This window comes from Camelus ferus, chromosome 9 (genome assembly GCF_009834535.1).
Source record: "Camelus ferus isolate YT-003-E chromosome 9, BCGSAC_Cfer_1.0, whole genome shotgun sequence".
Taxonomy (NCBI): domain Eukaryota; kingdom Metazoa; phylum Chordata; class Mammalia; order Artiodactyla; family Camelidae; genus Camelus; species Camelus ferus.
In genome coordinates this window covers 6,701,650-6,821,894 of record NC_045704.1, presented here as the reverse complement: position 1 = coordinate 6,821,894, position 120,245 = coordinate 6,701,650, and the positions used below count along the sequence as shown (strand labels likewise).

Genomic DNA, 120,245 nt, shown 5'->3' with positions numbered 1-120,245 from the left:
GTGATTGTTTCAGAGCCTGCCGCCGTCCCCTGAGGCCTTGTGGTCAATGTAGTTTCCATGGCAACGCCCAAGCGGCCGCGAGAAGGGCGCTGGGGAGCGAGCACCGAGATTTAAAAAAAAAAAAAGAAAGAAAGAAAAGGCTGACTAGGGCGTTTCTGTGTTTCCTCTTAAAGGGGCCGCTCCCAGGTTTCCTCCCGCTGAGATCGCTGTCCCGCGAGTGACTGGTGTGCTGGGCCTCGGGCTTCCAGCCCTGAGGAGGCCCCTGGGGAACCACTTCTCTCCTCTGAGTGTGTCAGAGGAAGGTACGAGCTCCCTCGTGGAGATGTTGTTTAGAAACCTTAAATTTCTGTCCAGTGGTCCCCAATCTGTGGTCCCTGAATTAGTTGTATCAGCATCACTGGGGAAACTTTCTAGAAATGCAACTTCTTGCCCCCGCCAGCACCACCGCCACCCCCGGGTCAGAAACTCTGGGCTGAGCCCGACAAGCCCCCCTGGGGATTCTGAAACTCACTCAGAATCAGCTCTAATGCAAAGCCCTGGGATAAAATTTGGACAGGACCACAACTTTCCTCACTAGAGGCGACATGAAAAGTGCTTAGCACGGGGCGAGGCACATGGTGCTAAACACACGAGAGAGCTGTTACTGTTACTGTTATTCTCATCACCAGCACCACCATCCCAAGGCTCTTCTGTGCAGTGCCAGGGAGGGCAAGTCCAAGACGCCTCTCTACACAATGCTTGTTGACACTGTCGTTGGGAATAGTGAATAAGCGATCTGTACTAGGAAGAGAAAACAGTTTTATCTGAGCCAGACTCAGAAGACAGCCTGTCAGGTACCTCTGAGGAACTGCTCTGGAGAAGCATGGCTTCATATCTTGTCAGAACAAAGAACATCAAACAAGTCAAGGATCATTCCTTCAAGGTTTGAAGAAAAGAAAAATAGATCAGCATGTACATAGCAAGTCAGTATGACCTTGATAATAAGGGAATCTTTTTAAATTTTTTAATTTTTTTTTTAAGTTTTACTTATTTTGAGGGAGGCAGGCAGGAGGTAATTAGGTTTTTATTTATTTATTTTTAATGGAGGTACTAGAAATTGAACTCAGGACCTCCGTGCATGGTAGGCACACACTCTACCACTGAGCTGTACTTCCCAAGAGGGGAGTCTTGTCATTGAAGGAGGACCAGCATTGGCATCCCAGGAAGGGAGGGATTTCATCTTTATTTTTAACATGGACATTCTTTACTTCTAGTCAGTGTGCCCTTTTCTTTAATGATTAAAGCAGATAATACAATGTATGATAGGTCACGAACAGGTTATTTTAGTTTAGTTTAGCATCAAATTCAAGTTAACTCATGTATAAGTCAGAATGACTTCCCCATACCTCAGTATACGGACATTTCTTCCTTTAACATCTACCAAAATATAAAATGCACTCATTCTTGACTTAACAAGTAGCCATGTAGGCAGTGTTTAATTTATTTTAAATATGCTCATGGTAGGCAGAATAATGCCCATGCTCCAGGCCAAAAATGTCCAGATCCTGATCTCCAGAACACGTATTTTGTGTTACATGGCAAGGAAGAACTGGAGTCGGGAACAGGCAAGAGAATAGATTCTTCCCCAGAGCCTACAGAAGCAACACAGTCCTGCTGACACCTTGATTTTAAAGCGGTTGGCACAAGTGTCAGGCTCATGACATCCAGAACCATGAAAGTTTTCATAATTTGTGTGGTGTTTCTTTGCTTTCAAGGGCTCGGGTGATTATATTGGATTCACCCAGACAACCTGGGCCATCCTTCCCATCTCAAGATCTTTAACTTAATCCATGAAGCAGGCTGTGTCCGGAACGCATAAGCAGGTTCTGGGGATTAGGATGCAGACAGCTTTGAGGGACCATGATTCTGCCTACTACACTGAACTCACGTGGCTATTAGATATTTTACGATTGGTGCCAAAATTATAAAAGCAGAAGTTTCCACAAAGAAATCTGAAGCTCTAGCTCCTCCAGAAAATACACACCAAATGTCCGGCTTCCCTTCTCTGTCCGTGGGTTGGGCCAACCGTACCTCTGTGGCCTGAGGCTGGTTAGTCACGAAGGCCACATCTGCTAAAGTCACCAGGAACCCAGCCTGGGCAACAGAAGCCTCCCTGGGTTTTGGCTGGATAGGTGCCAGCTTTCAGGATCACGGCTCAGAAGAGTGCAGGACACAGGACAACTTCAACTGATCTGCTCAGACAGTGACCTCGGGCATCATAGATACGAGCTTGGCCTCTGTAGGTCTCACAGTCTGTGACCTTGGCTACTGGGCTTAGTCTCCCCATTCCCTGTGATCTACGCCCCATCACTCCGCATCCACACACAGCTCTGACCTATAGGCCTTACAGCTGAGCCTGATTGCAAAGATCTGCTTTTTCTGGCCAGGCTTCCTCTCCAACAGTGGCCATGCTGAGATGCACCGGGGATGAGAGACCAGTGTCCCCGTCCCCATTACCTACTTTCTCCTCAGGCAAGCTCTGGGCGCACAGGTAACTCGGAAATCCTGGCCACAGGTTCGTTTCCTGGAGGACTTGATGCCACAAGACCCATTGGACCACAGGAGGACAGACTGCCACCCTTGCCCTCCCACTGTGCCCTGAGAGACAGAGTTGCTGTCACCACTGAGAACCCTACCCTTCTGCATGCACCAGTGACCCATTTCTGTTCCCTGCCTTCCAGGCCTTACCCCTAGCTCAAAGGTGATGTAACCAACCCAGCCTGGTTGTCACACAGTCCAGAGCAGTTGGAGGTAAGGAGAGGAACTGTTCTTAGGATGCCACAGGTGTGCTGGGCAGACCAAAGCTGTCCAGGAGGCAGGGCAGTGTCCCCCGAGCTGCCAGCAGACAGTCCTTGGGGCCCTGTGTTCAGAGCGGGTCAGTTCCTATCTGCCACACACTTAGAGCCCCTGGGGCATCTCCCGCTGGGGGAGGGGCCCTGCATGGACTCCCCGCCCCCCACCTTCAGCTGCTTCTGGTGTTGGTGAAGGCTCAGGCTGAACCAGGAGCCTCTTCCCCGCACCCCCACGTTGCATGGCTCCCTCCAGGCGCGGCCCAGATGTGCAGCCAGGTGTCTTTGAAGTTAGGTGTACAGGTGGCACTGCGGTGGGCTTTCCGGCTTTCAGGGGCTGCCTAGTGGTCCCAGCCTGAGACACTGACCCCACCAGTACAGACACACCCTGCAAGAGGGAACCCCTCCTCCTCTCCGGGCCTCCTGGTGGCCCTGGGGCAGCCTGGGACTTCCCCACAAGTGTGTCTGGTGGCACAGCCAGGAATGATCCCATGGCCCCAGGGTGGGGCAAAGGGACTGAGACTTGTGGGCAGCTGCCAGGCCGCTGCACAAGATAGCCTGAACAGGGACTAACCCCCAGGGTGGAGCCTGCAAGGAGGAGTCTGCACGTGGGATTCTCCCAGGCCCCGCTGATGCAGGAAAATGGGATGTGGGGCATGAGAAGGGCGGTGTCCCAAGCTTTGGTTCACCCCTGGGACGTGCCCTGCCAAGTGTGGGTACTTGACTTTGCGCAGGAAGGAATTCAAGAATGAGCCACAGTTGAGTAAAGGTAGATTTATTTAGACAGATACATGGAAAGGCAAGAGAAAGGACACGAGGTGTGAGGGTTGGTTGCTCAGATTAGAGTAAAAGTAGGTACACTCTCCATAGACAGTGTGTGGGCCATCTCTGAAGGAGGAGAGAGAGGGCAGCAGCTGCTAGGCACCGTGTGGCCAGTTTTTATGGACTCAGTGGCTTCATATGCTAATAAGTAGAAGACCAGTCTAACTAACCTGGGAAAGGGGCTGGGATTCCCAGGAAGCTGGCCATTTCCCACTCTTTGAACTTTTATGGTTAGCCTTGGGACTGTCATTGGCACCTGTGGGCATGTTATTTACCATGTTAATTTATTACAGTGGGCGTATAATGAAGTTTAAGGTCTACTAGAAGTCAAATCTCCCACCATCTTGAGTCTCAAGGCCTATTGAGTGTTCAATCTTCCACCATTTTGATGTTAATTGCTGTTATCATTCCTTGAGTGGCTGTGCCCTGCCCCCTTCCTGTCTCACCACTGCTGGGACCAGAGGTCCAAGCTGTGGAAATTGGGACACCAGGGCCCCAGATCTCCAGAGATGTGAGAAATTAACTTTGCTAGGCCAAAATCCCAATGTTTGCACAGCTGGTTCCTTCTGAGTGTTGGAGGAGAATCCGTTTCCGTGCCTTTTCCAGCTTCTAGCAGCAGCGTGCTCGCCTTGGTGCATTCACGACCCCTTCCTCCCATCACTGCAACTTCTTGCTTCTGTGGTTGCAACTCCCACTTCCTCTTTTGACCTTTTTTTTTGAGCCTCCAGTAACACCAGAAACAGCTGAAGGACAGGGGAGTCCATGCAAGGACCCTCCCCCAGCAGGGAGAAGCCTCTGGGGTTCTGAAATTTATTTTTCACTGACATTTAATGTTCAGATAGCAGAGGAATGTAAAGCATTTTTTTTTAAGGCAGGGAGTAATTTTAGATTTTAATTACCACTATTTTTTTTAATTGTGGTAAATCATATATAACATGAAGTTTGCCATTTTAAGTGTACAATTCAATGTATTAATTACATTCACAATGATGTACAACCATCACCACTATCTATTTCCAAACCTTTTACTCCAAACAGGAACTCTGTATTCATCAAGCTATAATTCCCTGTACCCCTGCCCCCCCAGCCCCGGTAAAGGCTAATCTACTTTCGATCTCTATGAAGTTGCCTGTTCTTGTGATTTCATTTAAGTGGAATCATACAGTAGTTGTCCTTCTGTGTCTGGGTGATTTCACATAGCATAATGTTTTCAAGGTTCATCCACATTATAACATGTATCATTCAATAGGTGAGTAATACTCCACTGTGCGCAGACAGCACATTTTGGTTGGCCATTCACTGGTTGATGGATTCTTGGGTTGCTTCCATCTTTTTAGTGAATGATGCTGCCGTGAAAAGTGGCATCCAAAGTTTGGCAGAAATAGCATCATTGGTCCCCTAGACGATGACCATGAAAGTATAGAGTGCTTGGCAAGGGACAGCCTCCAGAATCTTCGGCTGGAGTCAGGTTAGTAGAATTTAGATGCAGAGGTGTCTTCGTCCATCCCAGTGGGCTCAACAGGCAGACCCACTGGGAGGAGTGAAATACACTTAGCTCTCATCACACATGACCGTGGCTAGCAAGGAAAGCCTGGAGCCCAGCCCCAAGTCCAAAGACAACCCCCCCTGCCAGGGAACCTAAGAATGTCCTCAGAGATATCATGGAAGAGGCCCCTCTGGTCCCTCAAAGACCCCCACTCCTGACAGAAGCACACAGCCATGTCATCAAAGGTCACCAGGCCGTGCAACAATGGTCAGGTGGGCAGTTGACTATGGTCTAAGTTCTAAGTGTGTGAACCAGGCCCCTGGCCCCTGTCTTAATGATCACCTCCACAATATTTTCTCTAGACTGTGGCCCCAGTACACTTGACCAACCAAATGCTCTCCCAGTTTCCCCAGGACTTCACATCTGAGACACACCAGGGCGCTTACCCCACACTGGGCCCCATGCTGGCCCTGAGGGGTTATGAACAGTCCTTTTGCATCCTGGGGACCTGCCACATCTGTTCTAATGCTCTTTCCCCAGCCTTCTTAGAGACCCCTCTGCACATAGCAGCCAGAGGGACTGCGGGCAAAAAGCAACTGGAAACATCAAATCTATGGGAAGCCAAGCCTCCTTTCAACTGCATCTGTGATCATTACCCGGCATCTCCATCCTGGGCTCAACTCTGCCCAGCTCCCCCACCCCCTGCCATCACTTCTCCACACGGAAACCAAGGGGGTACTTGTCAAGTCAGATCAGGTCACTCTTCTATTCACACATCTCAGCTCCCATGGCCCTCAGGAGAAAGTCCTAGCATGAATTCTCCCCTGGGGCTTTCTGGGCCTACTGGAAGTAAAGGACTTAAGGTTTCCCAAATACCATCCTCCAGGCTTGCCTCCAAGAGGCACTTGAAGAAAAACTCGCAATCTGAAAGTTGTGAGTAGGGTTTTATTCAGGGACCTTACTAAGAACTATAGCCCAGGAGACAGCCTCTCAGATAGCTCTGAGGAATTGCTCCAAAGAGGTAGGGGAGAAGCCAGGAAAGGGCTTTTGCCGGAGTCCTGCTCCAGCAGGTCCAGGAGTACCCAGGGATGGACGGCATCGGCAAAAGAGTGAGAGAGCCAGTCAAGGTTTGATCACCATGCAGGCAACTCTGCAAGGCTTTCTTTATTTGTGGTATTTATACAATTTTATCAAACAGGTGATTTCACATTGTGGCCAAGTTGACTCTTACATCTTTATTGTTTACATTGTTAACCTGTTTCCATACCCAGGGTGTGGTCACGGGCCTTTTTTGACTTGGCTGAACGTCATCACCCTGATGATTTTTTAAATTACCCCTTAGCCTTATACTTAGTTAATCATTACCCCTTAACCCATTTTCAATTCTATCCCTAAGAACAGCTCCTAACCAAAGACTATTTCACAAAAACAAGCTCAAAAAGAGAAGGTCACGAGGGTCCCAACCCACTGGCACCTGGAACCCAACAGTGGGCTGATTATTGTTCCTATTACCTACAAGGAAAGCAGTCAACCTAGAGATATCTATCTTATGTTTCTTACAGAGCTAACGGCACACGTTGTCTTTAGGGCTTGAGGCATGACACACCATGGGGGCCCTGATCTTTTGATTTATTTCCAAGTACTTTCATTGAAATTCCATTGTTTGAATTGTCCTGCACAGTCATCATCATAGCCCCTATTATTTCCCCAGATTGAGAATCATCCTGTACAATTTTCAAAAAGCCCATGTACCGCAATCCAATTATAGGCACTATAAACAACAGAAGGAAATGTCGGTATTTTCCAGAGTGAGACTGCTTTGCAAGCTGCATGGCCGTTTTGCCCTGACTTTGTCAAGGGGTATCGACATTGGTGGAATGGCTCCCAGCAGGCTTTTTTACTGGAAAAACAAAAACAAAACGTAGTTGAACATCAAAAGATTATGCCAGTCACAAAGAACAGACACCTCAAGTTAATGATTTTAGTGCTTTTCTATGTAAGGGAAGATGCCAGAGTCTGGGGTCATTGAATTTATTCTTTAGATGTGCATCTTAACTATCTAAGCCCAATATCCGAAGCACAGAGTGCTTCCCGTTTTTTTCCACCCTGAACTCCCCTCAGGGTGATCCTCTTCTGAGGCTGATAGCTTGATCACTGTAAACCTGGGATGGCAGGCAACATCCTTTGTTTACTGGAATAGCAAGAAACCCCATCAAATACATTCTCTATCAAATATTCCCTATGAATACATTAGATTTTCTTAAATTATTTCTAAGTGAGCAGAATTTACACGCAAATACTCCAAAACTGATGTTCTCTCTTGCATTACAAGGATTTACAAATAGTGTTAATACTACAGACAGGGTGGGGAGGGCTATGTGTGAACTCTGTATTTTCTGCTCAATTCTGAAAACCTGGAACTGCGCTAAAAAAAATAAAATCTATTTAAAAAATACTACAGACAGTTATAGCTGACACAGGTGCTATAACGATCATCTATAACTTATTTGGGGAGTTTACACAGGGGGGGAGACAGAAAGAATGAATAAACTTGACAGAGACTAGTTCCATACTACCTTCCAACGGCCGTATGCAGTAGGTACCACTATAGTCCCATTTTATGTATGTGAACTAAGGACACTGGAAAAAGACCCTCAGAGTGGAACAGCAAAGGGAAAACATTTTGTTCCCTGTCAGCAGTACTCAGCCTGTGTTGAGACTGCCCTTACTTTTGGTTTTATGTGTCGCACACACATAGGTTGGTCCCCCCAAAGAGAAACAAGGAATCAATATCACGACGTGCGATGATCTAGGGACAAGCAAGTCTGGGAGCGTCCGTTCTGCGCGGTCCAGCTGCGCAAGGAAAACAAACGGTCTAAGGAACTCTCAGAGAACGACCTCAGACGCCAGGAAAACAGGATAGGGGATTCTGACTCCCGCTTTGGGGTCGATATTCACCTTTCGGGGACGCTGACCGCTAGGGTGAAACCCCGCCCCGGCGCAAGGCCCCAGGAGGCGGAGCTGTGATGGGAACCCCGGCCGGCTTTGTCTTCGGTGCTGCGCTGGGGCCTCCGGGGCCTCAGCAGTTCCGTCTCTTCACCTTCACCGTTTACCCGTTTGAGCCCGCTGCCCCACGGGGACCCCACCCACGGCAGCCCGGAAGCACGGCGCGGCCGCGGCCTCCACTTCCCAGCGCCCACCGCGGCGGCGCTTGGCCGTTGCCGTGGAGACCGGAAGGGATCCGCCTACCGCGCCGGAAGGCAGGCGGGAGCCACGCCTCCCAGGGGGCTCTGCGCATGCGTCCGTCTCGCACCGCGGGCCAATGAGGGCTTGTGGGATCAGACTTCCGGCGCCCGGGACTGTCACTTGGCTGCCGGCGTCGGGCCACGCCGGTGACTGCTGGAGCGCGCCGGGTCTAGGCGGGTTGTGCAGGAGGGTCTGGAGCCCCAAGGGGCGGGCGGCGAGGACGCGCGAGCGGAGACGCCCACGGCCTGCTCCCGGCCTCGGTTTCCCCGGGAGCGGCGTGGGCGTTCCCCGAGCCACGTGCTCTGCGGCCTCCAAGCCGCCCCGACACAGCGCCCTTGACGGACGGGGAGACTGAGGCCCGGCGCGGAGGTGCCCGCTCTTTCCTGTAGGTTCCGATGGCGGCAGCGGCGCAGACAGACCCAGTGCAGGTGAGTAGAGGGAGCCCCAGGCCCCCACGCGCTCGATGCCTCCTCAGTGGACTCGAGCGCTGACCAAGGGAAGCAGTTTACCTGGACGTCTTCCCCTCGCGCTTCGTTCTAGGCATCGGTGTTCAGGACGGTTGGGCGTGCACGCGTGGGATTCTCACTTCCCGGTAGCCAAGGGGTGAGGTGTGGAAGGAAGTTCCAAGGGGAGGGTCCCTGTGTACAAAAGCTGGGTGGGAAGCCTGGATGTAGGCGCTTTCGGAACTGAGCTGCTCGACAGGGAGAGAATAATTATCCCTGAAGCAGCAGCCCTGGGAGTTAAGACTATTTCGAGGGCACCTGGAAACTGGGCATGCTTTAAGTTACTTTTTTTTTTTTTTAAGTATCCCGCCGTTTGCTGAGTGGAGGGCAGACGCAGAGGGGATTGGCGGTGTGCAGGGAGGAGGCTACTGCCACAGTCCGGGCAGTGGAGATGGGAAAAGCCGTTGGAATCTGGATAGGTCTCTTGATGCATCAAGTGCGGGGTGTGAGTGAGTGTCCTTAAGGTTTTCCACCTGAGCACCGATAAGAACGGAGCTGTAAACAAAACCAGAAATTTGAAGGGAAAGTAGGTTTCAGGGGAAAATTGGAGAGTCTGCGGTGTCACATGGACCTGGAATTGTAGATGTCCAAAGAGAGTCCTGGTATCCTGAATGAGGCAGGGCCTGGGAATCAACCTTAGGCGGGTGGGGGTGGGGGAGGATCTCACGGACTCAGCCAGGGACGGGCATGGGCAGTTAGGACTCCAGGGAGATGAGGAATGGCTGGTGGTCCCTGGGACTGTCAGGGGAAGTCTAGCAGGTGGCTGAGGGAAGGAGACGGAGCAGACAACTGAGAAGGAAATAGAGGGGGCCTGGCCATGGAGGGATGCGGAAAAAGGCTTCTTGTGTGCCCACCAGATCCTTAGGGCCACCCCTGTGGCGACTGGAGGGGATCAGCCCTTTGGGGTTGGAAGAATAGCCTTGAAATGTCAGGCAAATTCAGCATGAGAGGGTATCCCTACAGGGATGGCCCTGACCTGGGGGCCCCATAGCTAGGATCTGTACAGTTACTGCAAGAGCGATGAGGGCGCCTGTGGGGAGGGTCAGGTTGTGCAAGGGCTGGAGAATGAGTGGATGCCTGGTGCCGCCCTTAGGTGGCAGCAGCTGAAGGCCAGGGGCTTGCTCTGGATACCTTGTGTAGAGGGGCCAGTGGGAGCCAAAGTGGCATCTATGACCTACACAGAGAAGGTGGAGGGGAGGGGCCAGACAGACAGATGAGGAAAGTTCTATCTGCAGAGCCTTGGGGGAGGAGAGTGAGCATCTGAGGGACATCAGGGGTGGCAGCCATTGAAGCAGGGAACTAGGTCTTGGGTCACACAGCCACAGCTTAGATAGTGTCCATCTCCCAACTCTTGTAGGGCCTGATGGCCTTTGAGGACGTGGCCGTGTACTTTTCCCGGGAGGAGTGGGGGCTCCTGGATGCAGCCCAGAGGGCCTTGTACCGCCGTGTGATGCTGGAGAACTTCGCACTCTTGGCCTCGCTGGGTAAGGCCCTGGGGCCCCCATGGGAAGCTCAGTTGTTGCCTGGCTTGGCTGCCAGCACTGCCCTCTAATCTTCTGGTGGCCCACGAGCAACCACGCACCCACTGGCTGAGTGTCCCTGTCTGCCTCTGTGCCCTTCTGATGCTGCCAACACGGTCTCCTCACAGGAACCCCTGCGCTTCTCTGTGAGCCCCGCCCAGCGGAGCCTCCTTGGGTTTCCTTGGTTGATGATGCCATTGATGTCCTGTGAAGCCCTGACTCCTGCCATCTGCTGAGGTTGGCCCCTCACTCACTTGTCTCCTGTCTCAGGACTCTCTGTCTCACGACCCCGTGTGGTCATCCAGCTCGAGCGTGGTGAGGAGCCCTGGGTTCTCAGTGCGACAGATGTGACCCTGGCCAGGAGCGCCCAGAGGAGGCCCAGTCCTGGTGAGTGGGGCTCGGGTGTGAGTTTGAGGCCTGGCTTCCGTACCCCTCCCTTCCTGGATGTGCTCCTCTTCCCACCCGACTCCCTTCTATCCTCCTTTCTCCATCAGCCTTTTCTCGAGGCTCTGGCTTTGACTGTGAAGGGGGAGCTCCAAGGGTACCCCTGGGCCATGGTGTGATCTGCTCAGAATCCCACCCTCAGCCAGGCTGTGTGGCCTCAGAGCCTCCCTGTCTTTCCTCCCTATGCCATGTATGGGCCCTTTGTTCAGGTGTTCATCGTTTCTTGAACATTTGGAGTGGCCAGTCCCCTTCCAGACACTGGGGACACAGCCTTGACCAGATCTCTCCTGGTGCTGCCCTCGTGGGGTTGACCTTGCTAGGGTAGAAGTAGTTAGCAAACAGAGTTTGTGGGGAAAGTCTTTAGTGTTTGGTAGTCATCAGTATAAGCAAAAGCAGCCCAGGGAGCACCCCAGGACAGCAGTGAGCTCAGTATGAACAGGGAGGGTGTCTGGGTCCTGCTCTTGTCTCCAGCTTCCACACCCAGTCCTGGAGGCCACCTTGCCCACCCACTCGGCCTGCCTGGTCACACTCTCCTGTCCAGGATGACCCAGGCATCCACTGTTTCTGTGCCTTCAGGTTCCCACCATCTGGTAGAGAACAGAGGTGATTCTGGAGAAGCAGCATTGTCAGCGGCCTTCCAGGATGGCCCCCCTCTGGCGCCAGCTAGGGTCCTCCCCACAGCTGGTGCCTGCGAGCAGGGAAAAAGCCTGGCGGGTCTGCACTGCACCTCCCTGTCTCGGGAGAGGAAACCCACGGGGGTGTCTGTGATCTACTGGGAAAGGCTCCGGCTAGGCCCTGGCAGCAGCGAGGCCAGTGTAAGCCTGCGGCTGACCCCTTCTCTGCGGGCCCCATCCAGGGAGAAGGCCTTTGCAGACCACCCCACGCCAGACAAGCCGCCAAGGGTGTCCGAGCGGCAGAAGCCGTTTGCACAGGAGGCCACTGGGAGAGCCTGCCCGACTGTCCCAGATGCCCCAGGCGGACGAGGAATGGGTGTGGCCTGGCAGGAGCCCCGGAGACTGCCCACTGGCCCTGAGCCCAAGACCTGGGCGGAACTGGGCGAGGCTCTGCACGCTGGCCCCGGCCTGCTCCCCGGGGAGAAGCCCTTCGAGTGCCGTGCATGCAGCAAGGTGTTCGTGAAGAGCTCGGACCTCCTGAAGCACCTGCGCACTCACACCGGGGAGCGGCCCTATGAGTGCGCTCAGTGCGGCAAGGCCTTCAGCCAGACATCACACCTGACGCAGCATCAGCGCACCCACAGCGGCGAGACTCCCTACACATGCCCAGCCTGCGGCCAGGCCTTCCGGCACAGCTCCTCGCTGGTACGGCACCAGCGCATCCACACGGCGGAGAAGGCCTTCCGATGCGCTGAGTGCGGTAAGGCCTTCAGCCATCGCTCCAACCTCAGCCAGCACCGCAAGATCCACGCAGGGGGCCGGCCCTACGCCTGCGCACGTTGCGGCCGCAGCTTCTGCCGCAACTCGCACCTGATCCAGCACGAGCGCACGCACACCGGCGAGAAGCCCTTCGCCTGCGCGCTCTGCGGGGCTGCCTTCAGCCAGGGCTCCTCGCTCTTCAAGCACCGGCGCGTGCACACCGGCGAGAAGCCCTTCGCCTGCGCACAGTGTGGCCGCGCCTTCAGTCACAGCTCCAACCTCAGGCAGCACAGGCTGCTGCACACGGGCGAACGGCCCTTCCGCTGCACAGACTGTGGCAAGGCTTTTGCCAAGGGCGCTGTGCTGCTCAGCCACCGGCGCATCCACACGGGTGAGAAGCCCTTCGTGTGCGCACAGTGCGGCCGTGCCTTCCGCGAGCGCCCAGCCCTCTTCCACCACCAGAGGCTCCATACTGGTGAGAAGCCTGTGCGGAGGCCGAGGGCCAGCCCACGCTCCCTGGCCAGACCTCCTTCGGGAGCTCCTTCAGAGGGCGCAGTGGGGAGGGAAGCCGGGCCTACTGCCGCCTCGGGCCCAGCCACGTTTCCAAAGACGACTGAGGCTTGAGGTCGCCGCCCCGACCTTTCCCAGCCTATCCTGAGCCCTTTGCATGTCTCCAGGGCCCTGTCCCCTGCAAATCCATGGTTTGGAGAAGCCCTTCGCGTGCACTGTGGTTCTACCCGCACGTGGTGGCTAGATTTGCCACTTGTTAGACACCGCTCACTCCTCCATCCCCAAGAGGTCACACTGCAGAAAGGTTGGGGGATGGACATGGAGGCTCGGACCTGGCGGGACTAGTGGGTGGCCAGCATGGCAGTGCCAGTTCTCATGTTATCATAACGGTGGGCACCAAGGGGGAGGGAGGCGGTGGGACGGAGGTGGTCTTGAGACACAAACCCAACAGTTTATGTGTAAACCCCCGACCCCCACCTCGCAAGCCTCGGTTTATCCAAGGTTTCCTGGAAGCAGGCCCAGTGGACAGGAGGCTATGTGGGGTTGGCTGCTGGCTTTGGACAGGTGGCTGGGCTCTGAGCCTCAGCTCCCTCCTTGGGAAGAGAGTACAGATTTACAGGCCTGCAGAGGATGTCTGAAGCCCCCTGACAGGCAGGATCCTGAGAATGGCCAATATGTGTCAACTGCCAGCCCCTGTTCTGAGGCTAGGAGGTTTCTCTTAATGGCCCTGTGAGGTGGCTGCTGTGGCTGTCTCCCTGCTTCTCAGATAGGGAAACAGGCACAGAGAGGGGCACGAACTGCACACAGCAGAGCCACTGGCCCAGGGTCCAGACTCATGACTTTGCCCCCACACACCTGCCAGCTGTGAGGGCCGGGTGGAGCCTGGCCTGGCTCCCTGCGCAAGGCAAGCTCAGGAGGTGGAAGAGGTGGAGGTGGGAGGTCAGGGCAGAGAGAAGGAGACATAGATAGTGATGGCTCCGCAGCTCTGCTTGTTCATTCACATTGCGGTCCTGTTACTAAAGTCAGTGGTACAGTATCCTTCCCACTGCCCTGATGAGGGCTGAGCACAGCAGCAGGTTCAAAGGAGACGAGGCAGGGCTGCTTGGATCTGTGGAGTCCAGTGGCCACGTGCCCATCTGTTCTTTAGGACTTGCCATTACCTGAGGCTGTGTGGTGCCCCCCAAATCCCCTCCTCAGTGTGATACCCCCACATGGTCTGGGCACTGAGGCAGTCAAGTAGGGTGGGGCCTGATCTGCTTCCTGTGACCTTCAACAATCCAGAGCCCATCTTGACCTTGGGCTTCGCCCCCAGGGAGGTTCATGGTCTTTTTTGCCAGGGGGAGAAAAAGATTAGAAGTTACAGCTTGGAAAGAATGTACATCGTAAATTCTTGCACAGCACTGTGTAGCTCACAGCCTCAGCCTCCCTTCCCCAGCCGCCAGGTCATGGTTCAGAGAGGCTCACTAATAAAGGTTTCTTTTTAAAAACAATATGGAGGCAGTAGCCCAATGCCTGTTTCATCCTAGCCCAGTGCAGACATGTCATCACACAGCTGCAGGGACCTGGGTTCAGCCACAGGGTAGAGAGGCAGCCGGTCTGTGGCCCACTGGGGCTGGGACACCTGTGTCCACTGGGCATTCAGAGGTGGGTGCTGGGCTGCCCCAAGCAGCAGCTGTGCTAGGAGATGAACTGTTGTGGATCCAGGCTGGGGAATCCAGACCTCGCAGCCATCTGCCATTACCAAAGCGCAGACAAGATGCCCCCAACTCCCTGCCTGCCAGCAGGGTTCCACCCCTGAAACCTCACAAGTTCCTGCAAGGAGGGGGGATGTGGGGGTGGGAAGAGGAGTTACTCAGGGCCAGACTCACCAAGACTGAGCCACTGTCCATGTCCTGGCCTCTACCCTACCTCACTTTCCCGCAGGCTGGCCTGCATGAGGGAACCTGGAGCAGGTCACGGCAGCGTCAGTGTGCACTGTGAAATGCAGACAGACCCTTCAGATGGGGCTCTAGTAGGGAGCCCATGGAATTCAGAAGCAATGGAGTCTGTTGAGAAGCAAGTGGGCACCCAGAGCCACAGGCAACCTTTTCTGTATCCTGCAGAAAAGCTCCTGGAGCCTGGTTTCCACCCTGAGCCCTGCTGACCCCTCACGCTGGGCCTGATGCCCTATTTTGGCTGTCCACCAGCTTCCTCCCCACTTCATTGACTTCTTCCTGTGTGCTTGGTTCCTGCTATCCCTCAGTTCCTCCACCTTCCCAGCACCTAGGGCTGATCAGTGCCTCCTGCCCTGTTTCTATGGGAATAGCAACCATGAGCACCTGTCTGCCCCCATGTATTAGCTTCTGTGTTGCCCTCTCCCAAACCTCTGTGGTCATGCTGGCCCACGTCCTGCCAGGCTGGCCTCTTTACTCAGCCTCAAACAGGTCGTGACAAAGTGTCCCTGGGCTTTTCTTGGTCAAAATGATGGACTGAACACATGGATCTCATGTAGTACAGAAACCCACTGAAACCACAGGAGAGTGTGAAACAAACCCACAAGTATGAGGATGGTGAAGGAGGAAGCAACAGCATTCTAAAGCTAGAAGTGGATGGAGATGTGAGAACTGTCACTGATTTGGGGAAAGCTAAATACTGAGCCCCTACACAACAGCCCAATCTGATCCCTACTGGGAAGAGCTGGCAAGCCCCAGCCACGCACATGCTTAGAGCTTCCAATAAATGTTTAAGACCACTGCTCTTCATTGGGAGCTGGGAGCTGGGGGTTCCTAGGTATGAGAAGAAACTAAGACAGGCAGACGCAATTTAGAATCGAATAAATAAATCATGGTTCAGCCACTTGATGTGTAGAAGCAAAACACCTTGACCCACGGTCAGAATTTAAAAGCAGTAACATTCCCTATTGAAGTAAAATAAAAATACAGGCCACCCTTACTAGTTCTGGTCCCCAAAGTGAGAAATAAAAGGTGAACAGTAATCTCCATCCCTCACTTTGAAGTACTGATCTAGCTAAAGGCCTGTCTGAGACTCTGAGGGTATAAGTCGTGGGACAGTTTCCTCATCAGTAGATGGGTGCCCACCAGGGTGCCGGCTGTCCCCGCATGTCCGCAGGGCGCTCAGCGGTGGTCGAATGAAGGACCCCACCGCAATCTTCGCTGGAGAAATTCCCGCGGGTGGTGGAGGCAGCCATGGGTTAGGCGAGCCTTCCCGGCCGGTCCCCTCTTCTTCCAGGGACCACCTGGAGGCGAGTCTCGGCGGACCTATGCTCCCGCAGGCCATCACTTCCGGCCTTCAAGGAAGGCAGGGCAACACACTGGCTGTTGCCGTGGAAACAGCGGGAGGCGGGCAGCTATGCGCCGAGGGGTTACCAAGGCGACGGCTGGGCGACAAGAGAGAAGCCTCAAGAAGGGCTCTGGAGGAGGAGCCTGGGCGGAGTGCCAGCTTTGATTGGCCAAAAGGTCACGCTCCTCCCTACCCCTCACCTCGCTTGCCAATAGGCGCCGGTCCTGCTGTGCACATGCGCAGGATTCGAAGGTACCGTCCGTCTCGGCCATTGGTGAGTCTTAGGGCCTGGATGCAAAAGAAGGGCGGCTGCTGGTGAGAGGAGGGAGCCACCCGAAACCCTGAGACTCCGCAGATTCCTCCGGAGGAACGTGGCGCCTCTCAGTCGTGAGAGGCCTCCGAAAAGGAGCATCGGCTGTCAGAGGCCGCCCCTGTCCTTCCTTGCTGAGGCTCATGGAAAACGTAGTCCGAGGGGAGGGGGCGGTGCCTTCGGAGCGGACCCGTGATTGGCCAGGGCGGCGTCGCCAGGGCAACGCGCGAGGGGCAGGCGGGTGAGTCCCGCGAGAGGCGGGCTGGGCGGTGTGGGGGCACTTACCCCAAGTGGCCTCCTGCGGCTGAGGTGAGCGTGGGCCTGGTTGGGTGGGCGTGGCCTTTTCCGCTACCTCTAGACGTGCCCTGAGCGTGCCGCCTCCTAGCCTTCGCCCGGGTCCCTTCCTCCCACCCGGACCCCCATTCCCCTCCATCGGGAAGACCTCCTGCTTCCCGTCCCTCTTTGGAAGGCGGACTCCGGGAGTCAGGCCTGGTCCAGCCTGTCAAACTGGTCCCCTGTGGGCGTATCCACTCCAGACCCTCCGCAGGGCCGACACACAGCTGCCCACCGACAGCTCCACACGACTCGGTGGCTCTGTTTTGCTTTGCTCTTGCTTTTCACGTATAGGGTCCAGACGGTGTGAGCCGTGCACAGCTCGCCGTGGTCAGCGAGCACGGTGTCTCGGGGTCCACATCAGCCCCTGCCTCGACTCATGGCGCAGGCCAGCCCCTCAGGGTGCCCCCCTTGAGTCAACGTGTCCTAGAGATAGTGGGGACGGGCAGCCTGGCCCCAGTGCTCTCCCTGGATCGCCGCAACACAGCCTCCCTGACTGCCCCCTCTCTGTGCTGCAGGGGCACTTTCCCGGGCTCCTCAGCCTGACTCTGGGAGCCTGTGATAACTCTCTTTGCCTCCCTCTCCATCATCTCCCAACAGTTCCCTGCTGTTTCCTGGAAACTTCATCAGACAACTTGCCTCCAAGCGTTGGTTCACAGGCTTCCTCCTTTTTTTTTTTTTTTTTTTTTTGTCGGGGGAGTTAATTAGGTTTATTTATTTTTTGGAGGAGGTATTGGGGATTGAACCCAGAACCTCATAGCATGCTAAGCTATGCTAAGCATGGGCTCTACCACTTGAACTATACCCTCCCCCCACAATCTTCCTTCTGTTCTCAGTTCCAGCTCCTGTGATCCACCCTCCATGAAGCTTTCCCCACCTCAGCCTCACACATCCTCTGTGTGTGTTGTGGCCTCAGCTCCCTGGGCTGTGGCCTGTGGCTGGCACCCTGACCCCTCTTTTCCTGCAGGACCCTTTAGTGGCTCCAAGAAGAATCTGGGCACAACGATGCCGTCCCCACTGGGCCCCCCACGCCTGCCCTCTGTTGACCCTGCGGCCACCCTGGAGGAGCCTGAAGCAGCACGCCAGCGCTTCAGGGGCTTCTGCTACCAGGAGGTGGCTGGTCCTAGTGAGGCTCTGGCCCAGCTGCGGGAGCTGTGCCACCAGTGGCTGAGGCCCGAGGTGCACTCCAAGGAGCAGATGCTGGAGCTGCTGGTTCTGGAGCAGTTCCTGGGCGCGCTGCCACCTGAGATCCAGGCCTGGGTGCGGGGCCAGCGGCCAAACAGCCCTGAAGAGGCTGCTGCCCTGGTCGAGGGGCTGCAGCATGACCCTGGGCAGCTGCTGGGCTGGGTGAGTGCTTGTGTTGGGTTCTTGGAGAGACAGGGCGAGACTCAAACCCCGTTGACTTGCCTCTCCCTCTCAGATTACAGCACATGTTCTGAAGCAAGGGGAGGTCCCAGCAGCACAGAAGACAGATGAGTCTGTGGGGAGCAACCCCTCTTCAGGAACAGTGGAGCCTCTTAGGGCAGCCTCTAGGGAGGGGTCAGAGGATGCCCATATGGAGGAGACTTCCCAGCTCAGCTGCAGCGTGAAGGAGGAGCCTGATGGCTATGGGCATGAGATGGGTGAGAGTGGGAGCTCCTGGAGGGAGTGTGCGTGCCCACAGCTGGGAGGGGGACCCACAGGGGACCGAAGACTGCCAAGCTTGGTTCCCGGGTGGCTGGAGGGAAGGCTGGCTGCCTGCCTGTCTGCTGTGTGACCCAGAGGACTCCTCATTGCTGGCCAGGGAGGGCCCAGGCTGCAGCACCAACACCAGCTCCTTGCCTGCCCTGGCTCACATGGGCAGTCCCTGACCCCTGTCTGCCTCACTTCCTAGCACTCTCCTGCTCCCCAAATCCAGCCCAGACCCACGAGGGGTACCCTGAACAACAGGAACTGGCCTCTGCACCCTTTCACCCACCCAGGATTCAGGTGAGCAGCCCCTGATGGCAGGTGCAGGCCCGCAATGGGAGGAGGGTGTCCTTCGTGGCCCCCTGTGCTGGTTGTCAAGTCTCCTTGGCTAGCACTTCTTGTGCTCTTTGCTGCCCAGAAGTGGAGTTGATATCAGGGCTCCCCTTCTGGTGCAGGAAGGATAGAAGGACAGACCAGTGCTTGCGAAGGATTTTGGCCTTAGGCGATTGGGAATGTGGTTTAGAGTAACTGGAACTGACAGTGGGTGGCTTCCCACTTACAGAGAAGTCAGTCGGGGGTTGACAGCCCCCAGCAGTCCTGAGCTGTGGCCAGCTGGTCGTACCAGCCCCTTCCACTCAGAGTGCTTGGCTCCTGGGTGTGAGCAGCAGGGTTCTGTCCTGTCCCAGCAGCACTGCTCCTAACATGCTCCACACTGAGAAGTCCCACAGGATCCAGCGACAGCCAGAAGGCACAATCGGAAACTGAGGGGTGGGAGGGCCACACCCCCAAGCCTTCTCTCTTCCAGCTGCAGAGCCACACTCTGGCTCCTGTGGCTGCTGCCTCCCTGCCCTGGACGCAGTGGATTCTTTTTTCCAACCCAGCAGACCTCACGAGCAGGGAGCACATCCCCTGGTAAAGCCTGCAAGGCTTGTGCTTCGACTTCTGGCACCCGGGAGCTGGCCTCCCCATCCCCTGTGTACCAAGGTGTGAGGCTGCACCTGCTCTCTGCCTCACCTCCCACCTGCAGGCGGGTCCAACATCCAGGGATGCCGAGACCAGTGACAGTTCTCTAGGGAGGCATTCTGTTCCTCTTTTAACCAGAGGCCTGGAAGAGGTAGCTGGGGTCCCTGCCAGTCCCTGGCCTTTTGCTCCCAGTGCAGCACACACTGTTCAAGGCCCATCCAGGGGCTCTCAGCTCCAATCTGTGTGGCCAGAAAGTGGGGTGAGGCAGCTGAGGGGGACTGGTGCTGGCAGCACCCTCCCTGGCCCTGGGCTGGTGAGGTTTAGGAAACCTACTGCCCCAGTGGTGATTAGCAGTGATGTGACCACAGACAGACGGGTAGGTGGGCTGTGGGCTAGACCAGCTTCCTGTGAGTGATTCTCCACATCTCTGCAGGAGGAGTGGGGGCTCCTGGACCCCTCACAGAAGGAGCTGTACTGGGATGCCATGCTGGAGAAGTACGGCACGGTGGTCTCTCTGGGTGAGGACCCCTCTCCTCTGGGGCCTGCCTCCCACCCTTCCCTGTGAGCACCTTGCCTCCAACGCTTCCCAAGGGGCACCTCATCGCCCGGTAGGGTGCCCATCCCTGTCTCGCATTCCATTCGTGTGAGCCCCTCACCCGCCGGGTGCCAGGGCTGGCAGCTGATGGGCCCCCGACCCCAGCAGGGTTGCCCCGCCCCCGGGCGGAGGTGGAGCGGGAGGCGCTGAGCGCGGGAACAGAGGGCCACAAAAGCCTCCACCTGGGTGAGTGACCTGGTGGCCGGGGAGGGCTCTCAGGCTGCCCCGCGGCAGGGTTGGGGGAGGGCTGGAGGCCCTGGGCAATCCGGCTCTGCCTCGTCTGCCCCCCAGGCGGTGAGAGCGAGAGCTCCCGAGCGTCCGAGGCCCCGCCGCCCCTGGGCCCGCGGCCGGCTGCTTGGGAGGGCCCGTCCGCGGCCATCGCGGGCGCCCCGCCACCGCTAGTGCCGCCACCGCCCACGGGGACCCCGCGGAGCAAGCCATACACGTGCGCGCAGTGCGGCAGCACCTTCGACTGGAAGTCGGTGTTCGTCATCCACCGCCGTGCGCACGCAGGCGGCCCGGGCGCCGAGAAGCCGCTCCAGGGGCCACCCCGGCGCGCGCTCACCGGCCCACGGAGCTACGCGTGCGAGGAGTGCGGCCGCAGCTTCAGCTGGAAGTCGCAGCTGGTCATCCACCGCAAGGGCCACGCCGGCCAGCGGCGCCACTGCTGTGGCGACTGCGGCCGCAGCTTCGATTGGAAGTCCCAGCTGGTCATCCACCGCAAGGGCCACCGGCCCGAGGCCCTGTGAGCGCTGGAGAGGCTGCCCGCGCCTGGGGCCCCGGTTCTAGTGCTCGGTGACTCCGCATCGGTCCGGGAGACTTGGACCCACAGAGGACCCTGGAGTGAGTCAGAGCCCCAGGAGGGTCCCCTACTCCCTCCTCGCCTGCCCCCCCCCCCCTTTCCGAGTGGTGGCTCCCCACCTGTGACCTGAGGCAGGTGACCACTCTCCCCAGCCCTGGGACCAGTTGGCTCTGGTGAGAAGGCCCCTTCCTGCCCTCCTGTGGCAGCTGGGCCTGAGGTCTAAAAGTAGACAATGCAGAAAGCCCAGGAGAGCATGGCTTGCTTTTGTTTGTAAGTGGGTGGGAGGCTAAAGTCTGTCCACTCTGCGTTTGAGGTTTTTAACACGTTCCACTTTTATGCTGGGGAAGTTTCTGCATAAGAAGCCTGACCTCTGGGCTCTGCTGGTCAGATCAGGTGTGCCCCTGAGAACGGCCCCCTCCTACCTGCCCTTGGCCACACTCCTCATTCCCTGGCCTTGCCCTTCACGTTCTCAAGTCCCAGTCTGAATGGATGCTCAGGGAACTTCTTTCCAAGTTGGGATGGACAAGCATGGCCCTCGAGTAAAGGGGCGTCCCCACAGCCCACATGGTTGGTCAGTCAGTCACAAAGCTCAAGGGCAGAGGGTCACTTGCGTGCTGCCTGTGGCAGTCAGTCTGGGCTCCTGGGCAGTCATTCAGGACTTTGGTCAGTGTACTGTGTCCCTTTGCTATGGTTGCTCTAACGAACGTGGTGGCTTGAAACAACCCAGGTGTATTCTCTGAGGACACTGAACTGGGTCTCACGAGGCTGGAATCAAGGTGTCAGCAGGGCTGGTTCCTCCCAAAGGCTCTCAGGGGGAATCCACTTTATGGCCTCTTCTCACTGTAGGGGCCACCGCATTCCTGGGTTTGTGGCCCCTTCTCCATCTTCAGAGCCGGCAGTGGGTGTTTAAGTCTTGTACTGTCTCCTCTGTGTAACGAGCCTCGGAATTATGTCTGGGGCTCACCTAGTAACCCGAGATGATCTCCTTGTCTCAGAGTCACAGCTTGTCCGCTCTCCACCTGCACACCTGACATCTGCGTATGAGGTGATATATTCACAGGATGCAGGGACAGGCCGTGGATGTCTTTGGGGGCTGTTATCCTGCACTCTCTGTGTCTTTTCCACTCTGAGAACAAAGAGTGCTTCCCTGGGGGGAGGGGTTTCAGGGAAACAGGTGCACCTGAGAAAGGAGCCTCTGTAGCCTCAGGCACATGCAGGGGTGGCAGGTGGGGGTTGTGTGTGACTATGGTTACTGGGCAGGGCTGGGGGACACCTGGGCTGGGGGTGGGGACCTTGCTGCCACTTGAAGCTGGCAGGGGGAAGCCTCCACCTAGGAGGGCCCATTGCCTCCATCTCCAGTCTTCTCAGGACCTATGACCCACTGCTCCCACACTTGGGCCTGGGGACGCACAGCCGGGCTGGAGGTGGAACTGGGAAGGGGTCACCCGGTGGGCGAGCAGGGGGCGAGTGCTCAAGCTAGGCCAGGTCCCGGGGAGCTGGGGAGGAGGGTGGAAGCCATTGAGGGCCCAACCACAGGGGGACACAAGGTGCTGAGAGAGGGTGGGCCAGCAGTTTCCTAGATTGAAAGTTTATGTTTGTTAGAAAGTCTGAAATAGACAAGAGAGCAGAGAAGATCATGAACAGAGTCTGTAGCCCCACAGTCAGGGTGGTGGGCCCCCAAGGGTTGCACACAGGATCTGTCTCGTGCAGCTTGTGAGGCTATTGCGGGTGGTTTGGAGTCCTGCTCGTCTCACCCCCTCGTCTCCCAGTGATATTAAATCTGCAGCATTTCCTAAGGCCTGGGTGAGGATGCTGTCTCTGGCCGTCCTGTCATTTCATCAAACCCAGATAGTCCCTCGTCCTCCTGCCACCGCAGTGCTGTGCTGACCTCACTTGAGTGTGCGCTTTAGATGGACTCCGGCCGTTTCCAGAGCAGGAGCATGGGAGTTTTGTTCTTGTTTTTAAATTTTCTTTGTTGTCTTAAAACAACACAAATCATAGTTCTGTAGGTCAGAAGTCAGAACAGTTGCACTAAAGTCTAGGAGCGGCTGAGCTGCATTCCTTTTGTCAACTCCGTTAGCATCCATGGCTCAGCTTCGCTGGCTTTGGAGACAGTCCCCTCCCTCTCAGAGTGCATCACCCTGACTCTCTCCTGCCTCCCTCCTCTTCCACATCCAAGGACATTGGGCCCACTGGGACCATTGAGAATAACCTCCCCATCTCAGGGTCATCTGACAGGGCACAGGGGTTTTAATTCTCGATGGATGCGCCAGCATCTCCCAGCAACACGGGGCCTGTCTGCCTTCTCTCCAGAAGGGTCCCCAGCAGCTGAAACCTCCTGGACTCCCATTTTCTCCTGTCCTTTTCCATGGTGTAGGCAGAACACAGGTATGCTCTTGTTGCTGTGGATGCCAGGCGGGCTGTGTGCACTGTCTCCTCTCCCGCGAACACCGGTTGTGTGCATCTCTGCTTGTCACTTCCTCAAACATCTGGTCATCATGGTTTGGATCTTCCTGTACTCAGATCCATCCCTGTCTAATGTGGCTTTTCTTAGACAGCCCACCCGTGGCACTCACCCCAGCCAGCTCAGCACGGTCAGCCTGCAGGGTGGCTTCCAGAATCTACCTCTTGGCATTAGAAGCTGGGCCAAGCCACCCATCTCATGGCACCCACTCAGCCCCTCCGTCCACTGGGCTGAGGCTGGGGAGGCATCTTCCTGCCTGATTCCAGCTGCTTGCCCCCAACCCCCAGGCTCATCTGATCCTCACAACCACCTCAAGAGCCTTTCCTTCTCCTTACCTGGGCCTCCCTCCAGGCCCCTTCTTCCTCCTCAGCCACTGCTGCTGAGTTAAGCCAACTTAAGGTGACCCAGTGATTGCAGAGTGAAAGTCTGACCTGGGTGGGTCTGACTCTGGTAGCACCTGTGGCTGTGGTGTAAAGGCAGAAGGTAAGCCCCAACCCCGGTTGTGGCCTTGACACTGGAACCAGGAGAGCCTCGGATGGCAAATCCTTCTCCCTGCACTACTCTTGGGGGTCAGAGCCCCAAGTCCAACTGTCCTCCTTACCAAAGGGTTTATCCCGCCAAGCCAGTCACATTCTGCTGTAGGAGCCGGGGGCCACCCAGCCTCTCATTCATCAAAGCCTGCCTCCCACTCTGTCTCCAAGTGCACATGACCCTGCATGGCACAAGATCTCCTCCTGGGCCGTGATTTCAGTGTCCAGTGTCCGTGTTGTGCATTCAGCTTCCCCCATAACCCCAGGGCTGGTCGAACAGAAGATGGTTGAAAGGTGGGTTCTTGGGTGCACGCTGCCCACATTGGCAGCTGTGGTCCAAGGTGAAGACACTCTGGAGGAAGGCACCATGCTCCAAAGTCTCTAAGCAGGGTACTGGCCTGAGGTGCGACTTTGAAGGAAGGCCAAAAACTCAGCTGTCAAGATAGATCAGACTTAATACTCTAAAACACAAAAATGAATGCAAACATGTCATAAAATGTTAAATTTTAGTATAGAGACTTTTAACAGCTTTATGGAGATAGTCATGTACCATGCTATTCACCCATTGAAAGTACGATTCAGTGGTTCTTAGTCTGTTCCCAGAGCTACGTCTCTATCATCACAAATTTAGAATGATTTCACACGACTCCCAAAAAGCACATTTGTGTCAGCAGTCCTCGCCCAGCTCCTCAGTCACCAATCTCCTTTCTGTCCCTTTGGATCTATCAGAGCTTCATTCCTTTTTTGCTGCCAAGTAATATTCCACTTGTGCATTTACCACATTTTGTTTATCTATTCCTAAGGTGTTTGGGCAGCTTGCGTTGTTTGCACTTTTTGAAACTGTGAATAGTGCCACTATGAACATGAATTCATGTACAGGTGTTTGTGTGGACATCTGTTTTTATCTCTCTTGGGCATAAAATTTTATTAGAAGTGGAATTACTGGTTGTATAGTAACTCTACGTTTGGCCTTGTGATGACTGTTTTCCAAAGGATCTGCACCATTTTACATTCGCACTAGCAATGTACAAGGTTCCAGTTTTTCCACAGCCTCCCCAATACTTGTTATTGTCTTTTTTATTATAACCATGCTAAAGGTGTTACTCAATGTTGTCTGGCTCAAAAATCAATAGGAGAGGCAATGTAGATGGAAAGGAAAGTTACTTTTAATCAGAATGCTGGCAGTCTGGGGTTAGGGTCCCCAAAATACCATCCCCGAGGATTCTGCTCAGCCATGGAAGTTTTCAAAGAAAAAATAGGGAAGTGATCTCAGTTGCTCATTGAGATGAGGGTCAGAGTCCTCACCACCTCCCCCTGCCACGTGCAGGCTTTTCAGTTCCTTGTGAATTTCCATAGGTGCAATCTTGTTCACAGTGTGTTCCCAGGATGACTGAAGGGGGACTTAGGGATGAGATCTGGTCATCTGTTAATTACTTACTCTCCATTTCTACTTCTTTGATCTGCGGGAAAAGACCAAAAGGTAGGCAAGGGATTGTGTGGTCAGAAGACATGCAAGGTGTGCTTGGGCCAGAGATGAGCGGGGTGTGGGGTGCCAGGTTTAAGGTCAGTGGCAGTATAGTTCTGCTACAGTGACCAGAAGAGGGCCTTCTCACTGGGGTGGTTTTCCTGCAAAGAGCTGCTTATCTGGTGGCTGTTAACAGTATCTGTATGACGACTCAGAAATGTGCATCAGACTGAGTCTGTGACTCTCGCCCTTTTGTGACTCAGGGAGCTTTGGAGGCCACCTTTTCTATAAACAAGAACAGGGGTTAGGGGGGCCCCACAGGGTCCTGCTTGGTTTCAAAGGGTATGAAATCTGATAAAGAGGTTTTATAGAATCCACCTTTCTAATCATAAATAAATTTAGAAATAAAATGACAAAAACTATTGAGGAGGGAGGGTATACTCAGTGGTAGAGCGCGTGCTTAGCATACACAAGGTCCTGTGTTCAATCCCCAGTACCTCCATTAAATAAACAAACAAACCTAATTACCCCCCCAATTTTTTTGTGACATTAAAAAATTGCTCATAATGTCCCAATGAACTATCAAAAATATCTTTTTAAATTTCTCATCATGCAAAAACTATGAGTATTCAATAAAGTATCAAAAAATAAACTATTGACAATTAAGATAGTCTCCTGAAAAGATCTCTGGGTCGAAGAAGGAATGAGTATTTCCCTGCTGATGACTGTTGCCCGCTGAAATTGCCAGATCAAGAATGAAACCCCAAATCAGACTGTCTGGCTGTACAATCTATTTGCTGGTGTCTGTGTTCCTGGTATCAAACAAGGAAAGGGTCTTTTTATATTTTAAACAGAGGTACTGGGGTTGAACCCAGGACTTAGTGCATGCTGAGCATGGGCTCTAGCACTGAGCTATACCCTCCCCCTAAATCCCAGCCCTTAAAGTTCATGCCTACCTTGGCCACTCTCTCTCAGCCCAGGGCATTTGTAAGAGTTACTCTCTATTATAGTTAATGACTGTTTACATCACGTGTACCCCATGCAAACTACCACGTGCCTTCTGCCTCCTGATTGGACACTGGCAGGTCCACCCACTACCCGCAGCCGAGACAAACAACCGTGGACATTCATGCAGTGAAATACTAAGTACACAGTGACGACCAGGAGTAAGGGGTTGCCACAGGCAAACACACTGTGGAATCTCAGACTCAGAGTCCACACTGTGTGTTTACATGAAGTTCAAAAACAAGCAGAGCTAATGTGTGGTTACAGTTGTGTTTACCCTCAGGGCATGCTGCCTGGGAAAGCCCTGCTGAGTCTGGAAGTGGGCGAGAGGCTGTGTCTTTTTCTGGAGGTTGGGAGACTCTTCTGGGGTTGGACAAAGGACAGAGGTGATGAGGTGGGGCTGCCAGTGGGCAAGAGGCCCCAGGAGTCTGCACAGCTGAGGTGGGAGACGCCCTGTCAGCCGAAAGGGCTTCGTCTCTTTGTTTCTATGTATTCCTTGTGCTCAACAGAGCTGGGCTTTGCTGTGTCTGTTTAAGAGCGTTTGCTCTTGTCTGGCGAGCCTGCCCTTTCTGCATTTATTTCTGATAAATCCCACCAGAGTTACCTGGTCTCAGTTTGGGCATTTGTTCCACGCAGTTCCTCAGTTCTGATGCACGCTGTGCCACGTTTCAACACCTCTGGACTTGGACGTGGCTGAGGACTGAACGTGTGTCCTAGTCTCTGGTGGTGCTTGGCCTCCTGGAAATGCCTGAGCGCCAGACCCCCGACCTGAGAGTCACCACGAGCGAGCTTGCTCTCCGGTCGTCAGGCAGCCGCCGCCAGGTTCCATTTTGTGGCCCGCCTTTTGTTCTGTGCTTCCTATCCTGTGTTTGGGTTTTCTTCCTGGTAACTTGGAAGATGCAGGTGGGCATCCCTCAGTCCACTGAGGGCCTGAATAGAACAACAGTCCTTGGAAGGAAGAATTTCCCCCTTTTTTCCCTGTCTCACCACTTGAGCTGGGATGTCTCATCTCCTGCCCCCAGGCTGGGTTTACATGAGGGGCCACCCTGGTTCTCAGGCCTTTGGATGCGGTTGGAATCGCACCACCGGCTTTCCTGGGCCTCCAGCTTGCGAGAGTAGACCAGAGACCACTTGGCCTCATAGTCTCAAGAGCCCACCCCTCATAGTAAATCTCCTTCCAGATATAACCTGATGCATGTGCAAAACTCACTCTGCACCAGGCATGATTTATCCCCTAGGCCAACAAGGGCTGCTGTTCGTGGGACCCGCTGGTCCCCCGCATGGCTCCCCCCATGCCCTGCTGGGACCCCTGCACCAGCAGCCCCCTCCAGAGACCCCACCTCTCACTCCTCTTCCTCTACCAGGGGGGTTTTGAGGGGAGGGAAGGCAGAGCTGGGGAGAAGTCCTGACACACAGCTAGTGCTCTGGTCTAAGTGTATGTGTCCCCCAAAATGCAGATATTGAAACCTAGTCCCCAGCATGGCGGCATGTGGAGCTGGGCTTTTGGGAGGTTATTCAGGCAGGAGGGCAGAGCCGTCCTGAATGGGACTAGTGGTGCTCTTATAAGAGAGACCCCAGAAAGTTCCGTTGTCTTTTCCACCACAAAAGGACCCATGGAGAAAATGGCATCTATAAATGGGAAGCAGGCTCTCACCAGACGTCCAATCTGCCTGAACCTTGACCGTGGACTTGCCAGACTTCAGAACTGTGAGAAATAGATTTCTGCTGTTCATAGGCCACTAAGTTGATGGCATTCTGTTATAATAGCCCAAACGACTTAGAAAACTAGATAAGAATGTTTTGAAATGTGAGTAAAGAGAAGGAATTCTTTATCAGATATTAAAACTTGTTACAAAGCCATGCTAATTAGAGCAGCGTAGGACAGGAAAACACAAAAAGATCAGCTGAATGAAATAAGAGTAAAACATGTACGTGATCTATTGGATAAATATTCATCGAGTTTCCGGTCTGGGAGGAAATAAGAAAAGTAAATAGTTTTTTTTTCCATTGAAATGTAGTCAGTTTACAACGTTGTGTCAATTTCTGGTGGGTGGCATAATGTTTCAGTCATACATATATATACATATATTCGTTTTCATATTCTTTTTATTATAGGTTACTACAAGATATTGAATATAGTTCCTTGTGCTATACAGTAGGACCTTGTCATTTATCTATTTTATATATAGTAGTTAGTATCTGAAAATCTCAAACTCCCAATTTGCCTCTTCCCACCCCCTTTCCCTACTGGTAACCATAAGTTTGTTTTCCATGTCTGTGAGTCTCTTTCTGTTTTGTAAATAAGTTCATCTTTTTTTTTAAAATTCCACATATGAATGATATCATATAGTATTTTTCTTTCTCTTTCTGGCTTACTTCACTTAGAATGATGATCTACAGGTCCATCCATGTTGCCACAGATGGCCTTATTTTATTATTGTTTATGGTTGAGTAGTATTCTGTTGTATAAATATACCACAACTTCTTTACCCAATCATGTCAATGGACATTTAGGTTGTTTCCATGTCTTGGCTATTGTAAATAGTGCCTCTATGAACACTGGGGTGCAGGTGTCTTTTTGAATTGGAGTTTTCTCCAGATAGATGTCCAGGAGTAGGATTACTGAATCATGTGGTAAGTCTATTTTTAGTCTTTTGAGGAATCTCCATACTATTTTCCATAATGGCTGCACCAAATGACATTCCCACCAGCAGTGTAGGAGGGTTCTCTTTTCTCCATACCCTCTCTAGCATTTATTGTTTGTGGACTTTTTAACCGTGGCCATTTTGACCAGTGTGAGGTGATACCTCATTGTAGTTTTGATTTGCATTTCTCTAATAATTAGCAATATTGAGCATTTTTTTCATGTGCCTATTGGTCATTTGTATGCTTTAAACAATTACGTTTTAATTCTTGCAAATGTAATAGCAAAAAGTGTGGATGCCTGAAGCTGGCTGGGGCTTGGAGGGGCAGGAGTCCGTATAAAGTGCCGGTGAACCCTTAAACCTTCGGATCTATAGTGAGATCTTTTTGTAACATCCATACAGTGAAGGATGGGCCTGACACCTGCACTGATGGGGTTGGTGAAATACCTTGTGGATAAAGCCCCCCTCTCAGCCAGGGTTTCCTTGGCCAGAAAGTGGGGGAACAACACTACAACCCACCCTGTAGATGGGGTAAGGATGGGACAGGCAGTCGTGTGAGAAGCAGCAGCTTCGGCCTGGCTCTGAGGGAGCTCTGAGGGTTCTCAGGTACAGTGTTACTCCTATTGTTAATGATGATCCCTCCCTCTGCTGATGGAGAAACAGGCCCTCATCTGAGCCAAGATGCCAATATCAGGGATAACAGGTAACCCTTGTGGGGAACTTTCCCTGCACCTTTATCTTTGGTAATAGCCACCAACCTCTTCTGAGATGGGCAGGGTGATCAACCTCTTTTTACAAGGAAGGAAACCAGTGCACCAGAGGAAAGTCATTCTGGAGATTGTTCCCAGCCACATAGCCTGTAAGTGGCCAGCTCTCATTCCACACCACAAGCTCTGGGGTCTACAGACCCAGGTCTGAGTCCAGCACATGTCCTGGCACCCCTCTCTCCATGCATCCCAGCACATGGTACTCTGTTGATTGAGTGGATCTCTTTGGCCACATCCTGGATGTTAGCTTCTTCCATTAATAGGAAATGCAGTGACAGAGCCTCACTAGTCAGGGCCCCTTGAACTGGGCACAGGACTGCAGGATCCTCATCAGGGGGATGGCCACAATGCAACCCCCACTCACAGCATAGTACACACAAGAGAAGTGGATGCTGTACCATCTTAGGCTGGCACCAGGTGATGGGCAGCTGGGTGCAGGAACCCAGGGAAGCCTGGAAAGCAGTGTAGAGCAGGTCTTAAGGGATGGTCACAAGACCAGCAGGCAGTAGGGGTGACAGTGCCAGCCTCTGCTGCTCAATCTGTCTATTCCAAACTCCCAGGCTGGTTTCTACTCCCGGAGGGTACAAGGGCTCCAGGGGGACCAGTCCAGCCTCTGCTGCTATGTGCCCGCTGTCAAATGATATTGAACCTACTGTGTGCACCTGGAGGAAGTAGGCCTGGGCCAAAGCAAGGGTGGCCAGCCTGGGCTTCTGCTGCTGTGTTCACGCGGCCCAGCTCCTTTCCTAGCCAGAGCCTCTCCTGGAGGTAAGAGGCGTGTGAATGAACCTGATGACCTACTATGTGCAGGGAGGTGGGCTGAACCACATGGGCCTGGATCCGAGTCCAGCAGTGCATACCAGAGCCAGGAAGGGGATGTGGTTCCTTGAAGGGGAACACACTGGGCTTCCTTGGCCCTGAAGGGCAGAGAAATAGTCGGTGACAACAGGAACAGCCACATCCTGGAAAAGAACCATGGGCATGGCCTGCAGTGCCTGATCTGCTGTACTCAGGCTGCCCACAGTGCCTGGCTGTCCCAAACTAAAATGCCCAGGGACCCTTGGGGGCCTGACATTGCCCCGGGGACGTCACCCAGCCAGAACTGTTCCTGCTCACACCACCCTGCCTGCTGCTCCCACAGTGCCCCCAAGGGCACTTCTGGCCTCTAAGACACTTTAGACTCCATTCTCCAGAAGCCTCTGCATCTGTTCCCTCAATAGGGACTTGCCCCAGAGCCTTTGCCCATGCACCCTGCCAGACACACTCCTCTCCGAGTCACACTCACCCTTCCTGCGTCAGTCAAATGCCCTCCTCCCCATATCCTCCAGACCACACATCCACTGGCCCCACCTGGCCCCAGCCCCATCAGAGGCCACAGTGACCCAGAGACAGAATGAGCAATGTCATCTCTCCACAGTGGGCTGCTGGCTCCTCCCACACCCCTGGCCTTGCCCAGAAGGGCTACTCCTCCAGCGTGGGGCACTGAGCCCTGGACTCCTTGTTTCCCCAGCCAGGCAGACATCTGTGTATACATTCAAGTTTATTATTGCTCAGCCATGGGCCCAGGGTTGCCCCACACTGTGCAGCTGGGGATAAGGCCAGGCTGGGATTCATGACGACCCCCCCCACCATCAGGTCTGGGGTGGAGGTGACAGGACAAGTGCGGGTGGTGATCAGCGTTGGGCCTGGGGCCTTCAGATGTCTGTGGGCTGAACAGATGGTCAGAGTCTCCAGGTTCCCTCACACACTGCCCGGTATATGTCGGGCGTCAAGGGCCGGAAGGCTCGGGCCTGGTTGTCCAGCACGAACAGCGGGTCAGCAATGACACCCACATTGAAGGCTTCTCGTACCAACCGGGACTTCATCAGTTTGAACGTGCCTGTTATCTCCAAGGCGTCCTGCAGGGGCAGACTGTGACCTCCACTGCGACTGCCCACGCCCACCTCCCAACCATCTATTTCAGCCACCCCGAGCTCACCTGGATACGAATGAATTGGGGGATGGCGTAGGCAGGGAGCCAAGTGCGGACGTGCTGGTACATCTTCTGCCCGTCGAAGGTCCGGCCGGGGGCCAGCTGCACGGCAGCCATGCCCACCTTGCCCTCACACCCTGTGGGGCACATCTTTCACTCGGGGACCCACCTCACGATGCCCGCGGCTGACGCTCGCCTGGGTCCCAGCAGCTCTCCCACCTCCCACAAAGCTGTTGGGAGGCCTGGAATGAGGTGAACCCTCCGCACCTGGCACAGACACACCGTAGACGTTCACCTCCTGCAGGAAGTCCACCTGTGCCAGCACGCCCTCCACCTCTCGCGTGGACACGTTCTCCCCCTTCCACCTGAAGGGGGTCAGAGATGGTGCTGAGACCACGCCCCCGGGAGGGAGCCCCGCCTCCTGACCATCAGGCTACGCCCACCGGAACCCCACAGGCCCGCCCCTAGAAAGGGGAGGCCCCGCCTCTAGTCCACTAGGCCCCGCCTCGTCCTCACCAGGCTCTGCTCCCTCTGGAATCCGTAAGTCCCGCCCCTGGAAGGAAAGGCCCCGCCCCCTCCGCAATCCGGAGGTCCCGCCCCGTGGAAGCCCACCGGACCGGAAGGTGTCTCCGAGGCGGTCGCGGAAGCAGAGGAAGCCTTCCCGGTCCACGGTGAGCACGTCTCCAGAGTTGTAATAAACGTCGTTCGGGCGCCGCACGTTCCGCACCAGCTTCCTTTCCGACAGCTCCCGGGCTCCGCGGTAGCCCAGGAAAGGTTGGCGGCCTAGCACCTGGGTCAACAGGAGCCCGGCCTCCCCTGGGGGTAGGAGTGGGAGTTGCGGCATTAGCCGTGGCTGGGAACCTCAGGAGCCCACCGGACCGCGGCGCACTCTGCCAGGGAGGAGACGGAGAGAGACCCAGAGGTAGTGCCAGAGAGACCCAGACACGGATCCAGACAGAGACACAGAGACAGGGAGACAGCAAATGAGAGGTAGCAGGAGAGAGAAGGTGGCATCAGGAAGCCCACTAGAAACAGGAGACGGATACCCAGGATGGACGAGGGCAGAGGCCAATGGTGGAGGGAAGAGAGAGGCTGCGCCAGGACCTTGCAAGGCCCCAGGAGAAGGTACAGGACAAGAGATTAATGCCTGGGGCATGTGACTTCCACAGAGGCTCAAGAGAACAACTCAAGTGGACACCCAGAGACCCCGTGGAGCAGAAGGTTGAGGCAGAGGAGCTGGGCAGAGCTGAGAAGCTAGGAGGCAGAGGGCCCCATATGGTGGTCAGGCAGATGGGGATTCAGGGTCAGGGTGAGGGCAGCAGACACCACCACTGGGCACCAACCTTAAGGCTTTGGGTGGCTTTTTCCATCCACGGAGGAGATGGAGGGTTTCCACCCTTCCCACACCCAGGGGAGGTTCCCTGGCCCCTATACCTGGCCTCACAGGGATGCAGAGGCCCCGATTGTCCCTCACTGGCTCCTCAGTCTCCATGCTGAACTGTACAAGCTCGTAAGGGGACAGCATCTGAGTAGAGGGTTGGGGAGTGTCAGTAGAGGTCCTCTGGGCTCAGCCTCAATCAGGGCCACTACCACACTCAACACACTCACTCGAAGGAAGCAGCTTGTCTTGCCATGGGCCCCACAGCGCCCTGGATAGTTGACAAAGCCAACGTTGCCTTCGGTGGAGCCGTAGACTTCCCAGATCCGAATGGGGCCAAAGCGCTGCTGGAATGTCTCCCACACATCTGCCCGGAGTCCACTGCCAATCGCCAGGCGAACTGTATGTGTCCGGTCCTCTGGCCGCTGCAAGGACGTCCCAAGAAGGGTGAGAGGAGGTGCTCTGGGGCGTGCCCAGGAACCCTTCCCCAGGAGGGCTATCTTGGGTCCTTACCCAGGAGTTACCTAGTAGGTGATGAGGGGCCTACAACTAAAGGATCTACCCAGGTTCCTACTTGAGAGTAATAGTTATTTAGAGTCTATACCTGGAGAGTTACTTGCGGGGGTTACCTAGAGTGATACCTAGGGGTGACTGGAGGCCTCAACTGGGGTCTTACCTCAGGAGTCTTATATAGGGGTAGTTACCTGAAACTGGGGGGCAGTTAACTAGAGGCCTTACCAGGTGGGGTTACTTGGGGGCCTTACCTGAATGTAACCAGGGGAGTGACTTGAAACTTCATCTTGGGGAGTTATCTGGGGACCTTACTTGTGGGTAGTTACCTGGAGCCTCTCCCTGAGGGGTTACCTAGAGACTACTTGGAGGGATACCTGGGGACCTTGCTTAGAGACAGTTCCCTGGAGTTCATGTGATCCGTAAGGATAGGACCAGCTGTCATCTAGTGAGTTTACCCTGAGCCACAACCTGTTCTAGGCACTTGACCTGTTTAATTCTCACAATACCCTTTGAGGAATATCTGCCCAAGGTGGTGCAGCTGATCTTCAAAGGAGCCATGGTTGGAAACCTTGCGTGGGACTCATTATCTGCGCCTCGTGCCTGGGGTGTTTTCCCTGAGGGCCCTCGCTTGAGTCCTGGAAACCTCACCTGGGGTGTTCCCCTTGGAGCCCTAATCTTAGCACCTCACCTGGGGAGTGTTGCACAGGTACCGCAGGACCTCGCCCACGTACTGAATCACAGTCACACCATGCTGCCGACAGTCGTCCCAGAAGCAGGAGGCAGAGAACTTGGGGGCCAGGACACAGGTCACTCCTGGGAGGGAGGAGAGGAGAGGGCTTCAGGTCATGCTTCCAGGCTACTGTGAGAAGCTGCTTTGATCACCTGACTGTGGCCCCTGAAGCCCAGGGTCATCCTGTGTTGCTGGCCCAGCCAGAAGGGTTCCAATGAGAAGAGCATGGCCGAAACTGGGTTTGAATTCTGTCTCCAGTATGTGGAAAGCTCGGTGCCGGTACAGAGTGAGCACTGCTAAATGAGGACTGTGACTAGTAATTGTTCTTGACTGTGATGAATATCTAGCTGGGCAGGCGGGTAGGTGGCTGAAAAGGTGGGTGGAAGGATGGATGGGCAATGTATGGGCTGGTTGGTGGATGGATATATGGATGTTTTGAAGGGTGGACACGTGGATTAATAGATTTTAGGGGACTCTGCGTTCACCCCAGGAAAGTGCTCCCTCCTTTTCTGATCCCCTCCTCTGCTGCTGGCTCTGTGGATGGCACTCTCCCCACCTCAGCCCTCACCCTCAGCACAAGCCTGCAAGTTAAACATCCTCCCTGCGCTGAGAGGGACAGCTGTTCAGATGGTTGGTGAGGTAGCAAGTGTGTATCTTCTCTGAGGTTGTAGCTTGAGGGAGGTGGAACAGATGCCAGGTCCTTGTGAGTGACAGCTTTGTTAGCAACCCCTAGTGAAATGCCTGGATTCTGGAAAGGTCTTCAAGAGCTGGTAAAACCAGAGGGGAGGTGGATAGGAATTTTTCCACTTAAAGCTTCCCAATTCTTCTTAGCCTCTCTAAGGCAGGAATACAGTTTTGAGCAGCCTCCAGCATGACAAACTAGGAAGCACCACGCACTCCACCAAAACTCTTGGCCAGAATAATTGAACTGAGTCTAAAAACATCTCTGGAGGGCATGTCTAGTCTAATAGGAAATGTGGGAGGAAGAGGAGCAGAGACCAAACAAAAAAGTAAAATGAGAACACTTCAACTGCAAAAAGACAATTAAGACAATTGGGGAAATTTTAACAGAAAGTGCTTGTCAGATGATATCAGAGTTTCTATTTTTGTTTTTTTTTTATGATACCTTCTGCTTTTCTCACATTGCATTTTTACATTAGTTTAAACACAGTATATACAGTATATCATTTTACTCTTTTTTCCCAGTTAGCTGCATAGCAGAATCAGTTACTGTTAATTTTTTCAGGTGTGATAATCAGTGTGGTTACAATTTTTTAAGTCCTTACATGTTAGAGATACATACTGCAATATGTACAGGCAAAAAGATAGTGTCTAGAATGTGCTCTAAAATAATCCAGAAAGAAGGAAGGGAGCACATATGAAATAAAAGTGGCAACACGTTAACAGTTGCTGAGGCCGGGTGAGGATATGTGAGGCATTGTCAAACTACTTGCTCTGCTTTTGTGTGTTTTGAAATTATCCGTGATTTTTTTTAAATTATATAAAATATGAGAGTGAAAAAGACAAATGAGAGTAAGGGGGAGATGACAAACAAAACACAGAACAGCAAAATGCTGGTGGTGGCTGAAGCTGGGTGTTGGGATATGAGGATTCATGTAGAAAAGTTTAGAAATGTTTTTGTTTCAGTATTTTCCATGTTGAAATTTTAGAGGGAAAAAAAAAACAGACTGGAGAGCTCACAGTCTGAATTCATGGTCAGGCGTCTAGGGTGCCAGCGGGTGGAACACTTGGTGAGTGGTCCCTCACTGGCCCCACCAGCGACAAGAATTGACGTGAGTGACCAACATTCATACCAGCTCTTGTCACCTCCTGACCACGGTACAGCTACTGAGGACTACGTGGGGGTCCAGGCCTCTGTCCTCATGATCCTGGAGCTGCTGTGTGTCCCTTGTCAGAGGTGAGAACCTGGGGTGCTGGGTAACCTCTGGGGCCTCATCACCCTGACATCTGGTCTGGTGTTCCTGGGCAGGGGAGCTCAGAGGAGGGCTTACCAAGCTCCAGGCAGCTGAGGACCCCAAGGACGAGCCCCATCGTGTGGTATAGAGGCAGGACCGAGTAGACTACGTCGTCAGCTGTGACCCCAAACAGGGTCAGCATACTGCTTATGTGCAGCACCCGCTCGTAGGTGAGGATGGCTGGCTTCGGGAGCCCTGGGGGTGAAGGGACAGGAGTGAGGTGGTGCAAGGACGGCACGAGGGGCCAGCAGGCCAAAGTGGGTCTCCATGCCCAGGTCTGCACCGCCAGGGGTTTGAGGCTCTTGAAAGGAGGTGAAGTGTGGGACCTGTGCGTGGGTTTGGGAGGACAAGTTGGATTGGGGTTCAGAAGCTGAACTCCAAAGCTCAGGGTTTCGGTGGCTGTTTACTTAAGGGCAAGGCAGGACTCTGGCGCTGACCACTCAGATAACATTGGGGGTCAAGGTTCAGGCCAGGTGTCACAATCAAAGGGCAGGGTGGGTTTCAGAGGTCCAGTCTGAGGCACAGTTCAGAGGTTGGGGCAAGGACAGCTGGGCACCCTCACCGGTGGTCCCTGAGGTGTAGATGAACAGGGCTGGACTCCGCGGCTTGATCTCAGCTCGCAGCTCAGCGGGCACAGGGTCTGGGGGCGCGGCCTCAAGGGCGGCGCCCAGAGCCCCCACCCCCAGCGTCGGGGAGGAGTAGCTGAGGTAGAAGCAGCGGATGTCTTCTGCCTGCAGCTTGGGAAGCACCTCCTCCAGGTTCTCCCGGAGGTCTGCAGGGATGGGGCAGAGGAGGAACTTAGGAGAAGGGACCCGAGACCCAGAGATGGGCAGGGGAACCACTGCTAGTCACAGAGGAAGCAGCCAGCAGAAAAAAAAAAAAATCACCTAAGCTCTAAAGAGCCCCATAATTAGTTTTTTGGGGCAGAGAAGATTGCAATGTCCATGGTGAAGAAAAAACAAAACTGGTGCCCACAGAATGACTTCCCAGTAGCTAAGTTTTGACCCTAATTGCCTGTGAGGGTGGATAGGGTGCACAGAGCCCTTGTCCAGGCCCCACCAGGACCCTCTGAACAGCAGTCCTCCACGTCTGTCCCCAGTCCCTGTCCCCACCCCCTCCGACCTCCGCTGGTCTCTGTGGTCCTCACCTGGGTCCACTATCAGCACCTGAGCCCCAGAGCTCAGCACTGCGTGCACCAGAGGCGCCCCCCGGCTGTGCGGGTTGATCCAGGCCACCGGACAGCCCAGCTTGGCTAGCCCCAGCCACAAGGCCAGGGCAGCCATGGTCTGTGAAGGCAGCATCAGGAGGGCGGTGGGCTCCCTGGCATGCAGGCCCAGGGCACCACCCAGCTCAGCTCTCATGGCCCATGCTGCCCGGCAGGCTTGGGCGTCCAGCTCCCTGAAGGTGACCGACTGGCTCCCTGGCCCCGTCCACACCAAGATCGTGCGCCCTGGCTGGGCTCGCGCCCACCGCTCAAAGGAATCTACGAAGGTATCAGGCCTCCGACGGTTCAGGCGCACCCAGGTCTTCAGGCCCAGGCAGAGGATGCTGAAGGTGTAGTTCAGGTCAGCAGGCAGCCAGCGCAGCGCTGGGGGTGGCTGTGCTGGCAGCAGGGCCAGTGTGATGGCCACAGCTGCCACACTCAGCCAGGGGGGCATCCAGGGGCCCAGCCAGGGCCACCCCAGCAGGGCCAGCCCCAGAAGCACCAAGCAGATGGAGTCTCCCAGGAGCCAGCGCAGCACCAGGGCCACTACTGCTGGCCATGCTGACTGCCCCAGGCCTCCCACCAGCAACAGCAAAAAGGCCAGACGCCACCCGATGTCCATGGCACCTGCTTCTGCCTCAGAAATGTCCAGGAGTGCTCACTGCCCAGGTTGACAGCCCATTGGCCCCACCCCCTGGCTGTGGCCCAGGCTCTGTTAACCAGGGTGCTGGCTTCAGGACTCTGCACGCAGCTCTTCTCAGCCCCACCTGTCTGCTTCGCTCTGCTGGGTCTTCTGCATGGCTCCAGTACCCCTTCCCCTGTCCCACCCACTGTGTGCCAGGCACTTGGGAAACAGGCAGAAATCCTTGCTTGCAGAGAACTGCACTTTCAGTCAGGCCAAATGCAAAATCAGCAGGCTACCAAAGCAACTCTGGCTGTGAGCACTGCCTACCTGTCTGCAAACCTCACCAGGAGGTTCTCCTGTGGCACCTACTTAATCTGATCCACGGGGAGATGGGGCCTGGCCAGGGTGAGCCACTAGACTCTTGCCAGGTACACAGCAGGTACGCTGTAAGCATGTGAAAACTGCAGTGCCTGAATTGAAACCTAGCTCTGACCAACCCCCCCCAACCCATGTGTTCCACTCTCTGCAGCACTCTACATCAGTGGGGACCATGCTCAGGATTCAGGAGGCTGAATGTGGGTCTGGCAGTCTATGCACCATTGGACCTGAAAAGCCTTCGCCCCTCATCTCTGGGAGGCATTCACGGGGTAGTGCAAGGAAATGTTGCTATTGGCCCAGGAGCATGGCAAGTTGGGCCAGGGCAGCACACCACTGACCACACCCACTTCAACTGGCTCCCCATGCTTTGGATAGGGTGCCCAGGCCATGGCCGGCAATGGACAGAGGCAGGAGGAAAGTAGCCTGGACCTGACACTGGCCAGCCAGCTTCAGCAGCCCTGTGAGCAGTCGAAGAGTTCTGGCTGCTGCTTTCTGTCCTTCCCCCACCCAGCCCTGCCTGACACTACAGCACCTGCCGCCCAGGGCAGTTATCCTGGGGCTCAGATCCCCTAATGGCAGCATGGCCACAAAGACCCTCTGTGCTCTCCAAAAGTGAGGTGCTCAAACCATCATGTCCATAGGGAAGGGGGAGGGGAATCTGAAGGCAGGGAGTCTGGCTGGAAGAAAAGGGTAGGGGGGCGGGGGGTGCTTGAAATCTGCGCCTTGGACAGCAGTCGCAGGACTGTAGTCAGGGATTTCCCACACGTGGCCTCCTTCTCCTGAGAACCACCTCAAATGGGGCTGGCCTGAACCCCTCCCCACAGGGCCGAGGGCTCTAGGAGAGCCAAGCACCAGTCATGAGCACCCCACTCCCACCCAGAGAACAGAGGTACGAGATGGCAAAGTGGACCATCCTGTCCCAACCCAAGGGAGCCCAAGGAGCGGCAGGGGTGCTGGCCAGGGATAGGGGCACCAGGACCCAAGGCCCACAGCCGATCTGTGAAGGCGAGGAACACAGGCGTCCCAGAGCTCGTAATTCAGTACTTGGGGCCCATGGTCCAGTCCTTTATTACAGAGCAGGGGCTCCCAGACTAGGCCTCTGTCCATGACGGGTCCACCTGAGACTCCTTAGATGCCAGATGAGGGAGTAGCTCGGGGTGGGGCGCGAGGGACCTCGACCGGCCTAATACAGGAGCAGCCCTAGACTCCGCCCACTCACGGGAGAGGGAGGGGAGTGAATCCCAGCTGGAGTCAAGAATCCTGGGCTCGGCACCATGGGTGAGTCCTGGTTCAGGCTGGAGATGATCCAGTTTCCAGAGGTGGTCGGGTCCTCGACCAGCCCGCCACCGCCCCGAGGGTCTGAATACGTGGGAGGAGAGGAGTGAGGCGAGCTGGGCTGGAGAAAAGGGTGGAAGCAGAAGGAAGGCCTGCGCTGAGGAAAAAGCGTGGTTTGGCTGCGAGAACGTGGTCCAGGTGCCGCAGCAGGTGTCGCCTCCTCGGTGCGCGCTGCCGACCCCGGGGGGAGTGGTCAGGCCCCAGGCCAGGGTCAGGGCGCAGGGTGCGCTGCCAGGTGGCGCTCCAGCAGCGCGCGGTGCGAGAAGACCTTGCCGCAGGCAGGGCAGGGCGCGCGCTCTGGCCGGTGGGTGCGCATATGCACGTTGAGCGAGCTCTTCTGCGTGAAGCGCTTGGCGCAAACAGCGCACTGGAAGGCGCGCACGCCCGTGTGCGTGACCATGTGCTTGAGCAGGTAGTCGCGCAGCGAGAAAGATCGCCAGCACACGGCGCATTGATGGGGCTTCTCCCCTGAGGGCGACAAAGGCAGGCAGCGCACTCAGGTCAGCTGGGAAGGGGCCCCGGGGTGCCTTTGTCAGGTAGGGACTCTACTCCTCACCCGGACCAACCTTCAACTCAGAATCCCCCCGCCCGGCAGGGACGGACCTCTCCCAGACCCTTAGGGTCAAACCTGTGTACCACTGCCTGTCAGTGTCCCACAACTCCAACAGGTAGAGAACCCCGCAGGTCTAGGACATCGTTCCCCATCGAGGCTGACCACTCAGGTCTACCCCACCTCCAGGGACCTCCCAGCCCCCAAACGCACAGCATCTGGCACAGGGCTGGGTGCCCCTCCCCCACCCCTACCACGCCAAGAGAGCATTCTGAACTCTCTGGACGCTGGCCACCGTTCTGAGGACAGTCCAGCAAGGCCAGTATCTTTACACTGGACCTGCCCCCTCTCTGCTGGCCGCCATAATGTCCCCGGGGTGAGAGTAGGATGCCCCCCTCACCTTGAATCAGAGAAGGGATGACAGGCTGTGTCTACCCCTAAGGTCTTCAAGTATTAACAAAAAAGCCTGTCTCCAATGATCAAGGGGCTCAGAGACCCACCCCGACTCACCCGAGTGGATGAACATGTGCTTGGTGTAGTTTTTCCGAGAGCTGAACGTCTTGCGGCAGTGACTGCACTCGTAGGCGGGCGGCTCGGCCCCCGGGGCGCGCGCAGTGGTTGTCGAGGGGGCCACGGTGGGAGCGGCCGGTGGGGCCGAGGCTTCCCCCAGAGGCGCGCTGGGAGCTGCGTCTGGCTGGAGCGAAGGGTAAAAGGCGGGCGGGGGCGCGGGGGCCGGCCCAGAGGGCGCGGGAGGGGTTTGCGCAGGTGTCCCGGGAGCGCCCAGATGAAAGGGGAAAAGCGCGACAGGCGGCCCAGGGGTCTTCACGCCAGGTGGACGGGGTACAGACAGGACGCAGTCGGGCGGGGCCGGGGTCTCGGTGGGACAGCCTTCAGGGGCGGTTTGATCCCGGTCTTGCCAAGAGGAGACGTAGCTGTCGGGGAACACGTCCTCGGCCGCAGAAGTCCCCCGGAGGAAGTCCCTCCCGTCTCCGCCGTAATCAGAGAGGCCGGCGGGCGCAGGCGGCTCCTCGCGCGCTGCATCAGCGGCCGCGGGGAGGAAGCCCGCGGTGCAGTCGGGGAAAGAAGGGGGCGCCTGGCCCTCACCCGGGCCGCCACCTTCGCCATCCTCGCCGTCGGTCTCGTCATCTGTCTCCTCGTCGTCGTCGTCACCGCCGTCGTCTGGGGCCGCGGTCAGAGCGGGGTCGGCATCTGAGCCCTCCGCCTTGGCAGAAGCGGGGGGCGCAGGCAGCTGCAGGCGCGCGGGCTGGCGTTGCTTGCGGCTGTGCGCGGCACCGGTGTGGCCTGGGGGTCGGGCGGCCAGCAAGTGGCGCAGGCGGTGGCGCAGCTGCGCGGGCGCGAGCGGCGGGGGCACTGGCGTTGGCAGGGGCGCGGGCGCGGGGGTGCCCGAGGCAGGGGCGCGGGCGCGGGCGATGATCTGTGTGCATTCGTCGATCACCGTCTGGATGCGCAGCACCGACGCGGCTGTGAGCACCTGCAGCGCTTCACCCTGCGCCACCACTAGCGAGCCGCTGTAGAGGAACTCGACGAGCTGGCGCACTGTCTGCGCGGGCACCACAGGGGGCACGCGGATCTCGGAGTGGCCGAGCAGCAACTTGTCCTGGAAGAAGGGCGAGCCAGCGGCCAACACACAGCGATGTGCACGCAGTGAAGCCTCGCGGATGCGCACAGTCACGTCACAGAAGTGCCCACCCAGCCGCTGCCCGTTGAGGGTCTCAAGCAGAGAGCGGGAGAAGTTCTGCAGGTGAATGTGATGCACCGCCTCGGTCGCCGCCATCTGCACCGAACAAGGGGGTGTGAGTGAGGGGAAGTCAGACGGGGACCGCCCCCCTCTCTGCTTCAGCGTTCCCATCCCTTCAGCGGGACAGGGCCCAAGGGTGACCCACACCCCAGGCTCCAGGATCCTCAGCCCTCTCCAACGCCCCTGGTCTCCTCGAAGTCCTGGTCACCAACACAGCAGGACGCCCCGCCCCCACTCCAGGACTTCTGCAGCCCCCTCTGCCTCCACAGCCCCCAGCACACCGCTGGGAGAGGGTTGGGGGTACCAAAGGTTTGCCCCCTCCCGTTCTTGCTTCCTGCCAGAAGTGGGGAGGACCAGGGCTCCTGTCCCCCATCCTGCCCCACCCATTCACCCTTTCCCTAACTCCCAACATCCATAAGCCTTCCCCACGTCCCCTTCCCGTCGTCCTCCGAGGGGACAGTCCTGTGGAGAAGAGGGCAGAAACCCTTATCTAGAACAGGCTGCCAGGTCTCACCCACTCCCCACCCTGCTGGCTGTGGCTCCCACTGCTAGAAACTTCTTTCTGATCTCCCCTTGACACAGTCCTCAACCTTTGGAGCATCTAAGGCCCTGTGCAGACCCAGGTCTGCTGCCTCAAAACCTGGTTGTATTAACTGAGTGTATACGGAGGTCTTTGCAGCAGGGAGGCTGGCACGACCTGCCTCTGGGGCTAAGCGATTGGGGGTGAGCATAGTCACAAAGAGCTGAGAGGCGGTTGGGCCTTAGTCTGGCAGGTGCCCTACTAGAGGAAGATACATGGTCTCTGGCAGACCCCAGCACAGCTGGTAGGAGATGCCTCCTGCAGCCTGGTGCTTCCTGGAATCTTGATGGAGCCTGTGGGGTGCAGGGTGTGAGTTTGCCATAGAAAGGGGGCCTGTGCACTGCACAGAGGGGTGTAATTGGCTGAGTGCAGCTGGAGCAACAGAGGCCTCGAGATAGGCATGGCTGAGCAATCTGGAAGCTTCTTGTTAAACTGTGGCCTTGAAATCCCAGCACTGCCCACCCTCAGGTACCGGAAAGGGGAGGGAGTACTGCCCCCCAGCAAACTCTAGGAATCTGAGAAGCTCTGCTGCTTCACCATCAAACAGGCACCACGCCTGCTAGGCCTGTTTCCCCTCTATCAGATAAGGCATGAGATACCTGGCTCACCTTGCACTGAGGCCACACACACCTCCAGTCAATCCAGACACAGGATATACCCTGAGACCCGCCCATTCTGCACCAGCCTGGCTCAGGTGGGGTCACAGCCCCAGAGTGAGGCCTCTCTTAACCCTCGGGGTCTACTGGGGTCTCAGACTCACGCCCTCTGGCTCCTTATGCCCAAACCACCTTTCCTTTGCTGAGGTCATACATGCTCCACATCTGACCCCTCAGACCACTTTGCATACCTCTACTGCCCCAGTAACCTCCTCCCGGCCCCCCACCTCCTGGTCTATTCCCTACGCGACAGGCAGAGGGAGCCTGTTCAGACCTAACAGATCAGGACCCTCCTTAGCTCAGAGCTCCTCATGGCAGTTCCTTGAACAGGCCAAGTCTGCACGTGCCATTACCTCTACCACAAACACCCTTCACTGTCTTTATTCACCCAGCATCTAAAGAATTCCAAATCCGTGCCCGGGCGACGAGGGAAGAAACCTGCGCCTCAATCCGTGGGGACTGAACCCTTCCTCTTACGATCCTTCCCCTCCCTGCTCCCCGGCAGGCTCCGATTACAGGGCAGGTGCAGCAGAGCCTTCTGGGCGCTTCGGAACAAAGGCCCACCTTGAGACGCTGCACCCAAGCATCCTCACCACCACGCTTTGGCGCACACCATGCTCATTGCTGTGATCACCCTCTCCCGTTCTCTGCGCCATTGCTCATGCCTCACCCTGAGACCAGCGCCCTTCTCTGATCTGCTGCCGCCGTACCCGCTCCAGACCCAGCCGGCCTAGGTTTCCCGCCTCCGCGCCCTGCCCCAGTCCTGCAGCGCCCCCTCACGTATGCAGCGCGCGCTCCAAGCCTAGCGCGGCCGCCCCTGCCGTGGCACGCCCCAGCCTCCCCGCCGGCCCTGCGGCAGGGGGATGCCCGCCTGACCCCACCTCCGGCTCCTCCTCAGGCACCAGACCGGGCAGTGGCCGCCTCCAGCTCACCACCTCCGGGGCTGCACTTCCGGGCCACAAGGCCCGCGGAACCAAATTCCGCAGCCGCTGCGGCGCGGGGAAGTACTAGGTCAGTGCACGTTTCCGGTGTCTCCATGGAGATCAGCCGCCGCCACCAGGACGCACTTCCGGCTCTCGTCTGGGAACCAAAGTCGCAGGAGCGAGGGCAGCTTGCGGCGTCCCCTAGAGACGGGGCGGGGGCGGGGCCTGCGCTGTCACTCTTCGGGCCACGCCCCCTCACGTGTGCTGGGCGAGAATGAGGGTGAGAGGGCTCTCTGCGCTGAAGACCCGGGAGGGTCCCGGCAGGCTTGAACCCAACCACATCCGGGAGTCGGTTTCCTCCTCGTAACCTGGGTGCGAGCAGCAGCAGAGCTCGCCCTGGTGTCGGACTCCAGCCCGGTGTGGGGCCTGGGGGCTGCGAGTGGGATGCGGCCCGGCTCTGAGCCGCGTCCCAGGTAGAAGGTGGAGGCAGCTGACTCGATGCCCCTACAGCAGGCCCACCTTCCCCAGGGCGAATAGTGAACAAGTAAACGTCCACTGAACGCCCTCTGCAGGCCCCACTCTGGGGCGGCACTCAGAAGAGAAAGGGAGTTGGGGCCGAGATGGATGGTACGTCTTCCAGGAGGGTGGTGCGTGCGTGGCCAGACTCCAAAGACCAGAAGGCACTTTAGGGGACAGAATCGTGGGAAGAGTTCTCTGGGCAGAGGAACAGCCTTGGTCTGTTGGCTGTCCACCACACCCATGACCCAGGCCCCCTAAATGGTGAGGCTGCGGTGGTAGGCTTCCTGGGCCCACACATGGGGGCTGAAGGGTGACAGGCGGGCCTGGACCTCAGTGGACCCCAGGCCTTTTGCAGCAGGCGTGGAATCTGGCGCGGAGGGGCCTGACTTCTCAGCTGCCAGTATAGGGACAAAGTCAGCGTGCTTGCTTCCCACCTTAGGTAGCTGCTGAGCCAGTGTGATGAAGGTTAGGAAAGGGAGGGGATATGCTGGTGGGGAGACCACTGTCCCCAGCGGCAGCCTGTTCCATGGCCCGTGCCCTGAGGAACCTCATTAAAATCTGAATCTCATGGCCTTATTGTCCTCATCCAGAATCTGGGCCCCTCACCATGGCCTACCCAGCTCACAGGGTCTCCTCCATCCAACCTCTCCTCCCCAGTTCCTATCACTGCTAATTCTTCTCTGGCTTTACAGGCCCCTTGCTGTGCCCACCTCGACCTGTGAGGCCAGGGGTTCAACTGTGTCCTTCACCTTGACAGGCAGCTGCTGCCCAAACTGTGACCCAAACAGGAGTGGAGGTGCCAACAGCTGCTTCACCCTGCCCTGCACCTGATTCCATAGGACTCTGGGGCATTAGGTCAGAATTCTGAAAATGCCTCCTCCAACATTCTATGCCCAAATGCCCAGACCTGTGAACAGTTACAGTACATGGCAGACATAATAAAGGTTACTAATCAGCCGACCTTAAAGGAGGAGATTGTCCTGCAGTGTTTGAGTGGGCCCAAGGGAACCATGAGGGCCCTTAGAGGCAGAAGCAGAAACAGACTTGAAGGAGGAGAAGGAGGCCAGGGCTTTGAAGGTGGGAGGCCCACGTGACAAGAAATATGGGGGGGGGGTTGAGTCGAGAATCTGAGAAGGGCCCTGGGAGACAGCCAGCAAGAAAACAGGGACCTCATTCCTACCCTGCATGGAACTGGGTTCTGCCAACAACCTGACTGAGATAGGAAGCCGGCTCTTCCCCAGAACTTCCAGATGAGAGCCCGGCCCTGCCCACAGCATCATGGCATCCTGTGTGAGATCCAAGCAGAGTACGCTGCCCAGGTTTCTGACCTACAGAACGGTGAGCTAATAATTGATGTTTTCAGCCACAGAGTTTGTCGTAATGTGTTAAGTAGCAACAGAAAATGAACACAGCTGCCAGAGACTCAGGGCCTTCGCACAGGAAATCTGATAAATACCTGCCGATTGCCTGTCTCTTGCTGAATGCTTTATTCCTGCCTTACCAGCGTGTATTAGGCACTGTGGTGGTCTCATCTCCCATCCTACGAGCAGAGGGACTCCCGCGTAAGAGAGGGAACCAGCCATCCAGGTGTGGCTGAAACAGCATCAGGGCAAGTGGAAAGGCATATGTGAGGGCTGTAAGCAGGGAGGGTGGCCCTCCTTTGGGAGAGGCAGGTGAGAGAATTGTGGGCTGAGCTGCTGTCGGGGTGGAGGTGGAGACCACAGTCCCATCAGCGTGTTTAAAGGACCGTGGGGACAGTGGCGGCCCACACAAGAGGCCCAGAAGACAGCAGTGGCTGCTCAGGCCTCAGTAGGGAAAGCCAGAAGGGGACAGATTCAGGGTAGGAAGGAGAGGGCAGAAAAGTTCTCAGCAGAAGAGGGTGAGAGGGAGGATCTGGCCAGGAAGGAGTGTGGGAGGCAGGAGGAAAATCCCAAACCTGACCCCTCTCAAGTGGCAAAGGGATTGGGAGCTGTGGCCTCCAGCATCACAAGCCTTGAGAAAAATATCTATTTCGCTTTTCTTTCCAAAGACCTTGTGCGGTGATTGCGGGGTCATCTCAGGGAATAAATAGGGTGGCTGAGGACACAGGTTTAATCAGCTAGGGAGGGGCCGAAGTGGCCTGTGAATACTGAAAATGGCAGACCAGATCTGAGAGTCTTAGAGGCAGTGGGGGAGAAGGAGCAGGCGACACTGGCCAACCATCGAGGGAAGAACCCGTAAGCTCCTTCCTAAGCCCACCAAGGCGGAGAATCCCGATCTACACACACACCGCTTATGTCAGGAGTCAGAGGGCTCAGCCTCTGCTCCCAGGTCACCCAGGGTCCCAGCCCCTCTCTACCCTTCTTCTGTAGCAGCCACTGCCCATGGGTGAAGCCCAGTGTTCAGGTCTCTAGGCCAGCCCTAGTCTAGGTGGGTCTGGTCTGTGCCAGGTGTGTGATGCAGGGCTCAGACCCTGGTGCACACCTCCGTCTGCTGGGAGCATCCCTCAGCCCAGGGGCTGAACACTGAGTGTGGCCCCAGAGGGATGCCTTCCGGTCAAGGCAGATAGGGTGGAAGCAGGTACCTGTGGTCGGTCCTGAGAGGAAATGGGGAGCCCTCTGTGATGGGGGAGCTGCATGGCAGGACCCCTATCACCCCAGAAAGCCCCTGGAGGCAGCAGGTTGGGGAGGGGGCGGGAGGGGAGCGCGGACCCAGGTCCCGGTGGAGCCCAAGGAGGCAGTAGGAACAACAGGTGGGACCCAGCCAGGTTCCTTCAGGACTTACCAGAAAAGAAACATCCAGACCGGCCTCAGGGACTGCCACTGGGTCAGGATGAGGAGTAAGTGCAACTTAGAGAGTTTCACTTGCTTTCATATGTAAAAGACAACCCCCCAGTAGCCTTATGGACCCAGGCCTGAGGAAACCACAGGGGAAGGAGGAAACCTGAACTGAAATAATCACCATTTTTGGGAGGGGAGGCAATTAGGCTTAATTAATTAGTTATTATTTCGTGGAATAACTTTAGGTATATTTCTTTCTTTATTTATTTTAATGGAGTTACTGGAGAGTGAAGCCAGGACCTCATGCTAAGTGCGCACTCCACCACTGAGCTATACCCTCCCCACTGGAATAATAATCTTAACAGAACTACCACCACTGTCACTTCAGGGTCCCTGCACCCTAGTGTAGGCCTTTGGATTAATTTTCCAAAGGAAAAAAAAAAGCAAGAAACACAGAAAACAATATAGCACACACTGGAGCACTTAACATTCCCAAATTAGCATATATTCTTTTGTCTTTTTTTGTCCTATTTTTAGTAGATCAAAAAATTGTTTTTAATTAAAAAAAACCTTATTTTTCTAAAGTAAATCTTGTCGGGGGGGTGAGAATAGCTCTGGTAGAGCGCATGAGGTCCTGGGTTCAATCCCCAGTGCCTCCATTAAATAAACAAACAAACAAACAAACAAACCTAATTATCCCTTTTCCCCCTCAAAAAAAGACAAAAGGAAAGCTTGTAGGTGGAGGGAAAAGCCCCTGGAGGTGGCACACCTAGGCAGTTCTGTTCCTTCCAGACTCCTGCTCCATTCCCGGTTTAATGCACCCACTAAATAGGTTACAGTGTTTGTGCTAATCAGTGTTCCTCAGGTCCCTCCCATCTCATCTTTGCTCCTGGTGCCCTGGGGCTTGGAATTCCTGGCCCAGGGGCCCAGCACAGCCCTTCTTACCTCTTATCACCAACTCTGTCCTATAATTCGCCCATCTCATGTGCACATATGAGCCAACCACTTTTAGTAAATTTGCCATTTTGTGTAACTCTTAGCATCTTCCTGTTCTAGAACATTTCTCCCATCCCCAGTGAGATCCCTGTGCCCATCCACTGTGAGTCCCTGGTCCCACCCTGTCCCGGCAACCACATATCTATTGTCACTATAGATTTGCCTTGCTGGATATTTCATATCGAAGAAATTGCACACTGTGAGGTCTCCATCACTTTGCCTCTGGCCACTGTGCCTCCCACCCAGATGTTGTGAATTTTGTCTAGTTGGATTGTTCATTTTTTTCCACTCAGGAGCTGTGCCCTTGGCTTCTGGTCTGAAAGCACCTCCTTGCTGAGGTGGGAAACTGAGGCAGAACAGCCTAGCCTTGCTCTTGCAGGCTGTCTTCCTCTGGGTCCATGGTGGCTGATGTCCACCCTGACCTGTTTGTGTTTAAGACATTGATTAAGTCTTCTCTTAAACTCAGGATGCATCTTTTAAAAAACAAGGATGGTTTCCTAGTGGTCTGTCCTTGGAAGCTGCCTTGCTCTTTGACAGGTCCATGTCAAGTCACCATCTGTCCACAAATGGGCCCTGATGGCTGGTTTGTCTCTGCCCAGGACCCGTTGTTCAGGATGTCTCAGGTCCTTTGCTCCCTGTTGATCCAGAAGCGTCACTTCCCCTTTTAAAATTAAGGTAATACCCCTGGCGCTCCCCATCCCCGTTTCCCGCGAGGGGGCGGGGTGGGGTCCTCCGGCAAAAAAAAAAAAAAAAAGGTAATTCACATAACACAAAAATTAACCATTTTAAAGTAAACAATCGGTGGATTTTAGTATAGTCACAATATTACATAACCACCACCTCCATCTAGTTTCAAAATCTTCCTTGCCCCAGTAATTCCTCATTTTCCCCTACCTCCAGTCCCTGGCAACAACTGATCTCTACTTTATGTCTCTATTAGTTTGCATATTCTGGAATTTCATATAAGTGAATTCATACAGTATGTGATGTTTTGTGTCTCATTTCTTCACTTAGTATAATGTTTTCTAGGTTCATGTATGTTGTAGCACATAGGAGTGCTTTGTTCCTTTTCCTGGCTAAGACTCCATTGTATGGAAATATGACATTTGTTTATTTATTCATCAGTTGGTAGACCTTGGGGTTGTTTCCACCTTTGGCTGTTGTGAATACTGCTGCTGTGAACAGTCCTGTACAAGGATTTGTTTGAATATCTCCTTCCAGTTCCTTTGGATATGTACCTAGGAGTTAATTGCTGGATCAAATAGTTAAATCTGTGTTTAGCCATTTGAGGAACTGCTGAACTTTTTTTCTAGGGTGGCTGCACTATGTTACATCCCCACCAGCAATGCAGGAGGGCTTCAGTTTCTGTACATCTCTGCCAACGCTTTTATTCTCTCTCTTTTTTTTTTTTTTTGAGTAAAGGTAGATTTATTTAGAGAGATACATACTTCATAGAGTGTAGGCTGTTTCAAAAGGCAAGAAAAAGGCCACAAGTTGTGGGGGTTGGGTGCTCAGGTTAAAGTAAAAGTAGGTACATACTCTATAGACAGAGTGTGGGATGTCTCCGAAGAGGAGGGAGCGAGAGGCGACCTCTCTCTCTCTCTTAATAGCCATCCTAAGTGAATGTGAATCAGTATTTCATACTGATGACTAATGATGTGGAATGTCTTTTCATGTGCTTGTTGTCCACATCACTTGTGTATCTTCTTTGGACCTCCCCTCCCCTATAACAGTTGTATTGAGGTATAATTTATATGCCATAAAAGACACCCATTGCAGGTACCCTTCAAAGAGTTTTAGTAAATTAATGTTCATCATTGTGTAGCCATCACCACACCATCACCACAATCCAGTTTCAGAACATTTCCTTCCACCTTAAAACTTCCTTTGTGTCGTCTGTGTTCGTCTCTGTGCCAGCCCCAGTGGCCACTGTTTCAGTGGCTGGCCGGAGGTTTATAGCCCCTCTGTGAGGACTGATGGAGGGCAGTGGACCCTGGTTCTGGCAGGACATGCCCCCTGCCAGGTGGACACTCTGGTTGCCTCTCTGTCTCCCTCCAACATCCCCTGTAGCTCCCGTAGATGGAAAGTTAGCTCTAAAGACTTCTTGGGCTTTGGGCCAAATATTGTTGGTGAGAACCCCTCAGAGCGGGGGTCAGGCGAGCACCATTGCATGCCATGCAGGATCTCAGCAGTGCTGACCCTAACAAGGGGGCAGTGACAGTCTAACTGTGCTTACTTCTGTGTCCCCATTGCTAGATGACCACATTGTGAAGGAAAAGCCCAGCTGGGCTAACGAGCTAAGTCACAAATCTAAGTGTGATAAGTGTCGGTTTACTGATCTAAGTTCTGCTGGGCTAACTCATAAATCTGAAGTTTAGTGTCAGTTTACTGGGCTAACAAGCTAACTCGTAAATCCAAGCTCAACAAGTGTCAGTAACGTGATCTGTTCCGAATTGACAAGCTCCAGAGTACTGATCCTTGCTTTTTGTTGTTTGAACCTTATTGGCTAATAGCCCCATACTTGTAATTAACCCTATAAAACCTCATGTGCACGTCTTGGAGGTGCTCAGAGCTTCGGAGCAGAAGCCCCTCTGAGCCCGCCGGCGTAATAGATCTGAGTACTCCAATCCTCCGAGTGGTGCTTGTTTCTTGGCTGGCCTGTCATTTCTGTAACAACATGACACCCCACCTTCCATTCACCTCATAGTGTGTGCAGTAGAGAATCCTAGCCTGCTCAGGGATCCCATTATGGCTTGGGAAATGATGTTTTCTGAATTCTAGATTTAATTATCTTGGCCAGGACTGGGGCCATGTGTTCCCCTGAAATACAATTCCCTTGGGGAAGGCAGAATCAGGGCTGAATTCTCAGAGTGAGGGGCTGCCTTAAAAGCGGCATGATATGGTGACAGATGAGCTTGTTTTTCTGACTTTTTCAGAAACGCTTAAGAACTCATGGGTAGGGTGGATTCATTTATGTCAGTCAATGGCAGTCATATTTTTTTCTGATTCTTGAGTTGTAGCATCAGGTGTGGCCTCTGTGTCCTTTTAACATGCTCCAGTCATTCTTAGGGACTGACTTTGTGGCGTTCCAGGCTCAGCTGGGCTTTCCCCTTTTGTCCTGGAATCCTTTCTCCCAGGCTACCTGGTTCCTCTCTGCAGGGAAAGGATGAAACTCTGAGCTCTGGATGTCTCCCATCCTTTCCCTCCTGCTGTCCCTGGGGGCCAGGGATTCACTTGAGAAGGCAGAAGTTGGAAGGGATGAGGGTACCCACCAAGCCCAGGACTGGGTTGAACAGTAGGCCCTGGACAGCACCTTCTGTTCTCTGGGGATTGGTTTTCCCATCTGTGAAATGTGGACTGCAGGAGGCAGAAAGATGGTCCCTGAAGCTATGCACATCCTAATTCTTGAAACCTGGAAGTGTTACCGTAATGGGAAAGAGGATCTTTGCAGTTGTGACTGTGGGTCTGGAAGTGGAGAAATGGGTGGGCTCTAAATGTAAATTAACGTGCATTCTAAGAGTGAGGCAAAGGAGATTGCCATCTGTCTTAGTCGCCTCTGGCTGTCATAACAAAATACCATAGACTGGGTGGCTCAGACAACCGAAATTTACTTCTCACAATTCTGGAGACTCAGAGTCCAAGATCAAGGTGCTGGCAAGGTAGGTTTCATTCTGGGGCCCCTTCTCTTGGCATGTCGGAGGCTGCCATGTTGCTGTATGCTCATAGTACCTCTTCTTTGTGATCATAGCAAGCTCTCTGGCATCTGTTCTTAATAGGACTTTAGTCCTATTATGAGAGCTTCTCGCTCATGACCCCACCCAACCCTGACTACCTCCCAAAGGCTCCATTACCAAATACTATCACATTGGCAGAGCTTCAACAGAGGCATTTTTGGGTGGACACAGTTCAGTCCCTAGCACAACACAGAGGCAAAGGCAATATGGAGTTGGAACCACAGAGTGAGTAGAAGACTTTGGCCTTGAAGATGGACATCATGTGGCCACAAGCCTAGGAACCCCTCGAGCCAGCAGATTTCAGAATTCTGGCCAACAGAACTGTGCGTTAAATTTTTGTTTTAAGCTACCAAGTTTGTGGTAATGTGTTACCGTAGCCACAGGAAACTAAGGGAGGAAAGATAGTTATTTTAAGGGGTGACTTCAGAGGCTCAAATGCCTTCTCTGCCTGGCCTGCATCGATGCTTATCTTCTGCATTCCACCTCCAAGCCATCTACTCCCTTCCTGGGAATCTGATCACGCCATCTGCTGGGGGACTCGGCGGCCGGTGCGTGGGCGGTGAAGTAATTTATCAGAGACAAAGGAAAACTTAATAGATACGCTGCTACAGGCAACAGCGGCCACACAGATGAGGGGTGCCTGTGTGTGCACCGAGGGTTGGTTCCTGAGTTCTTTTATAAGGGAGGGTAAGCTTCAACTCCTTGTGCTTACATGGCACCAGGCACAAAGGGGTTGTGCTGAAGGTTTCTAGAGGTTAGTTGATTCATTACCTATGGGCTTAAGTTCCTTAAGGGAGAAGGTATAGTTTATCTTTAGGAGCAGGTAGGCAGTCTGATAATGCTTGAGGAATTTTGGGAGGGGGTTTGTTAGGTCATAACTCAGAGTTGTCAGTTTGGCTAAAATAATTACATGTTGGGAGAGGAATGTTCTTTGGGTTTTCTGGTCTATGTCTTCACCAAGTGAGTGATTTGGGTACAGACAGCTATCTTGTTATTGTGGCCCCTTTGGCTCTCTCTGAGGTTTATTACTGGTCCTTGAACCCCATACCACCCTCTGCTAAAACCTTCTGTTAGCTCATCACAAAGAAAAGTCGAGCCACATATATCTGGAGAGAACTCCAAATTGAAGAGTTACAGGCACCCCAGTGTTCACAGCAGCACTATTTATAATAGCCAAGACATGGAAGCAACCTAAATGTCCATGGACAGATGGCTGGATAAAGAAGATGTGGTGTATATTTATATACAATGGAATACTACTCAGCCATAACAAAGAATGAAATAATGCCATTTGCAGCAACATGGGTGGACCTAGAGATTATCATATTAAGTGAAGTTAAGTCAGGCAGAGAAAGAAACTATGGCTTGATATCACTTATATGTGGAATCTAAAAAAAAAATGATACAAATGAACTTATTTACAAAACAGAAACAGACTCACAGACATAGAAAACAAACTTATGGTTACCAAAGGGGAAAGGCGAGAAGGATAAATTAGGAATTTGAGATTTTCAGATACTAACCACTATATGTAAAATAGATAAACAACAAGGACCTACTGTATAGCACAGAGAACTACATTCAATATCTTGTAATAACTTATAAAGAACAGGAATATGAAAAATAATATGTATATATACATTTATGACCGAATTACTATGCTGTACACAAGAGACTAACAGAACATTGTACGTCAACTATACTTCAACAACAACAACAAAAGAAACAAGAAAAAAAGGAAAGCCCAGCCAAAAGCCATGTATGGTGTTGCTATAGCTGTGTTGGTAACAGCACAAGCAGGAGGGAAACCCAAGTGCAGTCAAGAGGAGAACAGGGAAATAAACTACAGCATATTTGTGGAATGGGGTTCTACACAGCAAGGGCATAGAAGGGGTCAAGGCCACACGCCACCACACAGATGTGCACTCAGGGAAAGAAGTCAGACACTGACGTGCAAACCCTGTGTGGTTCCACGTATGGACCATAAAGTTTGTCTGTGGTGGGAGAAGTCAGGACGGCTGCAGCTGGGAGGGGCACAAAAGGCGTCTCAGCCACAGACATTCCATTTTTTCCTCTGAGAGCTGGTTACTGAGGGTGCTCCCTGTAGGTACGATATGTATGCTTTTCTCGACATAGTAAAAGCCTCCATCAAAAGATTAAAAAGTTCATAGAAACAGAAGGCAGATTAGTAGTTTCCAAGGGCCAGTGGAACAGGGAGTGAGTGCTGATGGGTACAGGGTTTCCTTTTGGGGTGATGAAATTTCTGGAACAAGATGAGCACAACATGAATGTATGAAATGCTCCTGAACTTACACTTTAAAATAAGTAAAATGATGAATTTGAGGCTATGTAAATTTTAACACAATTAAACAAAAACTGACAGCCATCACCTTCAGGCATTTGTCCTTTTACACACTGACGGAGTGCCTCCTGGGGAGCAGGCCCTGGGTGAGGCATGGCAGTGCAGCAGTGACCACAAACAGCTTGGAGCGCATGTCCTGTGAGTCTCTCTAGATGAAGTGTAAAAGTAGAGAAGGAAGCAGCAAGAAAGAGAGGTGGGGAAGAATGTTCTGGGCAAGTGCAATGGCTGTGAGGTGGGAACCACACAGTTGGCCTATGTGGCTGGAGCTGAGTAGTGAGGTCAGAGGTCAGAGGGACAGATTCATCAAAATCTGATTTATTTTTTATTTTTAAATTTTTTCGTGTGTGAGGTAATTAGGTTTATTTATTTATTTACTTATTTATTAATGGAAGTGCTGGGAAGTGAACCCAGGACCTCGTGCATGCAAAGTACGCACTCTATCATGGAGTTATACCCTCCCCCCAATCTGATTTTTATGTGTGGGGTAAAATACACACAAAATTTCCATCTCAACTATTTGAAAGTATACAGTTTAGTGGCATTAAGTGCATTCATGACATTGTGGGACTATTACAACTATCTAGTTCCTGGATGAAATCTTTGAAGATGCAGAGATTGGAGAGATGTAGTCACAAGACTTCCCCAGGAAGTGGCTTTGGGGGTGACAGTTGAAGGTGGGAGAGGGAGCCAGGTGCAAGCATGGAGTTTGGGGAGGGAAGAGAGAGTGAGGGTGGCTGTCTGCAGGTGGGCCCCCAAAAGGGGCAGTGGTTCGGCTGGCACCTCCTGCACATTGTTTCACCCCTTGTGCCCTGTCCACAGAGCCAGAATATAGACAGCGTCCATGGGTCTGGGATTGGCCACGGTGAGAAGCTGTAAAGGGTGGACAAGGAGCACAGGGGATGAGCCTATAAGGTGACACTGGCCTACTGAGGGGCAGAGCCAAGATGTACCCATGTCCTGCCATACACCTCTGGATAGGCTGGCTCCTCAGAGAGGACCTCTGAGTGAGGGTTCTGCCCTGGCCCGGCCCGGCCCTCCTGTATGCCCACCCTGGCTCGGCCAGTCGTAGGGTGTCTCCTTGTGCTCCCTGAGTTTGCCTGAGCCTGGTTTCCAGTTGACCTAGCCTCCATCAATGCTGTTCTGAACAGTTGCTAGAGCCTAGCGAAGGGACTGTAAACAACCTATCTGCCCAGCAACCTCTAGACACCTCCCACCACTCCTCCTGTCACTGCCTCCTGTGTGCCTGGTTTGCCTCAGGGCATTTGTTGTCTTTGCCTGAATTGTTCTTCCCCCAGGTGTTTGGTGGCAGCTGCTAGGGAAGTCCACTCCTACACTCTTTACAATCATTGGCTTATTTTGACTGTCTGGCCCCTGACACCCCATGTCTGCCCAAGAGGCAAGGGCAGGTATGGATCACCCCTACCCCGCCCGACCCGGTAGTTTTGGGGCCCCTTGCAGAGTAGGTGTGGGGTCATGGAAAGTGCTCAGTAAATACTACTAAAGGATTCCACTCTTCACCCTGTGCAGAACCAGCCACCAACTTTCCTTCCCCGTTATTGGAGGAAGGAAGCTAGGGTCTGGGCCCTGGCCTTGGGGGAGTGGTTGGGAGGGGGCGGGCCAGCCGGTGGGGGCGTGGACTCGCGGGGACCCCGGTAGGCTGGGCGCTTAGGCAGCTGAAGGGGCGGGGCGGGGCGGGGCGGGGCTCGGATTTGGGGGCCGCGCTGGAGCTGGAACAAAGGCAGGCGCGGAAACAAAGCCCTGCAGCCCCCCAGGCCCTGCGGCGAACAAAAGCCCTAATACGCCCGGCAGCCCCAGACACACTTCCACCACTGCCACCTCGCTTGGGCGTATGGGGAGCTGGGGTGGGGGAGGCTGCATCCGGATAACTCCGAAGCTTTTAGGTGATCGAGCCTGCGAGAGGTGGAGCAGTCTTGGGGCCGGACGTGCCGACCCTCCAGGTTCTCTGGATCGTTTCAGAGCTGCCGCCCAGGCCTCATCCTGCACTGGAAACCCAGCCCTGCACAGGGGGCCAAGGCCCACCCAGGGAGCAGCTCCAAGTCACCCTTGCCTCGAGTTTTCTCCGTGCCCAGTGACTTAAGACAGTATCGCCTCCCACAGACCCCGATCTCATCTCCGACGGGATCCCCTCCCACGGACCCCGATCTCACCTCCGACGGGATCCCCTCCCACAGACGCTGCTCCCACTTCAGACAGGGTCCCCTCTCACTGACCTTGCTTTCCCTTCAGTCAGGACCCCTCCTCAGACAGGACTCTTCTATCCCCCACAGTCCCTGCCCCACCCCCAGGATTCTCACAGACTCGGCTTCTCCTTCAGACAGGATCCCTACAAAAAGGCCATGTTTCTTTTACAGGATTTTGCCTACAAACCTAGCTCCCCCATCTGACAGAACTCCCCCCAGTCTACTTCTTTCTGTCAGGAACACCCTCCCACCCCCGACACAGAGCCTGCTGCCCACGGAGGCTGGCTTCCCCTCACTACAGAACCTTCCTCCACCCTCAGATGAATCTCCCCACACAGACCCAGCATCCTTCTCGGAAGAGATTCACCCACCCAGACCCTTTTTCCCCCCTCAGAATGCCCCATTTTTGAGGTTTAGCCCACCCACCTTGAAGGGCGTCAAAGTCAGCGCAGCTTCTGTGTAAAAAAGGGGAAGGGGGCGCTTGGGGGGGCTAGGCGGGATTTCAGACTCGCTACTCTTGAGTCCCTTGGGATCTATTTGATTTAGTTAGGTTTCAGTGTTTCTCATCTTTAACAGCAGAAACGTTAAAGCCCAAAAACCAGCCTCCCGGCTCGGAAGGGCACTTCCTCTACGGATGGGGACCCCTCGCTCCTCTCCCTGGGCCCAGAATCTCCAGTAGGTCTCGGCCCCGCCCCTCTTCCCAACACTAGCTGACGCAGCGGCTGGAGACCTCTCCAGGGGGCCAGAGGGGCGGGGATCAAGGAGGAGGCCGGGAGGACCGACGCGCGTGCGCAGTAAGCGGAGAAAGGGCTACAGTAACCGACACGCGCCCAGCGGGCGGACCAGCCTGCTGTGGCGACCAGACAGATGCCCCGCCCCTGCCGCACGACCGGCGCCGCGGCGGTGGAGGTGGGGGTGGGAGGAGCCGGCTTCGGCGCGTGCGTACTCGCAGCCTCGCCCGCGGCAGCCCACCCCGGCCCCGCCCCCGGGCGAGAGGCGACCAGAGCGCGTGCGCGACGGCGTCGGCGCCAGTTATTTCTGTCCCGCCCCCCGGTCGCGGCTCTTTCTGCGAACGGGCGCGCGGTCGAGCGGTTGTGAGCGTGCCGCGTGGCGCTGGTCTCTGCGGCAGCTGAGGAGGAAGCGCGAACGTAGGCCGCGGCAAGCGAGCGGGCAGCGGTCGGCCGGGCGTCTGCAGCGCGTCGCGCGCAGCGGGCGGCGCCCCAGGCGGCGCGTGGCGGCGCTCGGCCTCGCGGCGGCGGCGGCCCAGCCGTTGGCGGCGAGCGCGTCTGCGCCTGCGCGAAGGGCCCTGCGCCCCTCCTCCCCCCTGGGCGCCCCCGGCGGCGTGTGAATGGCGGCCTCAGCGGCGGCTGCCTCGGCGGCGGCGGCGGCCGCCTCTGGCAGCCCGGGCCCGGGCGAGGGCTCGGCTGGCGCCGAGAAGCGAGCCCCCGCTTCCTCGGCCGCGGCTTCAGCTTCGGCCTCGGCGGCGGCGGCGGCGGCGGCAGCGGCTTCGGCGTCTGCATCGTCGCCCGCGGGGGGCGGCGGCGAGGCCCTGGAGCTGCTGGAGCACTGCGGCGTGTGCCGGGAGCGCCTGCGGCCCGAAAGGGAGCCGCGCCTGCTACCCTGCCTGCACTCGGCCTGCAGCGCCTGCCTCGGGCCCGCGGCGCCCGCCGCCACCAACAGCTCGGGGGACGGAGGTGCGGCGGGCGACGGCGCTGGTGAGTGTGATCGGGCCGGGGCGGCCCCTCCCCCACCCCGCAGCCTTTGCTCCCCCCTCGGCGTGGTGCTTGGGTCCGTTCCCAGCGTGACCATGACAGGGATCGCCTGGGCGAGAGGATGGGGACCCGGACAGTGTTTGGCTGGAGCGGGTGCGGGCAGTGGGCTATGTGGGCTGGGCGCTGAGTTGAGGCGTCTGCTTCAAATTCGATAAAATAAAAGGTTTGATTACTTTTCCCTGAGGGGAGGTTTAGCCTAGCATGGGACGGAGTTGGGACCCACTGGGGGGATGGGGGTCACAGCATGGATGTGAACGTGCAGTGGTCTCGTTTATCCCTGTTCTTCCCAGTGGTGGACTGTCCAGTGTGTAAGCAGCAATGTTTCTCCAAAGACATTGTGGAGAATTACTTTATGCGCGACAGTGGCAGCAAGGCTGCCACCGATTCCCAGGATGCGAATCAGGTATGCCCTGCCTTGACAACTCCAGGAGGCCTCTGGTCGTGGGTAGGGGTCTCCAGCCCAGACCACAGTAGCAGCTGCAGGCTCTACTCTCACCATACTGCATGGTGTCAGGGCAGGCTCTATAGGCTAAGTAATGGCACCACCTCAGTTTAGGTCGTGATTCCTGGTATGTAAGTGCAATGCACATTTGTCTGGTGGTGCTGTCTCTTCTGACTCTGCCTTTGCTCAGCAGTGCTGCACTAGCTGTGAGGATAATGCCCCGGCCACCAGTTACTGTGTGGAGTGCTCTGAGCCGCTTTGTGAGACATGTGTGGAGGCACACCAGCGGGTGAAGTACACGAAGGACCACACAGTGCGCTCCACTGGTATGCAGCGTGCAGGGGATAGCCCTGGCTTGCCTCCTACATGTGTCTTCAACTGCTTAGGATTCTGGTTGCAGATGGTGGAAGGGTCCCAGGGACAACCAACTGAAGAGCCTGAGGGCAGAACTCAAAACGGGAGAGGCTGGGACTCTGGTGGAAAGTCTCTGCAAGTCCAGGTGGAAGGGGAAAGTCCATAGGCAGGGAGTGGAGGGAGTGCACAGGGGACCTCATTGTGCCCTGGGGTGTATTGAGGATTTGAGGAAGCTTGTGGAATCCCCTAGTTGGTATATCTTCCCAGTGGTGGAGGGACTGGCATATACAGATAGGGGAACGCAGGGTGTTTGGGAATGATACGAGGGATCTTCTGGACCTGAGGTGCTGCGGCACCTGGTTTAAGGCTCTGTAGGGGAAAGTGAGGCCCCTGTCTTGATAAGCTGTGAGGGCCCTCAGCCCATCACTAACCAGTGAGTGCTGGAAATGTTTTATCTCTGGATTGCAGAGGTCCCATAGCTTAGGTAGATATTTCCAGATTTTTCCGTGAATGTGCTGGCAGTGGTTTGTTTGGAGAGAGGTTTGGGCTTGGTTTTTGGTTCAGAACACCCCATGAGTGGCCTTTTGGTAGTCACTCTGTGGCTCCTCCAGTCCAGAGGACAGTATTGGTGGGAAAAGGAGGATGGAGGTGGTTGTGGTGGGGTATGAGGAGACAGGAGGGACGGGCAGGGGTCCTGGGTTCCAGGCAAAGGTCAAGATGCAGTATATGACGGTATCGGAGGAGCTGATGCTTGGCTCATTTACGTCAATGTCTTTATCTCAGGTTGGGCTGGTTTAGCCACGACATGATTGGGATTGGAGAAGAAAGAGGGTTTGATGTTCCCAAGCAGTTTTTTTATTTTGCAGGGGGAAGGTAATGAGGTTTGTGTTTTTGTTTGTTTATTTATTTGTTAATTAAATGGAGGTACTGGGGATTGAACCTAGGACCTTGTGCACGCTAAGTGTGCACTCTACCACTGAGCTATACCCTTGTTCCGCAAGCAGTTTTCTAACGGCAGCAGGTTTAAGGGAGGATTGAGTGCCAGTGTGGTGTATTGGTCTTTGGGTAGTGTTGCTCTGAGCCCTGGGGACCCTTCTCTCAGGGAACCTGACACCTTTCTGAGGGTCCTGGTGTGATAATCTCATTTCCAGCCTGAGAAGGCTTTGTTCACCCTCCCCGCCCCTCTGTGTTGTAAGACACCCTATAGGTGGTCTCCTTGTACTAGAGAACAGTGGGAGGTCATTGGCATGGCTCCTGAGGAAAACGCACCTGACGGTGTCCTTAGAGCCTGATTTGCTTTCTGTCTGTGCCACAAAGTAAATATTTTGCGGGCTGGGATGCCATAGTAGCCAGAGTCCCCTTCTCTAGTGGACAGAATCTTCTGTGAGTGGACCAGAAAGGGAACCCAGTCGGGCGTTGGGTTCAGAGGTGGAGGAGCTCCCTTGTATCCACCTGGAGGAGGTTTTAGTAGAGGGAATAGCAGGGGGGAGGACTCTCCTGTCATCCTTACACTTTATGTTGTCACCATCAGAAGCTGAAAGGAAGGGGGTGTGATTTTCTTGGTCAGGCTCAGGCCAGAGGGTTTTGAGAGCAATGGTCTGGGTTCTTTTGTTCACTGCCGTAGGCTCTGGTTTTTCCTGATAGATGGCCCAGGGTTGCAGGACAGGCAGGAAGTGAGGTCCCAGGCTGCTGTCTGAGTTGGAGGTGGCTGAGGTGGAGCTGCAGCTTCATAGTTTGCATTTCCCAGGACCAGCCAAGTCGAGGGACGGTGAGCGCACAGTGTACTGCAACGTGCACAAGCACGAGCCCCTCGTTCTGTTCTGCGAGAGCTGCGACACCCTCACCTGCCGGGACTGCCAGCTCAACGCCCACAAGGACCACCAGTGAGTCCTGAGGCAGGGTGGGTGGGAGCTGCCTATTTCCTGTCTTGTCACCGGGGCCCACCTTTGTCTGCCCTCAGGTACCAATTCCTGGAGGATGCAGTGAGGAACCAGCGCAAGCTCCTGGCTTCTCTGGTGAAGCGCCTCGGGGATAAGCACGCGACGTTGCAGAAGAACACCAAGGAGGTTCGCAGCTCGTAAGTGTCAATGGCGGGGCTATGGGGGGATGTCCCTTGGTGAGCACCTGCTTGACCGAACCTGACCTGACCCGCCCGGCCACCCAGGATCCGCCAAGTGTCAGACGTTCAGAAGCGTGTGCAGGTGGATGTTAAGATGGCCATCCTGCAGATCATGAAAGAACTGAACAAGCGGGGCCGTGTGCTGGTCAATGATGCCCAGGTACACCCTGTGTGGTCCCTCTGCTGACCACTCACCCCATCAGTGTTGGGAGGTTCCTGGGGTTTGGTACCCTCTGCTGGTGCTGATGCCATTCTTGGGTGGACAGAGGTTCTAGTGCTCTCTCCTCTCTTTGACCTTGTCTCTTCTCCACCCATAGAAGGTGACGGAGGGCCAGCAAGAGCGCTTGGAGCGACAGCACTGGACCATGACCAAGATTCAGAAGCACCAGGAACACATCCTGCGCTTTGCCTCATGGGCCCTGGAGAGTGACAACAACACAGCGCTACTCCTCTCCAAGAAGCTGGTGTGTGCTGGTGGGCACCCAGGTGGTGGGTTCCAGGTCGGCGCCTTCCAGGGCCCTGGAGCTCTGTTCACTGCCCATGTGCTCATGTACCGCCCCGCCCCCAGATCTACTTCCAGCTGCACCGAGCCCTCAAGATGATTGTGGACCCTGTGGAGCCACATGGTGAGATGAAGTTTCAGTGGGACCTCAATGCCTGGACCAAGAGTGCAGAGGCCTTTGGTGAGTGTTACTTTTCCTTGCTGTTCCTTGCTACCCTAGGTGCCAGCTTTTTTTGCGCTTATGTTACCTCTTTACCGCAGGCAAGATTGTTGCAGAGCGTCCTGGCACCAACTCCACAGGCCCTGCACCTATGGCCCCTCCTCGGGCTCCAGGACCCTTGAGCAAACAGGGCTCTGGTGGCAGCCAGGTGAGCAGGGCAGGGGACTGGCGGGAGGAGAGGGATGCAAGGTCCTGTGTGATGTCTCCTCACTGAGGCCCACCTGCTTTGTCCACAGCCCATGGAGGTACAGGAAGGCTACGGCTTCGGGTCAGGTGAGTGGGTCCGCCTGGTAGGTGGGAGAGCTCGTGTCCCAGGTCCACCCCAACCTGTGTCCTTTACTGTGTTCTGAGCAGATGACCCTTATTCAAGTGCAGAGCCCCATGTGTCAGGGGTGAAGCGGTGAGTGTGGCTGTCCTTTGGTGAACATAGGGCAGGGTAGTCCTAGGGACAGGGGTCCTCATGCCAAGCTGCACTCACAGGTCTCGCTCAGGTGATGGTGAGGTGAGTGGCCTCATGCGCAAGGTGCCACGGGTGAGCCTCGAACGCCTGGACCTGGATCTCACGGCTGACAGCCAGCCACCAGTCTTCAAGGTCTTCCCAGGCAGCACCACTGAGGATTACAACCTCATTGTCATTGAGCGAGGTGCTGCAGCTGCTGCTGCTGGACAGCCTGGGACTGCGCCCCCTGGGGCCCCTGGTGCCCCACCCCTGCCAGGCATGGCCATCGTCAAGGTGAGCCTGCCCCAAGGGACCATGGCCGGGTTGTGAATGATCCCTGATGCCCAGATGGGCATCCCACTGCATACCCCTTGCCTCCTTGCAGGAGGAAGAAACAGAGGCTGCCATTGGAACCCCACCTGGTGCCACTGAGGGCCCCGAGACCAAGCCTGTGCTGATGGCCCTGGCAGAGGGCCCTGGCGCTGAGGGCCCCCGCCTGGCCTCACCCAGTGGCAGTACTAGCTCAGGCCTGGAGGTGGTGGCTCCAGAGGGCACCTCTGCTCCAGCTGGTGGCCCGGGTGCCCTGGATGACAGTGCCACCATCTGCCGTGTCTGCCAGAAGCCAGGTGACCTGGTCATGTGCAACCAGTGCGAATTCTGCTTCCACCTGGACTGCCACCTGCCTGCCCTGCAGGATGTGCCAGGGTGCGAGGCCATGGGTTCTGCAGGGTGGAGGACTGGGCCAGGGCCTGGACAGCCCCTCATTCCCTCTCCCCTCCAGGGAGGAGTGGAGCTGCTCTCTCTGCCACGTGTTACCTGACCTGAAGGAGGAAGATGGCAGCCTGAGCCTGGATGGTGGCGACAGCGCTGGTGTGGTGGCCAAGCTCTCGCCTGCCAACCAACAGGTGAGTGTGGGGCCCACTCCCTTGGTTTGGCCAGCAGCCCCCCACCTCCCCACGGCTCTGATGTCTACATAATGCCTATAGAAGTGTGAGCGTGTCCTGCTGGCCCTCTTCTGCCATGAGCCCTGCCGGCCCCTGCACCAGCTGGCCACTGACTCAACCTTCTCCCTGGTGAGTTCTGGGACTTGGAAGGATGGGAGGTACAGGGGTGCTCAGCATCACCTTCATTCTGTTCTCTGCCTGCAGGATCAGCCCGGGGGCACCCTGGACCTGACCCTGATCCGAGCCCGCCTCCAGGAGAAGCTGTCCCCCCCCTACAGCTCCCCCCAGGAGTTTGCCCAGGACGTGGGCCGCATGTTCAAGCAGTTCAACAAGCTGACAGAGGTGAGCCGGTGGAGGTGTGGGTGGGGTTGGGAGCAGGGAGGTCAGAGAGCTAGGACCCATCCATTATAATTTGCTGGGCAGGACAAGGCGGACGTGCAGTCCATCATTGGCCTGCAGCGCTTCTTTGAGACTCGCATGAATGAGGCCTTCGGTGACACCAAGTTCTCCGCTGTGCTGGTGGAGCCTCCGCCGCTGAGCCTGCCTGGTGCTGGCCTGAGTGCCCAGGACCTGTCCAGTGGCCCTGGTGATGGCCCCTGAGGCTGGGCACCCCCCTGAGCCAGCCCAACCTGGCTCTGTTGTCTATCCCATCACCCCTCCTCCCTCTCCTGTTCCTCTTGCCTCTGGTGGTCTGGCTCCCACTCCTTGGTGGTCCATATCCTATCCCCTCACAATATGGTTTTTACTTCTGTGGATTTAATAAAAAGTTCACCAGTTAATCAGGCCTTGGTTGGTGGAGGCAGTTGTCCTGGGACCTGGTCTCTGCCTGCATCAGTTCCTCACCAAAGTCCTGGTCAATAGGGGTGTGGCACTTGTCTCTAGCCATCTGGGTGTCCAGGGAGTGGGGAAGAGCATCCCTCCTGGGCCCTTCCCGATACGAGGAGTGCCTAGGTGGGTAGGGGTGATCTCACAGTAGGTGGGCAGACCCAGCATAACCCGTTGGTAGGCAGGGTGAATTCCCAGGTATATGGTGTGTGGTGGCCACTCTTCCAGGTGCTTCCTGGCTGGGGTGTAACCATTTCTCATAACCAGACAGGGTATCACAGCTGGGTGGGCTGAGACTCCCACTGGGCTGAGCCGAGTTGGGCACTGTATCCCTGGGAGACAGGCCTGGACTTGTAGCATCCTACCAAGGTATCTGGGGACCCTACCATCTTGGGAATGATGGTATTGAGACCAAGATGTTGGAGGACCAGAAGGAGTGCTGAGCCAATGCCTTTACCTCCCAAGTCCTGAAAATCCTGGGTGGGCTTGTCCTGTCCAGCCCTGCCCAAACCTGGAAACAAGCTAGCCTTCCTTACCTCATACCCTGACACACTAAACCTTGGCTGAATGATTCCCACCTCAAGGGACCCCAGCCTGACCTACAACAGGGCAGTCACACAGGCCCAATAACTAGTGTTCAATGTCTTTTATTACAGAAGGTATAGTGAAAATGATGGGCCATCCTCCCTGGGGTAGGGGGTAGGGGGTCAGTCCCTCCGAAGGTTCTTGAGCCGCTCCTCGAGGTCTGCATCTGCATCAACTAGGGCAGAGGCTGCAGCCTCTGCTTTCTTCCCATTGGCGGCCACGCTGAGCGAGCCTCCAGTGGATGGGAGGTCTGCAGAGAGTGGGAGTTAGGAAGAGAGCCTCTGCAGAAAGGAATAATGCTGGGAGAGGAAGGGTTGGGCTGGGGCGTGGGTGGGACAGCCCACGGTTTGAGCACTCACTTGATAGCTCATCTGTCAGGCTCAAGCCTAGCTCATCCAGCACCTGGGCTACAACGGCATCACTAGGTAAGAAAACACAACTCTGAGGGTCAAGTACACGAAGGCCAGGCATCCATCCCCACCCCCCGACCCGGTGTCTCCAAACCTCTCCTCTTCATCGTCCTCATCACCCATGGCATCGTCGATGGCGTCGTTCATCATCTCCTCCTTCATGTCCATGATCTCCGCCTGGCGCTCAAACTCCATCATGATCTTCTGGATCTGGGGCAGTTTCAGCTGGAAGTGGGAGGAGGGTGAGTCTGGTCCCTGAGGTTAGCCGGGGTAGGGAGGGGAATCGGGAGAGGCGCACCTGTCTGTTCATGGTGCCCATGGCCTTGGTGACGCCCTTCATGGCTTGCGCCATTGAGTTGTTAGACTTGAGTGTCTGGATCTTGAGGGACACAGCTTGGATGTTGGCTCGCATCAACACAAACTTACGCACGTACCGCCGCGTGCGTACCAGGTCTTTTGCCATGATGCGCACGGCATCCTGAGGAGTGAACAGAGGTGGCAGGGAGTGAGCCTTGGGAGTATAACTCACTCCCATCTCACCATTCCCGCTGAGGCTTTCAGAGTCTGTGTGCTAAACCTAGTGGCCACTTCTCCCTCGTGCCCTAATGCCTCTTGGGCCACCACTGCATAGACTCCTCTGTAAGCTTCTCATTTCTCTGATCAGAAGTCCTTTTTCCTCCATGTCTAAAGTCAACAGCCATTCCTGAATTCCTATCCTGGCCAAAGAACATCTCTCCCTCTACCTCACACATGCCCACACCTCAGCTTCTAAATCCTGAAGTACTTAACATATCTAATGCTCAGCTTGTGACTTCCTACCAACCCAAACCTCTTTCTTGCCTTGCCTGTCCCAGGAACGGGCACCTCTCAAATCTAGCTGCTCAGGCCAAAACTTATCACCCATCAGAGGCTTAGCTCCCTCCTAGTTCAGGGTGTGTCCGTATCTTTTCTCACTGGCCTCCGGGGCCTCCTGATCACGTCTCTTTTTTTTTTTTTTTTTAAATTTAATTTTGTTGTGAGGAGGAGGTAATTAGGAGAGTTTTGTTTTTTAAGAGGAGGTATTGGGGATTGAGCCCAGGACGTCATGCACACATTAAGCATGTGCTCTTGAGCTATACCCTTCCCCCGACCTCATCTCTTGAAATAAATCCTTTGACTCAGTTTAGCTCCCACTGTGGTCCACAATTCCCAGGAGCCTGGCCTACACCCACCCCTCTGAGCTCACCTACCACTCTCTTTATCTAACATTATTGTTGCTCCATCTGTTTGATAAACTTGACGATTGGATCTTTACAAGCTCACTCTCTTAACTACTTGAGGTTTGCCTCTATTAACTCCTCAGAGGCAGACTTTTAGGACCCTGAAACTAGGGAAGCCCTGCTCACCCTTCACTCCATTTTCCTAGAAGCACCTACCTGTTGTTTTTTTGTCTGTCCTTTTTTGCCACAGTCAGTGTCTGACCAAGCAACAGCACCTAGCCCTGTGTCCCAGCCCCTGCCCAACTGAGCTCACCATCTGGCCCTGCTTGGCCATTTTCTTGATGTCTGCGATGATTTTCTTCTCCTGGGTCTCTAGCTTCTGCCGCTCACGATCCAGCTCTCGCATGGCGCGGTTCAGGGCACGCTGGTTCTGCCGCAGCAGCTCTTCTGGTGTCTTCCGGCGCCCAAACAACAGGTCCATGGCCACGGGAGCCCACTGGTGTGCTGGAGACAAGTGTGAAGCCTAGATGCAGGGTGGCGTGGGGCGCAGGGAGGCAAAGAGGCAGAGCTGGGGTCACACTGGAACATGGGGTAGCCCCGGGGACATGAGTGGGGACAAGACTTGAAAGTCATCCACAAGGTACCCGCCCCAGCCCCTCCTTCATTACAGTGCCCCGACGGAGGTTCAAGGCTTCAGCCTCCCTCTCCAGACCCTAGGATGAAGCCCTGGAGCCTCCGGGGAACCAAGACTGGAGGTGGATATGTGTGGATACACTAGGTCATTTGGAACCCTGAGCACCAACAACAGGGAAGTTAAGAGGGTCCTGACAGAAGCGCAGGCTCGGTGGAGGCCCAGAGTACCAAAACTAGGGTGGGTGTGGGGGCTCTGAAGCTGACAGCGAGTGGGTAGATTCGGATTGGAGGTTCTGAATGCTGAGGGACTCTGGGTGCGGAAAATATGGCTGGGGGTGGTGGGGACCCCTGTACTGTGGACGGGATTATACGTGTTGGACGCCTTGCTCTCCCAGGGAAGCCTGGGGGGGACAGCTGGGGGCCCTGAGCACCGCAGGCAGGACGGCGTAGGGGACCCAGATGATGAGGCAGAGTCCTAGGAAGGGGCGAGGCCCTCATACGCCACCGCCCACACACCCACCCGGGACCCGCGCCCGGGCAGAGGCTACTCACCGGAGCTGGGACAGGGACTCGCTTCCGTTTCCGGGTCACGCTCCGCTCCTCTCGGATCTCTGGAGCGCCCACCAACGACAGCCCCTCGGCTCGGTCGCCTCGGCCGTCGCCGCCGTTTCCGGATTACAGGACCTGACGTCACACGCCCCGCCTGGAATGCTGGGAGGGGACAAGAGCGCGCGTGCGCACACGCCCAGGACAGGCCGACACCCATGCGCATGCGCATCAGCTTCCGTTTCACTGCCATAGGCTCCGCGTTCCACAGGTTCAGTTCCCGCCTGTAGGAGTTACGTCTGGCGTTCCGATCCCCGCGGAGCTGATGCACCTTCGGTCTAGCCACCCACGAGGTTCCGCATCCCACCACGTCGCCCACTGTAGGGCCCAGCTCATCTAAGGGACCCCGGCCTCCAGTGCTTTTGGACCCCAGGCACCTGGCAGCACCAGGCAGGGTTTTACTCCACTGGCCCCCTCACGGTAGAAGGGGGGCAGGGCAGGAGTTGGTGCGGGCTTTCCACTATGCTGCCTCACTGGGCAAGAAGTCACTGGTTACTGGATCCTGCCCCTCCCTTGTCCCAGGGTGGGATTCATCCCACTCAGCCTGTCACCACTCCTGGGGCTGCCCTAGGCACTGGGCAGCCTGCTGAGGGGTGCCCCAATACCACACGTGACCAAAGAACTCCCATCACTCTTGCTGCAGCAGCCCTGGTGGACATCACCTGCTCCTCCCACCCCACAAAAGGAAGAGGCAGAAGCCATGCAGTAACATTCCCCTTTAATAGCCTGGTGGGACCTCCAGTGGTGTAGGGGTGGGGTGCTGGGTCCCCAGCCACCCAGTCCCCTTGGCCACCCACCCCAGAGCCCAGAGTAGGAGGGCTGGATAGCACCCAGCGGGGGGCTAGACAAGCCAATTCATTTCCCATCGCTGAGCGGGTCGGGGGAGGCAGCGCCGACCGTAATCACATGGTGGTTAAAAAAAAAAAATAACTAGGAGCGGGTGGCAGGGAGGGGTGGCAGGCCAGGGCATGGGATTTCCCCACTGACCGCCCCATGCCCCCCACCTGTGGCCCCCAATAAATATTTGCAGGGGATGCCAGGGCTGATGGCCCTGGCAGGGGCAGGTCTGCGCCAACCCTATTTCAGGCAGCGCTCGAAGTAGGTGGAGCCGATATAGCCACCCCGCATGGAGCGCTGCACATTCTGCTCAAACAGCCTCCGGTTGTTCTGCAGGACCTCGGCGGCCTCCTTGTTCAGTGGGTCTTCAGGGTTGGGCTCCTGTGGCCAGTATGGGTGGGGGTCAACAAACCCAAGGGGAAGAGGGCCAACCTCCACCCCTCCTCAGCCCCCTACCCCTACTCACCAAGAAGAGATACTGCAGGCCATAAATTATGGAGTTTATCGTAAGGACTGGCTTCCAATCCTCTCTGTGGGCAGAGAGCATCATGGTCAGGGGCTGGTAAGTGGGCCGTCACCACAGGCCCTGTTGGGACCAGGCAGGTCGGGCCCAGGGCACAGGATAGTGTAGATGTGAGAGGCTAGGGGAAGGGTGCAGAGAACAGGCCAGGGAGAAAGCCAAGGTCAAACCACCAAAAAGAAAATGTGGCGATGAAGAGACAGAGGGACACAGACCACAAGTGGGATAGAAGGGACAGAGACTGGTGCAGTACAAGGCCATGAGGGGAGCTGGGCAGGCAGGATTAGGGGAGCAGTGGAGGGCTCATTAATGCCCTCACCTGAGGATGTTGAGGCAGACGTTGCCCTCGAGGTCAATGTTGGGGTGATAAACCATCGTCTCACACTTCACCTTGGGGGGGTCATGCGGGTAACCCTGGCCCACCTGGCTCCAGGAAAAGAGAGGGGAGGTGGATAGGTGTCCAGGCAGTGCCTGGCTGAGGCCTCAGCTGTTGCTTCCTCAGCCCCAGGAGCCACCGCTGCCCACCTGGGACTTACCTTAAAACTGAACACAAACTTCCCACTCTTATAGAAACCCTGTGAGGGAAGAGAAGAGGAGTTAGGACCCTTTCCTACAGGCGAACCAGGTATCCCTACTTCAGGTGGGACCACCTGCTTGTGCCTGGGAGTCCAGTTGAGTGCGCCCTCACCTCATCAGGACAGATAACCAGCTTGAAGTTGAGGAGGTCGTCTGGATCTGAGAAGCTGATGTCACAAGTCTTGGGCAGATTCAGCTCGTTTATGTCTGGGTTTGCACAGCAGAAAAGGGAAACAAAGAAATGAAAAGGGAGAGAGGAGGGTGCTCAGGGCAGGTGCAGGTGCCAGGAGAGCCCCTACTGCTTCCTCCAGGACCCTCAGGGCTCTTTCCTGGGCTATGGGCCACATCTCCAACCCTCTCCTTACTCCTTCTGCTCCCCAGTCTCCAGGCAGGCTTCTCTGGATTTACAGTACACCCTCAATGTGCATCTTCAACTCTGGGCCCAGGGTAAGCTCCAACTCTTCTGAATCCACAGCCCTAAGTCCCATAACCCAACAGCTGGGACCCCCCCGACCAATTCCCCAATGTCCCTACTCCCATGTGGCCCCCAGGAGCCTCTGACAACCCCAAACCCAGGATCCCTGGCCATAGCCTCCACTATCTAGTGGAGACCCACCTGTCTGCCCAAACTCAAGGACCCTGTCCCCACCACATACCCTAAATAAATCATCCCCCAACCAAACCCTGGTCCCCACTGTCCATCTACTATTCTCTCTGCCTGTCATCCCAAACCCAGGTTCCCATCTGACCCTCAGATCTGTAAGTCTCCAGCTCTCCTACCCTATACTACTCTGATTATAAGATTATCAGCATCTCCAGCATGATGGTCTAAACCCAACCTTACTCTTACTTCTAATCTCTGGTACACACTGTCGTTCCCTCCTTCTCCTGTCACCCCGAAACCCAAATTGCCATGTGACCCCCCGAATCCCAGGCCCCGGAACCTACTTCACCTTCTCTGACTCTCAGATTCCCAGTGACCCCAGCATTAATACGCTGAATCTTCTCCCACGTCAACCCCCCCATCGCCAGCCCCCATTAGCCCTATATCCTGTGCCTGTCACCCAGGTTCCTGTCTGACCTCCTGACTCTTGAGAGTCCCCGGTAACCCCTCCTCCACCGCCTGACCCTCAGATTCTTGGTCCCTAATTTCAGACGCCTGGCTTTTCAAATACCCTCCTCGGTCCCCCCCATCTCTGACCGTCCACTGACTGTATTACCAGTCCTGATCCCCCAATACCCAAGCCCTGATTTCCGACCTCTCACATCCGCGGCCCCCCATTTCTGACATCTCTGACCCCTGGCGACCGCATTACCCCACACCTGACTTCTACATCACCCCAACCCAGGCGCTGATCTCCGACCCCCCACCCCATCTGCCGACCCCCTACCCTTCTGAATCCGCAGCTGTGCCGCCGACGCCTTCTTGCTGCTGCCCTTGGTGCCGCCCGCCGACTCCTCCTCCTTCTTCTGCTGCTTCAGCGAGAACAGCTTGATCATCCTGCCGCCGCCGCCGCTGCCGCCGCTGCGGGGCCCGGGACCCCGACCACCCGGCCCCCCGCCGCCGCCCGCGCCGCCTCCGCCACTCGGACCCGCCGCCGCGGCCTCCTCGGCTGCTGCCGCCGCCCGCCCGGCCTGCCGCGCCGCTCCGCTCCGCGCCCACCGCGCGGCCCGCGTCGGCTCCCGTAGTCCGGCTCCGGCCTGGCCCGGCGCCTCGGGCTCGCTCGGCGGCGCTCGGGCCCACTCGGCTGTTCTCGGGCCCGCTCGGCCCCGCCCCCACCCGCCGCTCCTTCCTCCCACTGGCCCGCTCCGGTCTCAGGCTTAGCTGAGGTTGCCGACGCGGGGTCCTTAGGCCGCGCTGCTGGCCCGCTCACTCGCACCCTCCGCGAGGGGGGTGCGGTTCGAGGTGGAAAGGGGAGGCGGGGGCCGCGGTGATGGCGGCCCTGTATTGGAGGACGGTGGGCTTCCGCGGTAACAGCAGCTTCGGCGGGGAGGTCCGCAACGGCCTTGGGCGCCCCACCACTTCGGGTATTTCCGCCGCCTGCCCGCTTCGGCTCTTCCCGCCCGGCCTGCGGTGTGCGCCTGCGCAGCCGCCGCCGCCCTGTGTAGCGCCCCGTTGGGACTTGGGGATCGGGCTCCTTCGGCTCGGCTCGGGTATTTCCGTTAGTGCGGGCCGTCCCGCGGTCACTTCCGGGGACGCCTTGGGGTCTTGGGAAGGGGCGGTGCCGCCGCCATCTTTAAGTGGGGCAGATGTGGTCGCTTTACTTGCGGGTTCAGCCATTCCCACTTGCAAGCGTGCAGACGGCGTCGGAAGTGGGACAGACGAGATAGTTGCCCCCGGAGGTCACAGAATGAGGCTGGGTGATCGTTGCGGGCCAGAGCCTGGGCAAGGGCAAGGGCGTGGGCCAGAGCCTGGACAAGGCCAGGGGTGTTGCCCAGAGGGTGCGGGGTGCAGCACATCCCATCGCAAACCCAAAGAACCCGCTCGCGGAGACTCTGGTTGAGGTAAACTAACAAATAAAACATGCATTGTACCGGAGAGTGGTAAGCACTGTGGAGGTTTATACGGGCTGACAGTTGGAGGACGGAATGTGGGGCGGCGCCGCTCTCGGCGCGAGTCGTAAGTTCCAGCGGAGGCGTCCTACGACCTTCGCCTTCTGCGCCAACGGTGTGGGCGGGCCAGCCTCCGCTCCAATCAGAGCTCAGCCTGCCTCGCCGGGCTGGAGGAAGCGGTGTCGAGCGGGTCTGCGACTTCTGTCTGTCAGGCGGTTAGCGGCGTTCTGACGGCGGTTCCCGGCTAGGGGCCCGGCTCTGCCCTTCAGCTCAACCCCGTCCGAGTGAGGCTCCTGCCCATGTCCCATCCCGTCACTGGGGCAACGTGCCACCAGGGAAGATCGCCTGGAGCACTGTGGGAGTAGTCCCGGCAGCCCAGCCTGGCCTGCGGTGGGGGCGGGCAGGCGCGTCCTTGGCTTTCTCTTGGCGAACGACCCCGGCCCCATCCTCATCCCGGAGAGTCGTCTCCAACTCTTGGGGTTTTGGTTTGACGTCCATCCCGGCCCCAGCCTCCTCGGAGGCCTTGCGTGGGTACCCTCGGCGTCCTTGGCCCCGTGGACTGAGCCCAGCCGTGTCTGTACAGCTGTCGCCCCTTTTGGCCCTTCCGTTCTCCATCCACCATCCCAGGCGCCCCCTTTAGCCCTCTACTCGTCCTAGCTATACACTCCCTTGAGAGCTGAGTGCTGGAGAGGCGCCGAGGTGAGGATTAATACCCAGAGCTGATATGATTGCAACCATCCCAGGGGGTCTCACGCTTCAGACATGGTTGATCCTGGGACCCACAGAGCCCCTTCAGACTTAATTTCTCTCTTCCTCTATCCCTTCCTCTCCATTCTTCTCACCTGCTCTGCTCTTGCTGCTGCTGCTGTTGATGATTCTTTTTTGTATAGGACGTCTCCACATGAGAGTTGATGACCATTCTGCAGTTTTCAGCCAAAGCCTCCGGTGGTTTCTGTTGCCCAGTCTGATTCATGTGTGCATTCTCGGGCCAGTTGCTGAGGCCCTTTAATTAAGGTCCCATCTAGGGATGTGATATTCACTGCCTGGAAAGGTGACACTGGAGTAACCAAAGCTAGACTTGTGTGATATCTGATCTTGTGGCTTCCCCGCCATCTGGTGGGGAAGACTTGAGCATGCAACAAAGTGCTGGGCAGAGGGGGCCATGGTGTCCAGACCAGGAAGGAGGCAATAGCCTAACTGGGGCAGGATTGGAAGTGGTGCAGCTAAGCTGTATATTCCTTGTCACTCTCATGGCAACCCAAGTGGCAGAGAGGCACAGGTGGCTTGGGTGGCAAGGGTGCCTGTAGCCCCTGGGCCTGCAGCCTCTTAGGAGGCAGCACAGGGTTCAGCATGTGCAAAGGCCTGAGGGAAGCTGGGGCCAGTACCTTGGAGAGACTAGGCAGAACGTGCTGGGCGAGTTGTGAGGGTGGAAGTGCATCTCAGGGTGGTAGAGTAGCCTCTGGGAGTGGGAAGAAAGGGTCTGCTTTGGGAATGAGGGACCAGGAGGTGGCAGGGAGTGGAGGTTGAGTGCTGTGGGCATCCAGGCTGGAGATGGATGGCTGGGATCAGAATGGAGCTCAGGGGTGAAGAGAATTGGATAGATTTGGGAGAGAACAGTATGGGCTCAGGTACAGACAGTCCAGGGACAGGGTGGCTGGGCACTGTTGTAGCTTTCTTGGATGACCAGTGCTTGGGTATTCCTCCCATGGCTCTGGCCAGGTGGGGCCGAGTGGTCATCTGTCCAAGCCCTCAGCGCTGCTCACAGTATGGTAACAGTTGGGTTTTCAACCTGCAGCCACATAACTAGAGTGCAGAGGTGTCCCAGGCCATCTGCAGAAAGGAGCTCTCATGGGCAGCTTTCACATAGCTGTTCATGGTTATTTCTTTTCGGCTGGTCTGGCAGGTAGGTCCATGGACTTCTCACAGCTTCTGGTGTGGGGCCCTGGCTGAATGTCTCCATGTTTTTCATGTTTGTCCTGATTTTTCCTGTGTGGAGTATCATGTTTTTAAGTAGCTCTATCTGCACAGATTTCCCTTCATGTTCTTCACAACATGAAGGTGATCAAAGATGACAGCTTTCTTGTTCTTTTTGTTTGTGATTATAAAAATCACACAATCTTGTAGAAAGTCCACATTACAGGATTTATAAAGTTCTGGCAACATTCCTCCAACCGGAGACCACTAGCTGACTCAGTGTTCATTCATGTGTCTTCCTTGATGCAATACTCCCAGCCTCTCCCCACCTTCCTCTCCCTTCTGATTTTACCTATCCCAGACCAGGTTTCTTAGAATCCCCTTTGTGGTCAGAGAGAAGAGTGAGTGCTGTCAAAGGGCCCAGGGGACCTCCGGCCCTCCCCTGCCCTGGATTGTGCCACACAGGCGTGCCCCTGCAGGAGGAAGTGCTGGCTTTGCCAGAGACAGTGGAGGCCAGAGTGGCTCTGGTCCTGGATGGGACTAGGCCAGCAGGGAGGTGGAGAGAGGAAAGGAGTAGGGAGGGGAGGAAGGGGAGGAAGGGGGCTGAGGCAGGGAGCATACCTTCCCTAGCATGATGGGTGGAAGCCCCTGACTCAGGCTGGCTTGTCTTTCCCTGATCCAGGGCCAGTCTTGTGGAGGTCAAGGTGACTTACAGTGGCCAGGGAAGGTCCAGCTGCACTTCTGGAAGAAGCTTGGACACACAGGCCTGGAAAGGCTGTTCCTGGAACTGTCTAGGACAAGGGCAGCCTGACATCTGCCTAAAGTGGGGTTTAAGTCCCAAGCCAGACCCTGCTGCATGAAGACCCCCTCTTTGGAACTGCTTCTTACCCCTTGTCTCTGGCACTAACAGCACCCACTGGTTGGGTGGGGGGCTGTGTCAAGAGCCTGAGCAATGGGATGGAAGAGGAAGATAGGGCAAAAGAAGCAATGGCATAGGAAAAGGCTGGAGGATTCTAGAGATACCTGCCCTCGAGTCTGCAGGATAGTGAACATGCACTGGCAGCGTCTGTCGGTTTTTATGTAAGCTGCTGCCAGCTGTTTCCTGACTTGCTATGGAATGTACTCCTGATGAAGACCTCCCAGTGTGCGGGGCCAGGGAGGGGCGAGAACGGCCCACAATGGGAACGATCACTAGAGGGCTGTGGAACTGGCCCTGAGCCTGCAGCCAATTTTGGTTCACAGACTGGATGCCGTCCCATCCTAAGCTCCCCCCACCCCCATCACCTGCGGGTAGTAAACATGTGGGAATGGGGGAAAGCCCCACAAGAATATGAATTCCCAGATACAACCTTGAAGCTTTTACACCTAAGAAATGCCTTCCTAGGTTTAAAATTTCATGAACACATCCTCAGGCTGGCTCCAGCCTGCTGGGCACCAGTTTGATAATTCTGCTGTGCCTGATGACCGCCAGCTGGGGAAAGCTGTGCCAGCCCAGGTCCTCCCCTGGCAGTCGCCTTGGCCAGCGGAGATATGGGTCAAAAGCAACATGGACAAACAGCACAGGAGTCCCTGTGCAAGGGTGGCACCCCAAGACCTGGGCAGGCGCTGCCCGAGGGGCCACCACTGCAGGGGGCCATGGCTGTTACTGGAACTGTGTGGTTGCAGAGGAAGTGGTGGATGGGTGAGGTAGGCAGAAAGGAAACCACGCGGACAGGGAGGCACCGACTGGGTGAAGATCCAGACGCAGATTCTGCGTGCTGTTTATTGAGCACCTACTGGTCGCCAGGCCCTAAGAGGATGGGCTGGTACCCATGCCATCGCAGGCCTCACAACAAACCTGTGAGGTAGGTATTCTGCACCCAGGCTCCTGCACAGAGGACCAAGGTGAAGGCAGAGAGTGGGTGCAGCCGGCACTGGCTTTACTCCGCGCTGTGGACACGCTGGTGCTGGATGAGCTTGGTGCTCTGGTGGAAGCGGCGGCCACAGTCCTGGCAAGCGAAGGGCTTCTCGCGCCTGTGGGTGCGCAGGTGCTGTGTAAGCGTGGGCCTCTGGCGGAAGGCCTTGCCGCACTCAGGGCAGGCGTAGGGCCGCTCGCCCGTGTGGATGCGCCGGTGTTGTGTGAGATTGGCGTGCTGCCGGAAGCTCTGGCCACACTCCGGGCAGGCGAAGGGCCGCTCGCCCGTATGGATGCGCTGGTGCTCGGTGAGCCTGGAGACCTGCGTGAAGCCTAGGCCGCACTCGTTGCAGTGGTAGGGCTTCTCGCCTGTGTGCGTCCTCTGGTGGCGGGTGAGCTTCAGACGCTGGCTGAAGCGCTGGCCGCACTCCGGGCAGGCGAAGGGCTTCTCGCCTGTGTGGACGCGCAGGTGCTGCGTGAGCGTGGGCCGCTGGCGGAAGGCCTTGCCGCATTCGGCGCAGGTGAAGGGCCGCTCGCCTGTGTGGATGCGCCGGTGCTGCGTGAGGTTGGAGCGCTGCCGGAAGCTCTGGCCGCACTCTGCACAGGCGAAGGGGCGCTCGCTGCTGTGTACGCGCCGGTGCTGCAGCAGCACTGAACGGCGGCCGAAGCGCTCGCCGCACTCCACGCAGCCGAAGGACTTGTTGCCAGTGTGCACCGCCTGGTGCTCCAGCAGCACGGCACGCCGAGCGAAGCTCTCACGGCACTCGCTGCACGGGAAGGGGCCTGGGGGCTCAGGTGCGCCTGGAGGCGCGGGAGGTGTCGCGCCGGGGCCTGGGGGGTCGCCGTGGATGCGTTGGTGCTGCAGCAGGTTGGAGCGCTGCCGGAAGCTCTGGCCGCACTCGGAGCAGTGGAAGGGCTGCTCGCCCGTGTGCACGCGCCGGTGCTCCTCCAGGCGCGCGCTGCGAACGAAGCCCTGGCCGCAGTCGCCACACACGAACGGCCGCTCCTCGGTGTGAGTAAGCTGGTGGCGCAGCAAGTGCGAGCTCCGGCTGAAGCTGCGGCCGCACTCGCCGCACACGAACGGCCGCTCTCCCGTGTGTATCTTCTGGTGCCTCAGCAGGTTGCTGCGTTGGCTGAACACCTTCCCGCACACGTCGCAACGGCCACCTCGCACGGCTCCACCGCCTGTGCTGGGGCGACCCCGACCCCGGCTCCGGCCCCTGGGGGCGCGCCAGCGAGCAGTGGCCAGCCCCGGGCCCACGCCCTGGCAGGCGTCATTGGTGAGGCCCTGCTCAGCTACTGGGCCGCTAGGGAGCACAAGCGCTTGTGAGAAGCCACCTTCGCGGGAGGGCGATTCGAGTCGGCCCCTGAGGCTGGCTACGCCGAGGTCCCAGGGGATGTGGAGGTGGGGGCTCACAGTGCCCGGGCCAACAGAAACACTGTCCATCTGGAGTGTAAATCCTGCATTGCACAAGGAGACCCCTCACTCATGATGGAACCCACTTGTCCCCGGACCCACTCCAGCCCTGGGGAAAGGGTATCAAGTAGAGCAACCTGAATCTGACCAAGGAGGCGGGACAGACGTGGTGCTGCTGGGGCGGGGATTCTATCCAGGCAGGCTTTCCTAAGGAGGTGACAACTAGACAGAACCTTGCCGGAGGTGGAAGACTGAAAAGCTGGGGACGACCTCTGTAGATCTGACTTGGGTTTGCAAAACTGCCTTTCTGGAAGGGCAAAAGTGGGGCAGGTGGCCACTGCACTGTCTAGGTGGTGATGGTTGCCACAAATGCAGAGGAGTGGGTTGGTCTGAGGGAGGCTGAAAAAGTGGAGCCAACAGGAAGGGAATGAGGGACGGGAGGGAGGCAGGGGATACAGGCGCCAGGACTTTTGCCTGTGGTGCCTTGCCTGAGATGCCCACGGGGCGTCTGAGGGACCGACACCATGTGCAGGCTGTGTGGCACAGAATTTAGGGGCCCAGTCTTCAGAGAAATGTGAACGTGGGTGCCATGGCATGTACATGGCACATGGAGCCCTGGGCCTGCCTGTGATCAAAGAGGGGTGGGTGTCTGGAGGAAAGGAGCAGGTCTCAGCCATGCTGTAAGCAGGCCATCATCCGAGGCTGGGTGAGGGAGGAGGTGCGGGCGGAGGCAACAGACAAGGAGGAAGCCCCGAAGAAGTTAAACCAGGGAGACTGAGATAGCAGCAAGGGCTTCCGTAGGTGACAGAAAACGCGTATGCTGTCAAAGAAAACTCAGACAAATTATACTGCATCAGAGGCAATCATTTGTGCTCAGCAAAAACAACCTTGGAGTCAAAAAATGAATGACAAACTGAGAAACTCTCCAGAGGCAAAGGGCCAGTTAACAAAAGTAAACGGCGCCCACCAATCAACAAGAAAAACCAACGACCTGACAAAGGACAGGAAGAGGAAATGTAACTGAGGCTTAAATCCCTTAAAATACGCCCAGTCCCCTCCTAATAAGAAAACCGCGTCTTAGAGCCGTACTCCAGGAACCTAGGCATCTGTGTGCATTGCTGGTGAGCATAAACAGAAGCCAGGGTGGCAAAATACATCAAAATGACAAATTTCCCACAATCTGATCCAGCAATTTCACTTCTAGGTACTTCTCTGACAGTTGTGTTTCCCCCGTGGGAAATGACCTGTGTAGGTGGTTTCTCGGTTCTCACTGAAAAATGACCCAAAGGAATGTCAGTAGGAGTCTGGGCGGATAAACAGGGGTGCCCCTAGTGACCATACCCAGGCTCTACGCCGCTGTCCAGAGAGGGCGCTGGCTGCCATGTGTTGAGGTGGGAAGATGCCCGGAAAATGTCAGGTGTGGAACAGGTGAAGATTAAGTATGGATTTATGTTTTAAAGACCGGAAACGAGTATACGTCTGAATTTGTGTTTGTTTTTCTATACACAGAACCCTTCTGGAAGGACACACCGAAAACTGGTGATGCGAGCTGTTGGGAAGCAGGACTGTGTGACACCAGCAGGGGAGGGGCATTCCACTGTGTACTCCCTTGTGCCTTTTAAATTTCCTAACATGTAGATGTATGAGCTATTCAAAATGTTCTCATGATTGGGTGGGAGGGTACAGCTTAGAGGCAGAGTAAGTGTTTAGCATGCACGAGGTCCTGGGTTCAATCCCCAGTACCTCCATTAAATTAATAAAGTTGATTACCACCCCTTCCCCTAAAAAAAGGCCTGAAAAAACATTCTCAATGAAAACACTGGGTGCACAGAGGACGCTGAGTTGAGGGCAAGGGGAGACGCCTACAGACCTGATGGTCCAAGGGATGAATCTACATCCCTGAGACAAGGACCTTATGAGAAAGGAACGAGCTCAGACCCTAACTAATAATTAACAAGACACACAGCACGTGGGGAATTCTGGGTAACAATGGTATCTATTTGAATTTGTTTCATCCTGAAACAACATTAAAAACCACAATAAAGGTTTTGTTTTGTGTTTCTTCAAGGCATAAAGTCCACAAAGATGAAGAGAAGAGGAAACAAACAAAACCCCGACATTTTCTGCTCAGGAAAGCAAGTGGGAAATGGTAACTGTGGAGCAGACTGGAGAAGGTGAATATGAGCTAGCAGTGGAGAAAACTGACAAAAATCAACTTGTTTTACCCCAGAGGCTGGACAAGCTTAGGAGCTGAAGGTACCAGGTCCCTCGGGCCATGCAGGTGAAGCGGCAGGGTCCCTGCACAGAGCTGCCCTGGACTACGTCTGCACAGAATTCTGAGAAGGCTGTGGGCCCTGCTGCAACCCTGATCCTGGAGCCCTTCTCCCATCCTGGCAAAAGGCTGGGTTGAGGGTGGGAAGCTGCACTGAGGAAGTCGTGGGAGTAAGGGAGGTCACACTGGGTGCTGAGATGCCAGCCTCTCTCCTGGGATGCTGAAAAGAGGCTCGAAGTGCCTTCTGGGAACACTCAGAGGAAGGAACTGAAGATAATCCCAGCAAGGCTGACTCAAGGCAGCCCAGCCAGACTGCCCAATGAATCCTCCAGTAGCATCCACTCATGCACCCCCACCCTCTCATGTCCCCTAAGAGGTAGGTCTCCCCCATGTCCCTCCCTGCCCTGGTTAGTTGTCCTGGCCACTATGGCCCTCCTCCACCTGCTCAGAGCTGCCAAATTTGTGGTCCCCTGTCTTACACATAAGCAGACAACTTGGAGGAGTCAGAGACCATACTGGGAGAAGAAAGCTTAAAAAACAAGTTATTGTCATCCTCAGAAAAATAAGGAAAGACATTATAGCTATAAGTAACAACAGAAGGTCGTTATAAAAATGAACATTCAGGGAATAAAAACACTCCTGGAAAGGAAAACTATCATAGTAGGTAAGAAAATCTCAAATGAATGTCTGGAAGATGTAACTGAAGAAATTTTCTGGAAAACAGAGCAGAAAGAAAGGGATGGGGTATCACAACAAAGAGAACATTTGAAGACCTGTCCAAGAGGCCAATAACCAAGTAACAGGCATTCCAGAAATAAGAGAATGAAACAACAGAGGAGAAGGAAATCAAAGAAACAATTCAAGCCCATTTCCCACAACTGAAAAATGGAATTTCAGACTGAAAGGGCTCACCAACAGTGGTGATAAAAAAAGGTTTGAGACTGAGTTAATAATAAAAAAAAAATGCTTCATCCAGCCAAAATTCAATGCAACGTGGAGCATTAGACAAATTGTTCCTGCTACGTAACATATCTGAGAACAACCTCGTGCACCAAAGTTGACAGGAAGCTCTGGCAGGACAAGGGAGGGAACCAAGAAAGGAGGGTCCAGGGAACAGAGGAAGGGGAGGCTGTCTGGGTGACAGCAGATGGGGTGGTGTGGGAGGTGGATCACAGAGGGTCCCGGACAAAGCCTGACCCCTACGCTGTGTCAGGGTCCCTCTGCCTGCCCACCCTGTTCACTAACCTGCTGTTCTTGCCAGACCCCAACCCATCTACCCTGGCACCCATCAGTTGGATACCAGCCTGGAATCCGGGGGCCACCCAAGACAGCAGCACTGGGAGAGGATGGGGGCTTGGGGAACACAAGTCCTGCTCTCAGAGTTTTCACTGGTGGGAGCAGCAGCTGGAGGGGGCATGAGGTGAGTGGAGGGCTTGGCTTTTGAGGGCAGAAGATGCTAAAACAGGTTGAATGGGGCAGGGGATACCCAGGGGATAGAGGAGCTCACAGGCCACTTGAACAGGGCCAGGAGTGGGATGGACAGATGTGCTGCTGCCCATGCAGAGGGCCCTGTGTTACTCACCTGGGGAGAAGATGCTCCCAGCTTCCTCCTGCCACAGGGCCCCAGGGTGCTCCCTCCACAGGGGGCCCTCAGGCCCAGTCTCACTATGGGGAGAGGCCGGGTCCAGCGACATCCCACAGCCCTGCAACCACAGTGGTCACTGCACGTCTGTCTGGCTAGGCCCAGGGAGGAGCCTACCCAACCTCCACCCACTGAGGCTCCCAGCGCAGGGATGGGGCGTGGCTTGTGCTGGGCTCACCTGGGCCTCCTCAGGTAGGAGCGTGGAAGTGGCCTCCTGGGGGTTGGCTAGAGGCCCAGAATCCAGAAGCTCTGGAGAGGAAGGGTGGGGGGTCAGGTGGCCCAAGGGTGTCCCCTGCCCTGCTGCCCTCCTCAGTGGTGTGCCAAGTGCTGGGGTCCAGGTGGGGTGAGACCTGGGTGTAGACATGGGGCCAGGCACGGCAGGGAGGCTCTAAGGGCTGACACGGGAATGGCGGAGACTGTGGGTGGTCATGTCTGGCACCTGCCTGGGAGGCACACGAGAGAGGGACAGGCCCCTAGCACTTTGGGTCCTCCCCCAGCTGTGCCCACCCATACTCCAGCCTGCTGTCTGCTCCCCAGCAACTAGCTAATGTCCCCGGGGAGTGAACCCCACATGCCTCCCACATACAGAAACCCCAACAGCCAGCTCCGTGTCAACAGAGGACATGGAAGGATAGTCAGGCTTGGTGTGCAAGGGATAATGGTGTCCACTGGATGGGAGGGATGTAGGGTCCACTGATGCATGGGAACAGTTCCATCTGGCAGGTGACCGGCCCAGTGGGCTTCAGCCAAGATCCCCTGGTCCATCCACTAAGGCCCTGGGCCATGCCCACCTTGCCTGTCCTTACCTGGGTCCTCTGTAACCTCAGGCTCCTCTTTCATCCGAAGGCCCAGTGGCGACTCCTGTGTGGCCCCAGGGGGCATCTCAAGACCAGGTTCCGGAGTCTGAGGCTTGGTTTGATGGAGAGGCTGGAAGTCGGAGGGCTCCATCTTCTCTGATAGCACCTCCTGGCCCTGCACCTGGACTGTGACCTGGGGAGATGCCCCACCACCATCAGGAGCTCATGCAGAGATTTGGGCTGTATGCAAGCGTGGGGTCCATGGGCATACAGTCGATCTCGGGTCCCCAGGGGTGCTGACTCACTGGGTCTTCCAAGGACCCACGTCCACCAGGGACTGAGCCAGGAGTTGAAGGGGCCACCTATAGTTGCTCTCCTGCTGCCGACAACCAAGGCTGCCTGGTGCCCTCCTTCCCTCCTCACCCTGCTTCCCATGTCTGTGACTCCAGGTGATGTAGCAGTGGGCCAGTGATGCTGGCCTTGGAACCCTGTCTACCCTGACTGCTATGGTGAGCCCTTCCAAACCACAAGGGACCAATGTCTGGCTGGGTTCAGCACCCCCCAGCACAAGGCAGAGATGGATTCTGTTTCAGCTCAGGACCACTGACTCACCCATCTCCGGGGCCCTCCTGGCTCCCGGCGCAGCCCCTCGACCAGGGCAGCAGCCTCTTCAGGACTGCTTGGCCGCTGTCCCCGCACGCGGGCCTGGATCTCAGGCGGCAGCGCGCCCAGGAACTGCTCCAGCACCAGCAGCTCCAGCATCTGCTCCTTGGAGTGCACCTCGGGCCGCAGCCACTGGTGGCACAGCTCCCGTAGCCGGGCCAGGGCCTCTCTGGGACCCACTGCCTCCTCATAGTGGAAGTGCCGGAAACGCAGTCGAGCGGCCTCGGGGCCAGGATCCCACGGGGCGCCTTCACCCTCCTCCTCAGAGTCCTCCAGCTTCACCATGACAGGCCCCTCATCTTCTGGGGGTGTGTGGCCTGGGGAGCCCAGTGCTGCGGGCCTCATTGGAAAGACCAGGCCGGGGCTCTGAGGCTAGTGTCCACCCCTGGGGGAGGAATGGGATGAGGCTGCCGCGATGAGGACAGACAGTGGTGGCAGTGCTTATTGAGTGCCTATTGTATGCTGTGCTGTTCAGTCCTGAGACCTGCCCCGAGTGGAAGGCGGGTGAGGAAACTGAGGCACAGAGAGGGGGTCACACCAAGGACCTGTGGGACTGAGAAGCCCTTCAGGAGCCACCTGTGTCCCTGGCCTCTTTAGCTGGGCCTCTGCAGAGTCTCTGGTAGCCCCTGCTTCTTAGGCCCAGAAGACACCTCCTCTCTCCCCTAAATCCCACCTTTCTTCTACATGCACCACCTAATCCTGCCCTGCACCCTCTCCCTAACAGGTGAATGACACCTACACCACCACTACCGCTGCTGCCCCCGACGCCAGTCCAGCACTGCACCACCCAGCCTCTCACCAAGTCTCCTACCCTTCTGCTCCCAGCTCGGTTCCACAGGGCAGCCTCCCTCTACCTGCCCCACCCCACACCTGTGCAACGTCACCTGTGTGGCCCAGCCCCTAGACAGCATCCTCCCCCCATTCAGTCCCATTCTCTGAGCCCAACTTATCACAACATGCAATGCCCCATTATCTCCTCCATCTCCTGACTTAGGTGGAGCTAATAGGTAATGGGGGAGTTCCCAGGGGGAGGTACAAAGACCCCAAGAGACCACTGGACCCGGAGCCTGCAAGCAAAGTCACAGATTCTGATTCAGCCTATTGGCCATTTAACCTTGGCATGTCGCCAAGAGCCTCCGTGAATCACTATTTCTTCATCTGCAAAAGTAGGCAAGCCCTGCCCCCACCCTACTCCTGCAGCAGGAGGTAAGGTGCGAGCTTTGTGAAGAAGTCTGTTTATTAAGGGGGTGCATTCGACTTCGAGGGCCGCCTGATCCCGTGAGTCTAACCTTCGCTCCTCAAGGTTTCAAGTCAACTTGAAACCCTGGGAGAAAGTTGGGCCTCCCGTAAGCCGGCCAGCCCTGTGAGGTTTCCTAAACTACATTTACCAGAAGTCTTGGCAGGCACCTTCTGCTTTAGGGAACCGGGCAGGTCCGGGTGCCGCCATGGCAACGGGGGCGGGGCTGCCAGACTGTCGCCGTGGCAACGCGCAGTAATTGACGAGCCTCGCGCGACAGCGCTGGGCCGGTCCACGGGGAGAGCCCAGGCCCCTGCCCCGCGCTCCCGGCCCCACTGGGCCGCCGCCCCGGTCCCGCCCGAACGTTCCCGGTTGACGGGCCCCCGCCCTCACCTCCGCGCTCAGCGGGCCGGTCCGCGCTTCTGAGCATGCGCACTCGCCGATTCCCCCTCCCTGGCCGGACTAAGTCTCCCAGAATGCTCCACGCACCAGCCTGAGCGCCGCCTTGCCCTCCCCCCAAACTCCGCTGCTTCCCGGGGCAGTGTCGTTCGCAACGCTCAGGTCACACTCCGGGCCGCGTCTTCCCGCGCTCCCTTCCTCACGTCCAGGCGTCCAGGCGTCCAGGCGCCCGTCGACGCGCGCTAGCTTCTCAGGGGGCAATGGGCGGCAGCACCCTCTCCCTAACCGCGCATGTCCCCCATCACGTCTCCCTCAATTCTCTACGGGGCTTTCGAGGATTAGCAGGACTCTGCACCAATCACTGCCCTCGTCACGACACCGTCAGCCCCCCCCATCTCCATGGCAACCGCCTGCGGAGCCTGGGCCACCTCGTCTACCGCCCTCGGGACAGCAGGAGAGCCTCGCCCCCTTTTGCCCTGATAGAGGGGCTCGGCCCAGTCCTTTCCGGGGGGTGTGGTCGGTCCCCCTTCCGCGCTTGCGCGGGGCGGCGACGCTCCTTTGTGCTCGCGAGCGGTAGGCGGGCCCAGACATCTCCATGGTTACCGGTGGGCCGAGCCGTTGGTTTCCAGAGCAACCCTGGGTACCCACTAGTGTCTGAAAGAGGATGGGAACGGTGGGTTGAGGGCAGAGATGCCGAGCGAGAGGCAGTGAGGAGAGACAGACGCAGAGACTCGGGGGTAGGGGGTGCTGCGAGGAGAGACAGTAAACGTAAGTGAACAGACATAGCGACGGAGACACGGGCAGGACAGAAAGACATCGGAGAGGGATTCTACTCTCAGAGAGCTAGACAGTGATGAGAAGACAGAGGGTCAGAGTCAGGTCTGGGCAGACGTGTGGCAGAACAGTTAGCAAGACGGAGAGATATCAGGGCGGGATGGAGAGGAAAGGAGAGACAAAGAGGGAGAATAGATTTACAGCGACAAGATGTGAAGATCGAGATTCAAGGGACAGACAAGGATCAGGAGTACATAAGCAAGAGGAAGAAAGGGACAGAAATTAGAGTCACAGTAAAATGGATCGAGAGTTTTCAAAGGCTCAGAGAAGGGTGATAGACAGCAAGAAGAGAGACAGATAGAGCTGGAGGGACACTTGAGGAAAACTTGTCCAAAACTTGCCAATAAGACAAAAAAGATGACTGGAAGACTTCTATGAGTTCCCTAGCACGTCCTCTACCAAGCCTTTTTCAGGTCATCTGATTCCCTAAGCGAAGCAACTCTTTTTCACTTAACTGCTTTTGATCAGAGTCCAGATACTGTGACGTTGGATGCTAACTTGTAAAAGGCTGATAGGTTGTAAGTGCTTTCTGTCCAGTAGAAAAATGTACCCCAAGGTTTTTACCACCCTGTAGGACACTAAGCAGGACACTAAGATGCCTTAGCCTGTCCACTGCCCTATAGGGCACTAATAATCCGACTTTGCTCTTTTATATCAGTGTTCGTTCTTTCTTTCAGCATCTCTGTTGTTCCTCCTCTCTTACCTTCCCGGAACCACCTATATCATCCTGTCACTTCCCACTGGTGGTGAATAAATCACGTGCTCACTCAGTTTGTTTCCAGCTGTTTTGAAATTTTTATTTTGACAGTCTGAAGAAATCTGGTTCTCCAGAATGGAGGACAGACATGGAAAAAGAGGAAACAGTGAGACAGAGCCAAGAAGGGAAGGAGGTAGGATGACGGACAGAAAGAGACTGAAAGTAGATGGCGGGTGAGACTGGAGAGTGAAATAAATCGGCGAGAAAGCCAGCCTTGGAGAGAGACGTCCTGGGGCACCCCCTCCTGGACTCTGCGCTCTGCAGGCTGGCCGCCGAACTACATTCCCCGGCAGGCTCCGGGGCGACCAGGCGGGGCCCCTAGCCAGCCGTCGGGGGCGGGGCCCACGCGGCCTCCTCCAATCCCGGTCGTCGCTCGGCGACATTCCGCCTCCGCCGACAAGATGAAGGCTGGGCTCGGCCGCCGCCCGCAAGCGTCGCGTGAGGCAGGAGATACGGACAGCCTGCGGCCCCGCCGGCCTAGTTGAGGCAGCCGGCCCGTGTCGCGGTCCGGAGGTGAGGGCGCCAGGCCGCGCGGGGGCCTGGGCTTGGGGGTTGGTAGGGGCCGAGGCGTCTGCTCCTTCGGTGCCGATGGGGGTAAGAGAACCGATGCGCACGAAGGGCCAATCGGAGCCTTCGGAGGCCCCGCGGCCTTCTGGGAAATGTAGTCTCGCGCCTTCCCGGGCGGCGGGTTGGTAGACGTTCTAGAGCGGGAGGGACAGAACGAATGAATGTGTGGGTGAATTTAACATACAGTTGTGGGTGAGCGGGCGAAGGCCTGGGCGCGAAACAAAGAACAGAGGGAGGGGCGCGTGAGTGGTTCGGAATTCGGGCCTCCTATGAGGCAGGACACCTGTCTCATGCCCACCCACCAAGCAGGTGCAGTCCACGGGTCCCCGATGGATCTCGTCCTCGGTGCTGTAGACACTCCAGAAATACAAAGACCTGTCAGACAACTGTCCCTGTTTTTTACACGCATTCCTTCAAAATCATTTTTACTGTTTTGATCAGGTGCCTCTTTCACGTGTTTGAAGTCCAAGAGGGACAAAGTGAGAGAAGCCTGCCTTTTACCACTATACTTCATTTAATAATTTAGTCAGCAAGTGACCACTGGATGCCTTCAAAGTGCCAGGCTCTCTTCCTGGGCCTGGGGACACAGCAGAGCGCTCAGCAGGCACAGCTCCTGCCCTCAGGCAACGTGCGACCACGCACAATAAAATATAGGCGGGGAGGACCTCTCTGATGAGGTTATTTTTGAGCACAGACTTGCAGAAAAGGGAATAAGCCATGCAGATGACGGAGAAGGGCCCCCACTGTGCGCCTAGGAGCCACAATAGTAAAGGCTCCGAGTCAGGAGCCCCGAGTCTGCCCTGAGAATGTGGTCAGGAGGAAGCAAAGGAGAGAAGCAGGCTCTGAGGCCCTTGACAAAGCTGGTGAGGACGGTAGCTTTTACTCAGGCAGAAGTGGGAGGCCTGGGAGGGGCAGAGAGGGGACTGGATCTGATTTAGTTATTACTGAATCATTCTGGCCTCTGTGTGGAGAACTACCTTCCTCCTATATCCCCAGGTACTCCACGGTGGCGGCATGTATTAAGGAGGTTCCCTTCAGTGTTGGTTTCCTGTGACTGCTGTAACATATTACTACAGACTTAGGGTTTAAAACAACACAAATTTATTATCTTGGAGTCTTGGAGGTCAGATATATGAAGTGGGTCTCACTGGGCTAAAATCAAGGTATTGGCTGGGCTTGTTAGTTCTGAAAGCCCTAGTCTTCAGTGGTCACATTGCCTTCTGAGTGAATGAAATCTGCTTACATTGATTCCTCTGATTGTATTTTGGGTCCATTCGGATAACCTGGGATAATTTCCACCACTCAAGATTGTTAGCTTAATCACACCTGCAGTGTCCCTTTTGCCATATAAGGTAATTCATTCACAGGTTTCTGGGATTCAGACTTGCATGAGTTTAGGAGCTGTGTTCTGCCTCCCACGCTGACGTTTAACGTCTCTGAGGAGCATGGAGATGCTCCTCCCCCTCATCAGTGTCGGGCAGGTGGGTCAGGATTTCTAGACTTTCTTTGCACCCCCTTGTGATTGCAAGAGGTTTGTTGGGGGAAGAGAGCAAAGACATTTTACTGATCTCATGGGCTAAAACTAAGCGAAACGCTTTTCTAGATGCAAAGAACGCTTGCAAATGCGTACGCAGTGTTTTTAGCATTAGAGAGTAAAGGGACTGGGCGCGCCCCTGAGGCAGTGGCAGTGCACTAGGTCAGAACACGGGAAGGCAGGCTGTGGTCCAGATTCCTGGGCACTTGCACATTAATGCCCATATGTTCCCCTCTTCAGGCAGAGGCAGGCGTGGCAGGAGAGGCCAAGAGGCTGCGGTTGTGGGCACAGCGGTAGCTGCCGTGGATGGGCAGTGGGGAGAGAGCTTGCTGAGGTGCATGGCTCGGGGAGGCGGCATGAAGACAGCCCCCTGCCCTCCGGGGTTGGGGAAGGCACCCCTCGGTGTTGGCCTCCGCCACAGCGCCAAGCGGGACCGGAAGTCCATCACTCTGCACGTGAAGTTGGAGGTGCTTCGGAGGTTTGAGGAGGGTGAGAAGTTGACGCAGATTGCCCGGGCCCTGGGGCTGGCCACCTCCACCGTTGCCTCGATCCGTGTCAACAAGGACAAGATCCGGGCCAATTCTCAGGCAGCTGCGCCTGTCAGCGCCACACAGCTGACTCGCTGCCGTGGTGTGTTGATGGGCCACATGGAACGCCTGCTGAGTCTGTGGATCGAAGAGCAGAAGCGGCAGAACCTGCCCGTCAGCACACTGCTGATCCAGGATAAGGCACGCCGGCTCTTCGCACAGCTGCAGCATGAGCAAGGCAGTGGCGTCCCCACCGAGACCTTTGGGGCCAGCAATGGCTGGTTTGCCCGCTTCAAGTCACGCCACAACGTGCTGTTGACAGATGAGCCGGCCGTGGCTGATGCCCAGGCTGCGGCCTGCTACCCCCCGGTGCTGCGCTCCATCCTGGAGGAGGGCAGCTACTCCCCGCATCAGGTCTTCAACGTGGATGAGACGGGCCTGTTCTGGAAGCGGCTGCCTGAGCGCATGCTGCTGGAGCTGGAGGGGATGACTGGGCCAGGGCCCAAGGCCTCTAAGGACCACCTGACCCTGCTGCTTGGTGGCAATGCAGCTGGTGACTTCAAGCTGAAGCCACTGCTGGTGTACCCCTCGGAGAACCCACGTGCCCTCCGGGGCTGCTCCAAGGCCAGCCTGCCTGTGGTCTGGCGCTCCAACCGCAATGACTGGCTGACACCCAGCATCTTCCAGGAGTGGTTTACTGGCTGCTTCTGCCCCGCTGTGGAGAGCTACTGCGCCAGCCACAGCCTCCCGCACCGCGCCCTGCTGCTGCTGGACAGCGCACCCTGCCACCCGGCCCACTTGGGTGGCCTCTCGGCCCATGTGCGTGTGGAGTTCCTGCCCAAGAACACATCAGCCCTGATCCAACCCATGAATCAGGGCGTCATTGCCACCTTCAAGGCCCATTATCTGCGCCGCACACTCAGCCAGCTGGTCCAGGAGACGGCTGGTGCGGACCGGCCCTCTGTGCGGGAGTTCTGGCGCAGCTATACTGTCATGACCGCTGTAGACAACATCGCTGAGGCCTGGGCAGAACTGCAGCCCGCCACCATGAATAGTGCCTGGAGAAAGCTCTGGCCTGAATGCGTGCCTGCTGGTGCTGCTGAACCCAATGCTGTACCCCAGCTCCGCCGTAGCATTGTGGTGCTAGCCAGCCACGCAGGCCTTGGGGGTGTGGCTGAAACCGATTTCACCCCTCTGCTGCAGGCCCATGGGGAGCCCTTGCCTCGCAGCATCCCCCAGGATGTGGAGGATGGGGATGTCAGTGGCCCTGGGCTGCCCTGGGAGGCAGGGAAATGCCTGGCTTCCAGGAGAGCAGAGTCAGATCTCACGGAGGCCACGGTGGGCGTGGGGACTGAGGAGGCTGGTGTGGGTGCATTGAGCCCTGAGCACCTGGCACAGGCCCTGTCCCACTTTGCTGCTGGCCTGCGAGTCCTCGTAGAGAATGATCCCAACCGGGAACGTAGCCTGCGGGTGTCCCGGGGTGTCCACTGTGCCCTCACCCGCCTCCGGGAGCTGCACCGGGAAAAGAGGCGACAGGCTCGGGCAGCTGCATCCTCAAGTGGCCCCATTGTGACAACGAGGGAATTGGCAGGAAGCCTGTACTCACCCCAGGCGGGGCCTACAAAGGGTGGGCAAGTGTCTAAGGGCACAAACCCTGAAGGACAGACCTCTTTGGCTGTCCTGTGTGATTTGGGACTTGGGCCTGACCTCAGATGAGCCTTATCTGATGATGTTTTATTTCTGGAGGAGAGACACTGCCACCTCTCACCCATGGTTCTCGTACCTTATGCACTGCCATGTTTGTACAGTAAAACGCAGAGTGTCAGTCTTGGGGAACAAGAGGGTAGAGTTCTCTGATTGGCAGATGAGCTCCGGGGCCCAGGAGTGCCCATCCATGTCAGAGACACACCCTGTAGCACAGCAGTTGCCAAGCACAGCCCACCAGGGTAGCCTTCCTTGTGGTGAGGGGCCAGGGCTGAGAGGAGCCTCTATTATTTGCCAACCCTGACCTCTGGTTGCACCGCTGTGCCCCTTCCTAGCTAACTGTATTTATTTTTATTGAAGAATAGTCAGTTACAGTGTTGGGTCAATTTCTGGTGTAATGCGGATTATTTCAGTTACACATGTACGTATGTAAATTTGGTTTCAGATTATTTCATTATAAGTTACTAAAAGATACTGAATATAGTTCCCTGTGCTATACAGTATAAACTTGTTTTATCTGTTTCATATATAGTAGTATCTGCAAATCTCAAACTTCCAGTTTATCCCTTTCCACTCCCTTCCTCCTCTCCCCAGTAACCATAAGTTTGTTTACTATGTCTGTGAGTCTGTTTCTGTAGTTTTTTTTAAGATTCCACATATAAGTGATATATGGTATTTTTCTTTTTCTTTCTGGCTTAGTTAACTTAGAATGACTATCTCCAGGTTCATCCACGTTGCTGCAGATGGCTAGCCAACTGTAGATGAGGGTTTCCTACTCTCCTTGCTCACCTTCCTCACCCTTTCTGGCTTCTGTGGCCTCTGCTGTCTGAGGTCCTGCTACCCTCCCTGTGCCCAAGCCTATGCTTGTGTGTGGCTGTTGATACCAAGGAACAATTGTGGTTTGGAGATGTTTTCTTCCTTGGGTTTCTATGTCATGGTTGTCTTGGCTTCCCTCCAGCCTCTGAGGCTGAGCCTTTTGTCACTTGGATGGTCTCCCAGATCTAGTGCTCTTTGGAAAAATCTCAGCTGCTCCTGACGGCTCAAGGGCTACCTCCCAGCAGGTTGGCTGCAGCCCAGCCTCTCCCTGAGGTTAGACCTATAGCTCTGAATCTGATGGATTGGCCCCATGAACAGTCATTATCTCCCCTCATTCTAGTTTGTTCTGTCTCCCCAAACTGTAACAAGCACTCTAGGGTGTCCACCTGACTGAAGACGTAGCACACTAGCCACCAAAACAGTCACCAAGGGAAGGTGTACTTGTGCCCCAGCTAGATGAGCCACAGGTGGTGAGAGAAGGGCCCTCTGGACTTCTTTGAACACAGGTACGTGCATGTACCCATGCATATGGGTGCTCGTGCATGCGCGCGCACACACACACACACACACACACACACACACACACGCATGCCAAGAATAAAGATGTGGGAAAGGATTCCTGCCACCTCTGTCCCAGCTCACACTTGAAGTGATGGGCCAGCTATCAACACATAATAGGGGGCTGGGGCGCGAGAGTCCAGGGAGGGGCTCCAGGGTCCAGCCTTACTGAGAGAAAGGTCAGAAGAAGCCCCTTGCTTGCTTTCCTGGGGAGAGTGGCAAAAGGGATGGCAAAGAGAAGGGAAGGAGCTTTCCTTAGGACCCTGGTGACTGACTGGATTAACAGATTGCACAAATTTTGAGCACTTGCAGTGTGCTTGGTGTTGGGGAGACCAGGGTGGGAGAGACTGGCTTCAGGAGCTGCCAGTCCTGAGGTTGCAGCATTCTGTGACAGTGGCTATGACGGGCGAGGGACCAGAACCTAGGCGGGGGCAGAGAACAGGACATGATAGAGAAGGCTTTCGGGGGAGGTTGGGGATGTTGCGGACAAAAAGGGAACTGGTCGTTTCAAAATGCCACGCGCCAGAGAGGGGCCTGTCAAGAGGCGGCCCAGCATGGTGAGTCTGGTGAAGGTCTGAGGACGGGGAGGGAGGAGCAGCCGGGATGGGGTTGAGTGCGATACAGCAGCTGAAGGAGCAGGTGCCCGGGCGGAAGGAGTAGGGGCAGTCGAGTGCACGGAGAGCCACGGGACTTGAGGTCGCGCAGGCAGGGCGTGACGGAGACGACGCGCGCGTGGGCCCGCCTGGCTCCAGGGCTCGTTTCCTCGGAGCCAGGGACACCGCCGGAATCTCAGCGAACGCGCAGCCGGGCGCCGGGACTCGCACCACCAGCGCCCCCTGGTACGCCCCTGAAGGGAGCGCCGGTGCCCGCTGCTCCTGGGAAATGTAGTGTCTGCAGCTCGGCCGGGCCTTGGACAGGCCAAGAACTGCACTTCCCAGAGGGCCTCGCGGACAAGGCCGGTCTTGCGCACTCTCCACTTGCGGGCGCGGGACGTCGCCGCACAGACACAGAAGCATCTGTTACCGCCCCCCTCGCTTCTTCGCGCGCTTGCGTGCAATGTGGGGAGGTGGGTGGCGCGCGTGAGGGAAGGGGAAGGTCAGGGTGGGCACAAGTCTCCGGAAGCAATCGGTGGGACGGGTGGAAGCTCCCGGTCCTGGGGCCCCAGGGTGGTTGGTCGTTGTTCCTGCTCGGCGTTGTTCCATGCCGTCCGCGTGGCTCCCGGGGGCGGCGAGTCCAGGTGCGACGCGAAGAGGCGTCAGAAAAGCCCGGGGTAGAGTGTGCACGTGGCCAGAGGGCGGCAGGGGAGGTGGGGCGAAGGAGCACCACCCGACTTCCGAGGAGCCCCAGCAAGTCTGAGGGGAAAGGCGTCGCGGGGGCTGATGGGATATGGAGTCTAGCGGGGCATGTCCTGACCCGGAAGTGGTTCCGGGTGGGGCTGGGCTCTCGCCACGCCTCCGACTCTGCCCGCGGACCCGCGCTGGTCCTTTCCTGGGAAGAAGTCCTGGTCCTCCGTCGGTTCATGGTGCTGTGCACGCGCTCGGTCCGCCTTTCCACCCAGCTACCCCTAAGCTTTCTCACCTCCCCTGGGAAGTCCTTCTGGTTTTCCGCAGCTCAGGCTCCCTCTTTACTCCCGCTGCACCGGCGCTCGTCCTTCCATAGAGTGAAAATGTGGCCGGCGACGCTCCCCGCACTCGGAGATTAAAATTAAAATCCAGATCCTTCCCCGGCCGAAGGCTCTGCAAGATCGCCCTGGTAGTTGCATTTCCTGATTGCGCTGCCTAGTCTGTCTTCTCCTCTGTCATCTCAGGCACCTGAGGGTGGGGGCGCTGTTGAATGGGGTGGCCTGGTTCTGGGGAGCCCTGACCACTCTTTAAACACATGCATTGGCATTAAAAAAGATTTTTATTATTTTTTAAAGTTATAATTGTAATAAATGGCCATTGCAAAAAAAAAAAAATTCAGATGGAATGCAGACGTTACAAAGGAAGAAACAGACATCCTACAATTCCTTTCCTCAGAATTGCCAGCTGAAGGTTTGGTGGGTTTCACTATCCTTTTCTGAACATTTGTAGCAGTAGCTCCTGTTTGTTGGTTTAAAATTTTTGAATCGGTGGGATCACGTCAGGTGAGGAGGGGGACAGTTTGCCTTCTTGTTTAGCATTGTAGAGTGAACTTTTCTCCATGTCCATGTTTTTGGTGGGGGGAGGTATTTAGGTTTAGTTGTTTATTTATTCTTAGAGGAGGTACTAGGGATTGAATCCAGGACTTCATGCATTCTTAAGCATGCACTCTACCTCCTGAGCTATACTCTCCCCCTTCTCAATATCCATTGTTGACCTTGACTAGTTGAGTTGAGCCAGGCCTTCCAGGCCCCACAGGAGTCTGCCATGAGGGAAAGGCCTTCCAGGGTAGGGGTGCCTCTTGCTGTGCCTGTGTGGCTGGACTGCATTGATCTGTCACTGCATCTGTTCCCCACATCACTCTAGGGCCCCACAGACGGTATCCTTCACTTGCTCAGAGCCTTCCTGGGCTTGGACCCTCTGCTAGTTCCCGCCAGCACCTCTGCTTGTCTACTGGCAGGGTTCTCTCAGACACATGTTCACACTCTGTCCCCTGGAGCAGCTCTCCTGCCTTGGCCCAGTCTGGCCTGAGCTCCTGAAAGTGTCCCTGTCCTCCCAACCAGATTCCCAGTGTGAGGTGTCCTCTTGAGGGTGCAGGTGGGGACGTCAAGGCTGGAGGTGTCCCCTGCCAGGTTGCCGGCTGGCCAGGTTTGGGGACAGTTTCCCTCACAGCAAGTGGCCTTGCAGGGTGTGCGTGGGTGGAGGGTTGTGAGTGGTCTGTGGCCCTGATTGGGTGGGTGTGTGTCCCAGGAAGACGGTGTGTGTGGCCTGCGTGAGGGCAGGGGAGGCCAGCTCCCCAGGGCTTGCCATGGCGTCCGACCCAGCATCCACCGATCAGGAAGAGCTCATGGTCATCAAGATGGAGGAGGACGAGGCCGCCCCATGGGACCCTATACTGTCCTCCACACCTCAGCCCCAGTTCCTGTTGCCTGGGCTTGGCAAGGATCACAGGCAGCGCTTCCGCAGCTTCCACTACCAGGAGGCAGCAGGGCCCCGCGAGGCCCTGGCCCGGCTGCGAGAGCTGTGCTGCCAGTGGCTGTGGCCTGAGGTGTACTCCAAGGAGCAATTGCTGGAGCTGCTGGTGCTGGAGCAGTTCCTGGGTGCGCTGCTGCCTGACACCCGGGTCTGGTGGAGTCCCAGCGCCCCAAGAGTGGTGAGGAGGCTGTGGCGCTGGTGGAGGACCTTGCTCAGATGCAGGAGACCAGTGAGCCCCAAGGGGTGGGGCTGGTCAGGAGGCCTGGGGGCAGGGGACATGCAAGGGGACACAACCCCAGGCCCTGAATGCCTGCTCGCTCTGCCCAGGCCCCTGTGTCCTGATAGGCGGGAAGAGGACTCAGAAGTTACGATGTGTTTGGAGATTTTTCTAACCTCTGAGCCTCCCAGAGATGTGAGCCTGAGGTTGGCATGGCATCACCCCGGGTCACGGTCACTGGGCCTTTGTTCACTTCTATTTCTTCTTCCTCGCAAATTCATCAAGTGCACACAGGCCCTGTGGGTCCAGCACGGAAGGGAAATAGGCAAGGTCCCTGGCCTGCTGGAGCCCAGTGGGTTAAGAGCTGGACAGTGAGACCTAGTCACAGGTAGGGTGTCCATCTTTCTCCGGAAGTGGGTGGAGGCAAGAAGAGGTGAGCAGGGAGGTCAGCCTTGCTGGTGTGGTTTGCAGTTCCTGTACCTTGGGCCGTGCGTGTGCTCACATGCTGTGAGGAGGTGACAGCAGTGCAGCAGGCAGGAGAACGGTTGGCTACAGCTATCAGTTCTCCCTGGTGGTGTTTACTCATTCACTCACACGTGTCGCTGCAGTTCCTTTGGTCCGCTTGGCTGCCTGTATTAAAGGGTAGAAACTGTAGCACTTAAACAAAAGCAGCTTTCTTAAGTTATAACCCACCTATCAAAAAATTGTACAATTTGTGGGTTTTCATGAGTATATTCAGAAGGTTTTACAACCTTCACCTCCTGTCTGATACCATAACTTAGTCACCTTCAGAGAAACTCTGTGCCCCTTAGCAATCTCTCCCCATTCTCCCCTCTCCTAGTGCATTGGCAGCCACCAGTCTGTTTTGTGTCTCTGTGTGTTTTCTTACTGTGGATACGCTATCAAATGGCATCACATAGTATGTGGCTTCTTATGGCCAGCTCCTTTCATTGAGCATAATCTTTTCAGTGCTCATCCAGGCTGCAGCATGTCAGTACCTCACTTATTTTTGTGGCTAAAGAACATGCCATTGTATGGGCGTACCACACTGTGTATCTGCTTATCAATAAATGGACATTTGGTGGTTTCTACCTCTTGGCTGTCATAAATAACGCTTGTGTGAACTCAGGTATACTTTTTTTGTGCAAGCAGAGATTTACATTCCCCTTGGTTGTACACCTAGGAGTGGTATTGCTGGGTCAAATGGTAATGGTGTTTGTCCCTTTGAGGTACTGCGAACACACCACTTGTTTTCACATAGAGAATTTAGTGTAAGGAGTATAACCTGGGCACTGAAGGAATGAAAAAGTACAAGAAGGGCTCTAAGGTGTCGTGGCAGCAGGGACTGTGTCTGTCCTTAGAGCTGTGGGAACACCAGGAAGAGGTCGAGCTTGTGACAGAAACCCAAGGGAGGGGCCAGGATAAGGGGCCACTGCTGGGTGGTGCTGGGGTCTCTGAGGGGGACAGAATGAAGCTGGTTCTGCACATGTTGGAAAAGTTGCAAACTGGATTTGGCTTCTGCAAGGAAAACCTTGATCACACAGGGCTGGTTTCCACCTAGGCATGAACGTGAGGTGTAGGGCAGACAGGGAACACACGGGTCTGCTCTCCTCCTGGGTTGTCTGGCTGCAGTGCTGAGCTCTCTTCTGAGCCCAATGCCAGCGTTTGGAGGTGGGCTGTCTTCCGAGCCGTGGCCAGCTGCTGTCTCCTTAGGGTTCCCAGCTTCCCGCTGAAGGGATGTTTGTGTGATACACACTATTAGAAGAGACTCTGCATCATGCGTTGTGGATGTTGGGACAGCAGCCCACTGGTCACTGAGTGGACTCAAGCCTGGCACTCCCGTGGAGGCTATGGGGCAAGCATGGTTGTGCCACTCAGCCTGGAAACCACGTGGTTCCAAGTTTGCCACCGTTGACATTTACACAAAAACTCCTACATTTGTTCTGTGCCTTTACCTGACCTCAGCCTGTTGCTGGCCCCTTGCTGTGCCTGTGTGAGGGAGTGTTGCAGGGCTGGCCCTGGCGTTCTCGAGGAGCTCCTGGAGAGCACTTCTGTGAGGCTCAGGGAATCCAAAATGGTATCCCAAGCTCTCCCTTGGCTGTCACTGTTGCAGTGTGTTTGGGGTCCCCAAGGCCACCATTAGGCACATGGATTTGCTTGAAGGAGGCACAGAATTGAGCAAGGTATCATACTCATGGTTGTGGTTTATTGCAGTGAAAGGATACAGATTAAAGTCAACACTGGAGAAAGGTGCCTTGCCTGGGAGATACTGGGCACGAGGTCTGGGTGTCCTTTCCTGATGGAGTCATGTTGGTCGTGCTTAATTCCCCAGCAAGGATGTGCTAGGTCTGGTCCACCAGGAGGCTCGCCTGAAGTGCTGTCCAGGGTTTTACTGGGGGTCAGTCACACAAGTGTGGAACATGACTGACCCTGGTTACTCAGCCTCAGCACCCCCCAGGGTTCAGACTGATATGGTGTGGCCCAAGGTCACTCTCCTAAGTCACGTTGTTGGCATAGCCATCTGGTATGATCCAGGGCCTTAGGTAAACAAAGATGTTCTTCTCAGGCAGACTCTTCCAAGGGCTTAGAGGTCCCCTCCTGGGAGCAGGTCAAGGGCCAGACTTTTGTTTGGAATGTGCGGGGTTTGGACAGCTCAGGCCTGCGGTGTCAGCCCTTTACTGAGACCGCAGCTGCAGCTGAAGGGTGCGTCTAGTGACTGTTTCCTTGGCGTTTCAGTGCCTTGGGTTTCAGGGGCTTGGGGCTTACTCTTGAGGTATGCGTGCGGCTGTGGAGCAGAATGGGGCTGCGTGTTCCCAGGGCAGTGTGAAGGAAAAGCCGGGCTAGGCTAACAAGATAACTCACAAATCTAAGTGTAACAAGTGTTGGATTACTGGTCTAAATTCTGCTGGGCTAACTTGTAAATCTAAGTTAATTAGTGTCGGTTTGCTGATTCCCTGTTCATGTGTTTTTTTTTTTTTTTTTTGCTAGCCAGCTGGATTTTCAGAGAGACATATCTGGCCTTGAAATGTTGGTTTGCTGCCTCCCTGCCTCTACTTTTGTGGTAATGATGCTGCTAAAGCTGTTCCATGCCCATTGGCCGAACACCCCAAGCTTGTAATTAACCCTATAAAACCTCATGCACACGTCTTGGAGGTGCTCAGAGCTTTGGAGCAGAAGCCCCTCTGAGCCTGCTGGCGTAATAAATCTGAGTACTCCAACCCTCCGAGTGGTGCTTGTATCTTGCTGGCCTGTCATTTCCGTAACAGCAGGGTGTCGTGTGTGAATCAGAGGGCAGGTCCTTGTCTTATCCAGCTCCGTTCCAGGCCAGTGTCTAGCCCAAGTTGGTGCAGAGAATGCTCGGGGACACTTGCCATGTGTTGACCTCAGGATTGATTCATTGGCTTGGGTGCCTGACCCTTTGTCCCCGCTAGCAATCCTCTCCCTTCGGCACTGACCCAGGCCCCTCCTGAGGACCAGCAGTCTGGAGACCTGGCAGAGCTGGCTAAGCCCTTCACGGAAGGAGCTCAGGTTAGCTGTGAGTCCTCGAGTCAGATGCCACATCCTGCTAAATCTCCCCCCAACCCTTCCTCACCCTGGGCTGGGCTGTGGTGGGGCGGTGGGGGGGGTCCCATTCAGGAGCTGGGCTCAGCCCCCACCGCTCCCACCTCTCACCCTCGGGCTCGGCCCTGCAGCCTTACCAGCTCCTCGGGCTGGATCGGTGCCCCCAGGCTCATTCCATCTGAATACAGAGTAGGTGCTTGTCCCCAGGGCACCAACCCAAAGGCCCAGGAGCAAGGCTGAGGCCCGGACTTGGTTGCCTGGTCTTGGCTGCTTCTGGCTGGGGGCAGATGGTGCTGCCAGGAGAGCTGGAATCCAGGTTTTCATTGAGGGCACCCAGCTCACAATTGAAAATGGCATCGGTTAGGCCCAGAGGACATATCTGTGGGCAGGATTGACCATGCTGGCCTGTGGGGGGCTGGGGCTCCTGCCATGTCAGGGGCACCAGCTGTGCCTCCTGGGCTGGCTTTGATCTTTGCTTCTCTCAGCCTCTGGGCAGCCCTGGCCCCAACCCCAGCAGGCTCGTCCTCTCCAGCTCACTGTCCACCCTAGGGTGCATCTTATTATATTTTGTTGTAGTTTCTGTTGCACAGAGATAGAAGAGGTATACCGGTCATTATCTGTCCTCCCATTTACTAAAAAAAGTTTTTTTTTTTTAATGTAACATGTTTGCATTATAAAGTAATTCAGACCTTAACAAGAGTATATAAAGTTGAAGCCTCACATGTCTACCTCTTGGAGAATAACAACTGTTCACCGTTGTATGCCCTCCTCCCTTCTCTTACGTGCACACATGCGGTGCACAGACGTTTCCAAAGAGAACCCCACTGTTTGCACTTTGTCTCGTGTTGGGGTCCCTTCTGGTAGCACAGGCAGCTCCACCTGTTCTTTTTAGTGGCTCAGTTGGAGGCCGTTGTCCAGCCCAGCTGGGGCCCTTGGGCCACCGTCCATTTCTCATTCCAGGACACATACCTTTGTCTTGGCTGCTGCCCCTCTCTTTCTCTTCTGCCCTCTGCTGTCTGGATGGCCCTGAGAGATAGGGACCAAAGCTCATCTCTGTGGCACAGGGCACTTGCCTGTTTGTGATCCTGGGGGCTTCCCTGGGGAGAAAGGGACTTGGTCACACATGGATGGAGGACAGATTAGCCAAGGAGCACAGCTGGAGTCTCTGGCCAGGTGAGGGGGGAGAGTGGGCTATATTCTGGCCCTCCCCACCTGGGTCTTCCCGAGATACTGCAATTCCTGGGAAGGCCTGCAGTAACTCTGCCCAGATCTGCCCAAGTGGGGCCCTGCAGATATCCTGCTGGCTGCTGCTTTATGGTAAAATTCCCAGCACAGAGCAAGAGTGCAGAGCTGGGCTCTGAGAGATGCTGTTCCTGGAAGAACAAGGTGCTTGGTCTACCCCATTGTGAAAGGACACAGGGGAAGACGTGCTCCTTGCCTGGTGCTCCAGGAGCCAGTCTGGGTAATTTACATGCACAGGTATTTCCTCCGGAAACAAACCAAAACCAACACACCCACAGAAGCAGAACAAAACCCATGGATCCTGACCCCCTTAATTACATTGCTTGAGGTCTCTGCAAGCTCAGGGCTGTGAAGTGTGTTTGCTGTACCTGGACAGCTGGTTCCCCTCTTGGCCTGGCTGCCCCGGAGCTCAGAGCTGGGGTTTATGCACAGTCACTGTCTGTTCCTGGCCTGGGCTGACGTGCTGTTAGTTTCTGGTGTCTGTATTTGCTCTGACACCTGCCACCCTGGGCCCTTCAGGAAGCTGGCAGGTAGGTGATTTGGGATGGTGTTGCCAGTTGGGGGCATCCTCATGAAGTGGTCCTGGGTTTTCAGAGGTCTGCTGCAATCCTGTGGATGAAGCTCTAGTCCACGGGGCTGGAATTCATCCAGTGGGAAGTGAACACTGTGACTAGATGTGGCCCCAGATCTCCTACCTTGAGAGAGACTAGTGAGTGATCTCTTGGTTTTACTGGGTCCCATCGGCACTTCCCACCAGTAAACGTTGTCTCCCCATTTTATGGCAGGTCAGGGCCAAGATGCCAGCCGCCCTGAAGTCAGTGGGCACGGGATGGGAACAAATATTCTCTTCCGGGGCCCGGAGAGAGGGATGCCGGCCTCAAGACCCCCATGAAGAGGCTGCTGAGCGCAGGCCAGAGCCGAAGCATCAAGCGGGACCGTAAGGCCATCAACCTGCAGGTGAAGCTAGAGGTGCCGGAGAGAAGCTCAGCAGAATTGGGAGGACCCTGGGACTCTCCACCTCCACCGTGGCCACCATTCGTGACAACAAGGATAAGATCCGAGCGAGTTCCCAGGCAGCCACCCCGCAGGCGGCCACCAAGCTGATGTGCAGCTGCAGCCTGGTGATGGAGAACATGGAGCGGTTGCTGAGCGTGTGGATTGAGGACCAGAACCAGCGCAATGTGCCGGTTAGTGTAGTGCTCATCCAGAAGGCCCGCAGCCTGTTCCAGGAGCTCAAGCAGGCGCAGGGTGGGGGTGCTGAGTCTGAGACATTCGGAGCCAGCCACGGCTGGTTCGCACGCTTCAAGGAGTGGCACGGGCTGGCCACCCCGGGGGCCAGCGGCGAGGCGGCGCACGTGGATGCAGAGGCTATGCGCAGGTACCCGGCGCTGCTGTGGAGGGTGATCCTGGAGGGCGGCTACACGGCCCAGCAGGTGTTCAACGTGGATGAGACCCGGCTCTTCTGGAGGTGGCTGCCGGACTGGATGGTCCTTTCCCCGGCCGAGAAGCCGGCCCCTGGGCTCAGAGCTGCCCGAGATCTCCTGACCCTGCTGCTCGGTGGCAATGCAGCTGGAGACTTCAAGCTGAAGCCGCTGCTGGTGTACCCCTTGGAGAACCCGCGTGCCCTCAGGGGCTTCTCCAAGCCCAACCTGCCAATGCTGTGGCGCTCGCACAAGAAGGCCTGGGTCACCATGGGCCTCTTCCAGGAGTGGTTTGTGTACTTCTGTCCCCCTGTGGAGAGGTACTGCGCCCAGCATGGGCTCCGGCATAAAGCGCTGCTCATCCTGGACAGTGCTCCCGGCCGGCCCGCGAACCTGGACGACCTCTCTGACCACGTGCGCGTGGAGTACCTGCCGAAGAACACCACGGCCCTCCTCCAGCCCGTGACCCAGGACGTGGTTGCCGCCTTCAAGGCCTGCTACCTGCGGAGGCTCTTCCGCCTGTTGACAGCACGGGCGGGAAGTGCAGGTGAGCAGTCGGCGGTCCTGGACTTCTGGCGGGACTACAGCATCCTGGATGCTGTGTACAACATCTCCGAGTCCTGGGAGGAGGTCTCTTCTGCGGTGCTGAATGGGGGCTGGCGGAAGCTGTGGCCTGAGTGCCTCCAGCACGATGCTGGCAGCCGGCAGGTGGAAACCCTCTCGCAGATCCGGCGGCACGTCGTGGCGCTGGCGCACCGTGTGGGTTTCAGCGAGGCCGTGGAGGTGGATGTGGTGGAGCTGCTGCAGAGCCAGGGCGCTGACCTGTCCAATGAAGAACTGGTGGGGCTGGAGCAGGAGCGGGCAGCTGGGGAGGAAGGTGAGGACAGCTTGGCTCCCCCTCCCCCCGCCAGCTGATGGCCAGGCACCTGGCCAAGGCCCTAGCACATTTAGATGCCGGCCTGCAGATCCTCAGGGACAATGATCCCAACCTGGAGTGCAGTCTCGGCGTCTGCAGGGGTGTGAACAACGCTGTCAGCTGCTACCGAGAGCTCTTCAAGGAGAGCGGCTGCAAGTAGTGTGTGTGTGCGCGTGCGCGCGCGCGCTCACAGCGGCGGGGTTGGGAGTTCTGAGGCCTCTGGACTTTGTGGGGGAGAAGGGGTCCTCCCTTTACGTCTTTCCCATGGAAGTTACACTGGTCTGCATGTTTCCATTTTGTTTTATTAGCTCCTCAATTTTTTTTTTTGTCAGCGAATAATTGTCTCAAGTGAACTTCTCAAATACACCATTTGGAAAGCCTTGATGAGTTCTCAAGTGATCTCATCGCACCGTTGGCCTATTGGACCATGCATACTCGGTCCCTTGGTGGAAGTCCACAAGGAAGCCAGGCTTCTGGCAGATATTCCTGGCTCCTTGCTCACTGCTCTGAGCTCTCCTGGAATTCAGACATGGCGCTCATGGAGGTGGTGGACATCCAGTCCAGAGAGGGGTTCTGCTGGTTTTCTGGTCCTCCAACCCTTTACCTGGGCTTCAGGACCTGCAGAAGCAAAGGCTGACCCCAGATGAGACTCAGGATCCAGAGAGTGGGTCTGGGTGGATGGAGTGCCTGGCCACACACCTGCCTGCTCCATTCCTCCGGGGCCCTGGGTGCTTTTCGTCACCATGTTCTGTTCTCTGAAATGGTCTGTGCCCCTGCTTACTTGCTGGGGAGAGGGAGGAGAGACTCCACCCTGTTGTGGGGGAGCTAGCGAGGCAGCAAACTTGCCAGGTTCCCTGCTCCCAGTGCGGGGAGTCCTCACGGCTACAGACAGCCTGGCCACACCTGGTGCGAGTTCTCCCTCTCTTCTTGTCTCTCTCCGGCCTGTGCGCCCTCTCTCCACCGGTTTCAGTTTGACTCCTGCCTTGCCCTCTTAACTCTTCTTCCTGTGGACCTGGGCTCATTCTAGGCAGTGGTGACATTTGGAGACAAGGCCCTGAATCCCACATGGGATGACTGGAAGCCACTCAGTGCCCCACAGAAGGCAGCCTGCACAGGTGTGACCCGTTTGGGTAACAATGTGGGTTTCGGGTTAGGGTTGGTCTTCCTGCAGGACACACAGGTCCTCAGGTGAGTGGTCCTTGTTTCCATACATGGGGCCTTGTTAGAGGAAGCCTTTAAATGAGCTTGACTTCCTTCTGCAGGAATTGGTGGGGGTGGGGGGTGCTGTGGGTTAGGCCAGGAGATTGGTCAAGGGCTAAACTTGGCTTGTGGGTTTTGATGGGGAGCCCAGATGCCCTTGTGTCTCCCCTCTGCTGTCCGTACATACCTCTGCACACCTGGCTGAGGTATGCCCAGCCTGACCTCAGATCACACACAGGAAACAAGAAGTCACTGCTGGCTGGACCTTTGCACCTGAGCTGGCAACTCTTTTGCCCCAGCTCTCTGGACCTCTTTGGGCCCCACAGCTCTGGGCTCTCCTGGGAGTGGCCCTGTGGGTGTACCAGACCAGGGCTGCTGGGTAGCTCCTGTGTGGCTCTCTGCACCACTCAGTGTAGAGCCAGAGTCAGAGGAGAGACTGGCTTTAAAGCCACCTTGGGCATATTAATCAGATGAGGGATGAGTCACGTGGCTGTGGGGTGTGTGGTCCATCCCCATCTAGACGTCCAGTGAGGGCAAGCTGCCCTGGCAGGGAGGCCTGGCTGCGTGTTTTCCAGAAATTGAAACCTCTGTGCCATTGTCACAGCTCCCAGCTGTGTCCAGGGAGAACCTAGGGTGTGATGCCAGTTCTGTCACTGTTTTAAGCTTTTGCTGTCTAAAAAGAGGACAGTCCCATGCACTTCACAAGTGACAAGTACAGCGAGATAGTCAAACAAGTGAAAAACGCCAAACTACGAGAGAAGAAATGTTCCCTCTCACTTCGCCAGCTGAAGCGATTTGATGTTGTTTGCACTGGGAATGAGGGAGGGCTGTTGGTCCCCTGTCAGAGGCAACCCCAGCTTTCACTGCTACGTCAAGATTGAAGGATGTAGGAAGTGCTGCCTGAGGCCCAGGTGAGCATGGTGGCGGCGGGGAGCATAGGGCGCAGGCGGAGCTGAGGGAGTAGTGGGAGGACGTGACGGGAAGCTCTGCCAGCACTGTCCAGCAGAAGCTGCATCCCTTCTGAAGAAAGCTGTTGCGGTGAAGCCCGTGGTGTTTGTGGGGCTGGCGCCTGCTGCCCGGTGGACCTCATGACATGCAGTCCTGAGCCAACAGACAGTCCAGATTCATCATGGCTGGCCAGGACTGCACCACCGATTTGTCCAGTTGAGGCCTCTGACCAGCAGAAATGCTGCGGATGTAGCCAGGTGTCCCTTCCATTGTCCAGTCTGGGAACAGTGGAGCCTTTTCAAGTGAGGTGATGGGTGCACTGAGAGGTGTGTGGAGTGGCTTAGCCATTGTGACCCACTGGCTTTCCTCCTGCTGGTCTCCTCACTCTCCAACTTAATTCAGATATCATGGACTCTGGACAACCTTCACATACTCCTTGAGGTTACTTACTTCCTCCAGATGTTTGCACATTTCTTATTCCGAGAATTTAAATTTAATTGTAATTATGTGTTTATGAGTTTGTCCCTCTAAAATTGGGAATGAAGTCTGATCGCCAGCCACTGTTACAGAGGCTTAATTCTAGGTCAGCCCAGCCAAGAATCCAGGCTCCTTTCTCCACGCCGTCTCCGCCCACGGGGCAGAGGCTCTGCCTCAGGTGCAGCATGATGACAGTACAGGGCCCCATCTCCCTCAGCCCAGGGCACCTGTGGGGGTCGGAGTCTGTGCCATGATGAACAGGCTGCCACTCCAGCTCAGCACCCTGCTCAGGAAGCACAGGTGTCCCTTTGGGGGAAGTCGGTCCCTGTCCCTGCCCTGCTGCAGAGAAGGGAATTAGATACGTTACTCGGGGAGAGAGGCAGGAGATAGAAGGCTATAAACTATCCCAAAAGGAACAGACTGCAGTTGAAGCAGAGCAGGTGAGGACAAAGCCTACAATATAGATAACAGTGCAAACAATTAAGAGCAGACAGGATCGCCATGAGGTTAGGGTCAGGGATGGGGCTCAGGGATGAGAGTCTAGAGGTCAAAGGTTAGGGTTGTCAGGGGTTAGGCTTAGAGGTTAGGGGATAGTGTTAGAGGTTAGGCATTAGGGTTAGAAGTTAGTGTTCAGTTTAGGCATATATAGCCCACTTCCTCCTTTCCCCTCCTTCCCCATCCTTCTCTCTGAGGCCTCCAGGATGGACAGGACTTACCCAGGTTCACACTTGAGTGTGGGGTTGAGCTGGGCCATTGTTTTTTTTTTAACACCCCCTTTCTGGGCTATGATAGAATAATAAAATTTCTGCTTTAGTCACAGACTGTTTCAAATCCAACTCAACCTCAGTCAAGAGTTGTTAGGGATTCAGATGTCACACAGGGTTTCCCTCTGCCCTCCCACATGGGAGGGTGGTGCTGGCCCCACTCTGCCTGGGCAGCCCCAGGTCCAGCACAGCCCCGACATGCTGGGCACGCAGTAGACGTGTGTAGATTCATACATTGAGCTGCCAGCCCCCAGATGCTGCCTTCTTAAGGGCTGGTGGGGTCCTCCTGGGACTGGATGGATCCTCTGTCCCATCTAAGTGGGCAGCAGTAGAAAACCAAGTCTCAGGCAGAATAGCCCTTGGTCTCTGATGACTTAGGTGGGCATCTGCGGTCCTCCAGCTCAGGCCAGCCTGGGTCCTGTCAAGCCCCTATGGGCAATTACTGAGCTGACCATGCTGCTGGACAATTGAATAGGCAGGGTAGACAGTCCCTTGGGATGTTTTAATTACCAACATCCATGTTGAGACAAATACCCCCTCCCTCAAAGCCTCTTAGCTGCCAAGACAGGTAATAACCTTCCAAACGTTGAGTGTGGCCTTGGCCACAGCAACTATAGAGTGGACCGTGGCCTTGCAGTCCTTTGGTCTTCTGCTTGTAATGAACCTTTAACATTCATACTTGTTAAGAATCAAAGATATGGGAGGAACTGGACCTGCCAACGGGCAGTTTCACACTGAGGCCACACGGTCTTTGAGAACCACATGCCTCCAGGGCCCAGTCCCTGTGGCCTCTGGAAAACCAGCCAACTGCAGATTCCATGTTATGGAATAATTCTTGAGCCTCCTGCTTCTTCATTGAATAGGAATATCCTTACTACCCTAGTATTTGTTCTCTGCTCTTAGTAAAGGAGAGAGAAAGGAGACTGGAAATGAGCATGTTTGTTCTGTGGAGACAGGTGATTAATGTGGGCAGGGGGCAGGCGTGACTCCTGAGCTCCCAACTTCCAGGGACACCAGTGAGGTCTATGTGTCTTCTTTGGGCACACGAGCTATTCTTGGCCAGTCTCTGAGATGTAAGGACCTGACACCCAAGGCAAGAGCCCAGCGTTTACCACCAAGGGCAACCTTGCTTATTCAGCAAGTGGAAGAGCTTCTTGCTATTGTGGGAGGGCAGCAGGAGCACTGGATGGGTGGCTGCAGCCCCTGGCCCTAAGTCTGAACCCCTTTCTTCCTTGGTCTTCGGATTCTGCAGCTGTGCAGTGGGTGGTGAGTGACGGGAATCTGCTGCTGCCCGTCACCCAGCATCTGTTCTCATGCCCAGGTCCAGCACCTCAGTTTTCCTTTGGGAGCTACATCTCACCTGCTTCCAGTCCAAACAGTTCCAGAGGGCTGACCCTACCTTTCACCCACCTTGAAGATGGGTGTATGATCCACGCCTAGCCAATCTTAAGTTCCATCCTCTTGGTGTTCTGGTGGGTTAAGGATAATATCGTGCAAGGCAGGCCAAAGGCATTTAAAGCCATGACTTGTTGTGGAACACAAGGGAAGAAGAAACCTTTGCCAGTAGAGTGGACAATGAGTTGGTGTCAGCCTGGAGTTTCTGGGGACCCCTGGATGCAGTGAGAGAGACTGCAGCTGTGATTGGGGCCACCCAAAGGCACTTACCAGCATATAGGGTTGGAGAAGGATCAGGTCACATTGTGAGAGTGTGAGCCCCTCATCTTGCTGGATCCAAGCCTACTCTTAAACTTGCTGCTTGCAGGTATGAATTCATTTCTACTATTTAAACTTGCTAGGACTCATGGCAGCACCATCCTCCCTGCATAAAGAAGACTGACTGTCCCAAGGAGAGTCTGCCCCGACCCAACCCTGAGCCTAGCCCTTATCCAGAATACCTCAGTGAAGTTGCTAACCCTGTTACTGAACCAAACCTGGATTTACTCACCACTTGAGTGTGCAGTAAAGCCAGTCTGCTGACACTGGGCTGTGAGGAAGGAAAGTGCAGCATTTATTGCAGGGCTCCAAACAAGGAGTCCAGAGCAGCTCATCCATACTCCATGAGGGATTACAGCAAAGCATTTTTAAAGGCAAGATGAGGGAGAGGAGTCCCAGGATTTGTGATCAACTCATGCACAATTCTCTGGTTGATGGTCATGTAATAGGGCAGTTTCACAGAGGTTAACATTGTTTCACAGAGGTTAACATTTTCAGTCTTTGGGTAACAGTAGGTCTGATGGCTAAATGCTTATGGTCATCAAGTAGTTTATGTCTTCCGTTTGGTGGATGTTTCAGTATCTGTAAAACAACTCAGGAATGTGCATCTGATACTGTTATCTGGTACTTCAGAGCAGAGGGAAAGCAGAGGGTGTGGGGAGGGGGATCTGTCCCCAGAAGGCCCAGTGGGGCCCTGCTCTGGTACAACCCACAGCACAATTTGCAGCCTCAGAGCAAGAGGGATGCTGGATTGTATTTAGTCCCCAGGTCTCAGGGATGTAAACACCATCTCCCTCTGGTATTGCTCTGGGCCTAGTCCACTTCACTTCTAGCCAAAGAACACTCAAAGTTTACTGGGCACTTCCGCCCCGACCCAAGAAGCAGCTGCTACCCCAACATGCTAAGAGCCTCAGTTACTTGGCAGGCCTAGAAAACACAAGCCCTGACTGCCCCAGCGGCGCGCCTCTAGAGCCTAGGAGGCACCCTGACCTGGGGGTCCTTGGTGGCACCATGCTCAATCTCCTTTCCCCTGTGTGCTTTTGGAGTCTCCTCGCCTCTCCCCAGCAGAAATACTAGGCCTGAGGCCTGAAAGCGCTTCCTGCCTCCCTAGGCCTCGCTTACTGAGCCACAGGGTTGGCCATGCGCAACCCTCCTTCCCTGCAGTAAAAGCACATGGAAAAAGGAGTTGGGAGCCCTGCTTGTCAGCGCCACAGATGGGGAATAGGGACGGCGACCAAAGCGTCTTGAGGGGCCCGGGACCACAGCACTCAGAATCCCCTGCGTAGCCTGGGACTACAGCACCCCAGAACCCTTGGTATGTTCCCACTTTTGCCCTCCATTCTGGGGTTACAGCATCCAGAATCCTCAGCGTGCCCACTTCCTGGGACTACATCACACAGAATCCTCAGCGTGCCTGCCCAGCTGGGGACTACAGTACCCAGAATCTTCCGTGTGGTATGGGACTACATCACCCAAAATCTTCACCATGCCTTCTCAGCCGGGGACTACAATACCCAGAATTCTCAGCGTGCGTGCCCACACGGGGACTACATACCCAGAGTCCTCTGCGCCCCACCCCGCCATACTGGGACTACAGCACCCAGAATCCTCCACACCTCCCTGGCCTGCAAAGCCCAGAGTTTTACGGGCTACTTCAATCTGGTTCATTGGTAGCAGAGGCATCTTTTCTGAGCCTGCAGTTTGTTACCTGGTTGGTGGCTACTCTGGCGCCACTCTTTCCTGCTCTTCTTTTTTTCCCTTGAAAATGGGCAACCAGGACCCGTGAGCGTGGGCCTGCAGCAGCCTGGGCAAACCTCACTGCATGGGCCTGTCCCCAGTTTCCGCAGGGCGGATTGAGGCCAGGGGACTCCCCCAGCTGCCAGGTGGACTGCATCTCTGTGTGCTTCCATGGGGCCTTGGGTTCTTTCCCCTGGCATCTGGGCTTTCATGTCAGAGATGGTCACCTGGCGCCAGAGACATCTGCGCCTTAACCGCAGGTTTCTGCCCAGCCAAATCTTTGAACTTCTGTGACTTCCCTGTCAGCCCCAGGGCTTGAGAGCCATTCCCCCTTCCACCTGGTGGGAAGGCCTTTCCAGCCTGGCATCCTCTTGCTTCTCCCTCCAGTTTGTTACCGAATTGGTTGACTGGACCCGTGCCTGGGTCCCAGGCCATGACCCCTTGCCTCAGCCAGGGAGGTTCTTTTTCTGATCAGATAAGCACAACCAATGAGACAGATGCTGAGACTGGAACAGCACAAGCTTTATTCAGTGGCCAAAGACTGGCAAAGTGGTAACCTAGCTCCCAAATCAACTTCTCAACCCAGGTAGGTTGGAGACACCAAATATATAGGAGGGTCGAAATGAAGGGGCAGGTTGGGAGGGTAGGGGGTCTGGTCCAGGTGGGATGGGTGGAGATTGGAAAGAATGGGAGTAATATTCATGACTTAACAGGGATGTCATTGGACCCTGCACTGATGCAAATTCTTTTCAATCTTTGTATGGTCGTTTTGGGTTGTCATGGCAATTGTCAACTGACATGGTGCTGGTGGGTGTGTCATTTAGCATGCTAATATATTACAATGAGCCTGTAATAAGGCTAATGGTCGACTGGAAGTCAGATCCTCTGTAGTCTTGGGCAGAGTTGGTTCTAATCAGTTTTTGTTTTTGTCTATGCAGCTTCCTCCTGAAACTTAGATAAGAGTAATTGGGTTCTAGTCAAGGGAGAGTCAGGGGTATGAACCTGGGACAACAGAGTCTGATATTTCAACATTTTGATGTATCTGTGTCTTTTCTGTTGTATGAAAAATTATGAAGTTGTATAATTGTGAAAAAATTCAGAATTGCCTATGTTTTTCAAATGAAAGTTGACAGCCTATGGTCTTTAGGACTATTCGCTGGAGAGGGGGCCAAGATGGCGGAGTTCACTAGCTACTTAGAACTCCTTATTTGATATGAGTGGGTTTTTTAAATGAGATTTTTGTCTAACTGCATTGTGTAATGTCCTCTGAGGCACCACTTTGATATTTCTGTTGTCTTAACAAAAGATTTTCTAGTCACATATGTTTTCCTGACCATGTCCTGCATTTTATCTTTGTTTAGAATCCTTTTTATCCCCAGGGGGAGATAATAAAGGTTATTTTGGGAGATACTGTTAAACAAAGTTAAAGTTGTGTACATTAGCAACATAACTCAACTTCCTTAACTTGGTATAAGAGTAACACATATTCTTGCTGTCCTATGTTCTGTTAAATCACCATAAGCTAAATAGCTTTATAAAACTGATACACTGAAATTTAGCTTTACTGTGTTTGCTTATGCCCTGATACCAAATCAAACTTTTCATAAGTTTCTTCGATCTCTGAGTCCATCTCATCATCAGTATCATCCAAGTGTGGATCACCAGCCCCTGATAAATCTGTTTCATTTTCTTCATTATCTGGAAAAAAAGTCTTCTCTTTCAAGTAATTCTCAACATTTCTCCTGATAATCTGGATCAACTGCAGGGAAAGGAAAGCCATCAGAATGCATAGAATATTGGTTCACTCATAAAATAGTCTCACTTTCAGGTGTTGCTTCTCTGTTGAGGTTGCATGGATTCTACCCAAGTTACTTGACCAGAGTTCTACAAGTTTTATTAGCATCAGATTTATATCTCTGTGGCCATTTGCATCTAGGGTGACATTTTCAATTATCTGAATAATTTCTTCCATACCAGTCTTTCCTTTTTACTTCCAACATCTTCCAAATTGATGCCGTCAACTTCAGTAACTGTACTGCACAAATTAACTTATTGTCCAGAGGGTTAGAAAAAAGGGCATCTAGAAACTCCTGAAGAAGACCTGCTCTCATAACCTGGTCCACTTGTTCCCTTGATCTCCAGGTTAAGGTAAAGTTCTTCCAGGAAAAGTACAAGTGTATGCAGTCATTTTCAAATCACTTCATTCTTTTTGAAGCTTGTTCCTTTACTTCATATTAATTATCTTTAAAGTAGCAATTGGTGGAAACTGCCACTCTCTGGAAGTTGCCAATTGCTAGCTCCCATATAAGAGGATTTTAGGTAAACATGGCCTGTTGACATGTGACTTCCCTGTGTTCTTGCAAAACATCATCTATTGTAACACAGCCATTCACTGTCTCTGCAAACCATTCAGTTTCAGTTTCCAAACCTATGAAATGGTTTGTAAGATGATTCAAAAAGTCCTGAACATATTCGTATAGAGTGGGATAATCCTCACAACCATCCTTGTAGGATTCTGTATAATTAGAGGAACAAATTGGAGGGTAAAATTCGAGGTGTTCACAGACAGCTTTGACGTGAATAAGGGGCCACAACCATCCAGGGCTTACCAGTGCTGACCCCGAGCTCTGCAGTGGGGTATCACCCTGTGAACTCAGCTTGTTCCCAGGAGGCCCCCCCCTACAGGATGGTTCTCGGAGAGAAGTGCCTATAGTCCATTTCTAAATTTTAGCATGTTATGTTATCTGGAGAGACAGGGAATTCCCCAAACCATCAAGTTCTGGCCCCTTTTTGTTTAATAGTCCTTCTTTTAGCTATCTCTCTCTTTTTTGCCATTTAGTTTAAGCAGCAAGGAAGAAGCAGCTAGAAGACACTCAGTATTTTCTGGAAATCTTAGCTAATTCACCCAATGCTTGGTCTCATTTTGAACTTTCCACATTACTATAGGAACAGTGTTCCTAAACTTTCTGACACTATATAACAAAGATCCTCTTTCCTTTAGTTTGTAGTCAGATTTTTTGATACTATCCTTTAAGTCCTCACCAACAGCCTCCTCAAAGGATGGACTTCTATTAATAGTATGTTCACACCACGTCAAGCTTTCACTAACATGCTTCTGAAATCCTTGTCACTTTCTCCTACTGCCTGATAGCAAAACCACTCCCACATTTTAAGTTTTTGGTTATAACAACCCACTGCTTTTTGTACCGAAATTCGTATGAGTTATGTAATACTGCTTAACAAGTTACCATGCAGTTTATCAACTTAGTAAACACTTACGTTCTCCCACAATTTCTGTGGGTTCAGTATCCAGGAGGAGGTTAGCTGGGTGGTTTTGACTCATGACCTCTCATGAGGTTGCAGCCAAGTCATCATCATTATCATCTGGTGCTGGAGGGTCTGTCTCTAAGGTGAGTGTTACTCCTTTGCCTGGTACATTATTGCTGGTGGAGGGCAGTTCCTCCTGTTTCCCTACATGTGTTTGCTTGAGCGTGCTCACATTGTGTGGCTCCAGGCATCCCCCAGAGTCTGTGAACCGAGAGAGACAGCAAGGAGGAATATCCTGTGCCTTAGACCTGTTCTCCAAAGTTCCAAAACATCATGTGCTTTTTAATTTTTGTTTAATTTTTATTTTTTTAAACACATTTAATGTGATATGGTTCCTGTACAGTAAACTACACATATTTCAAATGTACAATCTGATGAATTTAGATAGGTGTATACACCCATGAAACCACCACCACAATCAAGATCACTAACATTTCCATCACTCCCCAAGAAGTGCAAATTTTTAACTCCCGATGTATCCCTTCCCACCCCATTTACCCCCTGGTAACCATAAGTTTGTTCTCTATGTGAGTCTGTTTCTGTTTTGTCGTTAAGTTCATTTGCGTCCTTTTTTTTTTTTTTTTTTTTTTTTTAAGATTCCACATATAAGTGATATCATGTAGCATTTTCATTTCTATTTCTGGCTATGTCATGTGATTTTTTTGTTTGTTAAGTGCAAAACTCTAAATTCAGCCCACACTCAAAGGTAGAAGAATTAGGCTCTCCCTCTTGAAGAAATGATCAAAGAATTTGTGGGCCTATTTAAACCATCACAGTAGGACCATTTTATTTCTCTTCCCTCAAGGATCACAGTCCTTTCTACCCAATATGCAGTTTCTGAAAACATTTGCTTCATATATTTTGTTATTTTTCTAGTTGCTTATAGTAATGGGCTAGTCTTAGGCTAGTTATGTCAGAGATCTCAATGCACTGATTTGGACCTTACATGCAGATTTTCTTCTCTCTGGCTTCAATTTCCTCACCTTTAAAGTGGAAATTTTTGACTTAAAGAAACAGCAACAGAAAGATACTTTTTTGCTCTCTGCTTCCATTCCCAAAGAATTCAATTGTTTCCTTATTTACCTTTGAGTCACCTTAGATTTGGGAAGAGAATGTTAAGTAGCAACAGTGGTCTACTTCATCACATAAATTATCTGCCCCTTTATTGTACAAATTATCTAACATTTGACTCTGGCTGCCTATTGCCTAACACAGGCGCACGCATTACAGGCACCAATAAAAGTGTGAATGACTCCTGGGCATATATTCAGAGGGAACTTTAATTTGAGAAGATACATTCACCCTGATGTTCATAGCAGCACTATTTACAATAGTGAAGACATGGAAACAACCTAAATGTCCATTGACAGATGGCTGGTTAAAGAAGTTGTGGTATATTTACACAACGGAATACTACTCAGCCATAAAAAGAATACAATAATGCCATTTGCAGCTACATAGATGGACCTGGAGATTGTCATTTTAAGTGAAGTAAGCCAGAAACAGAAAGAAAAATACCATATGATATCACTTGTATGTGGAATATTAAAAAAAAAGACAAATGAATTTATTTACAAAACAGAAACAGACACATACATAGAAAACAAACTTATAGAAACAAAGCAGGGGAAAGGGGGTGGAAAGTGATAAATGGGGAGTTCGAGATTTGCAGATACTAACTACTATATATATATATATATATAAACAAGGTTCTACTGTAGAGCACAGGGAACTATATTCAATATCCTGTAGTAACCTGTCATGGAAAAGAATATGAAAAGGAATATATGTGTGTATATGTATGACTGAACTACTATGCTGTACACCAGACATAGACACAACATTGTAAGTGGACTATACTTCAATTTAAAAAAAGGTATGAGCTACTCAATACTGCTCTCTTTTTCTGTCTTGTACTAACTCTGGAATGTGACCACAAGGAACAGGGAAATACAGAAATAAGATAGGGGCTGGGATGTTGGCTCAGGAAGATATAGCTCTGGAAAGTCATGGGCAGCTCACTTCTTATTGTTAATGAAAATTGATTATCGTCTAGATGCTAATACTTCTCCACTTGTGTGCTCTATGGAACCATGTTTGGGAAGTGTTGGAAAGGGGACCCCAGGCCCTGCTTGATACTTTCATGTTTGTAGGTGTATAATGAAATAAAGGCAAAACATAAAAGTTGAGAATTATGTTTTATTTGGGAATGTGGCTGAGGACTAGCCTGGAAAGAGCTCCTCACGTAGCTCTGAGGAACTATTCCAAAGAGGTAAAGGAGGAGCTGGGATATATGAGTTTTTCCTGAGAAAAAAAGTATTCAAACATTAAAAGATTATTACTAATAATGAAAAACATACATCTCAGGTTAAGAATTTTAGTGTTTTTCTGTTTATGGGGAGATTCAAGAATCTGGGCTTTTTGAAATTATTCCTTTGATATACACCTTAACTGTCTAGGGTCAGTACCCTGTTTTTTTTTTTTTTTTTTCATCCTAAATTCCCCTCAGGGTGCACCTTTGGGAGGGGGCTGCTGCAGTGACTGATGGCTTGATGGCAGCATAATCTGTTGTCTACATGGACCTGTACCCATGTTATTATGTCTGCACACAAAATCTGTGTCTGTGCATGGATGAGTGATCTTTGCTTCTTCTTCCGGGTCCTAGAACATCCCACCAAAGGCATTTATGGTAGGTTGGCTCTTGGTCTCTCTCCTGGGAACAGAAGCCGCTCTGATGAGGTAATTGATAGCTGTAGTCATTCCTCAGAAGTTTCTGCTTTTATTCAGATAAGGGGAGTGCCAAGAAGGCTTTCTTCTGCATCTATTAAATCTCAGGTATCTTCAGCTTAAAGTGTCTTTATACCAACTATGGGATTCTGCCTGGTTTTCCATACCTCCAAATTTGTTCTTCTTTTTCAGGATTCCTTGGTCTATTCTGAGCTCCTTGCCTTTTCCACATGAATTTTAGATTGGTTGTCAATTTCTGCAAAACACCACCTGGGATTTTGGGAGGAAAAGCTGACAGTCACCAGGGCACAAGGAAAGTGGGGGACTGGTAAGTCCCAGGCGTCTCAGCTCAGCAACCAGGGAAGGCGGGGCTGCCTTCTGGGGTGTGTGGAGTGGCAGGATCACAGCCCTGTGAGGGGCCTGTCAGCCTTAAGGTGAGAGGGGGGATAAAGTGGTTAGACAGATGTATCTGGGCTGGGAGAGGGGTCCAGGGAAGAAGAGGAGAGGCCAGGTTGGGGCTGGTGCGTTACAGCAGACATGTTATCCCCAAGGTGAGAGGGGGATGCAGTGGCTAGACAGGTGCATCTGGCCTGGGAGTGGGGTCCAGGGAGGAAGGGGAGAGCCCAGGTGGGGGCAGGTGGGTTACAGCAGACTCCATGCAGGGGACTGTGGTCCTGATGGAAGCAGCTCAGAGCCAGAGCTCTGTCAGGTAATCAGCTTCACTCTCCTGTTCCTTTATAAAGCCACTTTGTCAGAGTTTGAAACACCACCGGGAAATCCCCGAGTCCAGTACTGCTCTGGCTTCATCCAAGGGGCTCAGATGGAAAACAGAACCACTGCAGGCCCCACCCAATTTCCCATAGGGAATGTACCCATCAGGGCAACGGGCTCACAGCCTTCAGGAGACCCTTGCCCTCAGGACTGGTCTTCTTCCTTGCTCTGACCTGCTGGTCACAGATCAAGGTACCCCATCCTGGCTCCACCCTCCAGGGCCTGGATTCTGGGACCAGCTGGGTAGCAGTGCAAGACCCTCAGGCTCCTTTATCTGCGTCAGGGTGAGAATGTCTGAAAAGCTGCATTGGCTGATTTCAAAGGTCTGGGTGTTTCCAGCAGGAATGGGGGAAAGGAAGGTGTGTGTGGTTCCTACATCTGCAGGACCTTCACAGGGTAAAGAGCTGTGCCTTCACCCTCCCAATCCACTCCCCACACCATCTGTCCAGGAAGCTCAGATTCAGGAGTATGAGGGCCAAGGCTCTCCCCTTGCTTATCTGTGACTTCCCATTCCCACAGTGAGGAGCCTGGCTCCCACCACCTGCCCTTTATCAACTCATCTCTCTTTTCCAGGTTACATTCACAGTGACTTCAGAATTGTTAGCCACTACACCCTGGAAAGAACTTTATAATACAAAGCCCACAGGTTAACAATGGTCCATTCTGCCTTTGCAGAATATTTCTGTGCATTTCCAAAGTTAACTTAGGTCAGCACCTTTTGCCCCACAACCGACTGAGTTTTTACACCTATTTCTAATACAGTTAGATTCTGTCACATTGTGGGTTCCACCCTGTGATGCTGCTACACCCTAAACCGCTAAATTTGAGTGATTATGATTGACCTTTGGGCTGTACAAAGGTGTGGGCTTAGACATACTTCTAGTGACACCAACCTAAAATTTCACATGGGATACTTCAGCCCCCCAACCCCACCCTATGATCTGCTTATGTATATAATTGTGCCTTCCCCATGATTGTCATAAATAGGGTCATACTGTGTGCAGCCTCCTCAGACTGGATTCTTTCACTTAGTAACATACAGGTAAGATTTACCCATGTCTTTCTGTGGGTTGATGGTTTAATTTCTATTGCTGAGTAGTATTCCACTGCGTGTGTGGGAGGAAAACCAGTTTTCCCTTTCCCCTTCTAGGTTCTTGGTTAACACCGCCCCCCCCCCATAAGACAGATTACAGGGAGAAAAAGAAGCAAGTTTAATAACATGTATACATCCTGTATACAGGGGAGATACCCAGGACAACTGAGTCCCTCCCTGAAAAGGCTGAAATCATCACCTTAAATATCACCTTCAGCTGAAAACAAAAGCAAGGCCTTGGGGAGGGAGGAAGTCATTTACAGCAGGTTATCATGAAAGCTCAATAAACAAGGATGTAAGCTTTAAAGTTTGTGTCTCCATTCACTTCATTCCATATGGCTTCCAATAGATTGTTTGTTAAGTATTTGGAGAAGTTACAGATATTTGGCTCTATTTCAGTTTGAATTTCCAGTTTAAAGGATTGAGCAGAGCTGGCTGTGAGGGCGGCTGGGTCGGCACTTTCCCATTGGCTGGCCAGGCCTGGAGCCCGCCTCCCCCAGCTGTGGCGGGAACTCACCTGCGTTCTGCCTGAGGATTTGGCGTCCTGCGCAGCTGACTGTGGATCTGCCGGGGCTTCGGGACAGCAGGGGGTTATGTCCACTCTGACTGGACCCCAGTCTCCTCAGGACCCAACAGGAGGTGCTGCACTGAGGGAAGGTGAGGAGGAAGGAAAAGTGAGGGAAAGTGAGGAGAAGCTTCCCGTGAGGGGCTGACGACTGAGGGGAAGCCCTCCTCAGAGGCCCTGGGAGAGGAAGGGCTGGATCTGTGAAGCTGTGGGTTTTAGTCAGGTTTTGTGTGTGGTGCAGAGAGTGTGCCATGTCCTTCTTTGGCGTGTGGTGTCCAGTTTCCACAGCACCATTCATTGAGGGGACTGTCCTTTTCCTGGTGCAGGTTCCTGGCTCCTTTCTTGTGAGTTAACTGACCACATCCCCATAGGTTTGCTTGCAGACTCTCTCTGGCCCATGTCCCTGTCGTTGTGCCAATTCCACAATTCTTTGGTGACTGTGCTTTTGCAATGCAGTGTGAAGTCAGGGAAGGAGATGCCTCCAACCTGTTTCCCTTTTATAGAATCTCCTTGGCTGTTCAGGGTCCTTTGTGTTTCCACATGAATGTTAGGAATGTTTGTTCTGTTTCTGTGAAAAATACCACTGAAGTTTATTTTATTTTATTGAAGTATAGTCAATTCATGATGTTCTGTTATTTTCTAGTGTATGGCATAATGATTTGACGAGGCTTGCTTTGAATTTGAACACTGCTTTGGGTAGGATGGACATTTTAACCATATTAATTCTTTCTGTCTGTGAGCACAGGGTATCCTTCTATTTATTTGCGTCTGTTCAGTTTCTTCCCTCAGTGTCTTGGAACTTTCAGTGTGCAGGTCTTTCACATCCTTGATTCAATTTATTGCTAGGTATTTTTTGGGATGCAATTGTAAATGGGATTTTAAAAAATGTCTCTTTCTGATGTTTCATTATTAATGTATAGAAAGGCAACAGATTTTTGTGTATTGATTTTGTACCTTGTAGCTTTACTGAGATGATTTATTAGTTCTAACAGGTTTTTGATGGCCTGATGTGGAGAACTAGAAATCAGAATTCACCCTGTTTGGACTCCATCCAGGTCATCCACAGCACCTAAGACACAGTGGCTCCTAATCTTCCCACAGTGCCTTTAAGTTACATGTGGACTCCTGCAAGGGCGATGAGCATCAGCACTTTGGGTGAACTGGATCACGTTAAGGGTGGGCTTCTATAGGGAAATCTGATGTCTTCTCTGCTTTTTTGGTGTGGTATTGACATGGTTGTTTTCAAAACTAATATAGTTTTTAATAAAATTTCTTATAAAGCTTTCTTATAAATTTCTTTATAAAATACTTTAAATAGCATTATGCAGTACTCACATTTGCCACTTCACATAAAATACTCCAGTGGGTTTTACCTAAAACTGGGATACTTTCCCAGGGAACCAGCACATAAACCCCAAATGAAGAAATTTTATGGTTCACCTTGTAGTCCCATCCACAGGCCCACTTCAGCCTTCCCCATTGCCCCAACTTATGGAAATCCTTTTTTCCATTCTGTGCCAGTTTTCTTTTTCTGAAACTATTACTGAGAGTTTCCCTGTTTTTCAAAATCTTAATGGATTTAAGGTGCACAAGATGAATACTATCTGGGTGGCATCTTCTGTGTGTCTCCTTTCACTTAGAATGTTTTCAATCTTTATCCAATTTGAGTCATTAGTGATTCATTCACATTTTTCATTGTCTTTAAAAATACAGAACATAACGTTTACCATTTAAACCATTTAACTATGCAGTTCTATGGTATTAACTAGATTCAAGTTGTTGTACAGATGCCTCACCGTCCATCTCCAGAACTTACTCATTTTCCCCAAATGAAGCCCTGTGTCCAGTGAACACTGACTCCCCTCAGCCCCTGGCAGTGACACTCTTTCTGTCTCTGCATCTGACTTCTCTGGATGCCTTGTATAAGGGGACCCATGTAATATTTGTCCTTCTGTGTCTGGCTTATTTCACTTAGCATATTGACTTCAAGATTTATCCACGTTGCAGTGCACATCATAATTTCCTTAGTTTTTAAGGCTGTGTAGTATCCCATTGTGTATACACTACATTTAGTTTATCCATTCATCTGTTGATGGAGAGGTGAGTTATTTCCACTTTTGCTGTTGTGATTAGTGCTGCTATGGATATGGGTGTACCCATTTCTATTCCAGTTCCTGCTTTCAAATATTTTGAACATATATCCTGAAGTGGAATTGATGGATCACACATCAATCCCATGTGTAAGTTTTTGAGGAACTCCTGTATGGTTCTCCACCATGGCTGCACCACTTCAGTCCTTTATATGGCAGAGTAATAGGGCAGTTTATGGATACACCCTATTTGTTTATCTATTTAGCCTTTGATGGACATTTCAATTGTTCTACCTTTGGGGCCATTGTGAGTAGTGCTGCTATGAATATTTGTGTACCTTTTTTTTTGTTTGAACACCTATTTTTAATGTTTTGGGGGTCTATGTCTAGGAGTGGAGTTGTTGAATCATAAGGTAACTATGTTTTTATCTTTTTGAGGAAACGACAAACTGGAAACATGGGCTGTACCATTTTCCAATTTTTCAAGTAATGTTTAAGTTTCAATTTCTCTACATTTTTGCCTTTTCTTCCCCCTTGATTGTAGGGCTTCTAGTGTGCTTGAAAGGGTATGGCATTATGGTATTAATTTACATTTCCATCATGACTGA

At 54.5% G+C, this 120,245-nt stretch overlaps 10 protein-coding genes, 3 long non-coding RNA genes and 1 pseudogene across 37 annotated transcripts; 6 read left to right on the top strand and 8 right to left on the bottom strand.

The window, feature by feature from the left end:
- Positions 1–6,258: 6,258 nt before the first annotated feature.
- On the bottom strand, positions 6,259–8,321 carry LOC106730518. The gene is made up of 2 exons (XR_004322813.1): positions 8,095–8,321; positions 6,259–7,036 (listed from the first exon to the last, which is right to left on the bottom strand). It is a non-coding gene; the product is annotated as an uncharacterized LOC106730518 (long non-coding RNA).
- A 172-nt stretch (positions 8,322–8,493) lies between these two features.
- LOC106730379 (zinc finger protein 324A-like) lies at positions 8,494–14,224 on the top strand. 2 transcript variants are annotated; one of them, XM_014564436.2, is made up of 5 exons: positions 8,494–8,810; positions 9,188–9,334; positions 10,243–10,369; positions 10,676–10,792; positions 11,426–14,224. In XM_014564436.2, exons 3-5 carry the CDS (start codon positions 10,249–10,251, stop codon positions 12,844–12,846), a joined length of 1,659 nt encoding a protein of 552 aa, XP_014419922.1. In that variant the 5' UTR covers positions 8,494–8,810; positions 9,188–9,334; positions 10,243–10,248; the 3' UTR covers positions 12,847–14,224. The 2 variants fall into 2 exon arrangements, with proteins under 2 accessions (XP_014419922.1, XP_014419881.1); XM_014564395.2 differs by lacking the exon at positions 9,188–9,334.
- Positions 14,225–15,602: 1,378 nt separating this feature from the next.
- Positions 15,603–16,346, bottom strand: LOC116665975. Its single transcript, XR_004322823.1, has 2 exons — positions 16,212–16,346; positions 15,603–16,108 (listed from the first exon to the last, which is right to left on the bottom strand). It is a non-coding gene; the product is annotated as an uncharacterized LOC116665975 (long non-coding RNA).
- On the top strand, positions 16,112–28,244 carry ZNF446 (zinc finger protein 446). 7 transcript variants are annotated; one of them, XM_032487473.1, is made up of 7 exons: positions 16,112–16,285; positions 17,622–18,001; positions 18,075–18,276; positions 18,528–18,622; positions 19,719–19,803; positions 19,986–20,066; positions 20,172–20,933. In XM_032487473.1, exons 2-7 carry the CDS (start codon positions 17,660–17,662, stop codon positions 20,627–20,629), a joined length of 1,263 nt encoding a protein of 420 aa, XP_032343364.1. In that variant the 5' UTR covers positions 16,112–16,285; positions 17,622–17,659; the 3' UTR covers positions 20,630–20,933. The 7 variants fall into 7 exon arrangements, 6 of the variants coding, with proteins under 6 accessions (XP_032343364.1, XP_032343363.1, XP_032343362.1 ...); XM_032487472.1 differs by having other exon boundaries at positions 16,249–16,562; XM_032487471.1 differs by having other exon boundaries at positions 16,249–16,630.
- Positions 28,245–31,078: 2,834 nt separating this feature from the next.
- SLC27A5 (solute carrier family 27 member 5) lies at positions 31,079–39,242 on the bottom strand. Of its 2 annotated transcripts, XM_006172601.3 has the most exons (10): positions 37,272–39,221; positions 36,687–36,896; positions 36,161–36,319; positions 34,107–34,231; positions 33,136–33,330; positions 32,962–33,052; positions 32,145–32,343; positions 31,795–31,892; positions 31,534–31,664; positions 31,079–31,453 (listed from the first exon to the last, which is right to left on the bottom strand). In XM_006172601.3, exons 1-10 carry the CDS (start codon positions 37,948–37,950, stop codon positions 31,277–31,279), a joined length of 2,064 nt encoding a protein of 687 aa, XP_006172663.1. In that variant the 5' UTR covers positions 37,951–39,221; the 3' UTR covers positions 31,079–31,276. The 2 variants fall into 2 exon arrangements, with proteins under 2 accessions (XP_006172663.1, XP_032343334.1); XM_032487443.1 differs by lacking the exon at positions 31,079–31,453 and having other exon boundaries at positions 32,140–32,343; positions 37,272–39,242.
- A 125-nt stretch (positions 39,243–39,367) lies between these two features.
- Positions 39,368–44,173, bottom strand: ZBTB45 (zinc finger and BTB domain containing 45). 5 transcript variants are annotated; one of them, XM_032487460.1, is made up of 3 exons: positions 44,093–44,173; positions 40,727–42,011; positions 39,368–40,134 (listed from the first exon to the last, which is right to left on the bottom strand). In XM_032487460.1, exons 2-3 carry the CDS (start codon positions 42,009–42,011, stop codon positions 39,878–39,880), a joined length of 1,542 nt encoding a protein of 513 aa, XP_032343351.1. In that variant the 5' UTR covers positions 44,093–44,173; the 3' UTR covers positions 39,368–39,877. The 5 variants fall into 5 exon arrangements, with proteins under 5 accessions (XP_032343351.1, XP_032343352.1, XP_032343350.1 ...); XM_032487461.1 differs by lacking the exon at positions 44,093–44,173 and adding an exon at positions 43,776–44,086; XM_032487459.1 differs by lacking the exon at positions 44,093–44,173 and adding an exon at positions 43,882–44,086.
- A 13,843-nt stretch (positions 44,174–58,016) lies between these two features.
- Positions 58,017–64,276, top strand: TRIM28 (tripartite motif containing 28). 2 transcript variants are annotated; one of them, XM_032487427.1, is made up of 17 exons: positions 58,017–58,420; positions 58,768–58,880; positions 59,113–59,245; positions 61,021–61,156; positions 61,234–61,350; positions 61,438–61,552; positions 61,710–61,856; positions 61,961–62,075; positions 62,156–62,262; positions 62,351–62,387; positions 62,469–62,514; positions 62,595–62,847; positions 62,939–63,258; positions 63,335–63,458; positions 63,540–63,626; positions 63,702–63,839; positions 63,921–64,276. In XM_032487427.1, exons 1-17 carry the CDS (start codon positions 58,054–58,056, stop codon positions 64,095–64,097), a joined length of 2,532 nt encoding a protein of 843 aa, XP_032343318.1. In that variant the 5' UTR covers positions 58,017–58,053; the 3' UTR covers positions 64,098–64,276. The 2 variants fall into 2 exon arrangements, with proteins under 2 accessions (XP_032343318.1, XP_032343319.1); XM_032487428.1 differs by lacking the exon at positions 63,540–63,626.
- A 677-nt stretch (positions 64,277–64,953) lies between these two features.
- CHMP2A (charged multivesicular body protein 2A) lies at positions 64,954–68,022 on the bottom strand. Of its 3 annotated transcripts, none has more exons than XM_014564775.2 (6): positions 67,702–68,022; positions 66,830–67,020; positions 65,616–65,795; positions 65,412–65,542; positions 65,267–65,328; positions 64,954–65,188 (listed from the first exon to the last, which is right to left on the bottom strand). In XM_014564775.2, the coding sequence occupies exons 1-6, from the start codon at positions 67,946–67,948 to the stop codon at positions 65,079–65,081; spliced, it is 921 nt and encodes a 306-aa protein (XP_014420261.2). In that variant the 5' UTR covers positions 67,949–68,022; the 3' UTR covers positions 64,954–65,078. The 3 variants fall into 3 exon arrangements, with proteins under 3 accessions (XP_014420261.2, XP_006172664.2, XP_014420282.1); XM_006172602.3 differs by having other exon boundaries at positions 64,954–65,157; positions 67,702–68,003; XM_014564796.2 differs by having other exon boundaries at positions 64,954–65,157; positions 66,830–67,039; positions 67,702–67,839.
- A 434-nt stretch (positions 68,023–68,456) lies between these two features.
- Positions 68,457–71,704, bottom strand: UBE2M (ubiquitin conjugating enzyme E2 M). Of its 2 annotated transcripts, none has more exons than XM_032487481.1 (6): positions 71,080–71,704; positions 69,801–69,895; positions 69,649–69,687; positions 69,432–69,535; positions 69,059–69,122; positions 68,457–68,973 (listed from the first exon to the last, which is right to left on the bottom strand). In XM_032487481.1, the coding sequence occupies exons 1-6, from the start codon at positions 71,186–71,188 to the stop codon at positions 68,833–68,835; spliced, it is 552 nt and encodes a 183-aa protein (XP_032343372.1). In that variant the 5' UTR covers positions 71,189–71,704; the 3' UTR covers positions 68,457–68,832. The 2 variants fall into 2 exon arrangements, with proteins under 2 accessions (XP_032343372.1, XP_014420330.1); XM_014564844.2 differs by lacking the exon at positions 71,080–71,704 and adding an exon at positions 70,148–70,292.
- Positions 71,705–72,054: 350 nt separating this feature from the next.
- LOC116665970 lies at positions 72,055–80,725 on the top strand. 4 transcript variants are annotated; one of them, XR_004322816.1, is made up of 2 exons: positions 72,055–72,193; positions 78,976–80,725. It is a non-coding gene; the product is annotated as an uncharacterized LOC116665970 (long non-coding RNA). The 4 variants fall into 4 exon arrangements; XR_004322815.1 differs by having other exon boundaries at positions 72,171–72,525; XR_004322814.1 differs by having other exon boundaries at positions 72,171–72,940.
- On the bottom strand, positions 75,881–84,968 carry MZF1 (myeloid zinc finger 1). 3 transcript variants are annotated; one of them, XM_032487441.1, is made up of 6 exons: positions 84,229–84,968; positions 82,790–83,225; positions 82,187–82,370; positions 81,559–81,629; positions 81,321–81,441; positions 75,881–77,510 (listed from the first exon to the last, which is right to left on the bottom strand). In XM_032487441.1, exons 2-6 carry the CDS (start codon positions 83,183–83,185, stop codon positions 76,075–76,077), a joined length of 2,208 nt encoding a protein of 735 aa, XP_032343332.1. In that variant the 5' UTR covers positions 83,186–83,225; positions 84,229–84,968; the 3' UTR covers positions 75,881–76,074. The 3 variants fall into 3 exon arrangements, with proteins under 3 accessions (XP_032343332.1, XP_032343331.1, XP_032343330.1); XM_032487440.1 differs by having other exon boundaries at positions 82,790–83,324; positions 84,471–84,967; XM_032487439.1 differs by having other exon boundaries at positions 84,471–84,967.
- A 1,457-nt stretch (positions 84,969–86,425) lies between these two features.
- LOC102522069 (tigger transposable element-derived protein 1) lies at positions 86,426–90,906 on the top strand. Of its 2 annotated transcripts, none has more exons than XM_032487451.1 (2): positions 86,426–86,580; positions 88,409–90,906. In XM_032487451.1, exon 2 carries the CDS (start codon positions 88,507–88,509, stop codon positions 90,409–90,411), a length of 1,905 nt encoding a protein of 634 aa, XP_032343342.1. In that variant the 5' UTR covers positions 86,426–86,580; positions 88,409–88,506; the 3' UTR covers positions 90,412–90,906. The 2 variants fall into 2 exon arrangements, with proteins under 2 accessions (XP_032343342.1, XP_032343343.1); XM_032487452.1 differs by having other exon boundaries at positions 86,445–86,661.
- A 1,902-nt stretch (positions 90,907–92,808) lies between these two features.
- Positions 92,809–105,620, top strand: LOC106730322 (tigger transposable element-derived protein 1). 3 transcript variants are annotated; one of them, XM_032487476.1, is made up of 2 exons: positions 92,809–92,839; positions 100,674–105,620. In XM_032487476.1, the coding sequence occupies exon 2, from the start codon at positions 100,992–100,994 to the stop codon at positions 102,222–102,224; it is 1,233 nt and encodes a 410-aa protein (XP_032343367.1). In that variant the 5' UTR covers positions 92,809–92,839; positions 100,674–100,991; the 3' UTR covers positions 102,225–105,620. The 3 variants fall into 3 exon arrangements, with proteins under 3 accessions (XP_032343367.1, XP_032343366.1, XP_014419426.2); XM_032487475.1 differs by lacking the exon at positions 92,809–92,839 and adding an exon at positions 92,966–93,525; XM_014563940.2 differs by lacking the exon at positions 92,809–92,839 and adding an exon at positions 98,603–98,613.
- Positions 105,621–109,720: 4,100 nt separating this feature from the next.
- Positions 109,721–112,407, bottom strand: LOC102522324 (annotated as a pseudogene).
- Positions 112,408–120,245: the final 7,838 nt, after the last annotated feature.

Coding starts and splice junctions, on each gene's coding strand:
- LOC106730379 (XM_014564395.2), top strand. CDS start 8,778: ATGGCGGCAGCGGCGCAGACAGACCCAGTGCAG. Junction 8,811..10,242: donor CGCAGACAGACCCAGTGCAG/GTGAGTAGAGGG, acceptor CAACTCTTGTAG/GGCCTGATGGCCTTTGAGGA. Junction 10,793..11,425: donor CCAGAGGAGGCCCAGTCCTG/GTGAGTGGGGCT, acceptor CTGTGCCTTCAG/GTTCCCACCATCTGGTAGAG.
- ZNF446 (XM_032487467.1), top strand. CDS start 17,516: ATGAAGCTTTCCCCACCTCAGCCTCACACATCCTCTGTGTGTGTTGTG. Junction 18,623..19,718: donor TTCACCCACCCAGGATTCAG/GTGAGCAGCCCC, acceptor ACATCTCTGCAG/GAGGAGTGGGGGCTCCTGGA. Junction 19,804..19,985: donor CGGCACGGTGGTCTCTCTGG/GTGAGGACCCCT, acceptor CCCCGACCCCAG/CAGGGTTGCCCCGCCCCCGG.
- SLC27A5 (XM_006172601.3), bottom strand. CDS start 37,950: ATGGACATCGGGTGGCGTCTGGCCTTTTTGCTGTTGCTGGTGGGAGGC. Junction 33,053..33,135: donor AGACAAGCTGCTTCCTTCGA/GTGAGTGTGTTG, acceptor CCCTCTACTCAG/ATGCTGTCCCCTTACGAGCT. Junction 31,454..31,533: donor CCCAATTCATTCGTATCCAG/GTGAGCTCGGGG, acceptor CTGCCCCTGCAG/GACGCCTTGGAGATAACAGG.
- ZBTB45 (XM_032487460.1), bottom strand. CDS start 42,011: ATGGCGGCGACCGAGGCGGTGCATCACATTCACCTGCAGAACTTCTCC. Junction 40,135..40,726: donor GCACATGTTCATCCACTCGG/GTGAGTCGGGGT, acceptor TGTCGCCCTCAG/GGGAGAAGCCCCATCAATGC.
- TRIM28 (XM_032487427.1), top strand. CDS start 58,054: ATGGCGGCCTCAGCGGCGGCTGCCTCGGCGGCGGCGGCGGCCGCCTCT. Junction 62,388..62,468: donor AGGCTACGGCTTCGGGTCAG/GTGAGTGGGTCC, acceptor TGTTCTGAGCAG/ATGACCCTTATTCAAGTGCA. Junction 63,627..63,701: donor CTGACTCAACCTTCTCCCTG/GTGAGTTCTGGG, acceptor CTCTGCCTGCAG/GATCAGCCCGGGGGCACCCT.
- CHMP2A (XM_006172602.3), bottom strand. CDS start 67,948: ATGGCAGTGAAACGGAAGCTGATGCGCATGCGCATGGGTGTCGGCCTG. Junction 65,543..65,615: donor TGGGCACCATGAACAGACAG/GTGCGCCTCTCC, acceptor TCCCACTTCCAG/CTGAAACTGCCCCAGATCCA. Junction 65,329..65,411: donor GAGGACGATGAAGAGGAGAG/GTTTGGAGACAC, acceptor TTTCTTACCTAG/TGATGCCGTTGTAGCCCAGG.
- UBE2M (XM_014564844.2), bottom strand. CDS start 70,277: ATGGCCAGGGATCCTGGGTTTGGGGTTGTCAGAGGCTCCTGGGGGCCA. Junction 69,688..69,800: donor TGGTTATCTGTCCTGATGAG/GTGAGGGCGCAC, acceptor CTTCCCTCACAG/GGTTTCTATAAGAGTGGGAA. Junction 69,123..69,431: donor GTCTGCCTCAACATCCTCAG/GTGAGGGCATTA, acceptor CTCTGCCCACAG/AGAGGATTGGAAGCCAGTCC.
- MZF1 (XM_032487441.1), bottom strand. CDS start 83,185: ATGAGGCCCGCAGCACTGGGCTCCCCAGGCCACACACCCCCAGAAGAT. Junction 82,371..82,789: donor CAGGAGGGCCCCGGAGATGG/GTGAGTCAGTGG, acceptor GCATCTCCCCAG/GTCACAGTCCAGGTGCAGGG. Junction 77,511..81,320: donor TGGGAGCATCTTCTCCCCAG/GTGAGTAACACA, acceptor TGTGCAATGCAG/GATTTACACTCCAGATGGAC.
- LOC102522069 (XM_032487451.1), top strand. CDS start 88,507: ATGGCTCGGGGAGGCGGCATGAAGACAGCCCCCTGCCCTCCGGGGTTG.
- LOC106730322 (XM_032487476.1), top strand. CDS start 100,992: ATGTGCAGCTGCAGCCTGGTGATGGAGAACATGGAGCGGTTGCTGAGC.